This window comes from Anopheles gambiae, chromosome 2, assembly GCF_943734735.2.
Source record: "Anopheles gambiae chromosome 2, idAnoGambNW_F1_1, whole genome shotgun sequence".
Taxonomy (NCBI): Eukaryota; Metazoa; Arthropoda; class Insecta; order Diptera; family Culicidae; genus Anopheles; species Anopheles gambiae.
This window is the reverse complement of record NC_064601.1, coordinates 70,768,452-70,893,652: the sequence shown is the minus strand read 5'-3', so window position 1 is coordinate 70,893,652 and position 125,201 is coordinate 70,768,452. Positions and strand designations below refer to the sequence as shown.

Sequence of the window (125,201 nt, the reverse complement as noted above, 5' to 3'; positions counted from 1 at the left end):
ACAACCGGCGTAACCGTCGGTGGTGGATGCGACCAGTTTTCTTCCGCAGAAGACAGGATGGAAATCGTCTGTTGGACGACATCAAGGCCGAAATGGTAAACGATACGATAAAAAATTTTATGCGGATGAAACACGAAGATTTCGATCGTCTTTATGCCTTGGTCGGTCCAGAAATAAGCCGCATGGGTACAAATATGCGAGAAGCGAACACGGCCCAAGAAAGGCTTTTAATAACATTGCGGTATTTGGCAACGGGGGAGACATTTGCAAGTTTGCAATACTTGTTTCGGGTCAGTATGTTTTGTTTTTTCCTTGTTTCGACGGTCTGATTGGAGACGGTAGCTGCGTCGGTCTTTTCCATGGCAGCACCGTGGCAGCATCGAATCTCATTCAAACCGTCTCCCCGTACGCAGGACTGATAAAATTTTTTCGGACAAAAGCAAGTGAAGAGAAGTCAGCAATTGAAAACCATGCAAGAGCCGAATGTTGAACAACTTAAAATGACATGTTCGGATTATAATGAGTATTGTATAATTTTTGGTTTCTAAATTGTCGATTGCCAAAATTGTGAAGGATGTGTGTGCTTGTTTAAATAAACATTTGCGGGGCTATGTAAAGGTATGGTTTTTATAATTTTTATTTTATTTTTTATTGTGTTTAAGATCCCACTCTAGCATCGTCTGCCGCAAATGGTTCGTGGGATCATTTTGCTGTTCGGGTGGTAGATGGTTCAACCATGCCCCACCCACTGGCCAAACATTGTATAGTAGTTCCCCGCTGTTGTTGGTGCTGGGGTTGGTACTAGGGTTGGTGCTGGGGTTGGTGCTGGGGTTGGTGCTGGGGTTGGTGCTGGGGTTGGTGCTGGGGTTGGTGCTGAGATTGGTGCTGGGATTGTTGGTTGCGGTGGAATTGAGGAATATGAACAGGAAGGGATTGTGTGGGATTGGGTGGAGGTGTGTTGTTCTAGGTCGTTTGCGAACTGAAAAGAGAGATAAAAAATAATGAGATAGCATAATCAAAATGTTATTAACAAAATAAATAAGGGTGCATTGCTATCCAACGACGAGCAATACATATGAGTTAAATTTATATATAATTAATTTATCTTTGTTTGTGTTATTATCATTTCAGATGCCGTCCACAGCAGAAGAATGGAAAGAGAAATCAAAAAAGTTTGAACAAAGGTGGAATTTTCCGCATGCAATTGGGTCAATTGATGGCAAACACGTACAAGTGGAAAAGCCAAGTAATAGTGGATCAGAGCATTACAACTATCAACATTATTTCAGCATTGTATTACTTGCGGTAGTAGATTCCGATTACAACTTTTTACATGCAGATATTGGAGGAAAAGGTGGAATATCTGACGGAGGTGTGTTTAAAAACACACGCTTGTACCAGAGGCTGGAAAACAACAGTTTGAACGTTCCGGAACCTGAACCACTGCGAGTTCCATATGCAATTCGAGTACCTTACTTTCTTTTAGGCGATAAAGCATTTGCTTTTACCAGGTACTGCATTCGACCATTTGGAGGCATGCATGCGGAAGGGACAGTTGAAAGAGTTTTCAATAAACGTCACTCTCGTGCTCGAATGATCGTTGAAAATGTGTTCGGGATTTTAGCCAACCGTTTCCGAATTTTGCAATTGCCGAACTCGCTGCACCCTTGGGTCAAACTGAACCTACCGTGGCCCAACCCGAACTCGTTGCACCAACGGGTCGGAGTCGCTTATGCTTTCTTGCACCTACCGGAGTAGTTGCACCCACTGAACCTACTCGTACCTTTCGGGTCGACCCGAACGACTCCGGGTCGCTTACGGATGGCTCCGACCCCATAGGTTCGGGCCGACCCGCCCGTCACTAGAACGGTCCATATGGGGCTTCAACCCATGACGGGCATGTTGTTGCTGTGCCACAGGATCGCCCTTAACTCGCAGTGAAATTTAAAATTTACTGATAAATAACAAAACAACTTACCGTATTGAGATGCGTGCCGTCCTTCATGGTATCATCAAGGAATTTCATCGCGTCGAAGGCGAACCATCTTGGCCGAAAAACGTCGTCAGCCGCTACGAATGATAAAATTTTGTCATTGAACAGTTTCATATTATTTTAAATTTGATGAGTACCTGCTTCGCTTTGCTGACTTTTACGCAGCTTGGACTTATATGTCCGGTAGCTGGTCTGCAGCTTCCTCCACTGGTAACTGGACTCTTCGACGGTAAGTTCCAAGATTCCACCAATCTCGGTCCACGCATCCCTACGCCGATTTCCGTTCTTGTAAAAATCCGACCGCTTTTGCCATAAAGCAGGCCGTCTTTCCACCTCGGCAATTAGCCGAAGGCTTTGCTCAACAATCTGGAAGCAAAACAATAATAAAAAACTATCAATCTCGACTCAATTACTTATCATTCACCATCCCCATGACCCCGTTATAATGTTGAAGGCCCGGAAGATGCAGCAGTTGTCTTCCATTATCAGTCCTCTAACTCGAAAGAGCTGTAATATAAAATATTTAATTACACATAAACGTTCCTGTAAAAATAAGAAACTTTTTTTATCGCAGCGGCTACTGCAATAGCTTGCATTGTAGCAGTTGGGGTAGAGGTTGCAGCAAAAATGGTGCAGGAAAACAGGGCCAGAAGGAATAGTTGATTTTCCGGATTAGATGAAATATTTCCTGTTGGAAGAAGACCATAACTGCATAACCTAGATTCCAGGATTCTAAATCATTATTAGTGTATACGGACTAATAAGAAACACAGCATCCCGTGGTACAGCCAGGTCAGTTCTCAAAGAGCTGCAATGTATAAATAAAACATTTCAGTTCAATGGTATATTCCTGTAAAAATAAAGACTAGCTAGGTACATAAAATTAGTACAATTTTTTAAATTTACAATTTTTACAATTTAAACTTTTTTACTATCTACAGTTTTTACAATTTAAATTTTTTACATTCTACAATTTTTACAATTTTTTCAAACAAACTCCAAAGCAGCTGTCGTTTAAAAAAAATTCGCCGGTAGCTGGAGAAGCAGAGGTTATGTTTTTTCCAAGCCGGAAAATAATCAAAATTGAACAATAATTCAATGGTTGCCCATATTTATAAATTGCTACCGCATACACAAATCACAAACACTGAACATATACGATTTAAGTAAAAATAAATCTACAAAAATACACCCAAGAATTGCTTCCACTACAAACACACCGGTATCAATAACAGAATAATTACATATTTACCAATTTGTCATAATTCCGGCGATTCGCTACGTTCGGCAATTCGTTCTCCATGGCTGAAATCAAAATATAATTAGATTTTTGGTTAAAAAATCAACGCATCATCTCATATTTATTCGTTTCAATACCTACCGCTATATGTAAACAAACGTATTATTTCAAGATTGCGCTAAGATTGCGCATAAATTTTCGAGATTTATATGTCCGAGATATATAAAATTTCTTTCACAGATTGGGCCGTTTGACAGATAAACATATGCGCAATCTGAGATTGCGCATCGTCTATTGCTACGGTAAGAGAATGATTTTATGTTTCCTGGTTTGGCATTTTGGATATGCTGTAATTCAAACAGCCTACGCTCGGGAAATCTATACCATAATTCCCTTGCATAATTCCCTTGTCACAATAATTCCCTTGCTTAAGGCCAATGTTCCTCATACTGTTATGAGTTCAACAGTGCCAGGGCACAAAAATGATGCATGAAATGTGTATACTCCGTATCTGTTATCCTGTCTGTGGTATGTGAGAGTAGCAGTGTGGGTGTGCGGGCAGTAGGAGGTTGGACGGAATAAAGAGCAGACGTGTGTTACTGTAGTTCCGGTGTTTTCGATGGAATATCACATTGGCGATCCTGCCATGATGAATAAAAGCCCTCCTAGGTTGAAGAAAATAAGGAGTGATAAAAAAAAAGGAGAGGAAGGATAAAAACAGGCGATATAAAGGATAAACCGAGTGGTAGCCTGGTGCATCTCATGGCCCCTCCAAAAAGGTGTAAGCCCGAGTGGTAGCCAAGTTCAGCTCATGGCCCCTCGAAGAATGTGTAAGCCAGAGTGGTAGCCGAGTTTAGCTCATGGCCCCTCGAAGAAAATGTATACGGGGGTGGTAGCCGAGTTTAGCTCATGGCCCCTCGAAGAAAGTGTAAGCCAGAGTGGTAGCCGAGTTTAGCTCATGGCCCCTCGAAGAAAATGTATACGGGGGTGGTAGCCGAGTTTAGCTCATGGCCCCTCGAAGAAAGTGTAAGCCAGAGTGGTAGCCGAGTTTAGCTCATGGCCCCTCGAAGGAAATGTATACGCGGGTGGTAGCCGAGTTCAGCTCGGCTGAAAAAAAAACAAAGCGGTATATCGTTTTTTTTTTTTTTTGTTTCGCGTTCTTCTTCTTCTTCTTCTTTTTCTTATTTATTTCAGCCAGCAGAACCCGGCTGACCGGTCTGGTACAGCTGCCCGATATTCAACAATAACAATTCTATGGAATACAATGGATGGTCGGTCACTGGTTTGCTTAGATGGATTCAACCGAACCCGGCTGTTGTCCGGCGTGATGGCGTGCCGTCCAAGATTTGGCAAAAACAATTCCATGGAATTCAATGCCATGGTAAACAAGTGTGATTGTATAAGTGACGATCGCACACATAGCATTGCAACGGGTGGGCTGGTGGCAACCTGAGCTATCAGGATCAGTCGCTTTTGGTGTAGCAATCGGACAGCATCGTCACAGAACAAGCAAGGAAGTGGTTTAGAAAGATGGCAGGATGGACAGTTGAGAACAATTTGGAGTGTGCCCTGGAAGTGCGTAGTGAGAGCAAGGAAAAAGATTACAAGGGGGATTTTTTGGCCGGTTCTTGGCCGCTTAAACCATTTTCGGAAGAGCTTCCTATCCACGAGCGGAAAGCAGAGTGGGCGCGTTTTAAAGGACAATATGAGAGAATAGTGATGTGTAAAGGAAAAGTGAATTCGGAAATGAAGTTGATAGCTTTGAAAGTATTTGCTGGAAGCTATCTGCTAAACATTATAGAAATGCAGGAAAGACGAGTGAAAAGTGGTGAAGGGGACGTGTATACAGAAACAGTGAAAGGGGTAGACGATTTTTTCAACGGCATATGTGATGAGGGAAAAGAAAGGATGAAGCTGAGAGAAATGAAAATGGAAGCTGATGAAACATTTGGTGATTGGGTGTTAAGATTAGAAGCTCAAGTGAAATTCTGTGGTCTGCCAGAAGAACAGAAAACTGAAGAGTTAGTGCAAGCTGTGTTGCGACGTTCCGTTCCCCAGATTGCCGAAAAATTGTTTGAAATGGCAGATTTATTTGGGAATGAATTGGACAAATTAGTAAAGCATGGTAAACACCTTGATTTCGTAAGAATGGAAAAGAGAGAGATAGAACAAAAGCTTGCCAAAAGCACGACAAAAGAATTTACAGATAGCGATAATTATGTAGCGGCAGTGACTTCGTGGAGAACGAAAAGGGAACGATATGAGCCGTACGAACAACAACAAAACAAGAGACTATCGGGAATGCATCCAAACGGTTTTCGGAACACGTATAATAAGGGAGCAACGAAATGCTCAAAGTGTGACAAAATACATGGCTGGGGGAAGTGTGGAGCATCCAGATCAAAATGCTTCCGGTGCGGTGCCATAGGACATCTGGCAATTTGTTGCAGAACCAGATTGGGATCAAATCGATTTCCAAATGTGGTGAAGAAGCAGACCGAGGACATTAATCAGGTGGTAATAGGAGACCCCGCTGCAGAACGGTACCAAAAAAAAAAAAAACATAAATAAAAAAAAATAAAATAAATAAATAAAAAAAAAAATTAAATAAAATAAATAAATTTAAAAAAAAAAATAAAAAAATAAAATAACAACAACAACAACAACAACAACAACAACAACAAAAACTTATTATCATGCTATATATGTATGTGTGTATATGTGTATATGTGTGTATGTATGTATATATGTGTATGTATATATATATATGTATATATATATATATATATATATATATATATATATATATATATATATATATATATATATATATATATATATATATATATATATATATATATATATATATATATATATATGTATATATATATATATATATATATAGCAAGCTGAAATTGCTCGCCGTCAAAAGTTCATGAGTGTGTGGGCAAAAGTGTATTTTTGATTCACTTATCTTATTTATTTCGTTTTATTTTAATTTACTTTAACAGTTTTCCGGCGAACGAGGAAGGCATGCAGTAACCGACGATCCAAGGCGCATTAACTGCATGATCGGAAATGTGCCTATCATTTTCTTACTAGATACTGGGGCATCGGTGAACACTGTTACTGCTGAGAGTTGGTGGCAAATAAGGACACACGCCCAGTCGAGTGTGCGTGAATGGCAGCCACACCCTGAAACAACGCTGCGGAGTTATGCGAATAGTGCAGATTTGGACGTAGAATGCTCATTTAAAGCAATAATATGTGCAGGTGGAACTAATAGAACTATGGCAAAAATTTTTGTGGTAAAGGGAGCTGAAATATCCCTGTTAAGTTTTAACACAGCAGTCAGCTTAGGTTTAGTATGCATAGGACCTGGAAAGCATTATATGTTGCGTAACAAAACACAAGAGACGACAGTAAAGGATACATTTCCTAAATTGAATATTGGTGCGGTGAAATTTAGAATAGACAAAACAGTCGCACCCAAACAAATAATACGTTATAATATACCTAAAGCATTTGAGAGAGCCGTGAATGAGAGACTAGAGGAAATGGAGCTTAACGGTATCATTGAGTATGTAGACAGCGAGGATGCGGAAATATCTTTTGTGTCACCTATGGTGCTAGTGCCGAAAGGAAATAAGGACTTTAGAATTGTTATTGATTATAGAGAAGCGAATAAGGCTATCATACGAGATCCGTACCCCATGCCATCATTAGAAAGAATTTGGACTGATATCCCCAACAACGATGGAAAGATTTTGTTTTCTAAGATAGATTTGAAAGACGCATACTTTCACATAGAATTACATAGTGAGGTGCGCCATTTGACTGCGTTTATGACGATGAATGGATTAATGCGGTTCAAGAGATTACCTTTCGGGCTATCTTGTGCACCGGAGATTTTTCAAAAAGAGATGGAGAAAGTTTTCAGAAATTGCAAAAATGTTCTTATATACCTAGATGATATTTTGATGTACGGTAAATCGTTGAAAGAACTAAAGGAAATAGAAAATATGGTTAGGGAAGTTATTAAAAAAAATGGACTTACCATTAACGAAGAAAAATCGTGTTATGGTCAGGAAAAAGTGAATTTCTTAGGATTAACACTAGATGGAGAAGGAATATTACCGATGAGGGAAAAAATGACAGCCATTCAAAATTTTGACAGACCTAAGGACGCAGGTGAACTTAGAAGTTTTTTAGGAATGTTGACTTTTATTGGCTCATTTATCAGAGACTTTTCACATAAAACTAAGCCGTTGAGGGATTTGATAAAAAGAGATAAATTTAAATGGGAAGAGATGCATCAAAATACGTTTGAAGAATTGAAAAAGGTTGCTATGGAAGACCTTATCAAAAGGGGTTATTTCAATGAAAAGGATAGGATCATACTATATACTGATGCATCACCTTGGGGCTTGGGAGCAATTTTAGCCCAAGAAAAATTGAGCACGTCCGAAATGCGTATTATCGCATGTGCATCCAAAGGATTGACGGAGACGGAAAGCCGCTATCCGCAACTGCATAGGGAGGCTTTGGCCATAGTTTGGGCTATGGAACGATTTGCTTACTATCTATTAGGAAGGAAATTTTTGTTGCGATCAGATAGTGAAGCGTTGAAATTTATGATTAAACCGGCTAAACAAAAAGATATAGGAAAGAGGATTATGTCCAGGGCAGAAGGATGGTTCATCAGACTGGACCATTATGATTTTGATTTCGAACACGTTCCGGGAAACGAGAACATAGCCGATACTGCGTCTAGGCTGTGCAGATCTAAAGAGGATTACCAATTTGGGGTTGCTAAGGAGCCTCACGAACTATGTTTGGTTACTGCGTGCGTAAACCAGGTTAATGAAACACTATTGGCGTTAACCACGGAAGAAGTAGGAAAGGAATTAGAAAAAGATGTTATATTAAACAAGGTTATTGCTTGGTTAGATAAAGAGAATGAATGGCCACAAGAAATTGCAAGGTATAAAGCGTTTCAGAGGGAGCTGTATGTGGAAAACGGTTTCCTATTTAAACAAGAAAAGATGGTCCTCCCGCATATACTTAGGAACCGAGCGTTAACATTAGCTCATAGAAGCCACCCTGGCATGTCCACGATGAAAAATGTTCTGAGAACGGGACTTTGGTGGCCCGGTATGGACAAAGAGATTGAAGCTTTTGTTAGAAGCTGCCCAGAATGTCAGCTAGTGAAAACGACAAATACGGCGGTACCTATAGAATTAACGGAGCTACCGGAGAATCCATGGGATTATGTGTCAATGGATATTTCATCTACCACAGATAATGTTAAAACATTGGTGCTTACAGATAATTACTCGCGATTTCTGATAGCCGTCCCTCTAGAGCGAACGGATGCGAATAGTATACAAAAAGCATTGAACAGGATATTTTTAACATACTATGTACCTAAGAAATTAAAAGCAGATAATGGACCCCCGTTTAATGCGGTAGATTTCAAAAGATGGTTAGCAGATGTATGGGGGATAAAACTCATAAATAGCACGCCTCTAAATCCTACCGAAAATGGGTTAGTTGAGCGTGGAATGCAAGGTATAAATAAGATTGCAGCCATTGCACGGTTAGAAAAAAAATGCTGGAAACAGGCCCTTGCGGAATATGTAGCGGATTATAACTCATGGCCGCACCATGTAACTAAAATAGCACCAGCCGAACTAATGTTTGGTAGAGCTATTAGGCATAGGTTACCAAACCCAAAAACGGATACTAGACAAGCGAACGATGATGAATTACGAGACAGGGATAAAATGGCGAAATTTCAGCGCAATCAAAGAGAGGATACAAGGCGTGGAGCTAGGCCTCATAGCATTAAACCTGGGGATACGGTTTTAGTTAGAAATCAAAAAGCAGATAAGACAGACTCATCGTACAAAAAAGAATTGCATGAGGTACTTAAAATTTGTGGTGCTGGCAGGGTAACGGTGAAGGAAAAAAAATCAGGAAAAATTTACGATCGTAATGTAAAGCACATAAAAAAATTTTTCATGCGAAAAGCGGAAGAAGGGTTGACAAGTGGTAGTAGTAGTTCGGAGGAAGTAGCAGGGCTAGTGAAAGAACGACAGGCTAGGCTGATTAAAAAACCAAAACGATTAATCGAATATTAAAGAATTTGTAGCCTTATTCCTCAAGGGGAGGATGTGGTATGTGAGAGTAGCAGTGTGGGTGTGCGGGCAGTAGGAGGTTGGACGGAATGAAGAGCAGACGTGTGTTACTGTAGTTCCGGTGTTTTCGATGGAATATCACACTGTCCTTTTAAATAATCGAACTAGCATTGTGTAGGAAGTAATTAAACTACATTGCTTCCCAGAACTGTATGTATTTTAAAGTTCAAACCTTGCGAGCGAATTGTAATGGTAATTTTAGCTGCTCCAGGCCCTTCTAACCAACAGCTGCCTCGCTTTGGAAGCTTTTCGAAAGCTTTGCGCCATTCGAACGGATGATTCGAACATATGCGGCTCGAATAGCTGCAACGGCCAAGCTACACGTACCGGACGACATCGGACGATGCCATAAAAAATTGAGCTACCTAGGACCGCAGACAAGCGAATCACGTCGGTCTGGGCCGCGTCGGACGCCCGCTGTCATCCGATGTCATTGTATTGTGACGTTTGTATTGTAGTGATATGAAACTTCTAACTACCAAAAATAGAAGGACTTGATAGTTGTGTAGTTACTTGGGGTTTTATTCTCCGATATTCAGTCGGGCAGCGTTTTCTCTTAGATCGGACTTTTCTTAATGACCCTAAACCTCAACCTACCCGTAATTTATATTCGCTCGTTCGCGCCAAAGTCCCTTAAACTTATTCCTGATTGGCTAATCCTAATTATCGCCTTTTTTACCGTTTCCTATTTCCTATCCTTATGCTATTCTATTCTATCCTAACCTTAATTGTAGTTGTATTTAGTTAAAATTCAGCTAGCTATAATTATTATATGCGCGTTGCAGGCGCTACGGTATATTTTCTTTGCTGAAAGTCGTTTCATTTTCTTGATCAAACTAATCTCTCAAGTGAATTAGGCAAATTGTGTATTAACCAAACTACGGATTCTCTTAAAATGGATTCGAAACCGAAAAATTTGTATAAAACCGCTAAGGGAGAAGTAAGTATTTGATTCCCTTTTATTCAACGATGTATTTCTATGATTGTAATGCTATGCAAATGCAACAAATTCATAGAATCGGTGTTTACATTGTAAAGGCCGGGCAACATTCATCGTACTCGCAAGTGTAATTTCGATTTTCACTAGCGCATCTGGCGGCGGCTAACCGAAGCATTTTGTTAAACAATCTTGAGCCACTCCAGAAAAAACGTTATTTTTCTATGTTTTTTACTTTAATTGGACTGAAAAAGCTTTGTAATTGATAGATAAATATGTTGTGCAAGTATTTCAGCCGTTTTCGCATAAAAAAAACAAAATTTATGTTAAATATTAGAAAAAAAATTCTACAAAGTTTAGCTTACCATGTTTGCCGCATTTTTTATTCGAAGTACCCCACCTCCGCGTTGATGGCCGCCTGCACCCGCTTCTGGAACCGCGCGCAAGCCCGGACAACCATTTCTCTGGGGATGGCCGCAAACACGGCCTTTATTCTGGCCTGTTGGTGTCCCGCTCAACTGTGCCCCACACAAAGTAATCCATAAAATTAAGGTCAGGGGAGCTGGGTGGCCAAACGTCGGTGCTGGTGTATCGGTCGAAATTGGAAGTGGCGGGTGCTTCAGCCAGCTCAGCAAGCGCTTAGCGTTGGCAAGCCGCTTTTCGCGCGTTTTTGCTGTTTTGAGCTGTCCCCTACGTCGCTTGTATGACGCGTACCGCAGGTCCTCATTTAACACCACCTTGACGGTGCTCGGGGCCACGCCAACGTCTCGTAATTCGGATGGGTTCCACATATTTACGGAGCTAGACATTTTTAACACTTGTTCGCACAACTTTTAGCAATCGAATGACATATCAATCATTTCGATAAGTCAACTCAACCCTGAGATATAAACCCAAAGGCCAGGTGTCAAATTTAGCCCGCACACCCTGTATATCGTTTTATTTTAGGTTCTAATGAAATATTTAGACCAAATTGGATCGAATACGAAGCGATGCTGTTTCTCATCGAAACTATAATTGCTGGTGACACAATTGGTACGTTAATGCAATTAATTATTTATTTTCGTGTTTGTGGCATAATTTGGAAGTATAATTTTGGAAGTATCTGGCATAGTGGTGTAAAAGGACGCGTGATGTTGAACGTGTATTCAATTGGAATGAACAAAGTATATAAAGCATTGTTGAGACACGGCACGGAAACCCTGTCATTTGTTGTATTTAACAAAACACGAAGGTTATTTCATCGAGTTTTGAGCTTTCGGCTTGGGCGAATAGTTTATATTAACTCGTCTAATTTTACAACTGGACAAGCCCCAACCGCCGGTAAAATTAAAGTAAAATTATGATAACTACTGAAAAATTTTATTGCACACCATAACCTAACGCTCAGTTCTGATTAAACCAATTACTGTGGAGCGCCGTTTATCCGGTTGTCCCTGAATCCAGTCCACCTAAAAGTTTGATTCACCGGCAAAATTTGGAAGCAACACGCAACCCTTCCGAAATACCACGGCTATCCCCGCCGTCTAGCGTGACGAATCTTGATGGAGCAGTACCAGGCACGTCGGAGAACAATGGATTTCTTGGTCAGCATATACCAATCAAGTCGAACAAGGGATCACCTGGAATACCAAGCACGTGCCCTGGACAGATACCGCGTTTCCAGCTTATGCCTGGAACGTCGATCGTACGAGGACAGCGTGTCCAAATTGTGTCAAACGCGACATCGGGACAAGCGTTGCGATTTCAGCCGATATCGGTCATGTCGACTAGCCAGGCTGCACCAAGCTATTGATGGGAAAAATGAATCTTAGAAGGGTATCGAAGGGATTCTTTGTATAGCGTTTTATTCTATTTTGCTGCGGGTGGGGGAGTTGGATTTAGTTAAAGCTGGAATAAGAGATAATTCTGTTTTAGTGTTAATTATTTAAATGTGCAGTACTTATGTCATAATTAGTACAGGTCCCTTAGAAACGCGGACCTTTATTCAATATCAAATCAAATAATTTATTTAGTGACTATGACTTCTCATTAAATGCTGCATTACACGAAGATTTGCTATATATTGATTGAAAACTGCGTGATTCGACTTCCAAAATTAGAGATACGTGGTTTACCTCGACCCCCATTAATAGCGTATTTCGGGGACAGCCTGTAATTTCAATCGCAATCCCAATCACTATCCACATCGCAATCAGAATCCCAATTGCAATCAGAATCCCAAACGAATCGCAATCCCAATCCCATACAGAATTCCAATCGAATCCCAATCCCAATCGAAACGCAATCCCAATCCCAAACAGAATCCCAATCGAATCCCAATCGAATCCCAAACAAATCACAATCCCAATAGAATTGCAAACGAATCCCAATCGAATCGCAATCAACTCCCAATCGCAAAGGAATCTTTTAGGGATTCAAATCCTGCCAACGTGATCCGATCCGATCGAATCTGTCTAGGGATTGAATCTTCGAATCTTTCGAATCCTGAATCTCCCAACACTACACCAAACACACTTGTTGGAACACAAGTTCAGGCGCAACATGCCACGTCGACGGAACACGAATCGCGCGGTCAGCCAGTTCCGATGACGTCAACATATCAAGCGGTAGTGGTCCAGTCAGGAACGAACACGACCACTGGCATACCTGAAACTATAACGGACCAGGGAGTACGGGTCCATTCGGAACTGGAAACTTCGATGAACGAAAAACAAGAAGAACAACCCAACAACGCATCGTCACAAAATGCTCCACGGCTCTCTAGACAAGCTAGAGTTGATGGAAATTTTTTGAGCTGTCTAGAATATCTTGAGAGTTCATATCAAAAGATGCAAGAGCGAGAACTCGTGTCTGCGTTTTTAGATTTGGTAGCCGAACGAATGCTGCGTGGAAGAAAAGAGGATTTGAAAAAAATGCAAAATGAGATTTTGCGGGTCATTTAACGATTTGAAATCGATGTTAGAAATGAATAGTAGTAGCTGTGTCTTTGGAATAAGAGATCTTGTTTCCAGTTAATAAGGAGGGAGGGGCATCGATGGATAGGACTCCGCTTGGTTAGACCGCTTACCTTTAAGCCTACAGCTGGTTGTAACATAACTAAACAGCGTGGTCAACGGCTATGCAAACGTACTGCATTTCGATACGGACATTTATGTCAAAAACAAATATAAAAAGCAGCGTCATCTGCACAAACTATCTAGCTGGCCCTGTTGAATTCAGAACCAAATTAGTGTAAGTTTTTTTCTTCATTTTAGTTTAAAGACATTCTAACAACATGTCCCTCACGGGTTCAAGCCCCGAATGGACCGTGCCTCCATCCGTAGGACTGACTATCCTGGTATGGGTGAAATCAATAAGTCACTGCAAACCAACCCCCACTAGTGATACATCAAGGCCTCGACCGACAACGGTTGAGGTGTCAAAGAAGAAGACATTCTGAAAATTGGTCCTTTCATTAGGAATCAACACGAGCCGCAGAGCTGAGCGACTTCTGAAAGAAATGAGGGAAAGAGATACCACCAGAGCCTGCTTCGAATCAAGGTGTATGGATATTAGGAGGTGAAGTGCTTCAGAGCAAATTGACATTTCGCGACTTGACATAACAATACTGGGGGCTCCGGTATTAAAATCGGCGAGGGCTGGAGGGGGGTATGGAAAATTGTATGCGATTTGACATAACAATACTCAATGATGGCGCCCGGAAAACGCGCTAACAATTCACCTCCTTCATAAACACACCTTGGCTTCGAATATCATTTTGACAGACAACGGGCCGAGACGTATGAAGCGCCTGGATGCGGGGTGGAAGAATGGTTGCCAAATTCGTATGTGACGTGAGAAAAAGTATACAAAATAGAAAAGCGTTAAACAAACCGGTTTTTCTTATCACAACACATTGAAACCCCTTGTCTGTTTAACCGATAATATGAATTTTATTTATGTTGCAAGCACGTTTTGTGATTTTGCAGCAAATATTTTGTTGTATTTGTTTATTTCTATGAAATTTTCGTCGTAAATAAGGTCTAACGATCACAGGCGAGACAGAAATACAAAAACGGAAAAGCGATATGCACACGTTTGGAAAATGAAGAATGGGAAGTAGAGAACGATTCAAACTAGCAAGTTCATGGTGAGTATATTTGGTGCTACAGATTTTAATACAGCAATGAGGGTAATGAATTTTGCTCCAATGTGCAGTTTGTGTGTGTACACGTTTAACGGTCCAATCCTCCAACCAATCTTTCCAATTAGATTGGGGCGCGGGGGGAGGTGAGTCAGGGCCCACAGGGACGGTTGTCAACTTGAAAGACTTAACAACATACCCGTCGTGGGTTTAAGCTTCATTTGGACCGTCCTCGTGTAGGACTGACTATCCGATTGCGAGGGAGTGAATAAGCCTCGGCCTGTATGGGCCGGATTGTTCATGTAGGACGTTACGCCAAATTGAACACGGAGGCAGGAGTGTCAGGAAGTGTCCGATACCGCTCACGGTCTCGAGTCTTCGTCTACCAGTTCGTTATCCCAGCCTTAATGGGGGAGGACGCCACGCCTCCTCTGTCCTTGCGGACGGCCTTAAAAGACTGTCTTGTATATAAACTTTTATTACACTTAATTTATATCTTTTACCTTACACAGGTCAACCGGATACATCTAACATCATTTATCACCTATGCACCTGCACATACCGACCAGACCAATCCAACTTAGACTGCGGAGCATCGGATGACACCGGACTACAGAGAACACGGCGTAGCGAACGAGACACCAGTGCATGCGTGGTACCAACGTGACCGAGCTTCCATCAGAACCAGAAAGATCTTACGATCGCACTTGCATTTTGACATCTAAATAGCTTAGCAAATAGACAGAATTAGGCAATAGCTTAGCAAATAGACATAATAAGGCATAAGTTAGACACAAAAAAGTCAGGACATGTAATGTAATGTAAGTTTTAAGCAATATCATTAGATGGAGAAGTCTATTTTCATTTAGGTCCTTTAACGCACACATTTTAAGAGTAGCTAGCTAGTTAGAGAGTGCAATAGAAAAAAGGCAGAGAGTAGCTTTATTTCAATATTTAAATTTTTGTTTATATTACTTTTTGTTATCAGTTGGCTAGCAAATGCTAAGATTCATGCGTATCTTTAACTCCTATTCCAACCTCCTCGTCGTGCTAGCAGAATTTTAATTGAAGCATGCAGATTGATTGCTTCACAATTATTAACTAATAGGAATGGAGTAACTTTTTATGTTAATAGATTTCGTACATAAATAAATGTTGATCTTGATTTCCTAGTAAGTTTTTTTTTTATATTTATTAATTTCATTAATACTTGTTTTAAACTTACTTTGGACTAATAATTATCTTAGCTTCTTAAGTTATGCAACTTTGCGTAAAGTTTCCAAGATCCAAAAAATGCGATTTTTGGATTTTTATTACCAATTCCTGACCAACATTTAGAATAACATCTTTAGTAAACAATAGATCTATTATTTGGTCTTCCTTTAACATATTTTATATAATCTATTGTATTCAAAAGTGAGCTGAGCATCTCAGCCACATACATGTTAGCTTCTAAGTTAGCATAAAATGCTTCTAATGCCTCTTCTGTATCAATGGCAGTAATGGCTGCATTGCGTGATGTTGTCCCTGCTATAGTATCCATTGCGTAAAACATAATTTTGAGCCGTAGTCTGCTTCGATAGCTTAATAAGATTGTCCACTTGTTTGGATGAGTCACACACTCATGTACACCGGATGATGAAAATGTATCAGGTAAAGACGGCAGACTGGTTGAGAATGACGATCCGGAAGAGGGTCGCTGTCCCGGCATAGCTGACGAACCGGACAAAGAACCATCGAAAACGTACCGGAAACATCAGGGATGGTTGGTGGTAATTGATCATTGATATGCAACATTTGCATCGCAATCTCTTCTGGACCAAGAGGGTGCTGATCCGGCAAGGCTGACGAAACGGACATAGGTGGTGTTGTCGCTGAGATAGTTAACAATGTCGAAGCAAGAATAACAGGAGTAGCGGGTACGACCGATCGAACTGACGTCAGAGCAGAAAAAAACATTAAATAGAACGTAGTTCCATCATTTCGGTAGTCGGTTGCGATGCAAATGATGCATATACGAGATCATGATCGATGTTTTGCATTTTCTTAAAAAGATAATTGTTTCGATAACCTTTGATTGATATTAGATTTAAACATGATTCACAGCACCTCATCAACTTACCTGCGTGTATAAGGTTCTGGACAGCCACAAAGCCGATATGGAGTGAAGATTTCGTAAGTATGCCTCTTGATAAAAGATTTTCGTAAATAAGCTTTCTTCTATTCACAACATCGAATTGCGGTTAACAGTCGGTACACATAGATAGACACGTCATGCTTGATGGAGTGAATATGACGTCACGGTGGGGCCTATGTGTGTCTACTTGTGTGAAAGAGATAAAGCACACCTCAAACATACAGAAACCAAAGTGTCAAAAAAATGAGGGGCACAGGTGCATTTTTATGCCAACTGCCTTTTTTTTAAACTAGCAGCCATGATGGAAATTGAGTACCCAAGATGGCTACAAATTGAGTACCACAGAGCTCCCTTGCGAAATACCCTCTCAACAATCTCAGAGAGAATCTGTATGGAAACCGTTCGCCTTGTTCTCGCCTTGATCTGGCCTTGATGGTATGGCTGTCACTCAGAGAACAAGGCGAAATGAGCAACAATCCGTGACGTCACGCGCATTGCTTTACAGCGGCTCTGCGGTACGTTTCGGTCTGCTTCAATCCCCAAATCCCGGCATTATAAACCTCCCATATGGATGCTGTCAAAATGAAAAATTCAAAGAAATTCGTGTGTGTACATTTTATTGAAAAGCTATTGTGCGTTGGCGTCATATCGTTGTTCCTCCTTCTGTTGAATAAATCGGCCGATATATCAACAACATCGCTGCGTTAAAACCCGCTCTGCAACAACCTGTAAGTAAAGCAAACCTATTTATTATCAAAACTATACACAAACAATAAAAGTAACATGAACATTCATAATTGCAGATGAAAAATGAATCTTCAGTCCACCGAAGCTTCTTCTGTCTGCTGTTGCGGGGCTGCAGGAAATCAATGCAAATGCGCAGAGATTGCCCTGCAAAACAGCAAACAGATTTATACCCTGAGCCAAATCGTTGTTGACGTTAAAATGCAAAACGAGGAGATTATTAAGTGGCAGAGTCAACACGAGCAAAATCCTGTTCCGCAAGAAACGCCCGAAATTACACCACATACGCAAGAAAGTGAGGGAATTATTGCGTTGATAGCATCGAAAAAGGAGTTAGGTGATTTTGAGCAGAATCTAGGTTCAGAGGATCAGTTTGAGGAGGTGAAGCGTAAATTGCGGGCCAAAATGAAGGCAACAGAAACAAAAGCGCGACTTCACGAGGCCTTATATCTTATTTTCAATCGATTATTTTTGGTTGAATGTAGCTGGAGCGGAAGAGGAGGTAATGGACCAAAAGTAGCCTTCCGAAAACATGTAAATTTATTGCGTTTATTTGCAGATGTAGGAAATGTAGGTAGCCGAAAAGTTGATTTTGCGTTACTTGAAAATTTTTTTCAAATAAAACTACAAAATGCAAAAAACAGTGCCAATGTATCAGGCGTAATAAAAAGCGTTTCTCGTGGCTCATTCACACGAAAGAGCAAAGGAGGTCCTAAGAAATAACGAAATTAGATATTTTAAATCAGTTTTTTTTATATGCTACAAGACTATATGGCATTGTGGCTGTGAACTTATAAGAATGGAAATAATAAACAAACGAATGAATTATAAAACAAATCGCTTATGAAGTGTTGTAAAGAAAGAACCCGAAAGAAATGATAATTACTGACTCAGATACAAATTTTAGTTTCACTCCTATGTTACATTTTAATTCGACGGTTTGTCTAATGTCTCCGTACTCAATCGCCTCGCTACCTAGGCTTAATGCAAGATTGTCAAGAAAGGCAAGTGCCACTGCAAGCTATATCGTAAAAGAAACGATCAGGCTGGGGCATGTTAACAAAAGAACCATACTGTTTAAACTATGATATGCCTTTTTGTGTATTAATTAAATGTATTAATGTAAGCGTAGTCTTACCATAGGCATATATTCCGTTGGATTGGCTCGGAATCAATACCGCCCTATATCGTCAACAAAAGCGGGTTTCTAGCCTACGAAGATCCCAACCAAGGACATCCAATGGCACATATTAATGCTCTGTAAGCCAAGGACCTGTCGTAATTGGATTGATGTCAAGGTATTACCATAAATCACATAATTTATGAATAACTAATATAGAACATAAATGGTCACTTGTACATTTGTCGTATACTTACTTGCTTACTTTTGTATCATGCGTTAATCAATTTCGAGGTGTATAAGAGCTTCATCAACCGCTTTTAATCTAAGAATCGCTAGTGAGGACGTGTGGCCACAGCTAGCTCGACCATCTACTTTTACACAAATCAGGCTATACAGGACTCATACAACCTGAAAGTATATTAAATATATTTACATAAACACTTGTGTGCTTGGAATAAAGGTCCCCAAAGTGTACTTACCCAAAGGTGTGTATGTTTAAGTGCAAGCAAGCAAAGCCGTTCGTCGTGGTCGTCCTGCTCCATATGACAATAAGGCTCTTAAGGCGCATTTTTTTTTTCAAATCGGTGCTTGTACTCGACTCGAGGCAACAGTGTACTGTTTTGATGTCTTTTTTTAATAATTCAATTTACTAGTACGTTTAAGGCCAAATACTCCAGTACTATAAAATATTCCAGTCCATTTGGCAACCGTTTCACAGCTTCAGAGGAAAACGCATCATAAGATGGATAGAAAGATGCGGATTGTGCACAAACGCATGCCGAATGTTGCCGAGGAACACGTTGCTGATGATACTGCTAAACATTATGTAACCGCTATGCCATCAGCGCAATGCCACCGTAGTTCACGTCCTACTTTAAGTCGTTGGCCGCTTGGCGCAGCAATATGAAGCCTTGCGCGGTCCATTTCGTGCTGGGTCCAGCTAGTTGATAGTTGGCCCAAGCACGGCTATCCTTCAGAGCAGATAAGCAGCGGGAAAAGACCGCTCACCAATTCGCAACACCACAACGGCATGGCGCTGGGCGGCAATCCCCGACAACTTGCCCGTACCCTTCTGGCTATGTCACTAATTAGCTCCAGCAACTATCCCTCATCGTCGCGGTCCTCGATCTGGAACAAATCTAGCACGTCCTTTTTCCACACGTTGAACTCCTATGCCATCTCCTTCTGTGTCTTGCCGAACGCCAGCATCAGGTGGCGCACTTCGCAGATCAGTTGCATGTTATCTATCGTACTCTATACCGTTGTGTACCACCACTTTCACAAACCGCCGGGGACCGGCACCGATTATGCCGATTCGTTCACGATACGGATCACCGTTAGATTTGGCGCATACAGCCTACCGGGAGAAAGGTCACATACATTACAAACCATTCAAATAAAACACAACAAGTTCAACCCACCAGGAACATATTCTTCATCCGTGGAAAAAGCGTCCGGGTGTGGGAAGGGTGATAACGAGCCCCTTCTTCTGCACCCCTTCACAGCTGCAAAGGGTATCGACTATTGACTATCCCCGCCAGGAACGGTTATATTGCACAAATCACACCCTAAAATGGAACAATGATCGTAATTACACATAAACATACCTTACCTAGCGGCGGCGTCGTGCGTGAAGGTTAGAAATTTCATTCGGCTTTATTCCATGCTCCAAGCATTGTTTTTTCGCTTTCACCACAACTAAATCATGCTTCCGTGGTTGATTTTATGTTTATTCTACAAAACAAAGCGTTTTTAATGATAAATATCATAAAATTTGCATAAAACACTTACAAAATCACCGCACACGCAAACACTTGCTGTTTACATTTTGGCGTCACTCTAATTTGACATGTCAAAAATTTGCAAGCCCCAAAGCGAGGATCAAAAAGGAAGGTGCGAGGGGAGAGAAGGTGATGAGATCGAAGCGGTACGAAATGGCCGTTGCAAAAACCGCATGCTCAGAACGCTATGTCCCAGAAGAGGGAGATCGAGCTACGAATGTGACAGAGAGGGCATGAGAAAATGAGCGAATTTGAGTGCCATTGTCGGGAGGGTAGCATTTCGGGGGATGTCACCGTAAAGCTGTAAAAACCACTCATCATTTCAGCTCGGGAAGAATCAAGTCACAGGTGAATCAATCTCTTTCTACCAAGGCTATCGGATCGTGCAGACGTTTTCGCGAGTGTTATCTTGATTAAAATAAAACTCGCAGTGACAAGGCAAAAAACATACTTTCGTTGATCGTCGTATAGTTTTATGAAAGAAAGTTGTTACTTGATGAGGAAATATTCGTTTTGCGTCTTCGTGCAAAAACAGATATAATGTATAATAAAATACCAACTAAATAGGAAACAGATTAATTGAAATATTTTGACCACACCATATTTGTTACCTGACAACATAACGCAACTATTTGAAAAATTTATGTTTAAAATAATGTTTAGGACAAAAATCATAAGGTTAACAATCCTCAATATTTTATATGCTCATTCAAGGTGTTTGGCTTACTCGTGTGGGCGGTGTAAGGCCGCGGGGCCATGGGGCTTTCTCAAGCTGAGAAATCATTCTCAAACACTCATTTAAGTTTCTCAAGCACTCAAATATTGTTCTCAGACGCGAGCCCGTGGCCGTCGTCAGTTTTCTCACTTTGAGAAACTGATATTGCCACTCATGCTTTATTTGGAGCTTTAAAAAGAAAATATATTTTTGATCGCATTTTATTTAATTTTTTTTATTATAAACATTGAATACGTTTTCCAAAGTGATTACCGAAAAAGAAATAGCACAATAGCTCAGATTTCAGTTATCCGATCGCTGCATCGTCAACTTTCTCAAAGATTCTCAAAGATTCTCAAAACCGATTTTGTTCCGATTCGACAAACGCTGAGAACGAGGATTTCTCAAAAGCACTCATGAGTGCTTGAGAAAATGAGCGCTGAGAATCCCCATGGCCCCGCGGCCTAAGAAATAACCACGCAAACAATGAGACCCCAAATTTTGAGTGATTCAGGCCGAGGGGTATGAGGAAGCTTGAGGAAGCACGGAGAAACGCGCTGCGATGAGAGTTCGCATTCTGTTTTACACGCGCGCTTCACTAACACCAATACAAATACCGTGCTTTGACGAGCCGTCTGTGAATGTGTGTGTGTCTTCTTTCAGCGAGCTCACCAACTTGGATCTGCTCGTCACATCGTGTTGTCTCGCTTACACTACAGCATCGAACCATCGCTCCGTATGTCCCCCCCTCCTACTCGTACAAAACCACCAGTACAGCGCGACGCTTTGCCGGAGATGGTTGTGCGTGTTTTGTTCTAAGTCCCGCGCGCAGTGTTTGTGCGTTGATGCGCATTTCGTTATAAGTCTCGTGCGCCGGTATGTTTTGATAAAGTGTGAAGTGAACAGTGTGTACAGACGCACATGCAGTGCGTGGATCGACAGGTAAGAATTTGCTGAACAGAGTCAACGCAGATTGTCGACAAGTTTCCCGCAGCCTGGCTCGACCCGGTACTTTGCAGTATGACGCCATTCGTGAGTATGAAGGATTCTAAATGTGTTGTGAAAGTGTAATTTATGTTTCAATAAAGTGTTTATGTAACCAAAAATGACCGTTTTTGTGTTTGTTGTTAGAATAAGTGCGTATTTGCGACCGTGTCTATGCATGAAAGAAAACGAGAAACGAAAGAAACAACTATCTTTAGATGTGTTCGTAGCATGACTGGAAAGAACACAAACACATTGAGAACTGCAGAGCGCACCATGTGTTGCGGGTGGGGAGGGGGAGGGCTCGCGCGAGGGTGTAACTCATTCCTCCAAGAGTAACTGCTAACGGGGGACGGTACTCAAATCACTCAAAAAATACACTCATTTTGCCGGACGGGAAGTAATACCACGCAAACAATGAGACCCCAAATTTTGAGTGATTCAGGCCGAGGGGTATGAGGAAGCTTGAGGAAGCACGGAGAAACGCGCTGCGATGAGAGTTCGCATTCTGTTTTACACGCGCGTTTCACTAACACCAATACAAATACCGTGCTTTGACGAGCCGTCTGTGAATGTGTGTGTGTGTCTTCTTTCAGCGAGCTCAACTTGGAGCTGCTCGTCACATCGTGTTGTCTCGCTTACACTACAGCATCGAACCATCGCTCCGTATGTCCCCCCTCCTACGCGTACAAAACCACCAGTACAGCGCGACGCTTTGTCGGAGATGGTTGTGCGCGTTTCGTTCTAAGTCCCGAGCGCAGTGTTTGTGCGTTGATGCGCATTTCGTCAAAGTCTCGTGCGCCGGTGTGTTTTGATGAAGTGTGAAGTGAACAGTGTGTACAGACGCACATGCAGTGCATGCATCGACAGGTAAGAATTTGCTGAACAGAGGCAACGCAGATTGTCGACAAGTCTCCCGCAGCTTGGCTCGACCCGGTACTTTACAGTATGACGCCATTCGTGAGTATGAATGATTCTAAATGTGTTGTGAAAGTGTAATTTATGTTTCAATAAAGTTTTTAATGAAATAAAAAATGACCGTGTTTGTGTATGTTGTTAGAATAAGTGCATATTTGCGATCGTGGCAATGCATGAAAGAAAACGAGAAACGAAAGAAACAAAAAACTTTGGATGTGTTGGTAGCATGATTGGAAAGAACACAACACATTGAGAACTGCAGAGCGCACCGTGCGTTACGGGTGGGGAGGGGGAGGGCTCGCGCGAGGGTGTAACTCATTCCTCCAAGAGTAACTGCTAACGGGGGACGGTACTCAAATCACTCAAAAAATACACTCATTTTGCCGGACGGGTAGGCCGAGGGGCCATGGGGATTCGCAACGCTCATTTTCTCAAGCACTCATGAGTGCTTTTGAGAAATCCTCGTTCTCAGCGTTTGTCGAATCGGAACAAAATCGGTTTTGAGAATCTTTGAGAATCTTTGAGAAAGTTGAAGATGCAGCGATTAACTAACTGAAATATGAGCAATTGTGCTATTTTGTTTTCGGTTATCACTTTCGAAAATGTATTCAATGTTTATAATTGAAAAAAAGTGATCAAAAACATATTTTCTATTTAAAATCCAAATAAAGCTTGAGTGACAATATCCGTTTCTCAGAGTGAGAACATTTGACGACGGCCACGAGCTCGCGTCTGAGAACAAGTTTTGAGTGCTTGAGAATCTTAAATGAGTGCTTGAGAACGTTTTCTCAGCTTGAGAAAGCCCCGTGGCCCCGCGGCCGAACAAAATCAGTTTGAGAATCTTTGAGAAAGCGACGATGCAGCGATCGTCTAATTGAAATATAAGCCATTGTGCTATTTGTTTTTCGATAATCACTTTGGAAAATGTATTCAATGTTTATAATTTAAAAAAAATAAGATCAAAAACTTATTTTCTATTTTAAGCTCCAAATAAAGCTTGAGTGGCTTATTCAGTTTCTCAGAGTGAGAAAAATTGACAACGGCCACGAGCTCGGGTCAGAGAACAAGTTTTGAGTGCTTGAGAAACTTAAATGAGTTCTTGACATTGTTTTCTCAGCTTGAGAAAGCCCCGTTGCCCCGCGGCCTTTCACTGTTATGCTGAACCGTCTACGAATGTGTGTGAATGTGCGTGTGTGTGTGCAAAACTGTCGCGGAATGTGTGTATGAATCCGGTATGTTGTGATCCCTCGACGAAGGAAAATCGGTATGGAATGTGGTGTGTAGCGGAATTTGGGGTAAGTGTGCCATACGGGGCAAGAGTGCCACCAAGCATTTTTCCTTAAAAACTTTAGTTTAATGATCAATTGTGTATACAGTTGGTTGCTTTCCAAAGACTAGGTATACTTAGCCGATTTTTTGTGGGGTTATTTGAAAAAAAAAAAACTTTCTTTTTGTCACTGAAAAATTCAATTTCAAAAAAGTTGCAACTTTTGGGGCAAAAGAGCCATCGGAAAAACAGACCAGCAACAACCCACATTGCCATACAGTTTGTGATGAAAAGGGGTTCATTGGTGACTCAAGACATGTAGGAATACATACACTAGTGGTACAAGCGTAATAATTTCCAATTATCTAAGAAATACGGTTATTTTAACCAAGTGGCCGTCTTGCCCCATACGAGTGGCACTCTTGCCCCATAGCCCAAAAAAGAACGTCTTTTTGGACCCTTTTTAAAACGCTTCAAAAACTGTTTTGTTTGCACTTTTTTCAAGCGAAACTCATTTATAAGTTAGGAAATAGATGTAAAATGGTTATGAGATTTAAATCGGCTTTTGAAAAAACACGTTTTATTGAATTATCTTGAACTTGAACTGCTTAAGGTGGCACACTTGCCCCAAAATTCCGCTATGTGTTTTCCTTTTATTTCGTAGAGCGTTTCTACATACACCGAGACTGCAGCTGAGAGATGGCTGTGTGAGAATTGACAACCGGTTTCTCACGCCTGTGTGTGTAGAAGCTCAGGAAAGCGCCGAGATGAGACTTTTAAAATTATGTTGTAAAAATCCATTTGAATCGCTAAAATGAAGTAAAAATTTCTTTTACTTTTTAGTAATATTTCTACGATTATTAGACGGCAAAAATGCAAACTATAACTGATCGATCGCTATAAACTGCCAATTTAATTTTTTCTCAGCTCCATCGTTTTTTGCATGCTGAGGAGATTTCTCTCACCGAAAATGCTGTCAGTCGCTGTCAAAGCATGCTGTCAGCTTTTTTCTCAGCTGCAGTCTCGGTGTATGTAGAAACGCTCGTAGGTGCAATTGAGATGGAGACAGTGTGGCGCAATGAAAACTTCCTTTTGGGTAGGGACGGCCCCTTGGTACCGCCGCACTTGGGAACAATTGGCAAACTTTTTGTATTTGCTCGATTCAGCCATACAATCTATGTGACTTAAGCAACATTTTTTGTGTTTTTTTATACAAATAATATATTTTTCAGTTCCTCTAATTTGCAATATTTTTCATTCCTATTCATTCCTATATTTTTCAGTTCCTCTCATTTGCGTTTCATTTATCTGGTCTACACTACCAAAAATTCCATAAAAACATAGTGAACTCATCATCTTCCTCTGCATCTACTTCTTAAAATAAAAAAAATTGCACTTCCTCAGTAGAGGACCGGCTTGTTTTTCAGAGTTTTATTTTGCTTAGCAATATCGAAGTTATGCGTGGATCTTTTGAGTTAATTGCACGCATAAATATATCAGTTATATTATGCTGTCTGGAGCTTTTTCGTGCATGATGTTCCCTATCTTTCCTGAATAGCTTATGTCTTGCTTCCACACATTCTTCTCCTACACTTCCTACCGGTACAGGTGTATGCAGTATAATATCACCAATATGTGCTAATACTTTATGAACTGTTGCAGGTATTTTATGCAATAGGTACAATAAAGGCTGCCTTACAATGCAAACTTATTCTATTTACATAACGGGGACATTGATTATTAATTGCTATTGAAATATTACGAAAGCGAATGATTAAATCCTTATCTATTCCAAATGCCACATTAGTCTGATTGGGATCGTCAAAAATTCGCCGACAAATATTTCCAGTTGTGGAAGTACCCGCAGAGCCAGGTCTAATTTGGTATTCTTTAACACCATACAGGTTGCACAAATTATTTTAGTTATGTGCGCAAATGTTTTGCTCTCCTAAAACGATAATTCATTCAGTTGTTGTGTTGACTAGTGCTTGAAGTTGAATTTTTGCTCATGATTGGCTGAACTGTAAAGCCTCAGAAAATGGAACTCATATATGTTTAGCTTTGAGCATTTCATTATAGCTGGGAAATGTTGAAGGACACTCTTTACGAATCATACAATATTGCTGTTTGCTGAAATTTCCATCAATAAAAAATGCAAGAGCTTCCTAGATGCTTTTCATAGTTCCATTCACATCTTGTTGATGTAATCTCAACAAGTCCGAAATCGATTGCGCAATTACGTCGTTTTTCTTACCAAGTGCTACTTTCATAGCAAACATCAAGGCTTCGGCTAAGGTGTTACATTGAACGTTTTCTGTCATTTCCTTAACCCTTCGTCGTTTTTGCCTTGATCCAAAACGTGTTTGCCTTGTACCAGAAAGTTAAATGCTTTTTTTGCGTTCAGCACAACTTTTCGAAGGCGATTGTGATTGTTTGTTGATATAAGAACCATCAATTTGAAAAGCCGTAATTAACCAAATCATATTGGTTTTTTCAAATTTTCTTTTACTTCGAATTTGATTTTTTTCCAAAGATGTCTGGCTCGTCTAACAAATTGATTATACGTTTCACGATGTCTAAATCAAATTCGAATGCTATTCTGCTTCGAACAAACTGTAGCGCTTGCGCTTCGATTTTGTGGCATGGTTGATTGTAGTTGAAGTTTGCATCTACTTCACGGGTGGTGATGTTCGCCATTCTATTCATAGTAACAGATTATACTATTAGGTAGTAACAGTAGTAACATAGTAGCAGAATATTATTTAATACAATAACCAACAGCTAACACTTGATAAGCTGCAACACTATTACTTTCCTGACAACTGTTTATAAATTATCAAACGTGAATGATTTCTTGATTCGTTTAATTTTATCTTGCTCCGTATCACCGTCGTATGTTTTGGATCAAAAATATTTTATCACAACCGATTTGCCTGCTAAGCCACTGACGAATGAAGAGATTGACCGATCATCAACATCTGATGAACTTTGATAACCACAGCAACAATAGTGATCAGATTGATCCCGGATAGAGCTGTTGATACAGTTTGAGTTCACTAATTGAACATCAATTGCCTACCATCTTTTGAGTTGGTGTTTATTGATTTGCACGATTTGCATGCAAAAGAATCGCTTATATTATTTACAATACGAAGTCAAAACAAGGTTTTTTTATAAGAACACATGCTTTTTAATTGAACTGTCAGCCAACAAGTGAACGTCCAACTAAAAGTTGGTACTCAGGATCCCTGTACTGGGCCCCTATAGTTTATGAGTCCCTTCATCCATGGGGCCCCTATCTAGCACAGAAGCTCTTGTTGAGACTACTGTACTCACTGTTCTATATGCTGGAATTCCCATACACGGGGCCCCTACATTGAAGGGGCGCTCAGTCCGCGTACCGTTAAATCCGCCACTGCATGTAGAAATGTAAAAGTGAGTGCACAGGATCGCCATCAAGTTGGCATTATTTGGTGTGTTGATCACGGTCCTATCCTAAGGAATCATCATTGGCAGCATCACGGGGGATCGGGGGATCACGGGAGCCAGGTAAAGTGTACGGTTATTTTCCCCGAGCTATGTGTGTGTTAGCTTGTTTGTAAAGTTTTGTAATTAAGTTCGAGACATATTTAGACTCATTACTTAATTTTCGTTTATCGTCATTGTTAACCATCTTGCATTATGCTTAGAATGTCGTTTAAGCATCAGATATGCGCAAAATACAAATTTTAAGAAATGGAGTTAGACTGACTCCTACGTTTATTTCAAATTGGCTTCTTTACCATTGATTGGCACGGGCATTAGATGAACTCATCAGCAGCGGTACGAAATAAAATAAATCATCAACAGATTGATCATACTTCAATCCCCGAAACAAACCACACACACACAAATAAAATATGCCAACTCTTCTAACAATCACGGACATCGACTAAAACGGAGACATCAAAACACACAACCGCAATACACCCCATATATATGTACCAACGCGCTAACACATCACACAATTAGCTGATGGCGGAAGGAAAGGTCTGGAGCGCAAGTTAGGCAAGGCAAGGTGAAAGAGGGAGAGGAAGAAATGAGCTCCAATATGTTTGAATTTTTTGACCGTTTTGTTTTGCTCCGCCATCTGAAATAGTTCGTGTTGTGGGCAGCCGTGCCGACCCCTGGAATTGCCGTGGTAGTTGCGCTACCGCTGGTCAATGTCGATGAGACGACAGTGTGTCACGCACACTGTCGTACGCACACAGTGCGCAGGTCGCATAAGTGTGTGTCGTGCGCTCGAGCAAAGAAGTGTGTTGCGAGCAACCGGGCGAGCAGGGATCCCGGCAGGGCACGGTACGGCTGGCGTACGGCCAAGTATTTTAAGGTGTAATTGTGCACTGTCGTACAACGTATAAAGCTCGCCAGGCTCCGGTGGGCTGGCCATGTTGTACGCATGGAAACGGACGACCCAGCCCGTAATGTCTTTTTAGGCCGTCCACAAGGACAGAGGAAGCGTGGTAGGCCCAAATTGATGTGGCAAGATGGCGTGGAGGCGTCCGCCATTAAGGCAGGGATAACGGACTGGCAGACGAAGGCGCGAGACCGTGAGCGGCTTCGGACACTCCTGAGGCAGGCAAAGACCGTAAAGTGGTTGTAGCGCCGGATAAGTAAGTAGGTAAGTAAGTAGTCGTGCACCTCCATTCTTGACCAGTTCAGCTGCAATTCCGTCGGTTCCGGGTGCCTTGTTATTTTTCAGCCGACGGATAGCCTTTCGTGTTTCTTCTGTGCTAGGTGGCAGTAGCATGACACTATCTGCTAGTGGCGCTTCTAGCTGTTCGTTTAACTGGTCGTTGAGCAATTCATCAAAGTACTGAGCCCACCGCGAGAGGACCTCTGGCTGGTTACTGACCAGATCTCCATCCTTGTTGCGACAGCAGGTTACCTTAGGTACAACGTTGTTTTGGTGACCTGCTATCGCTTAGTAAAACTTTCGTGTCGGTCCGTACGCCTCTCTGGTTTGTTCGAGCTCCCACATGTTTTGCTCTTCCAAAGCATGCTTCTTGGGGCGGTGAACTCGTTTCTCTTCGCGTCTGAGCCGTGAATATTCCTCTGCGTATGCCCGCGTTCTATGCCGTTGTTGCATTGCTCGGTATGCAGTATTCTTACGTTCGGTCACTAGTCTGCATTCATCGTCGAACCAGCCAGATTTGGTGTTGCGACCAGTGTTGTTAACTGTTGACATTTTTCATGACAGTCACCGTAAACAGCCGGTCAAAATAATTTTTGGCTGATGACATTCAATGCTTCCACGACACGACTGTCATTAAACGAAATTCATTCGTGTCGCTACCGTCAGGGCTGATGCAATGACATGAAATGTAAACAATGTAGTCTGAATGTCATTTGACATTTTTTGAACAACACAAGTCGATACGATCGGAGGATTATTAAGTGTATCATCGCTGAATATGGGGATTCAAACAAACGTTTTAACAAACATTTGAGGATACATTCTTTCTCATAAAATAAAAGAAGAAGAAGAAGAAGAACATTATCTTGAAGTAACTGAACTGAGGTGAAGTAACTTTTTAAAATGAATTTATTTTATCTATTAAAATTTAATATTGATGAACAGAACATTTAAGTGCATTTTTACACGTTCGTTATGGAAGTTGATTACTTTTGGCTATGGAAATGTGAGCATTATTCACACCATTTAAAAAAAATCATTTTAAATTCTTTTTATTTTATGTTTTTTATTATAATGATATTTCAATCAATCGCCCAACAGCTTTATTTCGACATTAATAATCCTATAAAAGTAAAAATATTACCAACTGATGTTTTATAGCCTCTTAAGCCTAGTTCGGATTCTACACCTTTGCAATAGAATCGCTATTTGTAATCACTATTTACAGCTCTGCTGAGACAAAAACAATTCAATATACAGCAGCAATATGATGTATTCAGCAAAAACTCTAATATAGATTCTGTCGTCGATGATTTGTGATAATGCCAGATGTGAATAATGATTTGGGAGTAAATCATTAACTTGTACGACTTAACATCATGCCTGTTTTGAGGTCAAGCCTCGCATGGACCGTCATTCCGTTGCAAGGTCTGACTATTCAGCTTCGTGATTCTTGCTAAAAAGTCTCCAAAGCCTGTATAGGCCGGCATAACTGCATTGTGCAAAGAAGAAGAATGTTGGGTTCAACAAGTATGAAAATAATTTCTGGCACAAAGAGTATTAAATAGAATAAACGAAAGCAAATCATTTTCCAACTCCCAATTGAAAGAGCTTAGATGATCGTTTTATACCGTTCATTTCTTTCTAGAAATAATACCGCATTGTTTTGTGGTTTCCAAACGGCATTGCTATTGTTATCTTTTTTTTTTTGTTGATAGTTCAGTATAAATCATAATTTAAGTCATAATTCACAGCATTTACATAGATATAGGTATACTTAAAGTAATGGAAGTAATTACACGAAGTTTAATTGGTTATTCAGTTCGATGATCACAGATTTTGCACAGATATTTTAATGTATTATTGTACAGATTCTAATTAATAGCTCAGTTCCATTTTCACAGCCTTTACCTAATTATTTGAATGTTTAAAGCAATATCATGAATAAAAAAAAATTGTGAGATTAGATACGGTCTTCTATCTATCTTTAAATAAATAGGTATGTTTTAAAAAATGTGATCGTATTAAGTATAGTAAAGTAATATTACAGTTTGTATAGTTCATTCATAATAGTTCATAGTTTTTCGTACGTTCAAGTAATATTACACTTCGCAATTCACAGCCATTCATTAGTTTACGCAAACCTATCAAAACTTACTATAAATTTTCTTCATTCCATTGAGAAAGGGTAGGGAGAATCTTTTCAAATGTACATTTGTTAAGTTTAATTAATAGAATATTTTCCAGGGTATCGTCATTTAGCTTTGTTCGTTTGTCTGAAAGGACTAAACTAAGAGCGCTGAAAGCTCGCTCCACCGACACTTGATTCGACGGAACTGCTAGAAGTAGTGTGGCTATCTCGCATAGTTCAGGGTGTGTATATTTCCGCGACATCCAGTAATGCCATACATCAAATGTAGAATTTTGATGGGCTTCTAAATCTAAAGCATTAAGCTGCCGAACAAATCTATCGGGAGATAATTGATCAGATTCTACACATGTTGCTGGCAGCGATCCTCCATACAATTCTGTGAAGAAAATGTCAAAATCGCTAGGGCTGTTTTGTGTATTATTGTTGCATGTAGATAAAGACGGTTGTGTAGATGTCTGGAGTCTAGCTTTGAATTTTTGAATTCGTTCTGATGTGGCAATGATAAATGCCTATAATTAAAAATAGTAAAACTTTTGTAAAACTTTACAAAATAATAAAAAATTATTGTGTTCAAGTCGAATTGAAACACTTACACGAATTTCCTCCTTCTCTTCCGGGCCAAAAAACCTGGAATTCAAATAATTTATCCTAGGATCTATAAGTAGTGCTGCTTTTACAACGATGTTTTCTTTGAGAACTTTAAGTCGCTGTTTCAGGGCTTGAGTTAGAGCCTCAACAAATCTATTGTTTTGAATTAAACTAATCTGCATGATAGTCTTCATCCACGTTAAATAAAATTCATTTAATGATGTATGTACAGCCTGCATCTTTTTCGTTGCTATGTACACTGGCTCAAACGCTTCAACATATTCTTTTACGAATTGCCATTGTTCCATAAGGTCTGTAAGTAGAATAAAATTTCAAATTATAGTTAAAACCAACCTTATGATGAGTTTAATAATACAACCTAGCTCCGGGTACTGTTGGCCCAGGTCACTGAATAGTTCCTCACGCTCACTAAAATATTTTAGCATTTCAAAAATGCCTCCCCATCTCGTTTTGGAATATAGCGGTGGAAGTGACTCTTCGCTAAACACAGACTTGTATGCTATTTTACGGCAGTTGTTTGCCACCAATGTACATTTGCGTAGTTCCACATCGTATGCCTTGATGACATCACTCACTGAAAGCTGCATAGTATGTACAGCACATCTCACTACAGTTATAGTGTGACTGAATTCTCGTTCTACGGATTCAGTCCACTCCAATTGTTCGTCAGGAATCGTGCAGCCATCGTCGTCCGTTGGTGTGTTGAACAGGGTTTGAAGTTCGGATTGTAATTGCTTAACAGCAGCTATCATGTTCGCCCCGTTATCGCATGTTACCGTGAATATCTGCTCTAGTGAAACATGGTATAGAGCGAGTATTTCCAATATCTTGCTTTTCAAAAATATTCCTGTGTGTCTATTGTTTAATTCCAGCATGCCTGTAGAAGTATTGATATTTTCATTTTGGAATTATGTGCAAAGATTGAAAGAATATAAATGAAATTGAAATTATTTTTGCGTTTGATAATAATTTGTAAGTTTGTAAGACATATTACCTATGGTGTAAATAACAATATCCTTTTTCACTGTGTCATAAAATTGTATGTTAACACCTAATATGTGTCGTCCGAGCCGGGTTGCACTGTCGATCTTGAGGCAAAGTAGTTTTCCTTTAACTACCGAGGATATTTCACTCCGAACTTTTCCTGCTGCAGCTCCTAGGTGGCAGACAAGGTTCTGACGATTCAGCTGAATTTTTAATGCATCACAAATTGGTTGAAGGATTATCCTCAAACCTTCCCATTCTACGCAGAGCATGGGTACATTATGCATGCATATCAATTTTATCATGCCTTCTAATAATTTTTGTCGGTCGATGATTACTGGAACTTTTGTAATTTTTTTTTGCTTCGATGGAGCTGCAGCTTCTTCTTGTATGAGTCCACATGACTTAGCCAACACTGGGTGAGCCGTTCGTATGTGCCGGATGAAGTTCCCCGGATCATATTTTTCGCTCTTTTGGCGGTATTTGCAACCATTGAAATTGTCAATAGTGCACACCATGTGTCCATTTTCCACAGCCACGCAGTCATCGATCAGTATACTGCGTAGATTTCGTTTCCCTCCCGATGTGCTCGCCGTAATGTTTTCGACCATTGCTCTAATGTTTTGTATCACTATATCACATTCAAAATTATCCACTTTTACACTTAATATTACACTCAACTTGCTACGTGTATTTCGTTTTGATGAAGATTCGAGCGATTATCGTATTGACACAAACAAAAACTAATGAATTGAAAGCCTTTTCACCGCACGCTCTGTTGTAGTTTGACATGAATACGGCCATTTGCAATACGACACAGTTCACGATTCATACAGCTTGGCGAATGTCAAATGAATGTATCTTGAAAATGTCTTCATGTCAAATGACATTTTTTGACGGGAATGTCAAATGACAGAGAGAGATGGGAATGGGAAGCTTCAAATCGAATGAATGTTTACAATTTTATGTCGATGAACGTCACCGTTCGCAACACTGGTTGCGACGACGTGGTGGGAGTATATTTCTTGCACAGTTTATTATTTTTGTTTTTAGAGCGTTCCACCTCTCGCTCGTAGTTTCATATCTGTTTTCTGGTAGTAGAGACTCTTCTAAAGCGGCTTTGAATTCCTGTTGGACAGTAATGTCCCTTAGAGAGTTCGTGTTGAGCCGAGGCTGCGTGTTTTCTCCGTCCCTATTGGCGCGGGGACGAGCGATTCTACAACGTATCACTAAGCCAACCAAGTAGTGATCGGAATCAATATTGGCTCCTCGATAAGTTCTGATATTTAACAGGCTCGACTGTCGTCGGCAGCTTATTAACACGCGGTCGATCTGGTTGAAGGATTCTCCACCAGGGTGTGCCCATGTAATCTTGTGGATTTTCTTGCGTGCAAATTTGGTACTTCCTACAACCAGTTTGTTCGCTGCGGCTAACTGGACCAATCTACTACCATTATCGTTACTGTGCTCATGTAGACTGTGACAACCAGTGTTTTGGCGGTACATTGGCTCCCTACCGGCTTTTGCGTTGAAGTCCCCCAGGATGATTATGAGGTCATGCCTGGGGCACGCATCTACGATTCTAGCGAGGTGGCCGTAAAAAAGGTCCTTCTCCTCTTCCTCTTTCTCTTCGGTAGGGGCGTAAACGTTTATGAGGCTTATATTAAAGAATTTGCCTCGCATGCGCTGGGTGCATAGCCTATCGTTTATAGCCTTGAAATCCATGATTGCGGGTTTCAACCGGGGACCTACGGCGAAACCCGTTCCGAGTACGCGGTGGCGGTCGTGGCAGCTGTAGTAAATGTCGTAGCATTGCTTACCACGCCTGTTGTGCACACCGTTCCCTAGGCACCGAATCTCTTGTAGAGCTACGAGGTCCATGCTCTGTGTGGCTAGGGCGTCATCAAGTTGTTTCAAGGCTCCGGCTTTGCTAAGAGTGCGTACGTTCCATGAGCCCATTTTTAGAGTAGTCCGGGGGCATTGCGTTGGGTCGGTATCGTTAGGTCCGTTTCGTAACTTCCTGTTGCTTTCCGTAGTCGATTGTTCCGTGAGACTGGGTGACTGGCCCTGCGCTAGCGTGACCGTTTTATTTAGCGTCGGGTTGCCTCCCCGACGTTCAGGCAGCCGGTTTCCCGGGATACCCACCCCCCTCCTGGTTCGCCATATGCCACCATCCGCCCAAGGGGTTGGGTCAAGCCCGTGTACCCAAGCTTGGATATGTGGTGACACATGTTAACACTCTGCACGACGAGGACGTGTCGGAATAGGAGTTGGATGGGAGAGCCTGTATTATCCCTCACTGGGGCTTCGGATCCCATCCCATTACAGAGCAAACCTCCACATATTTTTTAAATAAAGATTTACTCATTTGTTATTCATATACAAAGTTTCACATCATTTACATGTATATTTTTCAAAATATCAAACAAAATGTACAGAGTTTACAATTTTTCGACAGATTTGCTGTCAGCCAATAACTCGGCAGGTTTCATTATTAAGAGAACCAGAGCATTAAAACAATGAAAGTGTGTTTTTATGAAAGATTCTTTGATTGCAGAATTTATTTTAGCCCGCTAGTAATTTTAAAATGACGATAAACAAGTATTTTTCACTTTAAATGCTGCCGAAAAAAGGTACACGGTAAATGTAGATTTTTGACAGATTAATGTTGTGGGCTTTGCCAGCATGCAATTTTTAATCTAGTAGGCCGCGGTACCAATGCCAGCGCCTACACGCGTGGTCCAAAACAGCCAAAGTCATACAAAATCATGAAAAAGTCTGCGCCCTTCTGTTCCGGCGCCCTCGTGATGTTTACCGAGCTGAACCGAATAGTTGTTCGATAAACATGTGTGCGTAACAGGTAGCAGCATTTGTACTGCTTACCTGCCGTATGCCGCTGTGATACCGAGCGAGACGCATAGACAACGCATCGAAAGGACATGTGTAGTCGTAAGGATTTTTTTCTGTGTCTCTTTTGCCTTATCCTTGCCTTTAGATCCTGATGGGTGAAGCATGCATACCTTTCGGGTACGTTCGGGGTATAAGCCCGGTCCCTCTCATGTTAATGGTAAAAATAGAATCGTATGCAATCGGCTCTGCATTCGGGCGTGGGCAAGCCCGTGGGCGCCGTTTCTATGCAGACAATTCAAACACGGTAGTAAATTCAGAGACGGAAAAAGCAGCTGTTTTAAGACAATATTCATCAATATTTTTATTAAATGAAGAATAAAATGAAACCATACGACGAAAATGCAATCCGTGATTGTATTCATTTATTAAAGAACACCGATGTGAGCTTCTCTGCAGCCTGTAAACGATTTAAAATCCCGCGAACAACCATTCAGTATCGACTTAGTTCCCAGTGGTAGTTTGGCAGTTAGGAACAACCATAGACCCGAAATCTATTTTGTCGTGTGATGAAGAAAAGCAAATTTCATCGTGGATAATCCAAATGCAACGACGCGGGTTTCCTGTTTCACGTACCAATTTAGTAAGAAAAATTGCAGATTAACTAACATCGAATTCAAGAACTACACCATTTAAGGATAACCTACCTGGTATGTTACTTGTTGCAACTTCCCGCTTGGAAACCCGCTTCGCAAAGCGATCGAAAACTTCTCAGACTCAAACTGAGAAGATATTTCACAGCCCATGGCTGTGAAATATTTCGCATCCAAAATTGTTGCAAATTTATAAATGAAATATTTCGAAATTTTCAGCGCTGAATTTTTTGGATTGATATATTTCTTCGACCGGAATCCAAGCGTTTTCCCTGACATTTCTGCTCGCTTTTTCGATCGCTTTTGGCGGAGAGCGATCGAAAATCCGACCCGCACGACAAAATCGAGCAGTTTTGTAGCTCGGATTTTCGATCGCTTTCCTCCAAAAGCGATCGAAAAAGCGAGCAGAAATGTCAGGAAAAACGCTTGGATTCCGATCGAAGAAATATTTCATTCCAAAATTTTCAGCGCCGAAACTTTCAAAATATTTCATTTATAAATTTTGCAACAGTTTTGAATGTTAAATATTTCACAGCCATGGGCTGTGAAATATGTTTGCAGTTTGAGTTTGAGAAGTTTTCGATCGCTTTGCGCAGCGGAAAGTTTGAATGCATAATATTTCCCAGTTATGGGTAGTGAAATATGTTTGCAGTTTGAGTTTGAGAAGTTTTCGATCGCTTTGCGCAGCGGGTATGTTTGCAGTTTGAGTTCGAGAAGTTTTCGATCGCTTTGCGCAGTGGGAATCCCGCACGACAAAATCGAGCAGTTTTGCAGCTCGGATTTTCGATCGCTTCCCGCTGCGCAAAGCGATCGAAAACTTCTCAATCTCAAACTGCAAACATATTTCACAGCCCATGGCTGTGAAATATTTCGCTTTCAAACTTGTTGCAAATTTATAAATGAAATATTTCGAAATTTTCAGCGCTGACATTTTAGGATGGAAATATTTCTTTGACCGGAATCCAAGCGTTTTACCTGACATTTCTGCTCGCTTTTTCGATCGCTTTTGGCGGAAAGCGATCGAAAATCCGAGCTACAAAACAGCTCGATTTTGTCGTGCGGGTTTGCGCCAAAAGCGATCGAAAAAGCGAGCAGAAATGTCAGGGAAAACGCTTGGATTCCGATCGAAGAAATTTTTCAATCCTAAAATTTCAGCGCTGAAAATTTCGAAATATTTCATTTAAAAATTTGCAACAATTTTCAATGCGAAATATTTCACAACCATGGGCTGTGAAATATGTTTGCAGTTTGAGTTGGAAAAGTTTTCGATCGCTTTGCGCAGCGGGGAGCTACAAAACTGCTCGATTTTGTCGTGCGGGGTACTTTAATTAAAGTACCCCACACGACAAAATCGAGCAGTTTCGTAGCTCGGACTTTCGATCGCTTTCCACCAAAAGCGATCTAAAAAGCGAGCAGAAATGTCAAGGAAAACGCTTAGATTCCGATCGAAGAAATATTTCAATCCAAAAATTTCAGCGCTGAAAATTTCGAAATATTTCATCTATCAAATTCCAACAATTTTGAAAGCGAAATATTTCACTGTTTCATCCCAATTGACATTGGTACTAAATTTTGTTCTAAATTTGCTCGATTGGTGCTCGAACCGTCCAAAAGTATGGATGTGTGTGTGATCACGCGTATAGGAAGTGGCAAGTATGATTGTGTGCGTGTGATCTTCTTCCCGCTTGGCAAAATGTCGCGCGACATGCATGCTTGAAATCGATGCTTGTTAACATTTTATTTCAAGCATCGTGAGTGTCCCAGCGCGAGCGCTGAGCGCACCTCCCCTCATTCTCAATTTCGCGTTTTTGGTTAATCCTCGCTCCCACCCTTTCTTTCCTTCTCCTCAACGAACCCACCATTCCCGCGAGCGTAGACCGATCAAAAAATTCCAGGAAATTCCTACAGTAAGTGTGCAGTTTTTTATTCACAGTACTGTTTGGCAAAATATCAATTCTTGATGGTGCGCGCTAAGCGAACAAAACGTTAGCTGCTGCACCACCGATGGTGCGTGCTGTTGGAAAAAAACACTTGCTGCTTGATGCGTTTGCCTGAGGAATGAAAGATAAATCGAGTATTAGAATGGTGAACAAAACTAGTACTATTTAAAACTTACCGATAACGAAGATATTTTAAATTAAACGGCGACTCTGTATGCCCGATCCATCTGCTTTGATCTGTTATCAAGAGCTTTGGTAATGAAATAGCTAGGTGTGATGGAAAATAATAGAAGAATAAACAAACATTCAAAGCAGTACGATTGTTAGAACACAAACATCATTTGGAAGATTCTTCTTCTTATGCATGCACTTACCCGTAGATCATGTAACAAAACATACTGCATTTACGCCTGCGTTGACATCTTTCACGATTTACTTAACCACTTTTCTATTCACATTTAATAATTTTCCCATCTACCGGCACCAATCCTTCCCATTTGAAATTTGCATTCGTTCTGGCGATGAGTTTCGAACGATCACCACACAGCGCGAGAGTGAAGAACATAAATTAAATGGCACTATGTACAAGTGTTGATCATATGGACAAAATAGAGTATAATGGTATTTATTTTACTTCAAATGAATTGATTTTATTTTGATTTACATTTCAAATATTGTTATCAGCCTAGTTGTGAACGTTTATAATTTTGATGAAGTGAAATCATCATTACCAGATAAATGAAACGACAATCCACGCATTTTGACCGTATCGAATTATGATCGTCTTTACACATACTGTCATCTCTTGCGCATCAGGGTCTCACGCTCAGAGCAAAAAATCTCGCAACTTTGCAACGGTGGGATCGTTCAGCTGTGGAGGGCTGGAGGAGTGCGAGTGTGTGTCTCATGCACACAGCGAAATTTTGGTCAACACCTCGATGGTGGGAGCGTTTTTCCATGGGATGGGGTAGTGGAGTTTGTTGATTTTTTTCAGTAAAATGGCTACACAACCAATGAAGAGGAGCAGAAAAGTTATTTCTCGACGGAACAAGAAGCTTGCAGCTATGTCGACGGAGTATGATAGGTAGAATATGTTGGGTGATGATGATGCGGGAACAAGCGGAGTGGTGCACCGTAATATCGATGAGTTTAACTACATTAATTATTAATATATTACTGTAGAGTTGCGTACAAGTTCAACAAAAGAGAGAGGATCGCATGAGTGGATGAGCGCTGAGCGCACTGGCTCAAAGAGAGAATTGTGAGGGAGAGGAATTGATGAGAGCGTATATAAGCAAGTGCTCAAAGCAAAGAAGGGGTTTTTTGGAATAAACAGTACCGAACTATTAACAGCACCGAACTAACGGGCAGGATTCTACAATTACGTATTCGTTTAGGTATGTTGTTTGTTAGGAGCAGTGAGTGAGTGTGTGAGTGAAATTTCCAAGTGCTTCTTTGTTCTAGTTATCTATAATGATAAAGAATATTTCCGATTCCTAATGTTATTATAATGGTAGCAAAATGACGACCGAAGTGTACCGGCCGGTACCGAATGTACCAATGTATTTTGTTGAAGAAATATTCTACAGATAATGTTCCATCTGTGTTATTTTAAAGAATAAATGTGTATTTACCATTCGTGTGTGCGACAATTTCATTGTTATTTTGTAAACAAAAAGTGTCGTAGATTGTTGATTACACGATTGACACGATGCCTTGGATTTTATCGTATCAATTTGTGTGATGTGTTCTTAAATAACAACGATAAAGTGTTTATATTTTCTTTGCTGTAGTATGGTCCAGGACTATGAAAATACTATGATAACATTTGGTCAATCGAACTCATTCGGATTGTTCTATTCGAAAAAAAAAACGAAACATTTCACCAGCAACAACAACGATGAACACAATGAAAATAATATGCCATTTATACTTTATTTTATCTTGTAGGTTTAACATCCCAGTACGATGATCCATAATACGATGCAGAAGTGCTTATGGGAACATCGTCTCACAACAGCGATACCGATAACATCAGTGATCGTTCTTCTGAAAGCGAAACCGACGCCGTGGCTGAAGGGTCCACAACTGCTCACAACTGCAACAACCATAGCGATATTGGTGAATGTTTGCGAACTTGGGCAGTTGTACATAATCAGCCACGCTCGTCGGTAAATGAAATTTTAGCTATTTTGGGAATATGGATAGATTTACTTCTTCCCAAGGATTCTCGCACGCTATTGAAAACGCCAAAAACCATCGGGGAAGAGATACAATCGATAGCGGGCGGCGAATTTTGGTACAAAGGAATAGAAAATAATCTCGTCAATTATTTTAAGTAAGTTTTGAAAATAATTTAGCCTAAACAGTGTCTGGTAAATGTGTGTATTTTAATTGTATTTCGATTTTTTCATTCTCATTCATTTAGGTCAACTGTTCCATCAATCGACGAATTATCGATACAGGTATCCACCGACGGACTCCCTCTTCATAGAGGTGAACCTACACAGCTCTGGCCCATCCTTATGAAGATTGTAGAACTGCCCTCAGCCCCAATTATGATGATCGCAGTGTTTTGTGGACCAGCAAAACCAACCAGTCTGGAAGTATTTTTAAGACAGTTTGTAGAGCTCGATAAAATTCTCGATCCAAGCTATTATTGCAGATTCTCCTGCGCGGGCTTTCCTTAAAGGTATGTAAACATACAACTATTGCTTATATGTACACAATTATCTGGAGCTTGTGCAATGCTAATTATGTTTGTGTTTTGCAGCAACAGCCTACTTCAATGGATACCACGGTTGTATGAGGTGTACCTGTGTTGGGGCATATTATAAACCTGGAAAAAAAATATTTTCGACTACGTTGGCGCTCCTCTACGAACGCACCATGGATTTAGATCTAGGGATTGTCCGGGTCATCACCAGGAATGGCGTTCACCCCTGGAAGACCTTGATGATTTTGATATGGTGGATAAATTACCGACTAGTTGTGGGTTGCACTTATGCGATGAGGGTGCGACTCGCCGACACTTGTGCGGTCTTATAGGTGGTAAGTATGAAAATATTCCTACCTGGTCCAAGGGTCAAAAGCAAGCGATATCTGAATTTCTTATCAGCGTACAACTTCCCTCTGAGATTCATCGCAAACTCAGAGGGCTGAATGTAATTCGATATTGGAAGGGTACGGAATTCAGATCTTACTTGCTATAGGTAAGTCCCGTGTTAATGGAAGATGTTTTGCCTGAGAAAGCCTATTGCCATTTTCTGCTGTATTTCTGCGAAGTAACAATATTTTCCTCCTCATTCCATCGACGTCATTGGGAACGTACCGCTGAATTCCTTAACAGTTTTGTCAAAGATTACGGAAAGATTTATGGCCGTGGCGAGCTGACAAGCAATGTCCATAATATTCAGCATATAGCACGAGACTGTTTTAATTACGGACCGTTGCATAAGCATTCTACTTATGACTACGAGAATTATTTGCAAATTTTAAAACGCTCGTCCCGTTCAGGCTTTAGATGTAGCGTCCAAGTTGCAGCACGTTATGAAGAACGTTCCGCAACCGAAGTAGCTGCTGCAAGCAAAAAACGCAAATTTCCCCATTAAACTAAAAATGGTAAAGGTATCTTTTCAGAGTCAAACTTTCTTTTAAGCCCTTTGCCAAGAGACCAATGGCTTCTATCAAAGGGTAATGGTATTATTCAATTTTTAGGAGTTGAAAAGAGTAATGGATGTTTTATAGTATCTGGAAAACAATTTGAATGCAGCTCCAGCTTATTTTCATTTGCTTTGCGTGCGGATGATCCAGAATCGGTATTTTCATCTTTAGACATTCTTATTCATAAAGTTGATGCAAATGTTCAGACGTGTGACGTAAACATTTCTCTGTTAGATATTAGATGTAAACTTGTAGCTGTCTATCCTCCATCAAAACCTGGCACAGTTGTTTTTTCCCCTCTTTTGCATACCCTCCAGTTGGATTAAAATTCATTAACACGTATTCACTAACATTATACTTTAAGAATCATTCTGTAGCTAACCACTTATTTGCTCGTAGTTGTAGTTTGTTTGTAGTTTTGTTGGTATTTTTAGTTATGATGATAAAAAATAGAATGTGTATGCAAAAGCGTTTGAAACCATTTGTGTCCATAAAACGTGTTATTTTTAGTGCAATGCTGTTTAAGTATTGCCTAGGAAATTCTTCATGAACTATTTTCAAACGCTTTTGCATGGGAAAGCGGTGGGTCTTATCATCGTAATTATTTAATATCATATTATTCCTGATGCATGGTAGATGTTGTTTGTAGCAATTAAAATTCTTACTTGCAAAAAAACTACATGGTAATGCTTGTTTCATTAATTTAATTAATTTACTGCATGTCTCATGTTTTGAAATTTTATTTTTGCGATTTTTCTCTTCAATAAACTTCACATAGTTTATACGTCTGTATTGGGTGGAATGTTATCTTAGACTTATTTATGATTTCAAAACCATTTTGTAGTTCCGTTGCTTGATATGATTAAAACGTTTTATTTTTGATTGAATCAAACCAACTAGGACTAAAAATAGTCCTAATTTTCACATTTAACTTATTACATAAGCTTGTTTATAGATAAATTTGATTATGTTATATCTGATTTGATCAGTTTGTTAAAAAAAATTATCTTAAATATTTCGTCAAAGTAGAGTCTACATATTGCTAGTGAGTGTAAAAGATAAGGAAGGGTTTAGATTTAAATAAAGAATAATAATAACTCATTTATTAATTCTATTATTGCGTGTATGATAAATTTTACTAGAGCTCTTGATTTTTCCTTTGCAGTTTTGCAAGCTGCTTTGAGCGTTATCTAACTTTTTTTTAAAGAAAACGTTCTACGTCGTCAATATTAACAGCAAAAATATCGTCCTCTCCTATTCTCTTAAATAATTTAATTACATTTACATTTTGATTCATTGGAATCTTTGGTCCATTTTTGCCCCCGCCACGCCAGCTGCACTGTACAACTAATTCTTTAGCAAATAATAATATAAAACTATTGTGCATTCGACCTTTGGCATCATTTGTCTTGGTTTGAATTCTTTGTGTTAACTGGTAACAAATATTTTGAAAATATGTGTCTTCAGCCAACTGATCATTAAAAGATTTCAGTTCTGCAGCGGTTGTAAGGCGAGGTATTTGAATTGGTATATTTTCCTGATCCATTGCTTCGGTGAATTTTCTTCGATGGTCTGTGCGATACTCCATTTCGGCCCAAACACCTGCTATAGACGTGTTAATGTTGGACAATTTTTTAAGGGTTGTTCTCTTAAACTCTGCATCACTTATCTCCATTGCTGAAGATCCATGCCGTGCCGAAATTTCAATTTTGCCGAATGGTGTTTGTTGCAGAGCTTCAGAAGCAACAGATGGTATTGGAGGGCTATACGTATATCTTGGTTTCCCGGTTGATGACTGGGCCAGGTGTTGTTGTACTGCTGAGATAATCACTGGTTGTTTTTTGGCATTTTCATTTTCAGGATCTGCAGCAAGGCTTGCGACATGGATACTGGACGAAGTTGAGTTTTGCGGTCCTGATGATTTGGTTTTCTTTGATGTTCCAGGAAGCAATAAGGATGATGCCGAAATGATGCTGGATGAGGATGTTGGTGGTCGGACGAGCTTTACTGGAGTGTTCACGGTGAGGACTGGCCGTCAAATTTGTTCGGTTTTAATAATCATTGGCTTATTGGTTGGTTTGATATTTTTAGGAAGCATTGATGATGATGCCGAGAGGATGCGAGATGATGATGCTGATGTTGACAACTGTACCAGTTTTGCTGGGGCATTAACGTTGAGGACTGGTCGGCAAATTTGTTCAGATTTGATAATTACTGGTCTATTTGCCTGTTTTGCACTTGAAGTATCCAAATCAAGCCATACAACGAGAGCATTTTCCACTTCCAGTTATCGAAACTTTATTGAACAAATTACAAGGATGTAAGATTTTCTCAAAACTTGATATAACTTCGGCTTATCATCACGTAAAACTCCATCCAGACTCGAGAGGAATCACCACTTTTATGACAAACAAAGGATTAATGCGTTTTAAACAATTGATGTTTGGAATAAATTGTGCGCCAGAGATCTTTCAGCGGATTATGACGCAAATGCTTCTAGGAATAGCTGGTGTAGTAATCTACATAGACGATATAGTCATTGCAGGAAAACATAAAGTGGAACATGATAGTCGATTAAAGCAGGTGTTAGAAATACTTGGAAAGAATAATGCTACATTGAATAAGGATAAATGTTCTATAGAAGTAAAAGAATTGGAAATCCTCGGCTACAATATAAGTGCGTCAGGTATTGGTCCCACAGAAGCTAAAATAGAGGCTATAAAGAACTTTAGGAAACCAATAACAAAAGAAGAGACTAGAAGCTTCTTAGGTTTAGTTAATTTTGTTGGGCAGTTTATTCATCACCTTTCAAGTAGATCAGAACCATTACGAAAATTCATCAGAGGAGAAATAGAAGTATTTGGAAAAGAGCAAGAAGCAGCGTTTGATGATTTAAGACTGGAATTGTCGAATAATGTACGTAAACTGGGTTTTTTTCAAACCGGAAGAGGACACGGAACTGTATGTTGATGCTTCTCCAACAGGATTAGGTGCCGTGTTGACCCAGAGGAATAAGAAAGGCATGTCTAGGATTATAAGCTTTGCATCAAAAGGCTTGACGAAACCTGAAAAGGTCTATCCACAAACGCAAAGAGAAGCGTTAGCAGTAGTATGGGCTGTTGAAAAATTTTATCCATACATGTTTGGTACTACATTTACCATCTTTACAGACCATAAAACATTAGAGTATATATTTGAAGGAAAGCATCAAAGCGGCAAACGAGCTTGTTCTAGAGCGGAAGGCTGGGCTTTAAGACTACAGCCATATAATTTTGTAGTAAAATACATTCCAGGCTCATCTAATATTTCAGATAGTTTATCAAAATTATGCCCTAATTCAAATAAAGATAAATCGTTTGATGAAGCTTCTGAACATTATGTATATACCATTGAGAGCGAGTCTGAAGCAATTACGTTAAACGAAATTAAAGCGGAAACAGATAAAGATGAAACAATGAGAGAGGTCATTAAAGCAATTGAAAATCAATCTTGGAAACCAAAACTAGCGCACTATCAGGCATTTAGTAAAGAACTAGGAATAGTGCAGGGTATTGTAGTTAGGGATGATAGATTAGTTCTACCTGAAAAATTGCGTCAAAAGGCCCTAAAAATAGCTCACATAGGTCACCCTGGCGAAGAAACTATGAAAAGAAAACTTAGGGAAAGAATGTGGTGGCCATATATGGACCGAGAAATCACATGTTTTGTAAAAGCTTGTGCTGGTTGTGCAGCAGTGAGACCTTTGGGTCACGCAGAACCAATGATTAGAAAAGAAATGCCAGATCGTCCTTGGCAGGATATTGCAATAGATTTTTTTTTCGGTTAAGGAATATGGAACATTTCTGGTAGTTGTCGATTACTACAGCAGATTCATAAAAATCATTGAGATGAAAATTACATCAGCAAGTAAGACTATCGAGGCTTTAGAGACAATATGCAAGGATCAATCATATCCAGAATCAATTAGATGTGACAATGGGCCACCTTTTAGTAGTGAAGAATTTAAAAACTATTTTAAACGTAAAGATATAAAAATAATTCACACAAAACCGTATTGGCCACAGATGAATGGACTTGTGGAAAGGAATAATAGAGGTATACTTCGTGCTTTGCGAATTGCGAAAGCAGAAAAAACAGATTGGCGCGAAGCAATTATGTTACGAATAGAGTTGAGCGGCACTGACAGTGTAGGATGGCTAGAGCTATGCCATAGGATTGAGAGATCGGAAGCGTAAAATATTAGCGAAGGATAATCGGCAAAAACGATAGAAAAAGGTTTGATGGAAACGGAATGGCGGTAAACGGAGAGATTATAAATAGGAGCGAATGCTGTACGAACGTTCTTTTCGGATCGAATCCTTTGGTAAATAGATTTTAATTTTGGCGCTCGCCTCAAGCTGCCTAAAATAAGTCTACGGCTTGCAGAAGTTTGAACGACATCCGAAAGCAGTTATAACAAATTATAAAATATGAAAAGATGTACAACACCACTCCACACTCCATTACGGGAAAAGCTCCGCTTGAACTACTCACTGGAAGACCAATCAAAGGCCTATTGCCATCGTTAAGAACTACAGAGGTTTGGAATCGGGATAGTGAAGTTAAGGAAAGAGATGCTATAAAGAAAATGAAAGGAAAACTTTACGCAGATAGATCAAGGAAATCCAAACAGTCTGGAATTAAAGTAGGAGATAGAGTGCGGGTATGGAATTACCAGCAAGGAAAATCGGAGCCAAATTATGGAATTGAGATATTTAAGGTGTTAAGAAAAGTAGGAAATGATACGGTAGTTGTAAGTAGTGCAGGTGTAAAATATCGCCGGCCCGTGGCTCATTTAAGTAAGGTTTGTGACGAAGAAACGCAACAAAACAATACAATAAGTACACAACATAAACAGAAACAAAAGGATAAGAAGGAATTTAAACGTCCCACGCGCATTCGAAAAATCCCAAATAGGTATAATGATTAGTTTTTCTTTCTTTTCTTGCTTTAAGTAATAATAATTAAAATATATTTGCAATGTACATATTTCACTTCCGAGTAGAAAAGGGATGTAGAGTTGCGTACAAGTTCAGCAAAAGAGAGAGGATCGCATGAGTGGATGAGCGCTGAGCGCACTGGCTCAAAGAGAGAATTGTGAGGGAGAGGAATTGATGAGAGCGTATATAAGCAATGTATATATCATGTATATGTATATGTATATATATATATATATATATATATATATATATATATATATATATATATATATATATATATATATATATATATATATATATATATATATATATATATATATATATATATATATATATATATATATATATATATATATATATATATATATATATATATATATATATATATATATATATATATATATATATATATATATATATATATATATATATAAATATATATACAATAATAATAAATAATAAAATCATAAATAATTAATAATATATATAAGCAATATTCATTAATATAATATACATTTATTTTTTTATTATTATAATAAATATTATAAACATCATAAATGATATCATTTAAATTTCTGAAATCAGCATTATGATACTTTGGAATCGCGAAAGATTACCAATTCGACACAAATCCGCAGCCCAAAACCTCGGGGATTTCATCCCATACAAATCGGGAACGAACGTAACCGTCAAAAGAGTTCATTTTATTCAAAAACTTGCCAGATTCAAAAAAACTGGTAAAATGAACATCGTTTTAAGGGCCGTGAGTGCCTTTTGCACTGAGCGCCGAAGCGGATTTCGTCGAACGTAACCCGTCCGGCAAAATGAGTGTATTTTTTGAGTGATTTGAGTACCGTCCCCCGTTAGCAGTTACTCTTGGAGGAATGAGTTACACCCTCGCGCGAGCCCTCCCCCTCCCCACCCGTAACGCACGGTGCGCTCTACAGTTCTCAATGTGTTGTGTTCTTTCCAATCATGCTACCAACACATCCCAAGTTTTTTGTTTCTTTCGTTTCTCGTTTTCTTTCATGCATTGCCACGATCGCAAATATGCACTTATTCTAACAACAAACACAAACACGGTCATTTTTTATTTCATTAAAAACTTTATTGAAACATAAATTACACTTTCACAACACATTTAGAATCCTTCATACTCACGAATGGCGTCATACTGCAAAGTACCGGGTCGAGCCAGGCTGCAGGAAACTTGTCGACAATCTGCGTTGCCTCTGTTCAGCAAATTCTTACCTGTCGATGCACGCACTGCATGTGCGTCTGTACACACTGTTCACTTCACACTTTATCAAAACACACCGGCACACGAGACTTATAACGAAATGCGCATCAACGCACAAACACTGCGCTCGGGACTTAGAACGAAACGCGCACAACCATCTCCGACAAAGCGTCGCGCTGTACTGGTGGTTTTGTACGCGTAGGAGGGGGGACATACGGAGCGATGGTTCGATGCTGTAGTGTAAGCGAGACAACACGATGTGACGAGCAGCTCCAAGTTGAGCTCGCTGAAAGAAGACACACACACACATTCACAGACGGCTCGTCAAAGCACGGTATTTGTATTGGTGTTAGTGAAACGCGCGTGTAAAACAGAATGCGAACTCTCATCGCAGCGCGTTTCTCCGTGCTTCCTCAAGCTTCCTCATACCCCTCGGCCTGAATCACTCAAAATTTGGGGTCTCATTGTTTGCGTGGAATCCATGCTCTGGCCGACTGTATTTCGACAGCGTCACTCAAATCACTCAAAAAATACACTCATTTTGCCGGACGGGCTTGCTTATATACGCTCTCATCAATTCCTCTCCCTCACAATTCTCTCTTTGAGCCAGTGCGCTCAGCGCTCATCCACTCATGCGATCCTCTCTCTTTTGCTGAACTTGTACGCAACTCTACATCCCTTTTCTACTCGGAAGTGAAATATGTACATTTCAAATATATTTTAATTATTATTACTTAAAGCAAGAAAAGAAAGAAAAACTAATCATTATACCTATTTGGGATTTTTCGAATGCGCGTGGGACGTTTAAATTCCTTCTTATCCTTTTGTTTCTGTTTATGTTGTGTACTTATTGTATTGTTTTGTTGCGTTTCTTCGTCACAAACCTTACTTAAATGAGCCACGGGCCGGCGATATTTTACACCTGCACTACTTACAACTACCGTATCATTTCCTACTTTTCTTAACACCTTAAATATCTCAATTCCATAATTTGGCTCCGATTTTCCTTGCTGGTAATTCCATACCCGCACTCTATCTCCTACTTTAATTCCAGACTGTTTGGATTTCCTTGATCTATCTGCGTAAAGTTTTCCTTTCATTTTCTTTATAGCATCTCTTTCCTTAACTTCACTATCCCGATTCCAAACCTCTGTAGTTCTTAACGATGGCAATAGGCCTTTGATTGGTCTTCCAGTGAGTAGTTCAAGCGGAGCTTTTCCCGTAATGGAGTGTGGAGTGGTGTTGTACATCTTTTCATATTTTATAATTGCTTCGCGCCAATCTGTTTTTTCTGCTTTCGCAATTCGCAAAGCACGAAGTATACCTCTATTATTCCTTTCCACAAGTCCATTCATCTGTGGCCAATACGGTTTTGTGTGAATTATTTTTATATCTTTACGTTTAAAATAGTTTTTAAATTCTTCACTACTAAAAGGTGGCCCATTGTCACATCTAATTGATTCTGGATATGATTGATCCTTGCATATTGTCTCTAAAGCCTCGATAGTCTTACTTGCTGATGTAATTTTCATCTCAATGATTTTTATGAATCTGCTGTAGTAATCGACAACTACCAGAAATGTTCCATATTCCTTAACCGAAAAAAAAATCTATTGCAATATCCTGCCAAGGACGATCTGGCATTTCTTTTCTAATCATTGGTTCTGCGTGACCCAAAGGTCTCACTGCTGCACAACCAGCACAAGCTTTTACAAAACATGTGATTTCTCGGTCCATATATGGCCACCACATTCTTTCCCTAAGTTTTCTTTTCATAGTTTCTTCGCCAGGGTGACCTATGTGAGCTATTTTTAGGGCCTTTTGACGCAATTTTTCAGGTAGAACTAATCTATCATCCCTAACTACAATACCCTGCACTATTCCTAGTTCTTTACTAAATGCCTGATAGTGCGCTAGTTTTGGTTTCCAAGATTGATTTTCAATTGCTTTAATGACCTCTCTCATTGTTTCATCTTTATCTGTTTCCGCTTTAATTTCGTTTAACGTAATTGCTTCAGACTCGCTCTCAATGGTATATACATAATGTTCAGAAGCTTCATCAAACGATTTATCTTTATTTGAATTAGGGCATAATTTTGATAAACTATCTGAAATATTAGATGAGCCTGGAATGTATTTTACTACAAAATTATATGGCTGTAGTCTTAAAGCCCAGCCTTCCGCTCTAGAACAAGCTCGTTTGCCGCTTTGATGCTTTCCTTCAAATATATACTCTAATGTTTTATGGTCTGTAAAGATGGTAAATGTAGTACCAAACATGTATGGATAAAATTTTTCAACAGCCCATACTACTGCTAACGCTTCTCTTTGCGTTTGTGGATAGACCTTTTCAGGTTTCGTCAAGCCTTTTGATGCAAAGCTTATAATCCTAGACATGCCTTTCTTATTCCTCTGGGTCAACACGGCACCTAATCCTGTTGGAGAAGCATCAACATACAGTTCCGTGTCCTCTTCCGGTTTGAAAAAAACCCAGTTTACGTACATTATTCGACAATTCCAGTCTTAAATCATCAAACGCTGCTTCTTGCTCTTTTCCAAATACTTCTATTTCTCCTCTGATGAATTTTCGTAATGGTTCTGATCTACTTGAAAGGTGATGAATAAACTGCCCAACAAAATTAACTAAACCTAAGAAGCTTCTAGTCTCTTCTTTTGTTATTGGTTTCCTAAAGTTCTTTATAGCCTCTATTTTAGCTTCTGTGGGACCAATACCTGACGCACTTATATTGTAGCCGAGGATTTCCAATTCTTTTACTTCTATAGAACATTTATCCTTATTCAATGTAGCATTATTCTTTCCAAGTATTTCTAACACCTGCTTTAATCTACTATCATGTTCCACTTTATGTTTTCCTGCAATGACTATATCGTCTATGTAGATTACTACACCAGCTATTCCTAGAAGCATTTGCGTCATAATCCGCTGAAAGATCTCTGGCGCACAATTTATTCCAAACATCAATTGTTTAAAACGCATTAATCCTTTGTTTGTCATAAAAGTGGTGATTCCTCTCGAGTCTGGATGGAGTTTTACGTGATGATAAGCCGAAGTTATATCAAGTTTTGAGAAAATCTTACATCCTTGTAATTTGTTCAATAAAGTTTCGATAACTGGAAGTGGAAAATGCTCTCGTTGTATGGCTTGATTTGGATACTTCATATTTATGCAAATTCTAATATCGTCTTTGTTCTTTGGTACCAGCCCCATTGGTGATATCCATTCGGGGGGACCATCAACTGGTTCTATTATATCAGTTTCTAACATCTGTTGAATTTTACTTTCTACCTTTTTCTCCAGTGCAATGGGAATGCGAACATAGGATATTTTCTTCGGCGGAACTTCTTTGTTAATAGATAATCGAATCTGAATACCGGGGAATTTCGGAAATGGTTGACATCTTTCCTCAATATTTTGTACTTCCAAGCCTACTTTCAAAACTTTTAATTCCTCAGCCGTCACTTTACCTAACAACGACTTATTACTGCCTTGCACTACAATGAATTCAGCGAAAGTTGTAGGTTTACTCTGATTAATTGATATTACTGCTTTAAACTTTAAAATTAATTTCAGAGGCTGATTACTGGCGTGGTTCAATCGTCAGCCATCGCATCCTCGCCCCGCGTCCTTTCGGCATCACCGTCATCAGCTCCTGAAAGTGCAAAACAGGCAAATAGACCAGTGATTATTAAATCTGAACGAATTTGCCGACCAGTCCTTCACGTGAATGCCCCAGCGAAGCTCGTGCAATCATCAGCATCCTCGCCCCGCGTCCTTTCGGCATCACCGTCATCAGCTCCTGAAAGTGCAAAACAGGCAAATAGACCAGTAATTATCAAATCTGAACAAATTTGCCGACCAGTCCTCAACGTTAATGCCCCAGCAAAACTGGTACAGTTGTCAACATCAGCATCATCATCTCGCATCCTCTCGGCATCATCATCAATGCTTCCTAAAAATATCAAACCAACCAATAAGCCAATGATTATTAAAACCGAACAAATTTGACGGCCAGTCCTCACCGTGAACACTCCAGTAAAGCTCGTCCGACCACCAACATCCTCATCCAGCATCATTTCGGCATCATCCTTATTGCTTCCTGGAACATCAAAGAAAACCAAATCATCAGGACCGCAAAACTCAACTTCGTCCAGTATCCATGTCGCAAGCCTTAAGCCACGAGACCGGTTAACATAATAAATAAAAAAAATAAAAAATATACATTGTAATATATATATATATATATATATATATATATATATATATATATATATATATATATATATATATATATATATATCTATATATATATATATATATCTTATATCTATATATATATATTGTAAAAGTTTGGAAAATGTATATACGTGTAAACGCTACTTGATGTCACGGTACGTGTATATTAGCATTAGGTTATTTTTGACAGCTGCCATTAGAACAGAATAAAAAGCGAACGAATCAGGACGCCAAATCGAAGTGACTACAATTTAATCGATTTTACATCTCAGAAGTGGGATAGTGAGCCCAAAATGTCCGTAGATGACCAGAGAGTGACTAAGGATGAGATGCTGTGCGCACTCCAGTCGGCCGAAATAACCGTGCCATGTACGGCAACACTGATGCAGATCCGTGCTCTCTATAAGGAAGCGTACCCTAGCTCGCAACAAAATGGCGATTCCAACGACACCATGTGCAACGCAGCCATTGCCGAAAGTAAAGAAGAGAGCGTCACCCAGATCATGAAAACTGATGTGATCAAAGAAAACGACGAAGCTGCAGCAGAAATTGTGCTCCTAAAGCAAAAATGTGAGATACTTGAACTGCGGAACAAATTAGCAGCGCTTGAGAGCCAAAGTCGTGAATACTCCAATACAGCTAGATTGCTTCATCCGGAAGAGGTTAAGCAGATTATTCCGATGTTTGGAGAGGGTGCCAGTTTCTTGCAGTGGATAAAAACGGTAAAACACAGTGCTGAAGTTTATGGTTGGACCGACCAAATGACATTGATGTACGCTAGCAGTCAGCTAACTGGCGCTGCAAAGGAGTGGTACAGTGGTTTCCGGCATTCTGTAACATCGTTTAAAGAATTTGCCGAAGGAATGGGAAAAGCTTTCCCAGACACGCATAATGAAGCTGCTATTCACAAGAAGCTGTTGCATACATTCAAAAGGAATGATGAGTCCTACGCCGCCTACATCTTTCGTGTACATGCCCTTGGAACAACTGGGAACGTGAGTAACGCAGCGATTATAACATACATCATCCGAGGACTATCGCGCGATCCCATGTATGACAACTTAGTGGCGAAAGAATATCGTGATGTGTATGATCTGATTGATCATGTAAACCGATGCGAGATGCATTACCAAATGCGTGAACCACCGTCATCCCCCACTCGTCCACAACCTTCAAGCCGTTTTACATCGATGCTGAAAACCAACACCAAACCAGCCAATGGGCGAGAAGAAATGGTGCGATGCTACAATTGTTCGAGTTTCGGCCATTTTTCCAACCAGTGCCGAAAACCACGTCAGTCTGCCCAACTATGTTTCTTGTGTGGAAGCCCTGATCACAAGAAACAAGACTGCCCGAACGTTGCCCAGAGGATGCCCGCCGCTATATTTGCACCGTGCGATCAGCAGAGTTTCCAGCATCAGTGTCCGGCATCACGATTGCCTCAATCCGGTGGCAATGATTACTCACATCTGAACCTGTCGATGGCTGCTGCAGCAGAAAACAATTACGGAGATGATAATGGAAATCAAGTGACTGGTTCAGGAGCTAAGATCGATCCAATTCAGGAGGTAAGTGTCGCATTGCTGAATGATAATGAATTAAGCGCAACGCAATCACGTGTGTTTTGTTTGTTTGATTCTGGCAGCCCTAAAAGTTTCATCAGTGAACAACTTGTGCCAAACATCAAACATACTCCTCAATTTTCGGGATTCTGTGGATTAGGCAACCAGCAGCTTACATCTTTGGGCCATGTGAACATTAGAATAAAATTTCGAAATATCAACGTTTCCCATTCCTTTATGATACTGCCAAAACAACAAACAGCATGGCCCTTGATTGCAGGAAGGGACTTATTAAAAAAGATGAACATCCATTTACATTACCTTTGTTATCGTTATTCTCAAGACAATCTGATGAACTTACTAAAAGAAAATAAATCTACTCTTGCAACACACGTGAAAGCGCGCCTTAATTCATTGGGGATTTTTAAAACTAATTCGAAGGATGAGGCAGACATTTGGACGCAATCTATTTTCCAATCAGACCAGAAAAGATACGATAGTGTTGATGAACATAATCAGACCAACGATAGTGGTACGGAGGCTGAGAGTATTTTGAGGACTTTTTCAGAGTTATGTGCTATTGATATTAGTAAGGAAGCGAACACATTGGATATAGGAAACGAATTGAGTGAAGACCAGATGTGTCTGATAGCTTCATGTGTGGAAAATAACTATCTTCAGCCCTTAAATGAAACTATTCTTGAATCACAACATTCAATGAAAATAAGTGTTACAAATGATACTCCAATATTCTGTAAACCTAGGCGGTTGTCTTTTGCCGAACGCAATCAGGTTCGTGATATAGTTAAAAATTTATTAGAAAAACAAATTATTCGACCCAGCAATTCACCTTACGCATCTGCTATTGTGTTAGTACGGAAGAAAAATGGTGAGGTACGAATGTGTGTTGACTACCGTCCGTTAAATAAGATAACAATTCGTGATAACTATCCAATACCTTTGATTGACACTTGCCTCGAACACCTAAGCGGTAAACGGTATTTCACTCTCTTAGATCTCAAAAGCGGCTTTCATCAAATTAAGATGCACGAAGATTCTATTAGTTACACTGCCTTTGTAACACCTGATGGACAGTATGAATATCTGAAAATGCCATTTGGGCTAAAAAACGCTCCATCAGGATTTCAAAGATTCATTAACTCAGTACTGCGAGAATTCATCGACGAAGCCAAACTAGTCGTCTATCTTGACGACATAATCATAGCGTCAAAGACGTTTCAAGATCATTTAGAAACTCTAGGTGCTGTTTTAAAAACTCTTAGGAAGAATGGATTGGAACTGCGTATTGACAAATGCAAATTTGGGTGCAGTAACTTGGATTACCTTGGTTACTATGTAAACTCAAAGGGAATTCAACCAAGCAACTACCACATTAAGGCTATCCAAAATTACCCAGTGCCTAAAACCTCAAAGGAAGTTCAGCGTTGTCTTGGTTTGTTTTCCTATTTTAGACGATTCCTCCCGTCTTTCTCGAACATTGCAAAACCTTTGAGCAATCTACTTAAAGAAAAAGTGTCTTTCCAATTTGATGAAGCATGTATGAACGCATTTAATGAATTGAAAACCAAATTAATTAATGCTCCTGTGTTGGCAATTTATGATCCTTCTCGAGAAACAGAACTACATTGCGATGCCAGCACAGTTGGATTTGGCTCGGTTTTACTTCAAAAGCAAGATGATGGGAAATTCCATCCAGTGGCATATTTTTCGAAAACTGCTTCTTCTAGTGAGTCCAATCTTCACAGCTACGAGTTAGAAACTTTGTCAGTGATTTACGCCTTGAAGCGTTTTCATGCATATGTGCATGGTATCCCTATAAAGATAGTAACCGATTGTAATTCCCTAGTGGAAACTTTGAAGAACAGGAACTGCTCCGCCAAAATTGCAAGGTGGTCCCTGTTCTTAGAAAACTATGAATACACTATGCAGTATCGCCCTGGAACAGCAATGGGTCACGCTGATGCACTTAGTCGCTCCAAAATGGCAGGTGCTGTTGACGAGTTGGATCTCGACATTCAGTTGCAGATAGCTCAGGGCCGAGATCCTACATTAGTTCATCTAAGAACCGAACTAGAAACAAAACCAATTCCAGGGTACACACTACTGGATGGTGTGATATATCGTCAATCCCCTGAAAGCAAATTGCAATTGATCGTTCCAAAAGAACTGATAAAAAATGTGATTAGAAGCACTCATGAAAGCATAGGCCATTTAGGTGTTGACAAGTGCTGTTCACAAATCGCCAAACACTATTGGTTTTCAGGTATGAAAAATCAGGTACAAAATTTCATTCAGAATTGCCTTAAATGTATACTTTTCTCTGCCCCCCCAAGAAAAAACAAGCGCAATTTGTACAACATCCCCAAAAGTTCAGTACCTTTCGATACCCTTCACATCGACCATTTTGGCCCATTACCATCCATAAAATCTAAAAAGAAATACATTTTAGTGGTGATCGATTCTTTTACTAAATTCACAAAACTTTACCCCACCACTACGACCAACACAAGGGAGGTTTGTTCTGTGTTGGGACAATATTTTAACTATTATAGCCGTCCCAAACGAATAGTGAGTGATCGTGCAACTTGTTTTTCATCTCAGGAGTTTAAAACGTTTCTCAGTGATCGTAACATAATACATGTTCAAAATGCCGTTTGTTCCCCTCAAGCCAACGGTCAGGTTGAGAGAGTTAACAGAGTAATCAAACCCATGTTAAGCAAAATTACTGATTCCGTGGATCATGCAGATTGGTGTTCCAAATTATCTGAAGTCGAATATGCGCTGAACAACACAACACACTCGTCAACGTATTTTGCTCCTTCGGTTTTGTTATTCGGTGTCGAACAACGTGGTACCATTATAAACGAATTCAAAGAGTATCTAGATAACAAAAACGAACCTTCTAGAAATTTAGAAACTATTCGTTCTGAAGCTTCTGAAAATATAAAAAGATCACAGGAAATCAACCTGATTCAGTTTGGCAAAAGACACAACCCAGCGGTAGAATTTGCGGAAGGGGATCTTGTTGTTATTCGAAACGTCGATAATTCAGCAAATTCTAACAAGAAATTTATTGCCAAGTTCAAAGGTCCTTACATAGTTCACAAACAACTTCCGAACGACCGTTATGTAATTCGAGATATCGATGGTTTCCAACATACTCAAATCCCATATGATGGTATACTTGAGTCTGATAAGCTTAGACATTGGATTGCGCCAGATGCTGATCTTGCCCCAGAATTATGTGATGCGACACTACATGATGAGAATGTTTAACGAATTGAGGACAATTTATTTGTCAGGATAGGCCGAGTTGTAAAAGTTTGGAAAATGTATATACGTGTAAACGCTACTTGATGTCACGGTACGTGTATATTAGCATTAGGTTATTTTTGACAGCTGCCATTAGAACAGAATAAAAAGCGAACGAATCAGGACGCCAAATCGAAGTGACTACAATTTAATCGATTTTACAATATATATATATATATATATATATATATATATATATATATATATATATATATATATATATATATATATATATATATATATATATATATATATATATATATATATATATATATATATATATATATATATATATAACAATATATATATATATATATATTTTTTATTATGTAAACCGGTCTCGTGGTATATATATATATATATATATATATATATATATATATATATATATATATATATATATATATATAAAAATAAAAAAAATATATATATATATATACAGTCGTCAACTCGTACGACGTGACAACATGCCCGTCATGGACCCCAAATAGACCGTGCCGCCATACTGACTATCCTGCTATGGGGGGTTATCCAAAAGTCACTGAAAGCCAATCCGACAAGTGGTACAGACAGGCCTTGACCGACAACGGTTGTTGAGCCAAAAGAAGAAAAAAAATATTATGTATTTAAATAATCTTAAGCTATGTACACGTGCTAGACAAACACACGGTGGCAAGCGAGCCACGGAGTCATGTTCCAACCGGAACTGAACTGGAAGCAGATTTCCAGGACAGCCGGCGCAGATCGCGAACGGTACCTCCACGTGGGGTGTTATATTGATTGAACACCTACCAGTATTACGCATTATTATTATTTTACATTACGAGAATTTACAGTACTTCACCTAGAGCACCGCATATACTGTAAAAACTTTTAAAAAGCATAAAAATCAATTGCTGGTTGTTGCCCATTTATTAGCATCGGTACAGAAAAAGGTTAAGCAAATATTTCATTTCAGGGAACGGTTAGAACCTCGCCGCATGCGATTTTGCCACAAGCTTTTGTATGGGATTTGGCGGCAAAACCGCATGCGGCGAGGTTCTGACCGTTCCCTCACGAATCGACGGGGAAACGAATGTTATCTGTCAATTTTTAGTGCCTTCTTGCTCATACAGTGCCGTACAAGAAAACATAACCGTTGTTTTTACTGTTACTTTTTATTTAAAATTTAAATGTTAATCCACTTAATTGTATAACTCCTGCATTTTTCTAGTCTTCATTTTTTATACTATAAAAAAACTCTTATTTCTCCATCTACATTCATAACATTATCCACTATATGAAACAAATTAGTTGCAGAAAAAAACAGGTTTGTTGTTTTTGTGTGTCACTGTTCGCGCACACGCGCGAAAACTTGAAACAATAGTAATCAAAATTTCCAAAGAATGAAAACCACACCATTCGATCACCCGTTTTTTGTTTGTTTGGTGTGAAGTAAAACGAAAGACCGTGCAAAAATTGATAAAAATGCCTGTAAGTAATCTAAAACATGTCATTGTATATGGTCAACATATGGGTTAATATATTATTATTCACTAATTTAAGGACAAGCGCAAAACTACAACCAAACGACAGTTTGAGGTACTTATTGCCATGATTGAAGGTAATGAAGGTGTAGCCGGTGATCGCATCAAAGGATCTTGTAAATTTTGGCAGGAAGTGACGGTAAAACTCAACGAATTGGGACCCCCTATCAAAGATATATCGGGATGGAAAAAAGTAAATTACCACTATTTGATAAGTGCTTTTTATATTGCATAACATAAACGTGTTTTACTATTTTAGGTTTGGGCGGATTATAAATCTGCTTTAAAAAAGAAGCTTTCATTTAATAATGCGGAATACAGATCGACCGGAGGGGGACCGTGCTCCTTGCGCAATTTTAATGCCCTGGAGCAGAAAGTTATTGAAGTGCTCGATATGCAACGTTCAGTGGTCGGAACACCTGACGTTCCACCAATGGGTCTAGCAGAAAGTGAAGATTCAATCGAAAATGAATGTTTGAATATCAGCCCAGAAGTAACAGAGCTCGTTACATCCGGAGCATGTAATCGGGACAGCGGACATCAACCAACTTCTGCCCAAATAATTGACCAAGAGGTTGAAATCGAAGAGGTTCCTGTTACTACAGAACCAGCTCGTAACAGCAGGCGAAAGAGACGCACATTGGCGGAGCAAAACTTGTTGGAGTTGCGTAAATTCAATGTGATTCAACAAAAAATACTCAACGTTAAAATCGAAAAACAAGAAACAAACAAAGCTAGGTTAGAAACTGAAAAGGAACATGCTAAAAGGAAATTTGAACTAAAACAAAAGGCAATGGAAATGCAACATGAATTGGCAATTCAGGATTTTCAACTGAGGAAGGAAATTGCCGAAAAGGAGCTAGAGTTAAAATATGCTAAATTAGAGCAAATTAGTAACGCAAATCAGCCCAGGCATTAATTACTAAAATGCTTAAAAGTTTCATGTTTACCCGATTTTATGAATTAAAAAATATGCTCAGAATTCTCAAAACAAATTAATCGCATTTGATGTTTCAATTTATTCAAACCATACTGAATTTCACCAAATTTAACTTTTTTGCGCATAAAATAGCATTTATTTATGTCAAATATCTTCTAATAAATCTGTGAAAATTTGTTGCCACTCTATATTATTTTCAATACAGATGTTATGCAACGCACAACATGTGTTAATAATTAGACCACTTGTTTTAGGATCGTAGTTTAGTGATCTGTCTGTCCCAGCGAGACATCGAAACCGGGATTTCCAAACGCCTATTGTCTGTTCTACAATCATCCGACCAGAAGAGTGTTTTTTGTTAAATTCTGCCTCGGCGGATCCTTCGTCTGGGTCTCTGTGCGGTCTTACTAGCCACGGTTCTGATGGATACCCAGCATCCCCTTTAAATAATAAAATATCTCAAAACGATGCAGTGATTTAACAGCATGAATGCAATTATTACCCAAAATCTTGTCCCTTTGCCCGCTTCTGTGCAATCGTTGGAAATATTTGCGCACAATGCTCACTCGCCATATATGCGCATCGTGATGTGATCCAGCAAATCGTGCATCAACGGCTCGTATGCGTGTTTTATGGTCACACACCTTAAATAACAATAATGAATATTATTAAGCTTTAATGCATTAGTGATCGGTTAATTCAACAAAAATCCAGATTCGCTAACGAATGACACCCCGGAGTCGTTCGGAGCCCTCCACAGCCGTTGGAGTGATCGAAAAAGCAGCCGCTGAAGCCGCTGAAGCCGCTGAAGTCGACAGGAGCCGGCTCCGGCTGCCGACTAGCGGCTCTAAACTGTTGCAAACGGCTCCAGCGGCTCCGACAATTCCAAGGGCTTACGCTGCCAATTAGCGACTTTGGGAGGCTCTGCACGACTCCAACCGGCTTTGAACCGTGAGTACGAATCCAGAAATACATTACTGAAAAGCATGTTACATGTACAAGCTTTTCAATTCAATACTTACAATCAATGTGTTAATGCTGTAAAATGATTTCCTATTCAGGAAAGTAAGCGGACGTTCTTGCGGTTTTTTAATTTTAACGTGCGTTCCATCTACGCACATCACGACGTTCTCAATACCGCTTTTCAAGAAGAAATATTCTTTAGCTTCCTGTCTCTCTGATTGAGTCATTCGCAAATTTATCCAATCCCCAACTAATGAGTGGAGTGGTCGTAAAGTTCCTCTCAAAACTTTACTAAAAGTTGTCGGAGCCATTGCGACATGGAAATCTTTTCCTACGCCATGCTGATATCTCCCAGATGCGAAGAATATTATACATGCCGTCAACTTCTCTTTTTTTGATATTCCATGCGCTCTGCGAGAGTCTACCGAAGAATCAATACCATCAAGCAAATCCATGAAAATAGATTTCGATATCCTAAAGTTGTTAACAAATCTGTAATGTAATTGCCAACGAAGATAACGACAATCAGATGATAACGTTAGCAAAACAGTTATCAATTTATTTACGTACGCTGTATCCGTTAAAGCAAGAGGATCGGTATTATATCGAAGATTCCTACGATGTCTTTTCAATTCCTGCTTTGCCTCAGCTTCTACGTTTATACTGTTATAAAAGAACAACATTTTAAAACAAACAATATACTTTGTGTTTCTGTTCCACAAGTTGTAAAAATAAACGAAAGTCTGTCAAAATGGCGTAACATTAACCCTGCCACTTGCAACCAAATTAACATCATACTCCAAAAAATCCTGTCAACTTTGAAAAGTTATAACTTAAAAACGATAGCGAGTTGGACCAATCTATACACAGTTATAGAAACTGTATAAGTCTTTTAAATTATCTTCAGAATATTGCATCGATATTCCATAACGCATTCAAAAATGATAAGCCTTCATAGTCGCTGACTACCCGGGTAGCCCGGTTGCCTGAAATATGATGTTTTTTTGGTTGCCAGTGACAGGGTTAATAGAAGCTCCGGCCAGATTTCAAGTGCTGTATATAAACGAAGAAGTGACACATATGGGTAAGCAAAGACATGCTGTATTTTGTATGTGAACACTTGAATCTGGAGGGTATAAATGTATGTTTAAATGAACATAATTCATTTTGTACTGAGCGCCGAAACGGATTTCGTCGAACGTAATCCATGCTCTGGCCGAGTGTCTCTTCGACGAATGAGTTACACCCTCGCGCGAGCCCTCCCCCTCCCCACCCGTAACGCACGGTGCGCTCTGCAGTTCTCAATGTGTTTGTGTTCTTTCGAGCCATGTTACCAACGCATGTAAAGATAGTTGTTTCTTTCGTTTTTCGTTTTCTTTCATGCACTTATTCTAAAACTAAACACAAACACTGTCGTTTTTTATTACATTAAACACTTTATTGAAACATAAAGTACACACTAAAGTACACATTTAGAATCCAATGACGTCATACCGGGTCGAGCCAGGCTGCGGGAAACTTGTCGACAATCTGCGTTGACTCTGTTCAGCAAATTCTTACCTGTGGATCCACGCACTGCATGTGCGTCTGTGCACACTGTTTATTCACTGCACACTTCACCAAAACACACCGGCGCACGCGACTTATAACGAAATGCGCATCAATGCACAAACACTGCGCGCGGGACTTTGAACAAAACACGCACAACCATCTCCGGTAAAGCGTCGCGCTGTACTGGTGGTTTTGCACGCGTAGGAGGGGGGGACATACGGAGCGATGGTTCGATGCTGTAGTGTAAGCGAGACAACACGATGTGACGAGCAGCTCCAAGTTGAGCTCGCTGAAAGAAGACACACACACACATTCACAGACGGCTCGTCAAAGCACGGTATTTGTATTGGTGTTAGTGAAGCGCGCGTGTAAAACAGAATGCGAACTCTCATCGCAGCGCGCTTCTCCGTGCTTCCTCAAGCTTCCTCATACCCCTCGGCATGAATCACTCAAAATTTGGGGTCTCATTGTTTGCGTGGAGTGCTCAAAGCAAAGAAGGGGTTTTTTGGAATAAACAGTACCGAACTATTAACAGCACCGAACTAACGGGCAGGATTCTACAATTACGTATTCGTTTAGGTATGTTGTTTGTTAGGAGCAGTGAGTGAGTGTGTGAGTGAAATTTCCAAGTGCTTCTTTGTTCTAGTTATCTATAATGATAAAGAATATTTCCGATTCCTAATGTTATTATAATGGTAGCAAAATGACGACCGAAGTGTACCGGCCGGTACCGAATGTACCAATGTATTTTGTTGAAGAAATATTCTACAGATAATGTTCCATCTGTGTTATTTTAAAGAATAAATGTGTATTTACCATTCGTGTGTGCGACAATTTCATTGTTATTTTGTAAACAAAAAGTGTCGTAGATTGTTGATTACACGATTGACACGATGCCTTGGATTTTATCGTATCAATTTGTGTGATGTGTTCTTAAATAACAACGATAAAGTGTTTATATTTTCTTTGCTGTAGTATGGTCCAGGACTATGAAAATACTATGATAACATTTGGTCAATCGAACTCATTCGGATTGTTCTATTCGAAAAAAAAACGAAACATTTCACCAGCAACAACAACGATGAACACAATGAAAATAATATGTCATTTATACTTTATTTTATCTTGTAGGTTTAACATCCCAGTACGATGATCCATAATACGATGCAGAAGTGCTTATGGGAACATCGTCTCACAACAGCGATACCGATAACATCAGTGATCGTTCTTCTGAAAGCGAAACCGACGCCGTGGCTGAAGGGTCCACAACTGCTCACAACTGCAACAACCATAGCGATATTGGTGAATGTTTGCGAACTTGGGCAGTTGTACATAATCAGCCACGCTCGTCGGTAAATGAAATTTTAGCTATTTTGGGAATATGGATAGATTTACTTCTTCCCAAGGATTCTCGCACGCTATTGAAAACGCCAAAAACCATCGGGGAAGAGATACAATCGATAGCGGGCGGCGAATTTTGGTACAAAGGAATAGAAAATAATCTCGTCAATTATTTTAAGTAAGTTTTGAAAATAATTTAGCCTAAACAGTGTCTGGTAAATGTGTGTATTTTAATTGTATTTCGATTTTTTCATTCTCATTCATTTAGGTCAACTGTTCCATCAATCGACGAATTATCGATACAGGTATCCACCGACGGACTCCCTCTTCATAGAGGTGAACCTACACAGCTCTGGCCCATCCTTATGAAGATTGTAGAACTGCCCTCAGCCCCAATTATGATGATCGCAGTGTTTTGTGGACCAGCAAAACCAACCAGTCTGGAAGTATTTTTAAGACAGTTTGTAGAGCTCGATAAAATTCTCGATCCAAGCTATTATTGCAGATTCTCCTGCGCGGGCTTTCCTTAAAGGTATGTAAACATACAACTATTGCTTATATGTACACAATTATCTGGAGCTTGTGCAATGCTAATTATGTTTGTGTTTTGCAGCAACAACCTACTTCAATGGATACCACGGTTGTATGAGGTGTACCTGTGTTGGGGCATATTATAAACCTGGAAAAAAAATATTTTCGACTCCGTTGGCGCTCCTCTACGAACGCACCATGGATTTAGATCTAGGGATTGTCCGGGTCATCACCAGGAATGGCGTTCACCCCTGGAAGACCTTGATGATTTTGATATGGTGGATAAATTACCGACTAGTTGTGGGTTGCACTTATGCGATGAGGGTGCGACTCGCCGACACTTGTGCGGTCTTATAGGTGGTAAGTATGAAAATATTCCTACCTGGTCCAAGGGTCAAAAGCAAGCGATATCTGAATTTCTTATCAGCGTACAACTTCCCTCTGAGATTCATCGCAAACTCAGAGGGCTGAATGTAATTCGATATTGGAAGGGTACGGAATTCAGATCTTACTTGCTATAGGTAAGTCCCGTGTTAATGGAAGATGTTTTGCCTGAGAAAGCCTATTGCCATTTTCTGCTGTATTTCTGCGAAGTAACAATATTTTCCTCCTCATTCCATCGACGTCATTGGGAACGTACCGCTGAATTCCTTAACAGTTTTGTCAAAGATTACGGAAAGATTTATGGCCGTGGCGAGCTGACAAGCAATGTCCATAATATTCAGCATATAGCACGAGACTGTTTTAATTACGGACCGTTGCATAAGCATTCTACTTATGACTACGAGAATTATTTGCAAATTTTAAAACGCTCGTCCCGTTCAGGCTTTAGATGTAGCGTCCAAGTTGCAGCACGTTATGAAGAACGTTCCGCAACCGAAGTAGCTGCTGCAAGCAAAAAACGCAAATTTCCCCATTAAACTAGAAATGGTAAAGGTATCTTTTTAGAGTCAAACTTTCTTTTAAGCCCTTTGCCAAGAGACCAATGGCTTCTATCAAAGGGTAATGGTATTATTCAATTTTTAGGAGTTGAAAAGAGTAATGGATGTTTTATAGTATCTGGAAAACAATTTGAATGCAGCTCCAGCTTATTTTCATTTGCTTTGCGTGCGGATGATCCAGAATCGGTATTTTCATCTTTAGACATTCTTATTCATAAAGTTGATGCAAATGTTCAGACGTGTGACGTAAACATTTCTCTGTTAGATATTAGATGTAAACTTGTAGCTGTCTATCCTCCATCAAAACCTGGCACAGTTGTTTTTTCCCCTCTTTTGCATACCCTCCAGTTGGATTAAAATTCATTAACACGTATTCACTAACATTATACTTTAAGAATCATTCTGTAGCTAACCACTTATTTGCTCGTAGTTGTAGTTTGTTTGTAGTTTTGTTGGTATTTTTAGTTATGATGATAAAAAATAGAATGTGTATGCAAAAGCGTTTGAAACCATTTGTGTCCATAAAACGTGTTATTTTTAGTGCAATGCTGTTTAAGTATTGCCTAGGAAATTCTTCATGAACTATTTTCAAACGCTTTTGCATGGGAAAGCGGTGGGTCTTATCATCGTAATTATTTAATATCATATTATTCCTGATGCATGGTAGATGTTGTTTGTAGCAATTAAAATTCTTACTTGCAAAAAAACTACATGGTAATGCTTGTTTCATTAATTTAATTAATTTACTGCATGTCTCATGTTTTGAAATTTTATTTTTGCGATTTTTCTCTTCAATAAACTTCACATAGTTTATACGTCTGTATTGGGTGGAATGTTATCTTAGACTTATTTATGATTTCAAAACCATTTTGTAGTTCCGTTGCTTGATATGATTAAAACGTTTTATTTTTGATTGAATCAAACCAACTAGGACTAAAAATAGTCCTAATTTTCACATTTAACTTATTACATAAGCTTGTTTATAGATAAATTTGATTATGTTATATCTGATTTGATCAGTTTGTTAAAAAAAATTATCTTAAATATTTCGTCAAAGTAGAGTCTACATATTGCTAGTGAGTGTAAAAGATAAGGAAGGGTTTAGATTTAAATAAAGAATAATAATAACTCATTTATTAATTCTATTATTGCGTGTATGATAAATTTTACTAGAGCTCTTGATTTTTCCTTTGCAGTTTTGCAAGCTGCTTTGAGCGTTATCTAACTTTTTTTTAAAGAAAACGTTCTACGTCGTCAATATTAACAGCAAAAATATCGTCCTCTCCTATTCTCTTAAATAATTTAATTACATTTACATTTTGATTCATTGGAATCTTTGGTCCATTTTTGCCCCCGCCACGCCAGCTGCACTGTACAACTAATTCTTTAGCAAATAATAATATAAAACTATTGTGCATTCGACCTTTGGCATCATTTGTCTTGGTTTGAATTCTTTGTGTTAACTGGTAACAAATATTTTGAAAATATGTGTCTTCAGCCAACTGATCATTAAAAGATTTCAGTTCTGCAGCGGTTGTAAGGCGAGGTATTTGAATTGGTATATTTTCCTGATCCATTGCTTCGGTGAATTTTCTTCGATGGTCTGTGCGATACTCCATTTCGGCCCAAACACCTGCTATAGACGTGTTAATGTTGGACAATTTTTTAAGGGTTGTTCTCTTAAACTCTGCATCACTTATCTCCATTGCTGAAGATCCATGCCGTGCCGAAATTTCAATTTTGCCGAATGGTGTTTGTTGCAGAACTTCAGAAGCAACAGATGGTATTGGAGGGCTATACGTATATCTTGGTTTCCCGGTTGATGACTGGGCCAGGTGTTGTTGTACTGCTGAGATAATCACTGGTTGTTTTTTGGCATTTTCATTTTCGGGATCTGCAGCAAGGCTTGCGACACGGATACTGGACGAAGTTGAGTTTTGCGGTCCTGATGATTTGGTTTTCTTTGATGTTCCAGGAAGCAATAAGGATGATGCCGAAATGATGCTGGATGAGGATGTTGGTGGTCGGACGAGCTTTACTGGAGTGTTCACGGTGAGGACTGGCTGACAAATTTGTTCGGTTTTAATAATCATTGGCTTATTGGTTGGTTTGATATTTTTAGGAAGCATTGATGATGATGCCGAGAGGATGCGAGATGATGATGCTGATGTTGACAACTGTACCAGTTTTGCTGGGGCATTAACGTTGAGGACTGGTCGGCAAATTTGTTCAGATTTGATAATTACTGGTCTATTTGCCTGTTTTGCACTTTCAGGAGCTAATGACGGTGATGCCGAAAGGACGCGGGGCGAGGATGCTGATGATTGCACGAGCTTCGCTGGGGCATTCACGTGAAGGACTGGTCGGCAAATTCGTTCAGATTTAATAATCACTGGTCTCTTTGCCTGTTTCGCAGTGCAAGGAGCTGATGATGGTGATGCCGAAAGGACGCGGGGCGAGGATGCGATGGCTGACGATTGAACCAGGTTCACAGGGGCATTCACAGTGAGGAGTGGTCGGCCCATTTGTCCCGATTTTATAACCACTGGCTTGTTGTTTTGATTCACAGTGCCAGGAGCCGATAATGGAGATGCCGAAAGGACGCAGGATGATTTTTTTGACCATTGCACGAGCTTCACAGGGGCATTCACGGTAAGTACTGGCCGGCACATTTGTTCGGTTTCGATAATCACCGGGTTATTGGTTTGTTGTACATTTTCAGGAAGGAATAATGGTGATGTAGATATGGATGTCTTTAATGGTACGAGGGTCGCTGGTACTACCGATGCCTGCGCTTTTACGCTGAGATCTGAAAATGATGCCATCGGTGCCGTTATCGTTTTATACACGTTGTTTGAAGCCATTTCGCTAAACGTATCCTAAATGAACATTTTGTTTATTTAGTGAACCATTTGATTTCAATTTATCCTAATTAATAGGTACCTTTTTTTGTTTTGAAGAAAATCCGAGAGAAATAATAAATAGAAATAGAGAGAAATAATAATAGAAATAACAAATTTTAGATTTCAGCTTAAGAAGCATCACCGAACAATTTGGTTTTGTTTTGTTTTTTTCATTTGACGTTTCGATGACGACAATTGGAAATGACAGGAGAGAGCAAAGCACAGTGGTCGGTTTTCATGAAATTGTACTAAAATTTCCCTTAAACTGGTTCAGTTTAAGGTAAGTTTAAGGCTCCAGTTTAAGGGAATTTGCTCGAATTCCCGATTATTCGTGCTCGAAAATGTCAATTGGGATCGTTTCACAATATTTCATTCATCGAAAATCCGAGCTACAAAACTGCTCGATTATGTCGTGCGGGATTTCTGCTCGCTTTTTCGATCGCTTTTAGCGGAAAATGATCGAAAATCCGAGCTACAAAACTGCTCGATTTTGTCGTGCGGGATATGATCATACCTATACATTTATGGAATCACAAAACATACAACTTCAGTACATGGTTATAAGGTGATGCCAACCTCCTTAGGAGATTCAGGATTCGGAATGTTTGAAGATTCAATCCCTAGAATGATTTGATCGGATCAGATTCCGTTTTTAAGATTTGTATCCCTTGAGGTGATCACACCTACGGCCGCAGTGACAAAAATACGCTACGTTTTTGTGGCCTGCACTGTGCTTCAGTATTCACACATCATGACGTTAGACGCGTGTTCAATCGATGGCGCAATAGCTAGCCAAAAGAAATGCTCTAGATAAGAACGATAGGATTAGGTTATATTAGATTACATGAGATAAGATTAGATTAGATTAGATAAGAGTAGGATTGATAAGAGATTCTCCGACCGCCAAACCGAACAGACGGGCACAAATAAATGTTGTTTCGTATCTGAACACCGGGGAACGATTGGGATTGGGATTCGATTGCGATTTGTTTGCGATTGGGATTTGTTTGCGATTGGGATTTGGATTTGTTCGATTGGGATTTGGACTGGGATTGCTGTTCGATTGGGATTGGGATTGTGATTCGGATAGGAATAGCCATTAATATTCTGATTCGGATACTTGAATTACGATTGAGATTGAGATTCTGTTTGGGAATGGCATTCTTATAGGGTTTGCGTCAAGTTCAATGTGTATGAACATGACAAGGTGAAGTTGTTCACCAAATGTTGCATATTAATGTTTTATATTCATTAAAAGAAAAATGCGTTCCAACTGCTTTAACAACTTGTCCAACGTCATTGGAAGCGGTGGAAGACGGACTTGCGGACTCGATTTTCAGGAACATCCAAGAGATCGTCGTGAGGAAGGGCCAACAATGCTGTCCTAATGAGGAAGTGACCCGGTGATAAAACATCCAACTCTAAAGGGTCCTCTGATAATGGAGTCAATGGGCGACTATTCATTTGTCCCTCGATCTGCACCAACACGGTCGTCATTCTAGCAAACGATAAACGTTGTAGGCGTAAGAGTTTTTGCAGAGTACGTTTGGATAAAGCAGGAGACCTCTGCGAGAGACGTTTCTACGAAAAGCTGTTAGGAAAGCCGGTGTGGATAGATCTTCTAGTAGCAAAATTTTGGAACTAGATCTTGACATGCTTGCTTCCTTGTCCATTGGAAAGGTGTTTCCTTCTTCACGAGCAAGCTGATGTAACTCGCGAGTGGCTAAAAACGATGAAGGTGATAGCCCGAAAGTGACTCGCTGAAGTTCTAATGTTTTTATCCGTTCTGTGGGATCACTCCTTCACAAATTTCGTTGCATCGGAGTATCATCTGGGTGGACTATTACTTGTAAATATATTTTTTTATATCAGACGTCATGGCAATTAGGTGGAATTGTAGCAAAAAATTCAATAATGTTTCTTGAATAACTGGTCCCTTCAACAGAACATCATTTAAAGAGTAGCCGCTTGACGTCTTTGCCGATCCATCAAAAACCGGATCGCTAATGCTCGACTCTTTCAAGACAGGGTGATGAGGTAGTTTAATGCGATGAGCGTACAACTGTACATCGAGTACCGTCGTGGTAGGTCAGTTTTTACTGATATGAGCCGAGGTGGAATAATGCTTCGTTCGAGCGGACTTTTCGACACTTGATCGTCCAGGCGATCTTAGAAACCCAGAAGGGGTTTCCCTTACAAGAAACGTTGGAGTTTAGAAGCCTTACTTTGGGAAGGGGGACATAACTAAACTCTTGAAATAGTTTGGAAGGCGAAGTTTTTAAGCAGCGTAACTTCCTATCTTGACAGTCCGAACGAATCTGACTTGCCACGGTCGGAATTGGTTTTATTTCTACTCAATAAGTTTCGTACATTTGGTTTTGGAATATGTTTTTGTCTTAATTAAAGGTTATTGATATGAGGTGCAATTTATATATTTTATCGGAGTGATGTGTCTGTCATTATGTGCCTATGCTGCGCTTTTAGTGTTTTTTACGAATGTTTTGGAAAGTATAAACTGTGTAGTAGGTTTGGCGATAGCTACGGTCGCCATATGAGGATCGTATATCTGTACCTCTAGTACCGTCGCGGTCGGTCAGTTTTTACTGACATGAGCCGAGGTGGAATAATACTTTGTTCGAAGCGGACTTTTCAATACTTGATCGTCCAGGCGATCATAGAAACCTTTAGTAGGGTTCCCTTACTGGGAACGTTGGAGTTTAGAAGCCTTACCTTGGGTAGGGGGACATAACTAAACTCTTGAAATAAGTTGTAAGGCGAAGTATTAGGAAGCGAAACGTCCTATTTTGGCAGTCCGAACGAATCTGACTTGCCACGGTCGGAATTGGTTTTATTTATGCTCAAGGGGTTTCGTACATTTGGTTTTGGAATGTGTTTTTGTCCTGCTGCGTTTTTAGTGTTTTTACAAAGGTAATGGAAGGTATAAACTGTTCTAGCTAAAGAACGGGTGCGTTCGTCGATCTTTGCCTACACTGCGCTTTTAGCAATAAGTTGCTTTGCGTTCTCTGTTTGTCCACTTTGCTGCAGTAACGCTTGAATTACTAATGTTGCGAGTTTCGGTTGTTTTCGATAAATGTGTCTCAATGGTTTTTACTATGAACGGTATGGTCTAGGTATGTTATTATTATTATTATTATTTATTTAATAATTTGTTGGCCTCTAGGATTTTACAAATGTTTTCTTATAATCTAGGGAAACATATGGGATGAAGAGTCACGAAGACGGGAGCGGAATTGGGAAACTGGGACGTTGAAGTCGAATAGGTGATACGAATCGTTGAACGCAGAAAGAGCGCGCAAGAAAGGGTCATTCTGGCCATGTTGAGTTTGGCGGGAAGGAATAAGAAGCGGGGGTCGGTCACGAAGACGACGTGAGGGGGCATAGTTGCTATGGAGTGGATTGATTTGCTGATGTGTTATAATGAATGTGGTGCAATGGTGTGATTTGCCTTTCCGGAGTGTGTTACAATGTGTCTATAGCTGATAGTGTGGTTTATAATAAGTTCTGTTTAGCAGATATGCTACATTCCTTTCATATTCTTTACACTTGAAACACACGATCACATCGTTTTCATTTATTTCAATAATAAAGTTGCCTGCACTTTATTAAATGTTATGTTCATCACTAAACGAAGGACCAGCTGAAATCATATTGATTTGCATATTAGTATAAATAAAAATAAGTAGTACTAACACATAATTAGGTAACATCTTACCTTCCGGCAGGAGGCAATCGGTTCTCCCTTCGTTTGTGTTTTCGTTATAGGTATTGTTGTCTAAGTGTAATAATGCAATATCACTGTCAATTTCTAAAGGCGATAAAGCTGACTGAAATCGCAAAACATCTTACCTTGAGGTTTTAATCAATTAGATCCCCGATTAATGTGCTGCACGTTTCTTAATTGATATTCAGATCGTACAACATGTTCCGAGCATACAACATTATTTGGAAAAGGCATCCAAGGATTATCCTTTCCCCAAAATGCAATCCATTTTTGCTTCGTTGCTAAACACTCTGGGAACTTATGGAAGTATATTTTGGCTCCCATCTTCTTCACACTGTACCTATTATTTTACAAGAGGCTACAGAGCACTTATAGTTTGAAGACATGATAAATAATTTATTATAATATATTGAAAACGATAAAGGTTGTTGAAATACACTCTGGAAATAACGATAGCTTTTCGACTGATCGATTGCAAACCGATTGTAAACAAACAGTTCAAATTGTAAACAAACTGTTTAATCTCACTATTTCGGATAATTTACTTTCCGCGTTTCGGTGTAACTTTCAAACCATTAATATTTACCAGCAGTTATTCGTTGTGCAGCAAAAATGGAAGAGAGATTTTTTTCGTGACATTCACGGTTATTTATAAACTACTCGATCGAGCCCAACACTCGAAATTGAACGAATAATATTCGTGTTTCGTTAAGCACGATAAGAAGTGACAGAGCTGTGCCTGAACACAGTATTTTCATAGTCCTGGACCATACTACAGCAAAGATAATATAAACACTTTATCGTTGTTATTCAAGAACACATCTCACAAATTGATACGATAAAATCCAAGGCATCGTGTCAATCGTGTCATCAACAATCTACGACACTTTTTGTTTACAAAATAATAATGAAATTGCCGCGCACACGAATGGTAAATACACAATTATTCTTTAAAATAACACAAATGGAACAATATCTGTAGAATATTTCTTCAACAAAATACATTGGTACATTCGGTACCGGCCGGTACACTTCGGTCGTCATTTTGCTACCATTATAATAACATTCGGAAATATTCTTTGTCATTATAGATAACTAGAACAAAGAAGCACATGGAAATTTCACTCACTTTATAACACTGCTCCCAGCAAACAACATACCCAAACGAATACGTAACATATTAATAATTAATATAGTTAAACTCATCGATATTACGGTGCGCCACTCCGCTGGCTCTCGCATCATCATTACCCAACTTATTCTGCCTATCATACTCTGTCGACATAGCTGGAAGCTTCTTGTTTCGCCGAGAAATAACTTTTCTGCTCCTCTTCATTGGTTGTGTAGCCATTTTACTGAAAAAATTCAAAAAATTTTCGCAAAACAATAGAGCACAAAATTTATTTTCTTCTTTCGTCAAACACCAAAGCCAACTACCCAAGGATGCAAAAACCGACGGCGGCCTGTGTAATCTGAGCTCCCAACAAAGCTTTCTACAAAGCTCTCGTTTGCAGTCGTGTCGAGAGCTTCGCCACAGGCGCCCGAATTATTCGTCACGCACACATTCAAGCGTGTGATCTGGGTGGTAGCGCGCACACTAATGCATGCTCCACGCGCTCTGTGCTCACGCACACATATTTCGGATGGCAGAGGAAAGAAAAGGACAGCTTTGTTTACACTCAAGCGGACAGTGTATTTCTTTCTAATTTGAGTTACAATGTTGTTATTAATATCCATTTTAAGTGATTATATTGCTTTACATGCTTGGTTTATATCTTCTAATTAAAGATTTTATCGTCGATTGTGCTGAGTCTTCCGGTAACTCCGTTGCCATCCGGAATGGCTGGACCATCGACGACGCTGCCGCCAAAATTTCCACCAGCACGTGTGTTGAAGCGTACCGTTTTAAGCGCACTTGTTGCACGTTCCCGGCTCATTCGTCTCCGCTGCCGACCAAGGCGGCAGAACCATCGAAACCGCTTCCTTCGCCACGTACCGCTGAGCACCCGACGACAAGTGCAAAGATTTTATCGTCGATTGTACTGCGTCCTCCGGTAACTCCGTTGCCATCCGGAATGGCTGGACCATCGACGACGCTGCCGCCGAAAATTTCCACCAGCACATGTGTTGCCAGCAGGTGCGTTTAAAACGATACGCACAACGTTTCCCCCACTGCTAGTTCCGTTGTCGTCAAGTACGAAGGGGGTGCCGTCGAAGTTTTTGAAACCATCCAGAGGAAAAGTGACATCACCGACGACACCGCTACCTTCATTGTCTCCGTTTTCTTTCGTAGCAGACGGACCACTACCGTGCTCTAGTGAAGTGCCTGGTACGGCTGGAACATCCCAAATAACGCTGGTTCCTCCGATGCTTGCGTCGTCGTTCAGAGCACTTGTGCCATCAGAGAAAGTTTCTCAAATGGTACCAAACGCTGCTTACCCATCAGAAACTGCTTTACAATCTGGAAAGAGAAATGTAGATAAAAACAGAAACAAGTTAGATGATGGAGACCAATCGCGAAAGAAACGTTCCATACCCGTACCGGAAAAACGTTCATCGTCAAATGCCGCTTCCATATACAATTCGTGTGCTCCTCTGCCAGCATTAAAAAATATCAGTTCACCGCAACTGTTTGATGTTGTGCCTTTCGATATGAAGCCCTTTACTCCAGTACCCATCGTGCGGAAAACGCCTGCGTCAGTGAATTCCTCGTTGGTAGGCGTTGAATTGGAAAAAGACATAGATTCAGAAATTATTTCAACATCATCACAAAACAATATACCGTCTACAATGACATCATCACTAGCGGAGCGTTGCGATGATATTGATGTATCATCAATTATAGAAGAAAGTTGGCAGATCGATGATATCCCAAATGCTAATGACGTGTCTTCAGTTGAACCGCTCCCGGCTCCAGTTGAATCGCCTGCTAGTCAAACGGTGAACAATCGCATAATACTTCGTACCCTTAATTCATTGTATAGGGTTATGCGTGTCAACTATTGGCTACTTCGGATGTGCGGAATGATTTTACTCACGTCTGGTTTGCTTAGCGGTCAAAATGAAAAGAGAGCATTTTTATTCTATTTCCGATGCACGGTAGTGCAACTATCCGGTTCGGTACGATTACCGAATTAAGCCGATTGCTTGCATGCGGTGTAACGCAAGTGTGGTGTAACGCAGGTGTGGTGTATTAGCGCAACTATAGTGTGGTGCAGCTTGCGTGCGAGGTACGCCACATCACTTCCCCCTTTATTTAAAATTTATCAGAAAGATAAATTTTCCTACCATATCTCGTCTGATGGACGGCAGTTCGAGTCGCAAGTGGGTCGGTCGTTTTGGCGAGCAGATTGTTTTAATCATCAACGGGGGTGGTGCTTTGGATCGGAGACTCATCATTCATCATGAATGCGGCCTTCAAACGATCGATGGAAATTTCACTTTTCCTGCCTCTGATATCTAAAACGAAAGATTTCTTGTTACGTTTTACTATTTTAAATGGACCATCATAAGGAGGGGTTAAAGCGGGTTTCACGGCGTCGATGCGGACAAAAACATGGGAACAGCAATTTAGTTGTTTTTGTACATAAACTTTTTCTTTCGTGTTGTGGTTCGATGTGGGGGACGGCTTCAACGATGACATTATATTTTTTAGATTTGCTATGTAGTCAGGCGTGATGTTAGGTGTATTCGATGGTTCGTCAAAAAAATCACCAGGTAATCGAAGTGTTGTACCATAGATGAGTTCTGCACTGGTTGCACCGATGTCTTCTTTTATGGTGGAGCGCATACCAAGCAACACTATTGGGAGTGTTTCCGTCCAACGAACGTTTTTGTGGCAAAGGATAGCGGTTTTTAGCTGTCGATCCATCCTTTCGATCTGGCCGTTTGATTCGGGGTGGTAAGGTGTTGTTCGAAGGTGGTCGATTTATGCGTCGCCTCCCAGAACGAAGAACAGCACCACCAACATTTGCGCATATTGTTCGAACGTTTGAGGCAGAACGGACTAACAAGTAATCCAACAAAGAGTCAAATCGCGCAAACAAAAGTAGAATTTCTCGGTCATCTTGTAACCGCAGATGGTATTAAACCAAAACCCAGCAAGGTTCAAGCTGTTTTTGACTTTCCAAAACCAACCATAGCCAGACAAATGAAACGCTTCCTTGGCACGATTAATTTTTACCGGCGTTTTATACCGCATGCAGCAGAGCGCCAACAAATTTTGCACTGTATGATGAATGCCAACATAAAAAATGACTCCACTACACTTACCTGTGATGAAAACAGCACGCAAGCATTTGAACAATGCAAACACGATCTGGCAAACGCAGCTTTATTATCTCACCCTTCACCAAATGCAAAGCTCGCCTTAGATGTTGACGCTTCAAGTCATGCTATAGGAGCTGCATTAAATAAGTTAACTGACAAGGGTATCGAACCTCTCGCTTTCTTTTCTAAAAAATTGTCACCTGCACTTAAAAAAGCCAGCACTTATGATCGCGAACTTTATGCTATATACGAATCGATAAAGCATTTTAAAGACCTTTTGGACCAATTTGTTCAGCATGCAATCGGGAGCCATTGGCCCTCCGAGGCAAAGTAGTGTGCAAAAATTTGTTTTTCATCCTCTCGACAACGAAAGTGATCTTGAAGGGTTCGATGCAAGTTATTTTTACTTTAAATAGTTTTAGTTATGAAATCTTATGAACTGCTTATGGCCAGGCCATATAAATTATTTTAATTTTTTATTTATGAACAATTATGAAGTAACTTGGCCAAGCTGTTCTATTTCTTATTAATAAGTTGCATTTTTGAATTATTATTTATCAATTATGGCCAGGCCTTTTTAATGAATTAATTAATAAAAAATATGAAATGAATAATATCAGACGCGCACTAAATAAACAATATTTATTTTTATTACAAACAAAACTTACCGTTGTTCAAATGTTGTCTACGTCGGAAAGGGTGTGTATTAAAGGTGTGAAAAAAGTGTCTCCATCTTCATTTAACGGAATGGCCACAAGTTTACAAAACACTTCTGATGGACTTAGCTCGACCATGGTTATAGCAATTTCATTTACGTTGCATTCAAATGTGAACAGGTATGTTGAAGAAAGCGGGAAGATGAAGGCTTCTTTCTTTCTGCCAATCAGCTTTTTTCCAGTAATACGCACAGTAGAAGATACCTTCGCTGCCGAACAATATTGGATAACTTCTTGTCCTGTGGAAAGAAACCAACCATCTCTATTTCCTTTCTTTAATACATAATTGTTCATGAGAACTGTTACGTTAGTTCCGTGAATTTCGATGTTATAAAAAATAATCATTTCAAATCGTCAAACTTGCGTTGTTTGCGATGGATTTTCGATGGCAAAATTATACTGACCAAATGCAACGAAATTTGTTCAACAATTTCTGCTGTCCACTTATCCGACCCCCACAATCCGTACACCTTCGCTTTCAAATGCCGACGGCATTTTTGTAACCATATTTCTTTTATGTGCTCCTTATAAACACCCGCAGGGAATTCAACGTCCGTCCTCGGAACAGCTCTGGTTGATGGAAAGCACGTTGTTCTTGAAGATGGATGATAATATCCAACTGTCGTGCATTTCAAGCAGCCGTGATGCCCTACGTGCGACCCCAAACCTAGGAACAAAGTATTAACACAATTTGCATTTTTTAATGTCACTATATATAAAATCGAAAATCGCCACAATGACGTGAGAGTAAACATTCAGCGAGAGAGAGAAAGCGGTGAGAGCAGAGCTCTCTTAGCAACGCGCGTTGCTGCGAAAGGACTTGCTCCATGCCACACTGCCACCCCTCGGGTAATGAGGGCAATGGTTGCTTAGATTTTTTGTTTACACAAACCGATTTGAAAACAAATGGTATTGGATATAATGATTTTTTTTAAATAATTAAAGTTGCAAATTAGCCACCTGAGGATAACGTGCCCCATTTCATACCCCTTCCCATTATAAATCAAGATATTCAAGGCAATATTTAAAAAAACATGTTTGAAAACTATGCAAAATAGCTTAATTGTGAAATGGTTGATATTCCAATTCATTCAATCATTAATAAAGGCAACCATACTCATTATTGGTGCTTAAGCACCTCGAATACTACATACACCGTCGTCATCGGCAGATAAGTGTGGTACAGAATATCCTGTAAAACGGGTTGCCAGGACGTCGAACATGTACACTCCCTCAAATCTTCTTCTATTTGACGTAACGTCCTATGCGGACATGACAGCCTGTATAGACTTTCGAGACTTAATTCATTATCACGTAACCGGATAGTCAATCCTTTCTACGAGGAGCCGGTGCGCGGGCTTGACCCCCTGTGGGGTGTCATTGAGTCGTTCGAATTGACGACCACGTACCACGGGACCAGCACAAATCTACTACTCCGCAATATTGACTGAGTCGGGACAAGGAAAACGCATGACAATAAGAGGCGGATGTAGCCGAGAGACCCTAAGCGGCCATATGCTAAAAAGCCTTGCTGAAATTCCGACAAAGAAAGCGGCGGATGTTGATGGCTTGAAAATTAAAATTGAATTTGTAACGATTTGCTCGCGGGTGGGAAGAACTACTTATTTCAGGATGTCCTTCCGGAACAAAGCACTAAAGGGAGAGATGGTTCATTGCGCAACATGGCTGCAACATACTGCGCGTTAGGTGAGACAATCGTGCGCACTGCATTTAGCCGGATAAGCATAAACTGCAGAATGAACCACAATGAAACTATGCTTACTGTAACGTGCCCAAGAGGGCTGAAAAGATTCTGACTGTATCTATCAAGAGTGATGGCGATATCTACCATGTGATGCTATCACCGTACTATGGTTTTGATTAAGAACAACCACGTTATAATCAAGGACACGTCAAATTAGAAGCAAAATCTGAAAGATGTGGGGCGGCAAGAGTAAATAAAGTAGTTTGCAAGTAAATTTAAATTTAGTTAATTGATCTGGGAAGGTTGTAACAGTGTTGAACCATTCTTTTCTATAACAGTATAGATCGGAATATTAGAACTACACATTTGGAATGGTTATTTGAGGGGATATGTTCACTGTTGAAATTTGATATTTGGCACAACAATAACAATTGTCTCATACACAAATACCAATTCCATTTAATACTTCAAAACCAGTTTCAGGATAATAAAATAAAATTTTGATGGCATTTTTGGAAATGACCCTCATGAAATTAAAGACCGAGCAAATTTACATTGAAATTGTTCTAAGCATCTATTACTTATTACCTAACGTATGAAACATACGTCGAAAAAAGAGTAGAAATGGAATTCGAACCACGTGCGATATCATATTTTTGTAGTTCAATCTTACATTTATGGGCACAAAAAACAGAAGATGGGTTGAAACAGAAGTGAGCATTTCAAAAAAATTATGCTTTTAAGTAAGCAATTGGGATTGGATCTAAACAAGTTGTATATGTATTAGCGGCACCCTAATTTTTTATTCCACGGCACATCAATACGTTATTCAATGAACACGTTGTTGAGGTTGCTACTTAGCTATGCTTTCCATAAAATCACGCCGATAACTAAAAAATAATAATAAAAACATTATACATTTGTGTCAACAGAGGCATGGAACGTATCAGTTCGATTGAAAATAAGTAGGAATGTAGCTACTGAACTTTCTGTTTTATCAAAATGGCCACAAAACTCGCCAATCATGATTATCATTGTTATTACTTATAAGTGTAAGTAAATAAGATTCATTGGTACTTTACGTGTGTAACAAATAACCTTATTTTTGAACACCAGTTAGAAAAATAACAAAATTGCGTGACTTGGTTTTTAATGGTTATTTGAAATTTAAGATTTACATCAGTATGGCTCAAAAGTAGCCTCATCAATATTTAACGGTTCTGCAATGTACAGTAAGAACTGTAACAACCAGGAAGCTACAAGGTTAAAACAGTTGTAAGAACAAATAAGAACTCAAACACCTATGAGTTATGGTTGTTGCCACTGGACGTGTAGAGTTTGAAAATGATTTGAAATTTGAGGACATCCGGTAGATTTTACCGGGCCTTAACTAGTTACCTTTAAAAAATGCACGTGCCGGGGAATCAGCCATAATTGCATATACTTCAATCTTCATCAAAGTGAGAGGAGAACCTGCAAGTCTTCTGTTGTCAATGATTTGACTAAAATCGTTTACCAACGGACCAAGGTATTCCTCCAGTGAATCTGGCTTTTTGTCCCATAAAATATTGCCACCGTCATAGGTTTAATATGAGGCATTTTGTGTACTTTGGCCAAAATTGACCAAAATGTTGTTCGACTACTTTTGTGCAGTGGTAGTTTTGTGCCGGGTGTTATCCTCTGTTTTCTGAAATAAAAAAAATTTACACATATCAAATATTAGTTGAACTTTAAAGATAGAGGAGCATCTTTAAAACTTTCTTCGTATTAAAAAATTTAAAAGGAAGTGTGAAATATTGTGCCTGCCTTCTTTGGCGGTAAAAGCGTAGTGGCCCTGTAGGCGCCTGTCTGTGCCACTAATGGGTTTGGGTATCTGTAACTCATAGCAGGATAATCAGGCTCACGTATCATTGATGGTGGTGAAGGGGACGGGGGCGGGTTATGCACAATCCATAGGGGCTTGAACTCATGATGAGCATATACCACTAAACCGGCTGTGACTCCTTAAGCCTTAGTAAATCTATAAAACTACTATTTATATATACTATATAAAAAAGCTATATTATTTTAATATATTCTCACCTGAATGCTTTTTCAAGACACGATCCTAGGCCATTATACCAATACTGTCCCCCCGCGACGTTTAATATTGTTTTGGGCGTCGTGCTTGTTCTCAACAACGTCCGTGCGTCCTTAGGGAATAACAAATTTGTTCGCTCACGCATAATTTGAAGCAATAAATTAACGGAAGAATGAGCCGCATTGGTCTTCAAAGCCCAATATCTAAAACATTCTTCCAGTGAATGCGCGAGCAAATCAAACCCGGGGGTTTTAGATGCTTTATTAGCACCTTCACCATCCTCGTGACCATCCTCGTCATCATCCTCGTCACCAGAAATATCGATTGTACCACTCTCTACAACAGCTTCGAAAATGTTCGACACTTCGAATGGATCCTCCACAACTGCTTGCGGTTATGGTTCAGTTTTTAAAATGTTTATAAACCTTTTATTTTACTAATCACGTTTCCAGCCGTTGGTTACGCCTGATGTACCTTTTCGTAGATTTGAAATCTATGAGTTATTTTGTATTCACAGATTGGTCAGTTCTGCGAAAAGGTATCGGCACACCTACAGATTTATAAGCACATTTTTTTACAAAACACTTGCATTAATGCACAGATTAAAATCACATAAACATAAATATAAAAATAGAGGATGAAATGTTAAGCATTGTTTTTCCTTGAAAAATGTGCTTCTTCACTTAAACTGCGTGGCGATCTTTGTATTGTTACAAACAACCTTATCTTATTTTCTTTTCTTCTTTGGCACAACAACCGCTGTCGGTCAAGGCCTGCTCAAGGCTCTTAGTTTCCTAACGCTTTGTTTCATGCAATTCAAATTAAAGTTCGAAAATAATTATTCAAATTCCAACACATACAAACGCATGCTTTTTAAATGAACTATGAAATGAAGCCAACTATTGAGCCAAAGGTGACGGTCCATACGATGCTTGAACCCTATATCCTTACCCTTTGCCAACACTATCTCAGTATCTCACTATCTATGCAAAATGCATTTTAGCCAAAACAAAATATTTTTATAATTTGTCTTTGCCACGGTAGGACGGCCCATTCTAGCATTGAACCCATGACGGGCATGTCTTGACCATGACGGACTCGTACGAGACATCGACAGTACTACGCAATCGCTTTTTTGTTCCGATAATCCCGAATAAAACCAAAATTTGTTTTTAACACCACACTGCACCACAGTTCAATTAAAGATACGCTTGGTTTTGGTTCAGAATGCTTAACTATTTTTTTTAAGTTTCGAAAAAACACCATACATACCCGGACATTTCACTCTGAGATTAAATTGATAAACACATTCACAACGTCACAACAACACAACATTACAATCACTTGATGCTAAGACAAAATTAATTATATACTCACATTTACTATCACTTTCACAACCCCATATCACTACAAACAAGTGTTTCACACAATTATACTTACCAATCTGCACATTAGCCCGGCTGGTTTCTGCTTCTTCTTCTAACACCAGTTGTGCAGATCGTATTTGCATCTGGCGATAATATTGCCCGGATTGCTTAGATGCTTCCAGAGACGCATCCATGTAGTCCATGTTTTCAATGTTATCCATGTTATTCATTTTTTCTGTATTAAACAAATGAATGTAAATCTATTTGTAACGTTACATTGCTGACACAAAACAAATTTACCTAGCTTCACTTGATAAAACCACTCTTACTTTTCACTTGCGTTTGTCCTTTAGAAATGGCTTCACTATTTTGACAGCACTTGCTCAGATTTGAGGAGAAAAATGTATTGAGAGAACGCACTGCGCTGGCGTAATCGATTTGTACAGCGAGAGAATTTTGCAAGTCCCAGATGAGTGTGATAGCAGAAAAATGATGGTAGATTGAGAAAGATGGGTAGACTCGGTCCAGAGCAATCCACTATGCATGTGTGTGTGACGAACGAAAGACTTCAGACCCCGCTTCCCCCTTTTTCCTCCATAATTTTTCGTCACACGCACACACCTCTAAACGGGCGGCGGTTTGCCGTCCAAAATCTAGAGAGAGAAGACAGGGCCTTTCGCTTTGGCACACAGAAAAATCTCTCAACAACTTTCGGCTCTGCTACTTGGGTAAATGACAGTTGAAAATGATGCCATCGTCATTCGCTACAAGAAGATCACACGCACACAATTAGTGATGAGTAAAGTACCACTGTGCCACCACGCACACACAACACATTAAAATGTGCGAGCACAATTGCACATTTTATAAAATTGTGGTGCCACACTTCGCACATTTTTTGTGTTCCGCACGATTTTTGTGCTCCGCACAGTTTTTGTACTCCACACAGTTTTTGTGCTCCGCACAGTTTCTGTGCTCCGCACAGTTTCTGAGCTCCACACAGTTATTGTGCGCGCACAATTACACCGCGCTCTGACACCAATCGAAGAAGACACCACATTTGTTGTGAATTTGATCGGTTCGAGAGGATGTTTGTCTTGTTTGTTCGAGATTTCTGACGGGAAATCCTCACGTTTGTTCGACTCTGATTTGCTGGTTATACCAGCGGCACACGAAGCGTAAACTCAAAAAGTTCACGCTTGATTTGTATGGGAGAGCATAAACTTCCCGTCAAAAGATTATAGAGTTGTATGGCTTAAATCCAGTTTACGTCAAAGTTTACGCCTCGTGTGACGTCCGTATGATGTCTGTTTCGATTGATGCGAGAGCGCGGTGTAACTGTGCGCGCACAATAACTGTGCGGAGCACAGAAACAGTGCGGAGCACACAATAACTGTGCGAAGCACACAATAACTGTGCGGAGCACACAATAACTGTGCGGAGCACACAATAACTGTGCGGAGCACACAAACTGTGCGGAGCACAGAAACTGTGCGGAGCACACAATAACTGTGCGGAGCACACAATAACTGTGCGGAGCACACCAACTGTGCGGAGCACACAATAACTGTGCGGAGCACACAAACTGTGCAAACTCTGTGGTAGCTGTGTGGAGCACAAAAAGTTTGCAAAGCACACTAACTGTGCTATAACACAGTAACTGTGTAAAATCTGTGCGGGAATACAGCTACTGTGCGACCACACATTAAGTGTGGTACCACGCACACACAGCACAGTAGACTGTGCATGGTACCACAGCACCACACAGTGAAAAGTGGTACTTGACTCATCACTAGCTGTGTGCAAAGTTTTTCAAAACAATTCCTTCCTGCCGTACGTTAAGCACGCCGTCGAGGAAATTCGGCGAAATAGGCAGCGGCAAAACATAAACCGCACTGAGTCGAAGTAGAAAAAGAAGTCGATCGATCACGTAGGTGGCATCCATTAATCACCGAATCTACGGTTGTGGGGGGAGAGTGTGGGGCAGGGACAGGCAACGTTAAAGACCCGTATGGTCGTATACGCGGAGGGGGTGAGTTGGGAAGAGGGTTGTGGGTGGGTGTCGTTGCGGTTGTGGTACAGTATCGGACATTAAGATAGGACCCTGGTTTTTTGAACGCACCGTGCACTTGTTTTACCACGTCTGAAAAACGTAGCTTGCTATTATGTCATATTGCGTTGAAAGTATTACGATAATGTTTGTTATCATGTGAAACAGCGTGCGTTTGCACTTGGATAAAAGCTAAAGTTTGCATCGACAGCAGCGCTTGTTCCTCGGACGAAAACGCCGGTGTGCTGATTGATGAATGTGCATGTGCAGCGATGCAAAATGGACACGCGCACAATAGCAATGAACTCGGCGTTCCCTCACAGGTGTTTCTCCAGTGCACGCCATTGAAAGGCCTGCGTGCATCTCTGCGTTGAACGTTGTGTGCGCATGGAAAACTTGTGCGTGCATTGAGCTGGTGCGCAGGTGTTCTTTTCAATGGGCGTTTTGTTTCATGAGCGCGGCAGTATTCTGTTCTCGATTTTGAAGGGAAGACGCTTACTCGCGTACCCGTTGATAGTTTTTATCCATGCGATGTTTTCGCTGCTCGACAACGATGTAATTCATCGCGTATAGAAGTAGAACGCAGGCAGAGCACGGGATCAGCCGTGTCCAAGTTTTTAACCAGCGCGTTCTTGACGGTCCAAGCAAGCAATGTTAGTAACAATGGGTCGAGGTAAACATTGTACCGATTATTTATCATATGATAAAGCGAATGGCGGCTGCTGGCATTAAGCGCAAAAGGATCGAGTTCGTAATGGAACGATCGCGCACTTTTGTGGCATACGCGCTTCGGACAACCGAAACGTGCTTAGACAACCGAAACGCGCTTGGACAACCGAAACGCGCAAGTCAACCGGACGTTCTCAGAAGACCACGGCGAAAGAAGACCGTAAAATTGTTAATATATCAAAAACACACTGATCGCGAGGGCGGAGGTCCTGCTTATTACATCAAAAACCTAACCCAAAACACAAAAAAAACTACTAACAAATCTATCGAAAACAACATACTTGTGAAACAAACACACACACCAATACAAATTCAAACATACATACACACACACACACACACACACACATGCACACACACACACAAGTACACACACACACACACACATATACACACATGCACACACATACAAACACACAAACCACACATAAACCTGTCCCAACGGGTGCATGCTGCGTTGAAAACACTAGGGTCCTATCATTCTGTCCGATACTGTATTCCTCCCCTCCCCTTACGCATTGTAACGCTCCCAGCCACCCGACGTGACACGTCGGTGCGTTTGCGTTGTGCGTGTGTGTGCGTGTATCTGACCCTGGCGCGAAGGAAGTGAAATGAGCGGTTTAACCCAGCCGTGTGTGCGTCCCTCCACCGAATGGTGAGTTAGGCTAGCTGCTTCCATGGTTCGGATTTGAATCCGATTCTGACCTGACGTACCCGCTGCAACCATGGGTTGGAATCGATTCCGAAAAGCTCGTACACGAGCCCAGGACAGGTAGCGACATGAATCATATCCCTAATGTTTGAGTCACCTATTAGTCACCCTACCTTCCGAAAGTGCGCTACTCAACACGCAAGAGAACATAATTCTTCTTTTTCTTATTTAAGCTCAACAACCGTTTTTCGGTCAAGGCCTGCCTGTACCACTTGTGGGATTGGCTTTCAGTGACTAATTGATTTCCCCCCATAGCAGGATAGTCAATCCTACGTATGGCGTCTATTTTGAGATTGAACCCATGACGGGCATGTCGTTACGTCGTACGAAATGACGACTGTACTACGAGACCGGCAAGAACATAATTAGTCTCTCTGATATTTCGGTTAGCTCCAAAACAGTCGAACAGGTGTTATTTAGGTTGAAACGTTATTTTACTTCTGGTCCAGATGGTATTCCTGCTTCAGTTTTAGTAAACTGTAAGGACGTGCTTGCTCCACACCTTGCTAAAATTTTCAACCTTTCACATTCTCTCTGGGTCTTTTCTGCTCTTTGGAAATCCTGTTGGCTTTTTCCAGTACACAGAAAGGGATGTCGTGGCATTGTTTCTAACTATCGTGGGGTAACCCAAACTTGCGCCACAGCTAAAACTTTTGAGCTATGTATCTTTCCAAGAATATTTCATAGCTGTAGTTGCGCTACTATCCCTAAACAGCATGGGTTTATGCCTGGTAGGTCTAATGCAACTAATCTCATGTCTTTTGTTTCCAATATTTTTAGATCTTTTGAGACCAACATTTTTTACCCAACTTGATGCAATGAACACTGACTTTCATACTGCATAGTTTACCTCACTATTTATAATTAGCTGATTTGTCTAAACTTGGTTTTGGTGATGGCATTATTAGCTGGCTGTCCTCATAATTAAGTAATCGAGTAGGGTTAAAACCGGGTCGTATTTATCAGAAGAGTTATATGGTACGTCAGGTGTCTCTCAGGGTTGTGTGCTAAGTCCACTTCTGTTTTCTTTGTTCATCAATGATGTTTGTAATGCCCCACCTCCTGATGGTCATCTCCTTTATACGGACGTCACACAAGGCGTAAACTCAAAAAGTTTACGCGTAAACTGGGTTGCCAGGCGTAAACTTCATGTCAAAAAGATTTAAGGTTCGAGAGGGTGAAATCTTGGCGTAAACTTCGAGCGTAAACTTTTGACAGATAAATTAGCACATGGTAAACAAACGAAAAACAAAAAGCGAGCGGTATGTATACAATTTTTGTGTATGTTAAAAAAAATCAGAAAATTAAATTTTTAAATGATTTCACTATAGTTTTAGCAATGGAAAACACAAAAAAAACAATCCGGAACACAAAACAGGTACTTATTTATAAAAATAGCTAGATATCTTACTATACTGTATTTACATATTCGGACCAACACCCACACATTTATTATTTTTGTATAAGTGATATGTATACATTTATATATTTTTTAAGGATATCGAGCAATGCCGTGCCGTGATAGAGGCATTAAGGAACCGTCCATCCTTATGGAATAAAAAGTTGGACAGCTATAAAAATCGTAACGTCCAAAATGATGGGTGGACGGCTATAGGTAGTGAGGTAGGGCTTCCAAATGCTGAAGCTAAAGCAGTGTGAAAAAACCTCCTCAACTCCTATAGGACCTACAGGAGTAAAGTGAAAAAGTCAAAGCATAGTGGGGCAGGTAAATTGATGTTAAATCAAGGATAAAAAGATATATTATTTATATTATTTATATTTTGTTTTTCTTTTAGGCGCATCGGAGGTGTACGTGCCAAGATGGTTTGCCTATAAAACCATGGCGTTCGTCGACGACACGATGGAGGATGCGAACCATCAGGATACCGTATGTATAATATATGTTTGGTTTAAGTATGTTTATGTTTAATTTAGTCTTAATGTTTATTGCTTAATGTTAAATGTTTAATATTAACTTCTAAATGCTTTTAATACTTTAAAATTAGATTTTTGTAAGATTATAAACTATAAGAATATTGAGGCGATCCCGTGGCATTTCCGCGTAGGACGTTTACGCCAAGTAGAAGATGAAGAAGAAACTTAGAATTAATTTAGCACCTTAGAATGTGAAACTAAAGTGAAACTAATGTGAAACAGTTGAGCAAATGATTATAGCAGTAAAAGCTTTTCCGAATTGCTGAAAGAGAGCTTAATTGAAAGGATGAACGTATAAAGGATCAGGTTTCGCACGGCCAGAGCCTTCTATATGCAAAGTGAATATCCTGGTATGGATAAATCAATAAATGTTTAATAATCGAGTCCAATAGAGGTAGGTCTGAACTAACTGAAGTCTAATATACTAATAATTTACTAATTTTAATTTATAGTTTATCATTTATTCGTTTTAAATACAGTGGGGGGTGGAAAGAGCACATGCTCTAGTTTAGGCTATAAAATAAAATAAACTTTTATAACTCCTGTACGCAAGAACATTACTAATGACTCTAATTATAAGTTACATATATTAAACAAGTTAATAGTCCTTCCACACATACGGGGCCAAGTATCGTTCTAAGCATCTTCCTCTCGAACGCGGCTAAGAGGGTTTCGTCAGATTTGGACAGTGTCCATGTCTCAGAGGCGTATGTGAGTACTGGTACTATATAGGTACTATATAGTCCCAGCTTCGTCCGTCGCGACAGGTTCTTTGAGGTGAACTGCTTTTTCAGGCTGTAGAATGACCGGTTGGCAGCCAGCATCCTTGCGCGCAACTCAGCTTTCATACTGTAGTCGTTGCTGACCTTTGACCCAAGATAGGTGAATTCTGGGACGACTTCAAAAGTGCGTTTACCTTTCTGTACATCACGCTTACGTAGATTCGGATTATTTATTGGTAGGTCCGCTGATGTTACCACCATCAGTTTGGTCTTTGCCTCGTTTATCTGCAATCCGAGGCTCTCTGCCGCCTGCTCAATCCCTTGGTAGGCTTCTGCTACATAGGAGAGCCGCAGACCAATGATGTCTATATCATCAGCGTATGCCAGGATCTGGGTTGACTTATAGAAGATGGTTCCCGTAGTCTCCACCCTCGAGTCGCGGATGGCCCTCTCTAGCGTCAAGTTGAATAGGAGACAGGCAAGCCCGTCCCCCTGGCGCAGACCCTTGATGGTAGCAAAAGGTCTTGAGAGTTTTCCATCCACCCTAACCTGGCATGTGACGTTGGTCATAGTCATTCTAACTAGCCTTATCAGTTTGGCCGGGATTCCAAATGAGCTCATAGCGTCGTACAGTTTTACCCTGGCTATGCTATCATATGCGGCTTTGAAGTCTATCAAGAGATGGTATGTGAGGTGTCTGTATTAGTGGTGGGAGCTCGGAATCGGACCTACCCGATTCCGATTCCGTGTTGGGAATCAATTTCGGAGCCGATTCCGATGCTGGAATCGATTCCGATTCCGGAGCCGATTCCGGAGCCGATTCCGGAGTCGATTCCGGAGCCGATTCCGGAGCCGATTCCGGAGTCGATTCCGGAGCCGATTCCGGAGTCGATTCCGGAGCCGATTCCGGAGCCGATTCCAGAGCCAATTCCGGAGCCAATTCCGGAGCCGATTCCGGAGCCGATTCCGGAACCGATTCCGGAGCCGATTTCGGAGCCGATTCCGGAGTTGGCTCCGGAGCCGATTCCGGTGTTGACTCCGGAGCGAAATCAGTCCGGGAATCTCCATGCGAATGGATCTTTTACAAGTAAATTTGGATTTTTGCGGTTATCAATACGTAGTATGATTGGACCCAAACCCCTTTTTTATGGCGATGCCGAAACTGACTCCGTTTGGTAGCCGATTCTAATTTATGAGCCATTTCCGATTCGATAGCCGACTTCGATTCCGGAACCGATTCCGATTCCGGAGCCGATTCCGGAGCCGATTCCGGAGTCGATTCCGGAACCGATTCCGGAATCATCTTTGGAGCCGATTCCGGAGTCGATTCCGATTCCGGAGCCGATTCCGGAATCGATTCCGGAAACTGATTCCGGACCTACTAGCCGGATTCGATTCCAGAAAACTGCGGAGCTAGCCGGAATCGATTCCGACAAAAACTTCATTTTTCCCATCACTAGTCTGTATTCAGCCATCTTCTCCAAGATCTGCCGCATGGTGAAGATCTGATCAGTGGTAGATTTTCTGTTTCGGAATCCTCTTTGATAGTTTCCGACTATCTCTTAGACGTGCGGGACAAGGCGATCCTGAAGGATCTGGGAGAATATTTTATAGGCGGTATTCAACACCGTAATACCCCTGTAGTTGTTGCAGTCCAACCTGTCTCCCTTCTTGTATATGGGGTAGATGATGCCGAGATTCCAATCACAAGGCGTCGATTCGCTATCCCACACCTCAGTAACGATTTGATGAATCTGATTTTCTAGTCGTGCACCTCCATTCTTGACCAGTTCAGCTGCAATTCCGTCGGTTCCGGGTGCCTTGTTATTTTTCAGCCGACGGATAGCCTTTCGTGTTTCTTCTATGCTAGGTGGCAGTAGCATGACACTATCTGCTAGTGGCGCTTCTAGCTGTTCGTTTAACTGGTCGTTGAGTAATGCATCAAAGTACTGAGCCCACCGCGAGAGGATCTCTGGCTGGTAACTAACCAGATCTCCATCCTTGTTGCGACAGCAGGTTACCTTAGGTACAACGTTGTTTCGGTGACCTGCTATCGCTTAGTAAAACTTTCGTGTCGGTCCGTACGCCTCTCTGGTTTGTTCGAGCTCCCGCATGTTTTGCTCTTCCAAAGCATGCTTCTTGGGGCGGTGAACTCGTTTCTCTTCGCGTCTGAGCCGTGAATATTCCTCTGCGCATGCCCACGTTCTATGCTGTTGCTGCATTGCTCGGTATGCAGTATTCTTACGTTCGGTCACTTGTCTGCATTCATCGTCGAACCAGCCAGATTTGGTGTTGCCACGACGTGGTGGGAGTATATTTCTTGCACAGTTTATTATTTTTGTTTTTAGAGCGTTCCACCTCTCGCTCGTAGTTTCGTATCTGTCTTCTGGTAGTAGAGACTCTTCTAAAGCGGTTTTGAATTCCTGTTGGACAGTAATGTCCCTTAGAGAGTCCGTGTTGAGCCGAGGCTGCGTGTTTTCTCCGTCCCTATTGGCGCGGGGACGAGCGATTCTACAACGTATCACTAAGCCAACCAAGTAGTGATCGGAATCGATATTGGCTCCTCGATATGTTCTGACATTTAACAGACTCGACTGTCGTCGGCGGCTTATTAACACGTGGTCGATCTGGTTGAAGGATTCTCCACCAGGGTGCGCCCATGTAATCTTGTGGATTTTCTTGCGCGCAAATTTGGTACTTCCTACAACCAGTTTGTTCGCTGCGGCGAACTGGACCAATCTACTACCATTATCGTTACTGTGCTCATGTAGACTGTGACAACCAGTGTATTGCCGGTACATTGGCTCCCTACCGGCTTTTGCGTTGAAGTCCCCCAGGATGATTATGAGGTCATGCCTGGGGCACGCATCTACGATTCTAGCGAGGTGGCCGTAAAAAAGGTCCTTCTCCTCTTCCTCTTTCTGTTCGGTAGGGGCGTGAACGTTTATGAGGCTTATATTAAAGAATTTGCCTCGCATGCGCTGGGTGCATAGCCTATCGTTTATAGCCTTGCAATCCATGATTGCGGGTTTCAACCGGAGACCTACGGCGAAACCCGTTCCGAGCACGCAGTGGCGGTCGTGGCAGCTGTAGTAAATGTCGTAGCATTGCTTACCAGGCCTGTTGTGCATACCGTTCCCTAGGCACCGAATCTCTTGTAGAGCTACGAGGTCCATGCTCTGTGTGGCTAGGGCGTCATCAAGTTGTTTCAAGGCTCCGGCTTTGCTAAGAGTGCGTACGTTCCATGAGCCCATTTTGATCGTTGTCCGGAGGCATTGCGTTGGGTCAGTATCGTTAGGTCCGTTTCGTAACTTCCTGTTGCTTTCCGTAGTCGATTGTTCCGTGAGACTGGGTGACTGGTCCTGCGCTTACGTGACCGTTTTATTTAGCGTCGGGTTGCCCCCCCCCCCGACGTTCAGGCAGCCGGTTTCCCGGGATACCCACCCCCCTCCTGGTTCGCCATATGCCACCATCCGCCCAAGGGGTTGGGTCAAGCCCGTGTACCCAAGCTTGGATATGTAGTGACACATGTTAACACTCTGCACGACGAGGACGTGTCGGAATAGGAGTTGGATGGGAGAGCCTATATTATCCCTCACCAGGGCTTCGGATCCCATCCCGTTACAGAGCAAACCTCCACATATTTTTTTAAATAAAGATTTACTCATTTGTTATTCATATACAAAGTTTCACATGAGTTACATGTATATTTTTCAAAATATCAAACAAAATGTACAGAGTTTACAATTTTTCGAAAACAGTGAAAGTGTGGTTTTTATGAAAGATTCTATGATTGCAGAATTTATTATAGCCCGCTAGTAATTTTAAAATGACGATAAACAAGTATTTTTTACTTTAAATGCTGCCGAAAAAAGATACAAAAGGTAAATGTTGATTTTTGACAGATCAATGTTGTGGGCTTTGCCAGCATGCAATTTTTAATCTAGTAGGCCGCGGTACCAATGCCAGCGCCTACACGCGTGGTCCAAAACAGCCGAAGGCGTACAAAATCATGAAAAAGTCTGCGCCCTTCTGTTCCGGCGTCCTCGTGTTGTTTATCGAGCCGAACCGAATAATTGTGTTCGATAAACATGTGTGCGTAACAGGTAGCAGCATTTGTACTGCTTACCTGCCGTATGCCGCTGTGATACCGAGCGAGACGCATAGACAACGCATCAAAAGGACATGTGTAGTCGTAAGGATTTTTTTCTGTGTCTCTTTTGCCTTATCCTTGCCTTTAGATCCTGATGGGTGAAGCATGCATACCTTTCGGGTACGTTTGAGGTGTAAGCCCTGTCCATCCCATGTTAATTGTAAAAATAGAATCGTATTTTATACTATATTTTCATTATATTTATTTTATTTTATACTTTTTTAAATTCATTTACGATGTGTGCATTTTTAATGTACAGGACGAAAATAATTTGATGCATTTGTAAGGCGTAATCCTTTAAGGTGACACCTAGTGCAATAAGCAGATTAAGTAGTGTTAGTAGATAGAATGCGTGCGTAAAGTGCGTGGGCATAGATTTAAGTCACATTAAAATAAGGGTGGGTGGTGGGGTATCAATCATAAGGACATAGGGCATAAGGAAACTAGGATTATGCACCGCTTAAGTAAGATAGTGGCGTAGAACGGCTACGCCGAAGCAAATGAACAAAGTTAATTCCGTTCTTCCTAAGAACAGTGTAGTGTTTACTTACTCCGCTTGCATACGGGGTTGCGATTCCGTCACTGCAAATCTATTATTGGGATAACTGCCCGGTAAAGGATACCTGGAATAACGTTTCGTAAACCTGAATCTGTATGGTCAGCAAACAATAAAATCAGTAAAAAGATATAAGAGGCTGGTTTAATTGAGTTAGCACGTGGTTGATAGAAAATGATTTAGGTGATGTTTTGCAAGATCCTTCAAGAATTTTCAATGGAGACGAAACCTCTTTTTATATGCATCCGGAATCCAAAGAAGTTCTCGCTCAAAAAGGATCCCGGAATGTATACGAAATCGAAAAGGCACCAGGAAAACAAAATATCATAGAGATGGGTTTGTTCAACGCCGGTGAATTACTTGTGCATCCACATGTGATATTTCCGGGATAGCTATTGAGAAAAGACATTTTGCAAGAATTTCCATCTGCATGGGGTAAAGTACAAAGTGAACGGGCGTGGATGGATATTCACAATTTTAGATCCTACATTGAAAAGGTCTTTCATCCATGTTTAGTGAAACAAGGTGTAAATTTTACAGTTCTTTTATTTGTTGATGATCATGTCTCACACAAATCGAATGAAGTTACTGACATTTGCCAATCGCTTGGTATAATTTTATTAGCTTATTATCCAAACACGACTCATATAACCCAGCCCGCTGATGTAGCTGTGTTCAAACCCCTTAAAGATGCTTGGAGGTCTTTATTAAAACAATGGCGTTTTCAAAATCCATCGCAAAATTTCACCTTCAATAACTTCGGCCAAATGCGAAAGAAAGCAATGGAAACAGGTATCAAAACAAACAGTATAAAAAACGGATTCCGTGCATGCGAATTGTATCCTTTTGATCCTGATCACGTAGACTTTACCAAATATTTAAACAAAATACCGCCATCATCTACCTATACCGATAATGAAACAAGTAACTCTAAATATTCCAGTACATGCAGAAAATTCCACACCCGTCAGACTTCTCCCCTCCAAAACTTCTGAAAAATTTGATTCGATTCCGATTCCAAAATTATGTCATGCATTAGACATGATAGGCAAAGATACAGTTAAAAAGATTACAGAGACAGAAATCACTAAATTATCTAGCCTCGAAAGATGTTTTTAATACTTCTACATAGAATGCATCAATCCATAAAGCGAAAGGCCACGGGAGTGACAAAATGCTGACTAATTTTTCAAAATGTGAGCTTTTGTCACTTTTTTGAGCTTTTGTCAAAATTTTGTAACCTGGAGCAGCCAGGAAAAAAAGTTGACAAAAGTTGACAAAATCTGACGTTCGTGAAAAAGCGTAAACAAACAGCTATTTGGCGCAGTTGTGACCCATTGTTATGATAATAATGCTAAAATGCATGATTCTAATTGATTTATGTACCAAGTTAGTGCTTCTTAAACAAAATATCGATGATATTCAGATGTTGGAGCTTTTTGTCGCTCTTGTGTAAGTTTTTGGTGCGGCCACGAGAAAAGCTCTTTTTTGCAGTTGACAAGCAATTTTGACAAAGTTGAAAAATTTTTCAACATTTTTTCAGCTCCGTGGCCACGCGCTAATACATAACAATAGAACCTGATACTGAAGACTTGAACATCTTCGGTTGAACACATTGAAGCATTTCACATACAAACCCCAGACTATTACAACATTGAAATGGAACCATCATCTGCAACGGATAATCAGCCACATCCAGCTCAACACATACACAACGCCCAGTAAAACACGTCGAATTTAAAATAGTTTGAATTATTCCACCATAGTAGATCATCTCAGAGAACAATGCATTAAGCAAGAAGCACTTACTATGGAACTAGTTGAACCAGCAAGAGCAGAACAAAACATCGAAGTTGAAGCCCTAGAGGAAAAAACTGTTTGAAGGACCAAGCCCATTTCAATATTCTATTCCTCATAATGAAAACTTGCCATTTTCGCAAGATTTTGATTTGCCTTCTGCATCTGGCCGTAGCCAAAAACATGGTAATTATAAGTTACGATACCATCCAGTTCTTACAGCAGGAGAACGGTTACAACAATATAACATTAAAGAAGAAGAAGAAAAAGATAGCTAGAAGAAAGAAAATTAAAAGCTGTATAGCGTCAGAATGCGAAAGATTTGCGGGAAGTGGAGAAAAAGGCGAAGAAAGAAGCTCGGTTGCTTAAAAAAGCAGAAAAGGACAAAGAAAAACAATCAAAAAAGCGTATTAAAATACATTAATAATAAACCTACTTATGAACCTTAACAGTTACAGTATTTTCTTTTAATCAATTCTTGTATAAGGTATTATCCTATAACAAATTTTACAAAAAGGTTCTCATTTTCAATCTCTCACTATAGAGCGTTACTTTTTCACTCCATAGTGAGACGATGTTGGTTAATGAGTTGATGTTAAGTGCGGATAGCTTGGATGATTTTTGTACCGTGTTGGTTTTCTCGCACACTTTGCACCGACGTAGCGATTCATCGATGTAGGCGTGTGACATAAAACGACAACCATGTTTACCTCAAACAAACATACGAATAATACACCTGTTTCCATCTACGTTCGAATCTCGTGCCGTTTGCATCGAATCGCAAACCGCCTGCTTCGAATCGCATGCCACTACGATCGAATGCGTGCAACCATGGTTGAATCGCGTGCCACTACGGTCGAATCGCGTTCCACTATGGTCGAATCATATGCCACTACGATCGAATCGTGTACCGCTACGATTGGATTTCTGAAAGCAAGAGCATAGTAAACTGTTTGTTTACGTTTGAAAGCTGTTTCCTTTTTTGTCGGGTGCTAAAATTCTAATAAAAGGTAATTATTCTCTGATTGTATTATACTTACATTTCTACTAATATTCATAATTTTTACATGCAACATCACGAAATGGAACGTGGGGCCATTAAAAAAATAACATCTAAAGAAGACCGCGAACGCATTGTTCGAGCCTACGACCAAGGCAAGAATATGAAGGAAATTGCCGAAATGCTGCACTTGAGGCATTCTACGGTACACGGCATCGTAAAGAAGTACCGAGAATCCGGTGTAATTGAGGCGACAAAACGAACGACACCGAATACGAAAAAGCTTTCACAACGTGAGATTGCTAGTATCCGAGAATGGATTGACTAGGATTGCTCACAATCATTGAAGGAGCTGGTGGCAAAGTTAAGGGAACATCACCAAGTCGTAGTATCTACTACGACTGTAGCTCGAGCCATTAAAGGATTCCACTACTCTTTCAAAAGAGTTCATAAAGGAACCTGAGCGCTGAGCGAGCGGTACTGCCAGGATTGAAAGAAGATCGGAAGATGTATGCCGAGAGGTTCCTGCAGTTACCGAACGAATACGCCGATGATGCCATAATTTTCATCGATGAAGTTGGGTTCTAGGTGAACATGCGTGTTGCTTATGGACGATCGCCTGTTGGTGAACGAGCAATGAAGGTTGTTCCTGCCCTTCGTTCACGCAATATTTCTATTGTATGCGCTATGACGAGGAAGGGCATCGTACACTACCAACATCGCAACTCAGCTATCAACAAAGTATTTTTTATTGAGTTCCTCAGCGATCTCAAAACTAAAATAGCAGATTTGGGCATCGGTAGATGCATTTTAATAATGGACAACGTTCCATTCCATCGCAGCATTGATGTGCAGAATGCTATAGAAGAAGGAGGCCATACCATAATGCTACTTCCACCGTACAGCCCTTTTTTCAACCCAATTGAAAATCTGTTCAGTAAGTGGAAGTCATTAGTCAAACGATCACAGCCGTCAAACGAAGACCATCTAATGACTTCTATTTCGAATGGATCGTCTCTAATAACACGCCATGATTGTGAAGGCTTCGTTCGTCATATGTGGTCGAATATTCGTCGCTGTGCAAACGGAGAAGAATTTTGAATAGTTTATAGTCTAGTTATAGTTTGTTGTTGTGCCATAGAATAGAATTTAGTATGCTCATTACATACATACATATTGTTGCATTAAATTTGGGCACGTAACATTAATTATCAGCGTTGTTTCATTATTTAAAATGCTTTTCACATTGATAAGCATTACATACAATACATTAAATTTGTTAAAAAATCACGAATATTAGTAGAAAACAAGGATTATACTTACAATCAGAGAATAATTACCTTTTATTAGAATTTTAGCACCCGACAAAAAAGGAAACAGCTTTCAAACGTAAACAAACAGTTTACTATGCTCTTGCTTTCAGAAATCCAATCGTAGCCAGGTTGCACGCATTCGATCGTAGTGGCATGCGATCCGAAGCAGGCGGTTTGCGATTCGATGCAAATGGCACGAGATTCGAACGTAGATGGAAACAGGTGTATGTGTATAAGTTGTTCAGTTGTTCAAACAAACGAGCTAAACTGCCTAAAACTGATATGTTTTTCTTTTTCTGAAATTTTTGGATTGATATATTTCTTCGATCGGAATCCAAGCGTTTTCCCTGACATTTCTGCTCGCTTTTTCGATCGCTTTTGGCGGAAAGCGATCGAAAATCCGAGCTACAAAACTGCTCGATTTTGTCGTGCGGGTCACTGTTGCCATAACACGACTGTTGAAGAACGCCCGCTGCGCAAAGCGATCGAAAACTTCTCAATCTCAAACTGCAAACATATTTCACTGCCAATGGGCCTCATCGCGAACGATAGTCGATAAAATTTATCCGATCGGTAAATATGCTCGAATCCACCGGTGGAATTTGTTTTCCACCGGTGGATAATTTTCTCCACCGGTGGATAATTTCTCTACTGGTGGATAACTCTTTCCGATTCGAGTAGCCATTGGTTTTGCCTATCTGTCAATCACACTTTTGTTTAAATTTAGAGGTGTTGTTTTGCGGAATGAATAAAATAGTAAATTAGGCTTACTTACGGACCGTCTAGTGAAGATTCCACACCAGAAGTGGCCTTAGACAGTACTGACGGTAGGCCTATTCAAACAATCCGGGTAAAGTGTAAAACGGGTTGTTGGCTGAACAAGTCTAGTTGAAACAAAATCGTATCAACTGGAGGACGAGGTTTGAATCCTTTCTGAACTTGTCGCCTTCGCTGACGCTTGTCCTGTGCCATGTACCATGTGCGTCCATCAACTCCGGCCACCGCGAACGTTGGATCCGTGAACGTCCGTGTTTTACGCTCTCGTGCAAAAATATATTGAAACAACGCGGTACAATTATTCCGTGCAATAAGCAGTGTCCGAAGCCACTCACGGTCTCTCGCCCTCGCCAGTCCATTATCCTGGCCTTAATGACTGACGCCTCCAAGTCATCTGGCCACTTAACTTTAAACCTACTACGCCCCCTCCGCAATGGCGGATTTAACGGTAAGCGGACTGAGTGGCCGCGGGAGGTCCCGTGGATATCAAGTCCAGCATATATGGTGTGTACAGTAGTCTCATCCTGGGCCTCCGTGAACGATAGAGGCTCCACGGACGAAGGGACTCAAAGACTACAAGGGGCCCATATATGAGGGATCCCAACCAACATACCCCACTCCCCCAAGAAAAAAATTAAAGTGTATTTGATTCAAAGCCAAGAGATGAAATCTCCCCCCACCCCCTCTCCCTGCACAACACCTGGGACGATCGTTTCCATGCCTTGAACAAGGACCGTCCACTGAAGACTGGCGAGCTTGATACGACAATGAGTGTGCTTCCACACGTACGATGATGATTGCGTCAGATTTGATAAAAATAAAATAACTACGTTAAAATTGTAATGTACGTGATTTAGAAGAGAAGCTATTCAAGTGTGCATATTCGTTTAAATGGATGAACAAAAAAATTCATTGGGTGACACGTTTGTCACGAGGCGTGGAACATAGCGATGTGTGTGTGAATCCGAACAGTCCCGGGCTGTACCCTTCCATAAGCGACCCTGAGTTTTTGGGGATAGTCCGGAAGGTACAAGTAGGCACAACACCTTCGATAGGTGCAAAACAACGCAAACGATTCCGACCGGAACTCGCCGCTCCAACGGATATGAGTTGCTTATAATTTCTTGTACCTACTGATAATACTGGTCTTCCCAATCTCGATGCATTTACGTGTCGGAACCGATTCTAACATGCCATAAGGCCATAACATAAGGATTAGCAGAAAAGGATTTTTTTTGTTTTTTTATTTCTTAGCTTGAACTATATAAACTAGATACCTGTTATAAACCTAAATTTATGTGTTTTGATTATTTATTAAAAAAAAAAACAGGTAAATTTATATTTTCTAAAAAATAATATTTTAGCTAAATCGAGTGATAAAACATCTTAAATAACTCAAACCGCGATAAAACATCCTTTTTTTGCGAGCTGTGAAACATGGTTTTTAATATTATTTAGTTTTCCACTGTTATATCAACTGGGGTGGAGCAGTAGATATGGCTATCCGACTGAAATGGTTTTTTTTATATGAAGTTTTCAACTGCATATCCCACTGCTCGACTTTTTAACCACGTTGCTATGGCGGCAAACACCATTCCACTCCACTGCCAAACCGATCGGTTAGCGAAGATTCTGATTGAGAAAACGCAATTGGATAACATTGGAATTTTGCTAACCGATCGGCTAAATTATCCACTCCGTTATCGACTTTCGTTCGCGATGAGGCCCAATGGCTGTGAAATATTTCGCATTCAAAATTGCTGCAAATTTATAAATGAAATATTCCCGCTGCGCAAAGCGATCGAAAACTTCTCAAACTCAATCTTCCAAAATATTTCACAGCCCATGGCTGTGAAATATTTCGCATTCAAAAATGTTGCAAAATTGATAAGTGAAATATTTCGAATGTTTCGGCGCTGAAAATTTTGGAATGAAATATTTCTTCGATCGGAATCCAAGCGTTTTTCCTCACATCCCGCTGCGCAAAGCGATCGAAAACTTCTCAAACTCAAACTGCAAACATATTTCACAGCCCATGTTGTGAAATATTTCGCATTCAAAATTGTTGCAAACCCGCACGACAAAATCGGGCAGTTTTGTAGCTCGGATTTTCGATCGCTTTCCGCCAAAAGCGATCGAAAAAGCGAGCAAAAATGTCAGGGAAAACGCTTGGATTCCGATCGAAGAAATATTTCAATCCTAAAATTTAAGCGCTGATAATTTCAAAATATTTCAGTTATAAATTTGCAGCAATTTTGAATGCGAAATATTTCACAGCCATGGGCAGTGAAATATGTTTGCAGTTTGAGATTGAGAAGTTTTCGATCGCTTTGCGCAGCGGGTTCTGCTCGCTTTTTCGATCGCTTTTGGCGGAAAGCGATCGAAAATCCGAGCTACAAAACTGCTCGATTTTGTCGTGCGGGAATTTATAAGTGAAATATTGCGAAATTTTCAGCGATGAAATTTTTGGATTGATATATTTCTTCGATCGGAATCCAAGCGTTTTCCCTGACATTTCTGCTCGCTTTTTCGATCGCTTTTGGCGGAAAGCGATCGAAAATCCGAGCTACAAAACTGCTCGATTTTGTCGTGCGGGATCCCGCTGCGCAAAGCGATTGAAAACTTGTCAAAATCAAACTGCAAACATATTTCACAGCGCATGGCTGTGAAAAATTTCGCATCCAAAATTGTTGCAAATTTATAAATGAAATATTTTGAAATTTTCAGCGCTGAAATTTTTGGATTGAAATATTTCTTCGATCGGAAAATCGAGCAGTTTTGTAGCTCGGATTTTCGATCGCTTTCCGCCAAAAGCGATCGAAAAAGCGAGCAGAAATGTCAGGGAAAACGCTTGGATTCCGATCGAAGAAATATTTCAATCCTAAAATTTCAGCGCTGAAAATTTCGAAATATTTAATTTATAAATTTGCAACAAGTTTGAATGCGAAATATTTCACAGCTATGGGCTGTGAAATATGTTTGCAGTTTGAGTTTGAGAAGTTTTCGATCGCTTTGCGCAGCGGGATCCAGCACGACAAAATCGAGCAGTTTTGTAGCTCGGATTTTCGATCGCTTTCCGCCAAAAGCGATCGAAAAAGCGAGCAGAAATGTCAGGGAAAACGCTTGGATTCCGATCGAAGAAATATTTCAATCCAAAAATTTCAGCATTGAAAATTTCGAAATATTTCATTCATAAATTTGCAACCAGTTTGAAAGCGAAATATTTCACAGCCATGGGCTGTGAAATATGTTTGCAGTTTGAGTTTGAGAAGTTTTCGATCGCTTTGCGCAGCGGGTTCTGCTCGCTTTTCCGATCGCTTTTGGCGGAAAGCGATCGAAAAAACGAGCTACAAAACTGCTCGATTTTGTCGTGCGGGCCACTTTCATTTCTGTAGTTACCGTAAGTGTCTTTGCGATGAATGTAAAAAAAAATGTAGTGTGAATGTCAATTGAGATTCATCTTTAAATTCAGAACAGCCTTGCCTTTACCGATCGTAAGTGATTGAAAAATTAAATATTTTCACTTTTCCAGTGCAAAAATCAGTGTGTTTTTGCTGGAGTACATGAATTTAAAAGAAAAAAAATCAAAGGAGAAGGCGATGTAGTGCACTCGAAAATGTCAAAAGAAATGTCGCCAAAAAATATCGTCGAATCAAACGACAGTTTCTGACATGACTGTGGAATGAAATAGTGAAAACTGAATGCGAAGCTTCAAATCGTGTCAAAGTAGGCAATTTCATGTCGAAGAACGTCACCGCTAACAACACTGATAACGACATCTTAACACAAAGCATAAGCATGTAGTATAAACATGTATAAAAAATTACAGCGAAAATTAAACTACACTTTAGTTATGCATCCTAACCGATAATCTTCTTCTTAATTTACTCAATAAATGTTGAAAGTCTATGCATGTCTTATACAAAAATGGGTGCATTATCAGTTACTTGATTGAATAGTTCTGAAAATTGATATGATATATTGATATGAGCTACTGCAGTCAACGGGATTCATCCATATGTATGAAAGGTAAAGCCAGCATTGTGATTCGACCAGCCATCAATGAAATCAATCAAGATACATTTTACACTTTTTAAATGATTGAAAAGCTTCCATGTCAATCATTAAAAATGTGTAAAAAGTAGCACCAGCTGAAAATAACAGCTTGACACAATTTCCGCAACAATCTGGTTAAAAAACCAGGGACAGCTAATAGAAATACTTTTTCTGGATTTAATTACACCCTCACCGTCATATTGTAACCAAACACAAAAAAGGCATTCAAAAAAACGCAATCAGGACTGAAATCTTTTCTCGGCAGTCGGAAAATCGGTGGAACCGATCAGAGCCATTTCTGACTGCAGACTAGCCGCTACGTGCGACAACCGATGACTCCAACGGTTCCGAATGACTAGACGGCTTTGTAGACTTTGGAAGACACCAAGGGGAACTGTTGCTTTGATTCGGCCGGGATCGGAGTCGGAGTAGCTAAGATCGGAAATGGTTTTGAGCCTTGGATGAGATTTTGACAATCCATCACTAGTTGTTGCAAAGTTTCCAATTGAGTGTACCTAGTTATTTTCATTTCTATTTCTTTTCCTTTTTTAGTTGACGCAAATCTGTTTTTTTTATATAGAATATAGGGTAAATGTACCAATAGTGGTGCAATTTGTAGAGCTACCGATGTGTTTTAATGGATTTAAAGTGTCAGGAAGGACAATTTCTGAATATTTTAACACATAGCAGTTGGAATATGTTTTATCTTCGCAATCGCATCCATTTTTACCATGAAACACATCAAATTTACGAAAAAATACATATTTTTGTGATTGCTTCGTTGTACCTATAATGGTGGTATGGTTCCTATAGTCGTCGTATTGTGTTCCTATAGTGGTGGTAAACAAGGATGCCTCAAAACAGTGTATAATATCAATATAACTTAGTTTTGAAGATGTTTTCGTGTGAATAGCAACGATTACTGCCATAATATTGGTTTCTTGCGTAATTTGATTGTAAAAAAATGTATAAATTTGATTGATGAAACTATTCACTAAAGTACTGCATCACACCTGTCATCAACCAACACCTGGAAGATTGTGCTTGATTTGAAGTCAATTTTTCATTCAGCCAGATAAGCGAATTTTGGCCTGTTTTTGGTAAATTACCTAAATAAAACTCATTTCTGTTGCTTATTTTAGTGAAAACAGTACGACATGTCAAAAATTTCCTCGAAAAAATCTAAAATGACCTGTATTTATTGATTTTATAACTATAACCACTATAGGAACATGCCTGTTTTGTGTACCTATAATGGCACTATGGTAAAAAAACACTTAAAAATGCATAAATAAGGTCAAAAGGCAAATAATTTTAGTAAAACAATAACATTCCATAACAGTCATGTTGAAAAACTAGTAATTGCGTGGGTATTTGATCATTTAGAACGTTAACAGAAATATGAGTTTCGTTATGAAATCCTAAGGATTTTGGAAAAATGTTGACACATTTCAAAAAATAATGGGTTTTTCGGTCACTAAGTAACGGAATGGCCCCATTTAACTTTTAAACCCTTTGTAAAAGGTTAAATAACATTTCACACTAACTTAAATAACTTAAATACTTTTAATTTGCCCTTTGAACCGCATTTTAGAGCAATAGCACCACTATTAGTACTACCACCACTATAGGTACATTTACCCTATAATTGAGTCTGCACAAAATTATGCTAATTTTCAGAGGTACATTAAAGTTAGTTTCGAAAAATATAGCAACACAATTATTATTCTTTTCTGGAAAATGTAATAAACTTCGACAAAAAGTAATAAAATATTTTTTGGTTTGCAGTGCTTTATTGTTTTTATTCAGGAGTAATGGTCCAAAAAGGCGGTATTGCTATTTGCAGTGCTTTAGCAATTCTCAAAATATTATCGCGGGCCGCATTCAAAATCGATTCGGACCGCCAGCTTGACATGCCTGTCCTAGACCATTATAACTGACAATGGAGAGCAACTAATCCAGCAAATAAGATGATGCTCCTTTGTTTCTTACCTTTACATAATTTCTTAAGACTTCAACAAGGCAATCTTGAGGTACGAATTTAGATATCGCTTGGGCAGAAATTTAAGAACAAAAATAGGTTTATGAGTTATTTTGAAACGTTTGGAAACTTAAAAAAAATATTCTTACCCGAAAAGCGTATTAGGCGACTGATATTGGTCTCCCGTTGCCAAATATCGCAATGCCACAATTAGCATGTCCCTTGGTGACAAACTCGGGCGCATATTCGTATCCATTTTTAAAATGTTTGGCGTAATTTGCTCAAGCAGATAGTTGAATTCATTTCTGGACAACCTCATAAAATGTATAATGGTGGTATCCAATTCTTGCTCCATAATGGTTGTAGGGAACTGCTCGATAGCAGGAAACAGAAAGTTAGGAAACTGAAATTAGGAAATCTATTCCCAACGTTTCAAAAATTCGTTTGAATAAATCCGAATCGAATTGCCTGCCTTGATCGGTTGTGACTTTAGAAGGCACGCCAAATCTCGCTACCCAGTGCGTAACGAAAGCTTTTGCCACGGTTTCTGCGGTCATATTCGCTAGTGGAATCGCCTCTGGCCACCGAGTGAATTTGTCTAGCATTGTTAGACAGTAAAGATTCCCTTCTGATGGTGGAAGTGGCCCAATTAAATCGATGTGCACGTGATAAAATCGGTGGTCTGGTTCGTTTATGTGATTTATCGGCGTGTGATTGTGGCGAATTATTTTTGTTTTTTTGGCATGCTAGGCAGTGTGGTACGAAGTGCTTGCAATCTTTCCGAATAGAAGGCCTAACGAATCTTTCGGAAACCAAATGAGTGGTGGCTCGTATTCCCGGGTGTGATGTGTTATGCAGTTTCTCTATAATTTGGTTCCTGAAGTGCAAGGGTACGAATGGCCTTATGTTTGCAGTGGAAGTGTTGCAAAAAAGTGTTGTTTTTGTTCCAGGCATTATTAGCTCTTTCAGTGCTAATGTTGAGTTTGCAGGTGCTTGTTTCATGTATTGTATCGTTTCAGTGTCAGTGCGTTGAAGCTTCGCCATGTGTTCGTAATCGATCGTATCAGTGTTAATCGCGTCAACCCGACTAAGCATGTCTGCGATTTTGTTCTGTTCACCAGAAACGTGACGAATGTCTGTGGTAAACTCGCTGATGAAATAGTTTACTATTTCATAGTATAGATTTACTTTTTCCGGGCGTTGTTGAAACGCGGTTTCTAGTGGTTTGTGGTCTGTGTACACACAAAATTCTCGTGCCTCTAGCAAATCTTTAAAGTAGCGTATGGATTCATATATGGCATACAATTCTCTGTCGTACGTACTGGCTTTCTGTAGACAAGGAGAAAGACATTTGTAGAAAAATGCTAGAGGCTCTGGGCCCTCTTTGCCAATCTGTTGTAGTACGCCGCCGATAGCATGATTCTACATTTAGAGCGAGCTTAGCGTGCGGTGAAGGATGCGCAAGGATTGCGGCGTTTGCCAGATCTTCTTTGCATTTCGTAAAGGCTGCGTCTGCTTCATCATTCCAGACTAGCTTTGTTGTATCGTTCTTCTTGTTTCCCTTTATCAATTTTTGCAAAACGTTTTGTTTGTGTGCGGCGTGTGCCATGAATCGGCGATAAAAGCTAATCGCGCCGAGAAATCGTTTAAGCTGTTTAGCTATCGTCGGCTTAGGGAAATCGATTATGGTTTGAACTTTTTCTTTTTTTGGACTTATGCCTTCGGCAGTTATGCAATGCCCTAGGAAATTCACACAAGATTGTCCAATTTGGCAATTTTCTGCGTTGATCGCTAAGCCATTGTCGCGTAAGCGTTGGTAAACAGTTCTCTGGTGAGCTTTGTGTATTTCGGCACTTTTCGATGCGATACATATGTCGTCAAAGTATGGGAAAACAAAGTCTTAGTCTCCAAAAATCGCATGAAGGTGGCGTTGAAGCGTTTGCCCTGCGTTCCTTAAACCAAAGGTCATGAACATAAACTCATACAGTCCGAACGGGGTCGTTATGGCCGTCTTCGGTATGTCATCTCTCGCTACAGGTATTTGGTGGCACGCTCTCTGGAGATCGATACACGTAAAAATGTGAGCACCGCTGAGTATGTTACTCACGTCCTGTATGTTCGGGACGGGATGTTGATCGGGTATTGTAACGGCGTTAAGACTTCGGTAGTCTCCACACGGTCTCCAAGTGCCATTTGATTTTTTAACCATGTGCAACGGGCTTGCCCAGTTGCTTTTTGACGGTCGACAGATACCCTGCTTCACGAGGAAATGAAACTCAGCCTTAGCCTTCTTCAATTTGTCAAAAGGCAACCTGCGCGGGTGACTGAATACTGGTGGGCCCGTTGTTAAAATCTGATGCTCGACCTTGTGGCAAGGTTTTTTCAACTGGTTTAGCTTGGTGATATCGCTGTACTCATGCAATATTGGGACGAATGGATTTTGGGTCGAGAAAGCTTTAATGGTAGGTGTATCAGCTGCATTTATGTTGAGAATCTCGCTTTTCGTTCTATTGTCTACTAATCTCTTTCTTTTCACGTCGTCGAGCAAATCAAAATGCCCGAGAAAATCTGCACCGATGATTGGGCTGCCCACATCGGCGATTACAAACTCCTACGTGACCTTTCGTGCTAACCCAAGGTCAACAGTTAAACGTTTTGTGCCGAAAGTTGCTATCGTAGTGTTATTCGCGGCGAATAGTGTGCGTTTGCATGCGTGTAACCGTTCACGCATAGTAGGGGGAATAACCGATATTTCGGCGCCTGTATCGATCAAGTATCGATTGTACGAACTATTGTCCACTAAGTGAATTCTTTGAATATGTACGGGCGCTTCGGGGAGTGTATGATTCGGAGTGTTACCGTGAGTGCGCTTTGGAGTGTTACCGGGGAAGTGATTAGTGTGACCTTTCTTCTTAATAATAAATGTGTTACAATTATTTGTGTTGAGCGGTTTTTTCGGTTTACATAGTGTCTTGAAAGAAAATGTTACGCGTTTGCGGGTGGTACTACTTACGGTTTGTTCCTGGCTTGAACCGGTATGCCTTCTTCGAAAAAAATGCACTGGATGGTGCTGTCGCCTTCTTTCTCCTTCTCGCATTTCTCCGCTTTCGCTCCGTGCCGGTAGTGATACCAGCAAATCCATCTGCGTGACGAGGACGGCTTCCAATGATCACGTGATGAGTGCGTAGGTCGTTGTCCTCTCCTGTCCCTTGACCTTGATGTGTAGCGGGAACGGGATGCCCAACCAGCAAAACCGAAGCTATTGGAAAACTTTCCTGTGTGCCAAAGCGAGAGAGCATGTCTTCTTTCTCTAGATTTTGGACGGCACAACGCCGATCGTGTGGTCTATGAACGAAAAACGGGAGAAGGGGAAACCGAAATCCTTCGAGTGACACACACGCATGCATCTGCATGCGTATTCCGCTGAACCGAGACTACACATCTCTCTCGATCTCCCATGATTTTTCTGCTATCGCGCTCATCCGGGTGTTAGGCATCCTCAGTCTGTCCAGAACTTTCACTGTGGAAGGATGTGTTGGAGTGATGTGTGATTTCTTGTGCCCCGTACTTTGCTCGTTTACGTTTTGTGCCGTGTTCCTTCTTCTTCAATTATGGAATGATTTATCCTTGTCAATTTCTAAGGTAAGTTTCTTGTGTGTGCTTGAATGTGTACATTAAACTAACGCTTGTCGTCTAAAAAGTTACAGGTGCACGCGCATGTTAATCGATGGTTGCCAACATCCCGCAAAACGATCGACGGAAGGAAAACGGTGTCCCGTTTTAAAATATCAAGGTAAGCGTTTCTATAATCCTATGTGCAAAACATTGGTTAGTTTGTTATAAAAAAACATGGATTAGTTATTGGTTAACTTTCATCAACAGATTTCATCACAGCTCTTTCGTAGAAGAGTGCACTTCAAGGACGCCTAGGATACGGCTAAACATGCGCAGCACCAGTCCGTGACGTCATTTCCAGACAGGCGCCGGCTGAACACGCGCAGCACCAGTCGAGGATGTCCTAGCGAGAAGGGCAGAAGGAGGAACGAGAGGAATGGTAACGGAACCGCTACAATTGTAGGGGGTGAAGCATCCAGCCGTGTACAGAGTGTGAGTGTGCCAAAACGCATGTGGAAAGAGGAGGTCCAATAAATAGCATGCGAAAGTGTGCATAAAGCAAAAAGAAAAAGCGTCACTACTACAACCAGCAATCCGAAAATATAAGGGGAGGGATAAATACAAATGTATGCGTGAGCAGGACCAGCAATCCAAGCATTTGAATGTGTGCGTCGGTTTGTGCCGTGCTGAAAGTTTTTACTTTAGCTGCTGCTAGTGTAAAAACTTAAGGAAAGCTTAAAGTAAAAATTTTTAACACGGGGCGCCTTCGGAAATTGTTGGCTGGGTATTAGATAATAAAAGTGCGAACGATGGTTCGAACGTGACCATCACTTGATGCAACTTTCTGCAGACCCTGCGTTGTAATTCTTTTTTTTTTTACCCGAAATTCGTCCTTAAGAATTCCGTCTGCTACAGTTGTGTTGGATGCGTTATACAGCGGAGCACTCTGGTGCACTCTCCGCGAGAGCAATCTCTCATCGGCTGACGAGCACGAGTGACGAGCACGAGTGCCCGCCGTCTCGGTACCGGTAGGTAGGGAGAGGAAACCCGGCATTAGAGGAAAACATTTAGAAGGTCATTCAAGTCCACAACACAATCGGCGATCAACAATCCGAAATCGATGAAATGTGTCACTTAATAGATTAGTAGAAAAAAGAAGAATAGAATAATAGAACATAAAACGTTTTACTTTTTATTAGCGAACTATAGCAAGAGTGCGAGCGTGTATTTATGACGACTCGCACATCTACACATCGTACTCGCTCTCAGGCAGTTCGAGTTTTGGATTGAGTGATGGATTTATATATGTATTTATGAATTAATTGACGTATTAATTTTTAAAAACAACGTTGTAATTATTAACGTACTTTACAAATTTTGTAAATAACAAAAGAAAAATTAAATATAAAACGTAACTTTTCCAAGATCATATGAATGCATTTATTCGTACCGTGATTGTGGCTTCATTCCCAAACATAATTTTAATAGCTGCTCCTCCTGCTGATTGATACACATTTTCTTTCTGTGCAAGTAATACTGCACAGTCCAGTTTTGCGTCAAGCGCGCTCATTTTTTTTTTTTTTTTTGTTACATCGATCCTTTTCCATCGTTCATCGTTTCTTCGTATATATGACCATTAAGTGACCATAAGTGAAGTGATGACAAAAAGTTTACAAAAGAAAATAATGTTGGCCCATTATGCAAACCGTTGCTTTACACAAAAGATGATGAGCAATATGTGTCATAATCATTGTTTTATTTCCATCCCCCTCTCCCTACGCGACAATGAATCGAAACGGGGAACAAAAGCACAGCCCGAATCTCACATGGGCAAATTACTGAATTTGTTAAACAAACCTATGAATTTATTCATGGGTTTCTAAATGGATGAGAAATTATTTTCGTTGCTTTTTAGCTATAAGGGGCACACATATTTTTTATGCTTAAAGCTTTATCCAACATATGTCATTACGTTCCGTTTCACCCATAAATACTACTAATTATTTTGCAATGGGATATCAATAAGTCACTGAAAGCCAGGCCAACAGGTAATACAGCCAGGCCTTGACCGACAACGGTTGTTGCGCCAAAGGCGAAGAAGAAAAAAACAATCCCTAACCCATTACTGAAGATGCTGGACCTCAAAAGATTTATAAATATGGTTGACATATTCACGTGTTTAGTATATTGCAAAATTTAATATAGACAGTTATATAAATTTCAGGGTGGCCACCCAACCGGGAAAACCGGGAAAACCGGGAATCAGCCGGGAATTTTGTTTATCCGGGAAAAACCGGGGAAAACCGGGAATTTCGCTTTAAAAACCGGGAATTTGTCACAGCTCTCGTGTACCAAGTGTATTTTCAGTCACCTGATTTCTTTTGTGTATTCTTCCTAACCTACCGCGGGCTTACATACATCGTCGCACCAATGTGTATGGAAAACACAGTCTGTTTCATCTTCATATGGTACGAATTGATTGTACTCAGTGCTGCAAAATGTCACTATCAATGTCATAAAAAAATCTGACTGAAACAAAATCCATATCAGCGTCACGTCCTTAATTGTGACAATCAGAGGTGATACTCAGAACGATTGGTGTGACTTATACATGCTCATGACATGTTTGCAACCATCGCTTGGTCAGTCACTATTTCACGACTTTTTTTTTGCTGTGATCAATTTTGCAAAATGTCACTTACAAAGTCATGACAAATTCTGGCTGAAACAAAATCATCTCAGCGTCACGAGCTCTACTGCGAAGATCAAACAGTTCAATCAAACAGTTGGTGCGACCATCGCATGCTTGGTGACATTGTGTGCAACCAATTCGTGTTCAATCACTTGGTCGCGACATTTGCAGTCGGTGATCATCGCGATGGTCACGGGAGATATGCATTGCGTGCGAGTGGTTCCAAGAAACAAAATGAGCATGTTTTCTCGCTCTGTTTGACCCGACAGATAATCAAAACAGATAGAGGGAGAAAGCATGCTCATTTTGTTGCTAGAGCCTACGCGCCAAGTATATTCCAAGAATTTCGCGATTATCGCCGACAACAATGTCGTGACCAAGTGAGTGATCAAAAGTTGGGTAATAAACTAAACGTCATCAAGCATGCGATTGATTTTCCAACTGTTTGAGTATAGTCACTGATCATCGCAGTTGTGTACGTGATCTGATTTGAGTTTCGTTTCAGTCATGAGGGTTGATGATTGAAACAATGGCATTTGGCAGCACTGTTCACAGCCAGAAAAAAATCATGATAATGCTTGCGCCGGCATTAAGCTAAGCTTGTCAGTCAGAGTATCGTGTTGGACTCAAGAATTCACATGTCGTGTTCAGCTTGGCTGGTATTATTGAATCCGTTCGTAGCGGCGGCGTACGTCCCGACACTCATTTCCCTAACGTACTAGATGGTTGCTACAGTTATTCACCGCGGCGTTGTAGGACCGGGCTAAAGAAATGTGTTGCCATCCCTAGAATTTCATGTGAGCGCCGTACGTTCCCGCTAAGAACGGATTCAATAATACCAGCCCATGTCATGGCGCACTTTTATTGACTATCAGCAATGAGTATCAAGCTATCACGGATATGTTCATTGTTTTCGTTGGTGAAAATCTCGTGATACTCATGACATTTTGCAGCACTGCCCACCAATAACAATACACAACCGCAATGCACATACATCAACGCATACACCACAACACCTAATCAGCTGGTGTCGGAAGGAGAAGGCACGGGCTGAAGCTCAAGTAAGACAAGGCAGGGGGAAGGAGCAGGGAGAAGAAGCGGACGTAAAAATGGGCGCCAATATTTTTAATTTTTTTTTTTGCTCCGCCGCCTATGGTTCGTCTATTTCGCCAAAAGAGGGCGCCATTACTGCTCTACCTATCGCATGTTTCACTGAAATCCCGCGCGGGAAACCGACCAAAATCTGCGATAGGCAGCGCAGATTTTTCCCCTTTGCTACGCAGGAAACTGCTCGAATTTGCACAGCGGGTGCTCTTTAAGCTTCGAAAACACGAAGCAGCTCAAAACACGAAAAACACCGAGAGCTATGTCGTTCTATGTCTATTTGTACGGTAAAACTACCGATTTTTTATTTGTCCTACCGAAAATCACAGATTTTCTCACAAAACTGATCGAAAAGTCATAAAACCATTTTCCAAATGATTTAATGCAGTAAACTTCATATGAAATATGATAGACATTACCGTCCAAATAGACATAGAACGACAACTTCGCGCGCGACGAAAAATAGTTAAAAATTTCACTCTGTGTAAATCAAAGTAGCTCATTTGACTCAATCAACCAACTTGTTTTATATTTAAAAAAACACACAAAAATAGGTTAAAATGTGTTCAAATCTTATTTTTTGTGTTTGGCATTAATCTGGCTTGTAAAAATACTAGATAATTCGATTATTTCGGATGAAGCAAAAATGTCGCGCGCGACGAGTAGGTGTATTTGCAAAATTTAGCTACTTTTTTTCGCGCGCGGCGTTGTCGCTGTATGTCTAACTGAACGGTTAGGGTGGTCATCTGTGAATCGGTAGGTATTGATAAATCCGGTTTTCTGGTCACTCTGCAGCGTGGTTATCTAGAAAATGTGTTGATCTAGCTGGCAGCACGGTCATTTGGCATCAGCTTGACGATTTGCTCATATCCGCCATTTGTATTTTGTTTGAGAACAAGAGGTTGCATTTAACGAAACAACAGTGCTGGGTACAAAAGTGGACCAAAGGGCGCATTTTAGGAGCACGTATCCAGTTTTAAAGGTAGAGAAAGAAGCAAAAGTTGTTTTCAAAATTGATATCGTTTTGTCTATAGTGGTACATTGTTGTGTGTGAATAACGAAGCGACGCTGTTTTCGTGAAGCCGTGAAGCGTAGAATTCATGCAAGCACAACAGGTAAATTGTCATAACAGGCAATCATAACAACGAAATAGATTGCTCAGTCAATTTTATATAATGTTGAGAGTGTTTCCATATCGCGTGAAGACCTATTCAGTGCCATCTCAATAAAATTTGAAGCAATGTTTGATGTTCTTTTAACGCAAATAAAAGACGAGAGTGGGGTGTGAAATCTCGTCAAAAATTGCGAGGGTTGCGAGTAATATCATGTGCACGAAATCTTATGGTATATTCGATAATCTTTGTTTTTTTTATTCACATTTTTTGCGGCGTTATTCGTCGTAAAGATCATTATTTCAGTTTTGTGGATTTATTCAAAATCAAATGTAAAAATTCAGGTATTTAAGTATGCAACAAATCGCACTTTTACACCTGCTCTCGGTGTTTTTCGTGTTTTGAGCTGCTTCGTGTTTTCGAAGCTTAAAGAGCACCCGCTGTGCAAATTCGAGCAGTTTCCTGCGTAGCAAAGGGGAAAAATCTGCGCTGCCTATCGCAGATTTTGGTCGGTTTCCCGCGCGGGATTTCAGTGAAACATGCGATAGGTAGAGCAGTAATGGCGCCCTCTTTTGGCGAAATAGACGAACCATAGGCGGCGGAGCAAAAAAAAAATTTAAAAATATTGGCGCCCATTTTTACGTCCGCTTCTTCTCCCTGCTCCTTCCCCCTGCCTTGTCTTACTTGAGCTTCAGCCCGTGCCTTCTCCTTCCGACGCCAGCTGATTAGGTGTTGTGGTGTATGCGTTGATGTATGTGCATTGCGGTTGTGTATTGTTATTGGTGGGTGTTAGCATTTATTAATTTGTGTGTGACCTTGCGACGATGCGGGAGAAGCTGTTTTGGGATTTAAAGTGTTATCGGTGTATTGATGGTTTATTTTATTTCGTCCCGCTGCTGATGAGACCATTCGATGCCCGTGCCAGTTGAGGGTGATGAATGGGCATGTATAAAATTAACGAGAATCGCACCGTTCGAACAGTTCGGTAGAGTGCACGGACGAACGAGGTTCTTAACAAAAAGAACGACTAGGACTTTTGGAAGAAACTGACTACACCGAACGCGTTCGAACGTTCCGTTCAGAGTTTGACGGCACACATAAATGTGGTAATAAAACGTGCAAAATCATATTGCTTTCTCGCTCTTTCTCGCACCGTGCGAACGGGTCGTCAGAGATCAAAATGTACCCTGTTGGTGTTGAAATCGTACCCATACAACTCAATTCCTCGAACGCCGTCGAATTTGTCCAGCATACGTGTGCTGTTGGTGTGGAAATCGTATCTATACGACTGAATTCATCGAACGCGTTCGAACGGGTGTTCGATCTGTGTTCTGTTGGTGTGTAAATCGTACCTACCCGCTGCGCAAAGCGACGGAAGAAATCATGGAGTTCTGAGAATTTTATCATGCCTTCCTTTTCTCTCCAACGGCAAATTTGTCAAGCAGCTCGTCGAGCTACCCGTCCCTGGCTCCGCCTCATACCCCTCGCCTGAGCGCGCTGTGGAAGGTTTCGATGTGTTGGTGCGTCAGACGGCCAATCGCTGTCAGCCGTCGTCCGTGCTCATTCCCTTCATAGCGCTATCTCTTTCTCGCGTGTGGTCAATGCTCGCAAGCTGTTGTGGCGCTTAAAAAACCGTTTATACACATTGCGGCAATGAAGTGGCATTTTCACAAATCAAAAAAAAAAAATCGCAATGAGTTCAAACACTGCAATATAAAAATGACTAAGGAATCGCTAGTTTACGATGGAGGGTTTGCTGTGCAACGCGCTGAACCCTAATTCGCATTAACACGTTCATCCCGGCGCTGATTTTCATCAACTTTCCTTTCCACCAGCACCTAGAACGCAGGCTGGAAAGTTCACTGGCAGTTCCTGGGGCCTGCTATTGATCTGAACGTGTTAAGCATTAAACATAACTTTGTTACACTAAGCTTTTGCTTTCGTCTGTTGTGGATTAAATAGATATGCTAAGCATCCTGCGCATGGTTGTGAGTGTGCGTGTGTATGCAAAACTGTCGCCAAATGTAATTTCTTCCGGAATGTTATGATCCATCGGACAAAGAAAGGAGGGTGCTCATGAAAGGCGGAAAGACGAATTGAGGCCCCTGAGGAGGGGGTAGTGGCACACAGCTGTTGGGAGATTGAACAGTATACTTAAATTGTCAGCGGATGGGGGGGGGGGGGGTGGCCATGGGACTCCTACGATCATCGGTCACAGGCCCTAAAATTGTTGTCGCCATGGGGGGAGGGGAGGTGCAAATGGTTCTCCAGCCACGGAGCCCTAACGACCATCTTTCCGGGGGCCCTTGTCGCTAATAATCTGTCCACTTGTAGACATACGGCATACTACAGCCTAGAAATCTTCGGCGACCGCCTACTCCGCCTACCGTTAGGTCCGCCGCTGGTTCATGACGGTGTTTTTTTTTATTGTGGAGGTGCATCCTTCCCCCTGCCTGCAGCGTATGCATCGAGCAGGAGACAGTGTGGCAGAATGCAAGTTACCCGCTGGATAGGAGCGGTCGCGCGGCAACGCCATCATTCCGCACATCTGCATGCCCGTCGTGGGTTCTAACCGCGTATGAACCGTTCGCCGTAGCAAGAACTGACTATCCTGTCGCGCACACGAAAGTGTCTTTCGGAGCAGCAGCTTAAGACAGGCACAGTACACGCCGACTTAAGCACAATAATGAACGCACCAACTGGTTCTTGGCAAGTAATGGCTTCATTAATTTATTCAATTGATTTTATACTCTAAAAATGCTGACCGTCGTCGATCAGCATATTCTTCTTAATCTATTCTTCTTAGCCTATTTTTCCATTTAATCGTTAAACCAGCGCGCATCGCTGGCGCGTTGCATAACATAGCTAGTCAGCATTTATTGACCTAGCAACGCTTTGTTCTTTAAGCCTAAATTGTCGTCAGCGACATCCCTCCCCCCGTAAATCCTCGTAGGGGAGTTACAATTCTAGGTTTAAAGTGGGTGGCCTGCATGGAGGAGGACCAATATTTTGTTTTAGATATTTCTTGATTAACATCGCGGAAACCAAGATGACCGTAATAGAAACACTTAGTATGGTTATCGAGAAGAGTACATAGTTACTGGTTACTGATTCTACTTCGTTAGACTTATCTTCTTTTGATATGCTTAAATTTAACATGGGTTTAAAATATGCTCTAACTTGCTCAGATTTTATTAGCATCGTCGGTTGTATTTCGAACTTGCTCGTCAAAATGCTACAGTCTAGTGACAAGGTTATGATTCCGATTGAGCAGCTTGGTGTAGTGAGTGTTTTATTACATTTTAGTAATATCTTATCAGGGTTGGTAGAGAAGAACAGAATACTGTTTGGATTTGTAAGTTGTATAAATTCAGTGACTTCTGGCCCTATTTCCTTTGAACTACATCTGGTACCACTTTCTGTGTGTAGTAATGCTGATGCTATGCTATGCTATGTCTGGTTCTCGTTGTATTATTTTCTCAGAAGATATGTAATGCGATTCGTTCAGTTTAACAATTTTCTTCGGGTATAAGTAACTAGTTTCGTTGATGGCTATTGTATTTTCGTGTATGTCTAAAATCGTATAATTAGCAAAGTTTGGAATGGCTATGACTTTAAACATCTCGTAATTTTCTATCGATACAATTACGTTTTTGATAGAAAAGACTATTTCACCATTTTCTATCCTCCTATTGGTTATTTCCGAGTATTCTAAAACATTATAATGACTTGCCATCTTTCTTCGTATAGTTTTGTTGAAAAACGCGGTGGATTTTTTAGAGAAAACACTTTATTTACTATGGTATGAGGTTAAATCAAAAAATTAGTCCACTTGTACCGATTGTCGAATTTCAACTAACTGGTTAGGAGCGGACCAACCCTCCTCCTTATCTCCTAATTTACCGTTTTTATCCTCCCTCTCACTCTCTTCTCTAGCGTTGTCACCTGACAGACTGTTGGGTACTCACGAGTTTCCAACAAGTTTGTTTTAACATCGCTTCATCCTCTAAATATAATTGGTTTGAATCTATTTCGTGATACTTATTTATCATGTCTTGTACTAGAGCGGTTGTAAGCATGATCGTTTCTTGTATGTACTTTGTTAGAACTTCATTTTTGTTATGCTTAAATTCTTTGCTGAGAACATCTATACCATCATAGAGTTTGTCTATTCGGTGACGTAAATTTTCTGTTAACTCATTGTGTTTTTTATTTGTTTGGGTCAAACGTTCGGACACATGTGTAATTTTTGTATCCTCTGCTGCTCTGAAGGCTGCTAATTGCTCGTCTATGTCGTCTCCCCCGAACATGAAATCTTTTAATATACCAAATATTCCCCGGGAGCGTTTTGTCCTTTTGTGACTTATTCCTTGAATTAGTTGAATTGCATGGTTGCATTCGCGCTGGATTGTAACTTTTAGATCTGAGAGTTCGGAGTCCGTACTATTAACGGAGTTCAATACTGTGGTTAAGTGTTTTTTCAACGTTTGTAACGTATCCGTATCATTTGCCGGACGTGTCCCCGTATGGAATGTCGTTTCCCATGCTCCTTTTTTCAATAGGAGTGTCCCAATATGATCAAAGTATATTCCTGGTTCAGGGATAGGTACGATCGATAAGCATTCGACTCTAAACAGAGCGGCTATGTATATTGTTATTTTAAGGATGAGCTCCATGATACGGGCCTAATTTTGAGCTTTTTCCTTTTTGGTATTTGACTTGCTAGTTCTTCTGCTTTAGCTTTTATAACGTTAAGATTTGTTTCCTTCCTTTTTCCCCAATTTGGAAATGTTTGATCTCGTTTTACCTCGAGTACTGCTAGTTTTACAGTTGGCCTATTAACTACATTATTACCTACTTTGATTCGTGCTGAACGAGTTTGTCCGTCTACGCCAGTTACCAGCTCGCAGATTCGGCCTTTAAACCACTTTCCTTTCCTTTGTTCATCGGGAAACGTGACAATATCGCCTATTTGTAATGGTTTGGCCGGTTGAGTCCACTTTTCTCGTATAGAGAGCTTTGGGAGATACTCAGCTATCCACCGTCGCCAATATTGTTGTGTGATTGCCTGGGCCCTTTTCCAATCGGACCGTACCAATTCTGTTTTGGTGATATCTGAGATATTCGGCTCTGCCTCGCCGGAACAACCTAGCAAGAAATGAGCTGGAGTTAGGGGCTCGTCATCTTCTTGTTCTAGTGTTAAGTGAGTCAATGGTCGATTATTTGTTAGGAACTCTATCTCAGTTAGTATTGATCTGAGAACGTGTTCTTTATAACTCTCAGCCATGGGAAGCAGACTCTTGATTTCTCCAACCATTCGCTCCCACGCACCTCCAAAATGAGGGGCGCCTGGTGGGTTAAAGATCCATTCTATGCCTTCTGAGGCACATCGATATCTTATTTGTTTCATCTCATTGTCGGCTCCGACAAAGTTGGTCCCATTATCGCTGTATAGGAAAGATACCTTTCCTCTTCTGTATTGCAAATTTTTTAAGCAAACAATAAAGGTGCTTGCCGTTAGATCAATGGCTATTTCTATATGGATTGCTCTTGTGGTTAAACACGTAAATATAACACCCCACCTTTTTTCTGACCGTCTGCCTATCGTAACGAATAGGGGGCCGAAGTAATCTACTCCACAATGCGTAAATGGTTTTTTAAACACTGCTGTTCTACATGTTGGCAGTGGTGCCATTATTGGTGGGATTGGTTTAGCTCGTGCGTTTTTGCAGTATTGACATTTGTTTATTACGTGCTTAAGACTGCTTCTGAGATCTATCACCCAGAATTTTTGACGAACTGCAGCCATCACTGATTCGCTCTTCTGGTGGTAGTACCTCTCATGATAATGTTGCAGGATAAGGTTTGTAATGTGATGCCCTTTTGGTAGGACAATAGGGCTACGTGCGTTAAATTGAAGAAATTTAACGTGTTCAAGTCTTCCTCTAGAACGCATGATCCCATCTTGGTCCAACATAGGGCACAGGCACCTAATTTTACTGCTGCCATTAATCGGGTTCTTCAATGAGAGTTGTATCATCTCCGTTTGAAAGCTTTCCCATTGAGCCTTTTTTATTAAGTGGCACTCAGCTAAGTCAAGGGTAGCTTTATCGATTGCTGTCGAAAATGACAGAGATTTAGCCTTACTTTTTAACCAATCCAAGTACTTTAGTGCGTACGCTACCGATCGTTTTAGACGGTGCCAGTTGGAACACCATTCGACGGAAATGGCGTCATAATCTATTCTTTCCACTGTTCTCGAAGTGTTTACCCTTTTCCGGTCTTCAAATGTGTCCGGAATGTCTGGTGTTAGTATTTTTATTTCTAAATTTTTGAGAAAGTCGGGACCATTTAACCATATTGACTTTTTCTTACAAGTTTTTGTAGCTTCGTCAGCAGGGTTTTCTGCAGATGCTACCCAGTTCCACTGCTTCGGAGAGTTGAACTCCAAAATTTCTCCGATTCTCAGGGCTACGAACTGATTATATGTTCTAGGTTCTGAGTTAAGCCAAGCTAGAACTGTTTTTGAATCGGTCCAAAAGAATTCTGTTTGAACCCTTAACCGCAATTCCCTCTTGATTGATTCCTTTAGGCGAGTGCCTAGCACTGCCCCTTGCAATTCAAGCCTAGGGATCGACAGTGGTTTGGTAGGAGCGACTCTTGATTTTGCGGCCACGATACTTATGTCGATGCCTAAGTCATGGACTGTCCTAAGATACGTGACTGCGGCAAAGGCTTTTTCTGACGCGTCTACGAAAGTATGGAGCTCCCTGATCTTTACGTTATTTTCAATCGAAAAACATCTAGGTATGGATATGTTGATCGAGTTTTCGATTCGGCTTATCCAGTTTTCCCATTTTTCCTTTATGGACTGTGTGACTTCGTCATCCCAGTCTAGTTTAGTTTTCCAAAGATCTTGCATCAAAATCTTACCTTCAACAGTAATGTTGGCAAGATGGCCTAGAGGATCGTAGATTTTCATTATATATGAGAACATCTGACGTTTCGTTAGTGTTTTAATATCTGCCCTTTTAAACTTGTAGGCAAAGACGTCAGACTCTTTGTCCCAAACCAATCCCAACACTTTATCGAAGTTTTGATTTTTCTCCTCTATGCCAAGTACACTTTTCTCGGATAACCTGTTGGTTGGAATGCCTTTCTCCACTTCTTTTGAGTTGGAAAAGAAGTTTCTCATAAAGAATTTAGCATCATCATGTATTTTACACACCTCCGAGATAGTATTCACGGCTGTATCAATATCTGGATAACTATCTAAGTAGTCATCTACGTAGTGGTTTTCAATAATCGCTTTTACTGCCTGGGGATAAATATTTTTGTAACGCAGTGCGTTTTCGTTCTTCACAAACTGAGCACAAGTTGGTGAGCAAGTTGCCCCAAATGTCATCACTTGCATAACGTAAATTTGAGGAACGTCAGAAGGCGATTCTCGAAATAGAAATCTTTGAGCGTCTTGATCTTCCCGTCTCACCTTTACCTGGTGATACATTTCCTTGATATCTCCTGAACAGCCTATTTTGTGTTCCCTGAAGCGGAGTAGTACTCCGAACAGGGACGCAGTAAGATCTGGACCGGAAAGAAGTTGAGAATTAAGGGATATATTTTGATTTTTTGCAGCCGCGTCGAATACTAAACGTGGTTTGGGAATGGGTTTATTATGGTTTATCACGGAAAAGTGGGGAATGTAGTTTATTTTTCCGTTTAATTGCAGCAGTTCCATTGGTGTCGCCTTACGTGCATATCCCTTTTCAACGTATGCGTTTATTTCTTTATGATACCATAATTTTAAGTTTGGATCCCTTTCCATTGCCTTCTCTTGACTTTTTAAGCGCGTAAGCGCTTGTCCGTAACTGTCTGGCAATTTAGGATTGTCGGTTTTCCATACTAAACCAATTTCGTATCCGTCGCCAGTATTTTTAAGCGTGTCTTTCATAATTTTTAACGCTCTTTTGTCTTCTTCAGAGGCACGGGTTGGAGTAGGTTTAACTCCAAATTCCTCTGTAGAAAAGAAACCACGCAAGATTTGCATCATGTTCTTGTTTTCTTCTTCGTACGTCTCTGTCATCACAAATGAGTTCTCTGTGACATTTGGCGTATTCGTTCCCCCAAAAATGACCCAACCAGGCCTCGTTTCATGGGCAATTGGTTCGTTTGGTCTACCTTCTCGATATTTTGCACCATGGCAAAGATACGAATGAGGAAGGCCTAGTAGCACGGTAGGCCTCGCATCTGCATAGCTAGAGATACTAATGCCTTTCAAATGTTTAAAATTTCTTTGCAAACACGGAGCATCTATGGTTTGAACGGGAAGGTTAAGTTCCCTTACACTTCTGAGACCTTTTACTTGAAATTTTCTTTTGTTAGCTCCCTCTACTGTTATGGGAACTATCCTACTTTCTGTCTCTTTTTGAATGCTTCCGTCCGTCCAGGAGAGAGTTAGCGGTCTTTTTGGTCCGTGAACGTTTAGTTCTTTTCGGACACTTTCCAAAATGAGGCTAGTTGAAGAGCCAGGATCCATGAATGCATAAGTTTCGAATTTTCTATCATTATGGTGCAAAGTGATGGGCACGATCTGATAGAACAGATTATTCTTTTCCTGATGGCAATTTATTTTGTATGTAGGTTGCCCTTCTACCAGATTTCTTTTATGAAACATACTATGATGCCTTTTGCCGCACCCGTACACACTACATTGTGGTGGTAGACGACAGTTTTGGGCGTTATGGTTGCTGTACTTGCAGCAATTGGTGCAAATTCTATGCCGAATGAAAAGAGATAATTTTTCATCGGGCGTCTTACCGTTCAATTGTCGGCAACGAGTGGTTTCATGAGGAAATCCGCAAATTAGACATATCGTTTGCTTTTCAGGCCCTTTAAGACGATGCTGCATGTTTTGACGATTCGACCTTTCTTGTTTGGCTACTCCTTCGTTCGCGGCCAGTATAATGGCCAGTTCTTCAGAGGGTTTCAGCCATTCTGCTAGGTCTTTTAGCGTGAGATTCTTATTATCTTGTTTCCTACTTATTGTGTGTTTCAACCATTCGTTCCGAAGTTCGGTTGAAAATCTTGATGTCAAATCGTTTAGCAGCCTCTGGTCATTCAAAAAACCTTCTTGCTTCAACAACACCATGTTGTCAATGAGATTGCGCAAAGCGTTGGAAAATTCTAAGAATGCTGAGGGATTATCTATCGTTATGTGCTTTACTACTAGTAATTCTAATAGTAAAGACTTGTAAATGCTTTCAGCATTTCCAAACATTTTGTCGAGCCTGTTTAATACAAGCGGAACGTTTTCTGGGTTAAGCATTAACCCACTAACCGCACGAAATGCTTCGCCCTTCAGATGCTTTTGCAGCCTATTCATGTTTTCTAAATTTGAAAAATTACAAGCTCGGGAAGTTTCTTCGTAGGCTTGTTTAAATTGAGGCCAGCATTTATAGCTTCCATCGAAATCTGGAAGCTTTGAAAGTGTTACTTTCGAGTCCTTAGAACACAACGATTGAACCATTTTGTCTAAACTCTGAGTTAACAGTTTTACGTCTAAACTTGTCATTGGTTTTTCATTGACATCTTCTGATTTTTTGTTTTGTATCTCTTCTTGTAGCCGTTTTAGCTCTTCTTCTATTCTTACTTTTTCTTTTTCTTTTTCTTCTTCAATTGTCATTTTTTCTTTCAGCAGTTTTTGCGTTTGCATTAGTGCTGACCTATATTCCTGCCGTTCAACTTCCTTATCTTTACATTTTTTGCATAAAAAATCTTTAACAGGTGATTTTATGTCTAAGCATGACAAGTGAAACCACCTGTCGCAATCAATACAAGTTATCAATTTCCCTATCTCATCTGGGTTCGTGCATAATTTGCAGTGCCCATTCGGATTTTTTTTAAAATCGTATTCCATCTTGAACTCACAGTGGTTCAGATCCGCTTCAGCAGGGTCAACTCCTATTCGGCTGGTCAGGGACGGCTGGATCGGGAGTGATGTCTTCACTGCTGCTTGTTGGTCTTCTCAGGATTACAATACGACGTCTTCCGTATTACGTGCCGGTTGCCCTCAAACCGAGAACGATGGTTGCCTCAACCGGAACGATGTTTTCTTAGCCGTGGGTCGGCGGTCATACACACGACGGTCATACACACGATGGATACACTCGTCACAATTAATTTCTTCAATTTGCTCTTCCTACGTTGCACTGCGTCGGATGCCTTATGCAATATTTAGCTCGCGGCACACGTGTTTCGTTATACGTTTCGTCGGAGTTAACGTCCGATACTTGCGACGCACGCGTTTTACGATAACTGTTTGTTTTTGTTTTTTTTTTTTTTTTTCAACTGGCGCTAAACTGACGGTTTCATGTTGCGTTGCGAGAACGGATGCACCTTTCGAAGCTCGCGACGTACACGTATTGGTCACCTTTTTCACTAGTTCAGCATTTGCCTTATACGTTGGCAGTATCGAGTTCACTTTCGATTGCGTCACTTCACTAACGGTAATGACCGCGTTCTATTCACTGTTGTGTCGTTGCACTTACAGTTCTTTTGCACTCACTCACCGCCGAGGCGCTTCTCGGGTTTTGCTTCGTCGAGCTCGCGGCGTACGCGTATTGGTCACCTTTTCACTAGTTCAGCATTTGCCTTATACGTTGGCAGTATCGAGTTCACTTTCGATTGCGTCACTTCACTAGCGGTAATGACCGCGTTCTATTCACTGTTGTGTCGTTGCACTTACAGTTCTTTTGCACTCACTCACCGCCGAGGCGCTTCTCGGGTTTTGCTTCGTCGAGCAACTGGTGCGTGGCCCTTCTTCCTGGGCTGGCTGTCGTAGATCGGCTACGCCGGATCGTCGTCCGTCGCCGTTGTTTCACTATCACAACCCTGCTTGGGTTGCTTTGGGGTCTATTCACGCCTCTACGGGCTTGTTACTACTTCGGGTTTTTATTTCCCGATTTATTTGACTACTTTCCGAACCATTGGTTGATGCGTCCTCTCTGGAGCCACCATTTGTCGCGCACACGAAAGTGTCTTTCGGAGCAGCAGCTTAAGACAGGCACAGTACACGCCGACTTAAGCACAATAATGAACGCACCAACTGGTTCTTGGCAAGTAATGGCTTCATTAATTTATTCAATTGATTTTATACTCTAAAAATGCTGACCGTCGTCGATCAGCATATTCTTCTTAATCTATTCTTCTTAGCCTATTTTTCCATTTAATCGTTAAACCAGCGCGCATCGCTGGCGCGTTGCATAACATAGCTAGTCAGCATTTATTGACCTAGCAACGCTTTGTTCTTTAAGCCTAAATTGTCGTCAGCGACAATCCGGCTACGTGGTACTCAAGTCCTGAAAAGGCCGGCATGATCGCGTTGGCTATTACGCCAATAATAATAATAATAATAATAATAATAATAATAATAATAATAAAAAGAACTTAGCGTAGCAGTCCACACCCGGGTAAGAGTTTGTCTTGACTTTGTTGCTGCCGGGCTACCGCTGTGACGAGACAAATACACGGAATGCACTCGACCAAAACATGAACCTACCGATCCGAACCCATTCCAAGGCATTGCCGGTCAATCGGCGTCATGATAACTACTCCAAACCAACAAGCCATCAGATTCTGGACGGACAGGTGCAGCACCATACGCGCACCGTAATAAACAAATCCAGAATCATCTTTTGTATGAATTCAATTCAAAATGTTGTTTCCACTTGCGTCCGCTAGCTGAATTAGAAATAAATGTGCAACATATCACACGCACGTTTGCTTTGATCGTGTGTCTTTTTGATACCCCCAACAGCAGAGTCGATCGCAAAGATGCCAATGCCAATGGTTGTGTTGTCTCTCAGGTAGCGAGATCGAAAGTGCGTGGTATTTTGTAGACGCAGCGGATGAAAATGTACGCATCAGAATCAAATAGTTTTGGGGTTTCCAAACGCACGCACACTCACAAACACGCGCGCGCAAACTCACACACACACACACACACACACACACATGCACGTACGCGCGCACACACACATACACGTACGCACGCACGCGAGCACGCACGCACGAAAGCGCGCACGCGATAACGCACCTATGAACGCGCGCACGCGATAAGGCATCTACGAACGCGCGCACGCGAGAACGCACCTACGAAAGCGCGCTTGCAAGCACGCACCCCCCACCAAACCCCCCCCCCCCTCCCCTTCCGCTATCATCAGCTATCATATAGCGCATCCTCATCCAAAGCGCCGGGCGGGGTGGGGAATCGCGACATGATAGAGTGAACGGTCACTTTCCCCGCGCTGTGTGTGTGCGTGCGTGTGACGAGACCCGAAAACGCGAGACAGATTTCGGCACATTAAAAAAAATATTTTATTGCCACTATACACTGTGCTACATGATGCTTAGAAGGTCGTTGAAGCATCAAACATGTTCAAATTAAAAAATATTAGATTAGTGTTAGACGTTCTCCTACGCTTGTTTTAAATAGGCTTCTTCACCCTCAATTGGCAGGGGCATCGAATGGTCTCATCAGCAGCGGCATGAAATAAAATAAACCATCAATACACCGATAACATTTTAAATCCCAATCCAGCTTCTCCCACAGCGTCTCAAGGTCACACACAAATTAATAAATGCTAACACCCACCAATAGCAATACACAACCGCAATGCACATATGAGTATCAACGCATACATCGCAACAGCCAATCAGCTGGCGGCGGAAGGCACGGGCAGAAGTGCAAGTAAGGCAAGGCAGGGTGAGGGAGGGAGAAGAAGCGGACGAAAAAATGGGCGCCAATAATTTTAAATTTTTTGACCGTTTTTTTTTTTTGCTCCGCCGCTATAAATAGTTCGTCCATTTCGCCAGCAGATGGCGCTAAACTTGCTCGACCCAGCGCGGGAATCGCTGAAGTCCAGCACGGGGAACGGGCCAAAATCTGCGCTGGCCAGCGCAGATTTTGGTGCATTTTCTGCGCTGGAAACTGCTCGAATTTGCGCAGCGGGTACACAATTGAATTTATCCAACGCGTTCGATCTGATCCGTTAGTGTTCAATCTGTGTTCTGGTGGTGTATAAATCGTACCTACACAACTGAGGCGGCGCTCTATCGAACACGACATCCGACACGAACAAACCCATATATTCAAATGGAGGTGCACTGTCAGACACAAACAAACAAACAAGACAAACATGTCAAATCCCATACATTTTTCATGTGCGATGTCGTGTTCGATCTGTGCTAGAGCGCCTGGTGAATTC

At 40.5% G+C, this 125,201-nt stretch overlaps 4 protein-coding genes, 4 long non-coding RNA genes and 1 pseudogene across 11 annotated transcripts; 6 read left to right on the top strand and 3 right to left on the bottom strand.

Annotated features, from left to right (window-relative positions):
* Positions 1-4,778: 4,778 nt before the first annotated feature.
* On the top strand, positions 4,779-9,488 carry LOC133391809 (uncharacterized protein K02A2.6-like). Of its 2 annotated transcripts, none has more exons than XM_061648187.1 (2): positions 4,779-5,747; positions 6,245-9,488. In XM_061648187.1, exons 1-2 carry the CDS (start codon positions 4,953-4,955, stop codon positions 9,374-9,376), a joined length of 3,927 nt encoding a protein of 1,308 aa, XP_061504171.1. In that variant the 5' UTR covers positions 4,779-4,952; the 3' UTR covers positions 9,377-9,488. The 2 variants fall into 2 exon arrangements, with proteins under 2 accessions (XP_061504171.1, XP_061504172.1); XM_061648188.1 differs by having other exon boundaries at positions 4,779-5,776.
* Positions 9,489-14,110: 4,622 nt separating this feature from the next.
* On the top strand, positions 14,111-15,672 carry LOC133391812 (uncharacterized). Its single transcript, XR_009765275.1, has 2 exons — positions 14,111-14,502; positions 15,009-15,672. It is a non-coding gene; the product is annotated as an uncharacterized LOC133391812 (long non-coding RNA).
* Positions 15,673-17,233: 1,561 nt separating this feature from the next.
* Positions 17,234-20,536, bottom strand: LOC133391359 (uncharacterized). Its single transcript, XR_009764866.1, has 5 exons — positions 19,922-20,536; positions 18,980-19,857; positions 18,755-18,908; positions 18,516-18,650; positions 17,234-17,359 (listed from the first exon to the last, which is right to left on the bottom strand). It is a non-coding gene; the product is annotated as an uncharacterized LOC133391359 (long non-coding RNA).
* A 10,461-nt stretch (positions 20,537-30,997) lies between these two features.
* LOC133395125 (uncharacterized) lies at positions 30,998-32,476 on the bottom strand. The gene is made up of 3 exons (XM_061663825.1): positions 31,960-32,476; positions 31,586-31,893; positions 30,998-31,501 (listed from the first exon to the last, which is right to left on the bottom strand). The coding sequence occupies exons 1-3, from the start codon at positions 32,474-32,476 to the stop codon at positions 30,998-31,000; spliced, it is 1,329 nt and encodes a 442-aa protein (XP_061519809.1).
* An 8,400-nt stretch (positions 32,477-40,876) lies between these two features.
* LOC133391716 (uncharacterized) lies at positions 40,877-43,922 on the top strand. The gene is made up of 3 exons (XM_061647607.1): positions 40,877-41,076; positions 43,549-43,709; positions 43,780-43,922. Exons 1-3 carry the CDS (start codon positions 40,992-40,994, stop codon positions 43,858-43,860), a joined length of 327 nt encoding a protein of 108 aa, XP_061503591.1. The 5' UTR covers positions 40,877-40,991; the 3' UTR covers positions 43,861-43,922.
* A 15,708-nt stretch (positions 43,923-59,630) lies between these two features.
* On the bottom strand, positions 59,631-61,342 carry LOC133391941 (putative nuclease HARBI1). Of its 3 annotated transcripts, XM_061648838.1 has the most exons (4): positions 61,057-61,337; positions 60,546-60,978; positions 60,026-60,167; positions 59,631-59,963 (listed from the first exon to the last, which is right to left on the bottom strand). In XM_061648838.1, exons 1-4 carry the CDS (start codon positions 61,167-61,169, stop codon positions 59,668-59,670), a joined length of 984 nt encoding a protein of 327 aa, XP_061504822.1. In that variant the 5' UTR covers positions 61,170-61,337; the 3' UTR covers positions 59,631-59,667. The 3 variants fall into 3 exon arrangements, with proteins under 3 accessions (XP_061504822.1, XP_061504821.1, XP_061504820.1); XM_061648837.1 differs by having other exon boundaries at positions 59,631-59,942; positions 60,546-61,342; XM_061648836.1 differs by having other exon boundaries at positions 60,546-61,339.
* Positions 61,343-64,023: 2,681 nt separating this feature from the next.
* LOC133395124 (uncharacterized) lies at positions 64,024-66,075 on the top strand (annotated as a pseudogene).
* A 547-nt stretch (positions 66,076-66,622) lies between these two features.
* Positions 66,623-67,837, top strand: LOC133391717 (uncharacterized). Its single transcript, XR_009765176.1, has 4 exons — positions 66,623-66,902; positions 66,973-67,355; positions 67,420-67,502; positions 67,573-67,837. It is a non-coding gene; the product is annotated as an uncharacterized LOC133391717 (long non-coding RNA).
* Positions 67,838-106,654: 38,817 nt separating this feature from the next.
* On the top strand, positions 106,655-107,637 carry LOC133391647 (uncharacterized). The gene is made up of 2 exons (XR_009765129.1): positions 106,655-107,206; positions 107,296-107,637. It is a non-coding gene; the product is annotated as an uncharacterized LOC133391647 (long non-coding RNA).
* The last annotated feature ends 17,564 nt before the right edge of the window (positions 107,638-125,201 follow it).

What these genes read in the sequence shown, in the direction of transcription:
- LOC133391809 (XM_061648187.1), top strand. Translation starts at nt 4,953, where the DNA reads ATGTGTAAAGGAAAAGTGAATTCGGAAATGAAGTTGATAGCTTTGAAA. An exon ending in AGACCGAGGACATTAATCAG is followed by an intron (nt 5,748 to 6,244) that starts GTGGTAATAGGA and finishes TTACTTTAACAG; the next exon opens with TTTTCCGGCGAACGAGGAAG.
- LOC133395125 (XM_061663825.1), bottom strand. Translation starts at nt 32,476, where the DNA reads ATGCTGGAATTAAACAATAGACACACAGGAATATTTTTGAAAAGCAAG. An exon ending in CCAACAGTACCCGGAGCTAG is followed by an intron (nt 31,894 to 31,959) that starts GTTGTATTATTA and finishes TTCTACTTACAG; the next exon opens with ACCTTATGGAACAATGGCAA. An exon ending in AAGAGAAGGAGGAAATTCGT is followed by an intron (nt 31,502 to 31,585) that starts GTAAGTGTTTCA and finishes TTTTAATTATAG; the next exon opens with GCATTTATCATTGCCACATC.
- LOC133391716 (XM_061647607.1), top strand. Translation starts at nt 40,992, where the DNA reads ATGGTGGATAAATTACCGACTAGTTGTGGGTTGCACTTATGCGATGAG. An exon ending in CTTGTGCGGTCTTATAGGTG is followed by an intron (nt 41,077 to 43,548) that starts GTAAGTATGAAA and finishes TTTCATTTTCAG; the next exon opens with GATCTGCAGCAAGGCTTGCG. An exon ending in GCTTTACTGGAGTGTTCACG is followed by an intron (nt 43,710 to 43,779) that starts GTGAGGACTGGC and finishes TGATATTTTTAG; the next exon opens with GAAGCATTGATGATGATGCC.
- LOC133391941 (XM_061648836.1), bottom strand. Translation starts at nt 61,169, where the DNA reads ATGTTGTTCTTTTATAACAGTATAAACGTAGAAGCTGAGGCAAAGCAG. An exon ending in ACAGCATTAACACATTGATT is followed by an intron (nt 60,168 to 60,545) that starts GTAAGTATTGAA and finishes TTGTTATTTAAG; the next exon opens with GTGTGTGACCATAAAACACG. An exon ending in GCAAAGGGACAAGATTTTGG is followed by an intron (nt 59,964 to 60,025) that starts GTAATAATTGCA and finishes TATTATTTAAAG; the next exon opens with GGGATGCTGGGTATCCATCA.